General features: G+C 51.5%; 3 protein-coding genes across 11 annotated transcripts; 2 read left to right on the top strand and 1 right to left on the bottom strand.

Annotated features, from left to right (window-relative positions):
- Positions 1 to 26,952: 26,952 nt before the first annotated feature.
- On the top strand, positions 26,953 to 38,792 carry CIBAR2 (CBY1 interacting BAR domain containing 2). Its single transcript, NM_001077134.2, is given in 9 exon segments — positions 26,953 to 27,100; positions 28,934 to 29,168; positions 31,518 to 31,586; positions 31,700 to 31,801; positions 31,933 to 31,938; positions 33,024 to 33,128; positions 36,052 to 36,165; positions 37,902 to 38,003; positions 38,492 to 38,792. Coding segments are annotated over 9 exon segments (867 nt in total). The 5' UTR covers positions 26,953 to 27,080; the 3' UTR covers positions 38,606 to 38,792.
- A 2,503-nt stretch (positions 38,793 to 41,295) lies between these two features.
- KIAA0513 lies at positions 41,296 to 101,800 on the bottom strand. Of its 7 annotated transcripts, XM_059877052.1 has the most exons (14): positions 92,637 to 92,718; positions 86,684 to 86,831; positions 62,840 to 63,347; positions 60,817 to 60,916; positions 59,936 to 60,009; positions 56,796 to 56,866; positions 55,317 to 55,521; positions 54,938 to 54,978; positions 54,390 to 54,468; positions 51,741 to 51,818; positions 50,605 to 50,634; positions 47,744 to 47,824; positions 47,254 to 47,348; positions 41,296 to 46,302 (listed from the first exon to the last, which is right to left on the bottom strand). In XM_059877052.1, the coding sequence occupies exons 3-14, from the start codon at positions 63,166 to 63,168 to the stop codon at positions 46,253 to 46,255; spliced, it is 1,233 nt and encodes a 410-aa protein (XP_059733035.1). In that variant the 5' UTR covers positions 63,169 to 63,347; positions 86,684 to 86,831; positions 92,637 to 92,718; the 3' UTR covers positions 41,296 to 46,252. The 7 variants fall into 7 exon arrangements, with proteins under 7 accessions (XP_059733035.1, XP_024834665.1, XP_059733034.1 ...); XM_024978897.1 differs by lacking the exons at positions 86,684 to 86,831; positions 92,637 to 92,718 and adding an exon at positions 101,542 to 101,800; XM_059877051.1 differs by lacking the exon at positions 86,684 to 86,831 and having other exon boundaries at positions 92,461 to 92,718.
- A 56-nt stretch (positions 101,801 to 101,856) lies between these two features.
- On the top strand, positions 101,857 to 120,442 carry ZDHHC7 (zinc finger DHHC-type palmitoyltransferase 7). 3 transcript variants are annotated; one of them, XM_002694749.7, is made up of 8 exons: positions 101,857 to 102,107; positions 111,955 to 112,040; positions 114,122 to 114,443; positions 116,222 to 116,346; positions 116,687 to 116,783; positions 117,211 to 117,292; positions 117,861 to 117,991; positions 118,601 to 120,442. In XM_002694749.7, the coding sequence occupies exons 3-8, from the start codon at positions 114,129 to 114,131 to the stop codon at positions 118,775 to 118,777; spliced, it is 927 nt and encodes a 308-aa protein (XP_002694795.1). In that variant the 5' UTR covers positions 101,857 to 102,107; positions 111,955 to 112,040; positions 114,122 to 114,128; the 3' UTR covers positions 118,778 to 120,442. The 3 variants fall into 3 exon arrangements, with proteins under 3 accessions (XP_002694795.1, XP_010812697.1, XP_015331181.1); XM_010814395.4 differs by lacking the exon at positions 101,857 to 102,107 and adding an exon at positions 102,172 to 102,785; XM_015475695.3 differs by lacking the exon at positions 101,857 to 102,107 and adding an exon at positions 102,818 to 104,036.
- The last annotated feature ends 21,319 nt before the right edge of the window (positions 120,443 to 141,761 follow it).

Here is a 141,761-nt window from a genome sequence, read left to right as displayed (position 1 = left end):
AGCGAAAAGACAACTCACAGAATGGGAGAAATTATGTGCAAATCACAAATCTGATATGGGATCTGTACCCAGAATGTATAAAGAATGCTTCAAGTTAAGTTCACTTCAGTCGCTCAGTCACGTCCGACTCTTGGCGACCCCATGAATCGCAGCACACCAGGACTCCCTGTCCATCACCAACTCCCGGAGTTCACTCAGACTCACATCCATGGAGTCAGTGATGCCATCCAGCCATCTCATCCTCTGTCGTCCCCTTCTCCTCCTGCCCCCAAATCCCTCCCAGCATCAGAGTCTTTTCTAATGAGTCAACTCTTCGCATGACAATCCAACAATAAAAAGACAAGCTAGTTTTTAAGTGGGTAAAGTATTCGAGTGGACAGTTCTCCAGAGAAGACATACAAATGGCCAATAAGCACGTGAAAAGATGCTCAACACCTTTAGTCATTAGGGGAATGTAAGCCAAAACCACAGTGAGATAGCACTTCACATCCACTAGGATGGCTAGAGTCAAAAAGAGGGTAGTGAGTGTTGGTGAGGATGCAGAGAAACTGGAGTGCTCATACATTGCTGATGGGAATGTAAAATGAGGCAGCTGCTTTGGAAAACAGCCTGGCAGCTTCTCAAAATGTGAAATGTAGAGTCACCATGACCTGGCAATTCCACCCCTAGGTATAGGAAAAGTGAAAACATTCACCCACATTATATCTCATCCACAAATGTTCAGAGCAGCATTATTCATAACAGCCCCAAGTGAATGCAACTCAAATGTCCATGCATGGGTGAATGGATCAATGTATATGGTTTATCCATGCACGGGAATACTATTCAGCCTCAAAAAGAATGACAAACAACATGCATGAACCTTAGCAGTATGACGTCGAGTAAGAGAAGCCAATCACAAAAGACCACATAGTGTAAGTTCTCTCTACGTGGAATGTCTAAAGCAGGCAAATGGCTTGAGACAGAAAGTAAATCAGCGGTAGCTTAGGGCTGTGAGTTGAGCAAAATGGGTAGTTGGAGGGAATGGAGTTTCTTTTCGGGGTTGATGAAAATATTCTGGGTTTGGAAGTCTTGGTGGTTGCAGAATCTCTGAATATATTACAAATGCATACACTTTTCAGGGGTCAACTGTATGGTATATGGATTGTACATCAATGACGCAGTTACACGTTAAAAAGCAGATGGACCTTTAGCTGCTTTGTTAAGTTCTCTGCAGATGACATGCCCCACTCCTGCCCCACCGCCTGCAAGCCCCCACGGCCTTGCTCTCAGTCACTCCACAGTGGCGTCTGGTGAGGCCCAGCGTGCGGTAAGTGCTCAGAGAGACGCGGCTGCTGTCTGTGCTGTTCCTCCCCAGGCAGCAGTCATGGCCCTGCCATCTGCCTGCCAGGACCCCTGACACACACCCATCATTCGCACATGTCCTTTCACTCCAGTGACCTGTGCAGCCACCCAGATCCTCTCAAAGGGGATCCGTCCTGACCCCTGGTGGGGCAGTAAGCCCTTCCCAGGTCAGGCCCTTCCCAGGCAGCCAGGCTCAGTGACCCAGTAACACTGGTGCATAAAGTTCAACCCTCTCGGCCCAGCTGGATATAGCACCGAGGGCCACGTCAGCCCAGGAGCTCCTGGGGGGACCAGCCAAGATGCCTTCCTCCCCATGGTGCTGACCCAGGGCCCCCAAACTCCTGCAGGTCACTCCCTCGCAGAGCTGGCTTCATGCTACTGGTGTCTGTGAGTGGACATCAGGGATGCTGCTTGACCCCCTACAGTGCACAGGACAGCCCTGTCCAAGAGGATGGGCCAGCCCTAACGTCCACGGCCCTGAGCCTGAGAACCTGAGAAGCCCTGACAGTGCAGGAGGGTTACACTTTTATATATGTGCGTCTGTGTATGCACACTTAACAACAGACTCCTATGACTGTGGAAGACAAATAACCCTGTTTCTTCAACACATAGACTGTAATGAAACAGAGAGGGAAAGGGAGAGACAGGACAGCGGCAGACAGACAGATGGGGAGGAGGGAGAGAGAGGCAGAGAAAAAAACAGAAAGAAATGGAGAAACCGATATATTCAATTAGGAGTTTGGGGGACTTCCCTGGTGGTCCAGTGGTTAAGAATCCACCAGGCAATGCAGGGAATAAGGGTTTGATCCCTGGCGGGGGAACTAAGACCCATGTGCCATGGAGCATCTAAGCTTGTGTGCTGCAGCTACTAAGCCCGTGCAGCACACTGCACACTGCGACAAAAGAGCCCACACATGCAGCAAAGATCCCGCATGCCACAGCTGAGGCCCGAGAGACTGAATAAGTAAACTAAATGGTACTTAAAAATTAGGGGGGTTTGGGATTAACATACACAAGCTACTATATATAAAACAGATAATCAGCAAGGACCTATGTATAGCATAGGAAACTCTACTCAATATTCTGTAATCACCTATAAGGAAAAATAATCTGAAAAAGAAGGGCTGAATGTACACATACCACTGAATCACTCGGTTGTGTATCTGAAACCAACACGACATCATAAACCAACTATGTGCCAATATAAAACAAGAGGTGTCAAAGACTCTGTATGTAATTCCTTACAGTGTGGACCTTATTTGTGTCCTGATGCAAATCCACCCTGGGGTCAGGCAGCCGGGGGACAATGTTCAGAATGGAACTAAACCATGCACCTCTTCATCCCCCAGATAGAGAGTCTAAGCAGCATTCGCTCTGCTTTCTCTGGGAAAGGCCCACGGCAGATGACAGGCTGGTGCTGAGCTAAATGGACTCATTAATGCGCACGTTATAGTTATGGGGTGACAACGATGAGCCTCGTAAATACCGGTGGGCCTAATTCCTATAATCTGTGTTTCTCCTTCCATTTCGTCCACTTCTCCAAACACTGCCTTTTATGACCAAGGGGCCACATCATCAACCAGCCTCAACTGCTGTTCTGAAAGCCTCCTCTGCAGTGAGGAACTCAACTGCTTTAAATACTTTAGTTATTGTTTTTCAGCTAGGTTGTTCATGCAATAGCTTTAATAGTCAAACATATCATGCATTTCCTCTTTTAATTAAAAAAGATCCTGTTCCTAGGGACTTCCCTGGTGGTTCAGTGGTTAAGAATCCACCTGCCAATCAAGGGACACGGGTCTGGGAAGATCCCACATGCTGTGGGGCAACTAAACCCGCACATCACAAGCAGTGAAGCCTGTGCGCCCTGGAGCCCTGCAGAAGCCGCTGCAGTAAGAAGCCCACTCACTGCAACTACAGTAGCCCTGCTCGCCTCAACTAGAGAAAGCCTGCACAGCAACGAAGACCCAGCGCGGACGTAAATAAATACTTTTTTAAAAAAAGATCCTGTTCCTAGTACACACCAAAAGAGAACATGATGCCAACACCTGGGTCTGGATGATATTCCTTCCAGAGGTGGGAGATGGGGCCAGGTTAGACTGATACCGGCAGGACACCCCAGGCTACCATAAAGCGCCAGTGCAGGAGGCACAAACGAGCCATGGGAACGCCAGGACCCATAACATGGAACTATCTCCCAAAGCCTAATTTGACCTCTCTCAGTCAACTCATCTGTCACACAGCCAGACGAGAGCAGGGCTGGGACCTGAACTTGGATCTCTAACTCCTGAGCCCACCACACCATGCGTGCCACATGCCACCTCCCAGGTGAGGCCTGTTAGACTCGGCTGCTCGATGACTGATTTTCACAGGACAAAGCAGCTGAGTTAGAACTAACTCTTCTGGACCTGTCTCCCCAACACCAACACTACCAGTAGCCACTGGGATTACTCAAAACCACAGAATTGATGATGACACTGAGACTTAAACCCTTCCTTGGCCCTGGGTCCTCAAAACAGAATCTTCTGCCCTCTGTGACCTCAAGACTGGTCACAGCCCAGCCCTGATTGGCTCCTCATCCTCATCTTACTCTGGAGAACCCTGACCTGCTGGAGTCCTCAAACGTGCCTGCTTCCTCTCATCTCCAGCCCTCTGCACAGGCTGCTCCCACTGCCCGGAACAGTACTTTCCTCCTGCCCACCCCCCTTTCCCCTAGCTTTTACTCCTCTTTCCATTTTCAGCTTAAATGTCTCCTCCTCCAGGAAGCCCTCCTGACTGTTCCAAGGCTGGTTCGAATGCCCCTCATGAACAACTCCTGCAGCCCTCAGAGCTGCCTCTATACTTTATGTTTTTTACTCTGTTGTGTAAATGCTTGTTTAACTGTTCCCCTTCTTAACTAGGCCCTTATGGGGGGACCCTTTGACTTTTCCAGGTTTACCCTGTTATTTTCTACCTTCACGTCACTATCACCTCTGCCTAAATGATTACAATGGACTCCTCCTTGCTCTCTGCCTCCCGCTGTATGCTCCTCCACCTTAAAAGTGGTCTTCCTTTCCTCAAACATAAGCTAGACCATGACACTTCCCTGCTGAAGCTCATGGAATGACTCAGAACAAAGCCCAAAGTCCTAGCCAGTCTTCAGGGACCCAGTTATCAGGCCCCATACCCCCAATGTCCTCTTATTCCTCTCTCCTTCTTTCTCCCTTCCTCCCTCTGTTCAAGCCCTACCCGCTTCCATTCAGATCCTAGAACCAAGCTGTTGCTGCCCCAGGGCCTTTGCATGTGTTGCTCCTGATGCCTGAAGCATTCTTCCCTCTCCTCCCAAGAGTGGACCCTCTCTTTCTGCCCAGCCCAGGTTGGAGGAGCCCCAGCTCTGAAGCAGGTCAACCTAGGATCCATGGGCTTCAGTGCCTTTATAGATCCACCTTCCTAACTGTAATCATTTGCATTGGTTTTATTTCTAACATTCCACTAAAATAAAAGAGGCAGGAACATTCTATCTTGCATACTCTTATAATCTAGATACCTGGCACATGCCTTGATGTCCAGATGGATTCTGTCAATATTTGTGAAATAAATGAACAATAAGAGAGACACAAGGAACATTCCCGGCCAAGCCATGGGGATGTTGAGAGCCTCAGCAACACCTCAGGGATTCTCCGAGCTTAGAAGAGACCAGGGACTAGCATCCCCTGGCCCCTGCCCACTAAAGACACTCAACCTCCCCTAATGAGGCTTTTCATTAGAGAAGAGTTGGACACTTTCAAACAAAATAAACATGTCATAATAAATAAATTAAATGGCCAGGTATTGGTACGGGTTTGAGCAGGTGGCTGTTGGAAGGAGCCACAGATAGAGGGACAGATGCACAGACTGAGGGCCAGGAAAGCAAGGGGCTGCCTGATGCCCAGCCAGGCAGGCTGGTGGGTTCATGGCTGCCTCTGAAAGGGCTCCTTAGGACCTTGGTCTAGTTCACAAGCTGCCAAGCTCTGTGCAGTCCTTTCTGCACCTGAGTTCACCTCAGAAGCAAGCATCTGTGATCCATGAGCACCAGGGAAGCTCTGGGCCTGCAGTTGGAGGCTGAAGGGTCATTTCTCTCTTTTAAAGGCTGGAGGGGAAGGGGACGCAGCACATGACACAGAGAGGCAGGCAAGAGCACAACAGCTCCTCCCCGGATCCCATTATCTTTAAGCAGAAAGACTAGGTTTGTCCAAAATGATGTTATTCAGTCTCTTGCTTGCTTCCTGCTATTTCAAAGGTGCTTCTTGAGGATGTGCTCTTGGAGTGGGAAGAGGAAAAAGTCATTTCAAGGGGAGGAGACAAGAAAAAAGGAAGAAAGAAAGGAAAGGTGAAGAAGAAAGGGAGGGAGGGCGGGACAGAGGGAAGAAAGAAAAAGAAAAACAGAAAAGAAAAAAAAAAGAAAGGGGAGAATTAACAACTCAACCCCTAACCAGAGGAGCCCCACTGCCCTGGCACCTGAAGCCACCCACCCCCAGAGGCCTTTTGCTGGACCTGGCAGGCCAGGCTTGCTGGTGGGACCCCACCCTGGGCCCAGGCCATCCCCTCCCTCCTGGACAAGGCTGGTTACACAACCCCTCTGTGGAAGCGGTCCAGGAAGCCAGTCACATGGGGTAGCTTCACAGGAGGGGCTGGGAGGAAGGCGCTTCCCAGACCCAGGCTGTCGCCACTGCTGCCTGCCCTGCCCCCCTCAGCTTGGCCTGGGAGCCAGCTCTTCAGCCCACTGGCTCAGCCAGACTGATCCAAGAGTGTTCCCAGATGTGCGCTGCGGGTAATAAAAAGGCAAACGGTTCCTGTCAGCAGCAGGAAACTCCAGGGGGGCGACCCCCAGCAGCCAGCAGGGCAGATGTCTGCAACGTGTGCTCTGGCGGCAGGGAAGGGAGGCCTGAGGCACCAGGACAGCCACCCAGGACCCACACAGTGGGTGTCAGTGTACCCCTTCTCCTTGGACACACAGCAGAAGGGGTCCCATGCATTCCCCTTGCTGGCCCTGTCCACCTAGCTCCATCTCACCCTGCTTCACCCCACCTTGGACTTAGCCTGAGTGTAGACATCTGGGGTTTGGGTTTTTCCCATAGCCCCACACCCTGCCCCATGAAACTGCAGAACTGCATCCCTGACTTAGGGAAGTGGATTCTCCCGCACCAACCCTGAGGTTCTGGGGGAAGGTGTCAATCACAGTATTTTGCTCTTGTCCCTTGGCAACATGCAAGAGTAAGTGACCCAGTCCAGGCCAGTCACAGCTTCACATTCTCCTAGCCTCTGTGACTGGTGCAAGGGTGGGCATGTGACCTAACCAGAACCAATCAAAGTCCTCCCTGAGACTTTTCTAGGAGGATGAGGTGTAGGGAAACACCACTCTGAGTGTGGACCTTGTGGGGAGTGGAGCTAGAAGGATGTTCAGGTGGTCTGACCATCCACCATCCAGACAAAGAGATGAGATCCAGGCTTACAGGGACAGAAGGGGAGGACTGATCATACTTGATGACCCACTGACCTTGAGCTCTAGAGCAACAGGAAATCGGAGTCACTGGAGGGGTCAGCAGTGCTGCAGCTGGGCAGGGTGGGGAGACCATGCCCAGAGAGGCCACTTTTGCCTTCAGATGCAGGTTGAGACCAATTAAACCAACGGGGCCAGGTCAGACCCCGGCCAAGTGGCTGAGATGACTCTGGGCAAGGGAGGGGTTATATCAGGGCAAGCCTGATTGGCCAGAGTGGGACAGGAAGTAGGGCCAAACCAAAGCCAGGTCCTGGAGGAAATGGCAAATTATTTCCCTCAACCTACAAACTGAACTTTTGAGATAGTCTGAGCCTTCTTCCTTTTTCCTAATATGTATAAGCACCAAGAAGCACACTAATTTCATCTTGATAGGTCAACTACTCCTCACAACCACCCGTGACATAGGAATTATGTTGTGCTTGCTTTCCAGATGAAGAGACTAAGGGTCAGAGTGGTAATGTCCAAGTCATGTCCAAGAACGTGACTGCTCACAAGGGCCAGGGGTCTCTCTCTGGCAGCACAGGGCTTTACTAGTGATCTGAGGGACCATATCCACACCTGAGGAGCCACACCTCTCTCATAACTGCCCACCCTCCCACCCCAGCCTTGTGGCTTGAGTGTGTTCCCTGCCACTATCTGCCTCCATCTTTCTTCTGACAGCCAGGTTCTGAGGAGACATCTGTCCTCCAGGCGTAGGAGGACACCCACACAAACCCCCACCATGGTCTGTCCTGGAGAAACCTCAGAAGGAAGAAACACGACCCCTTCTGGTCTCCCCCTCCCCCGCAAGAATTGCTGTTTGAGCAAAGTCCATTCAGCTTTCTCGTCTATTCAGGGTGTTCTGCTGGATGTTACTGGAGCCAGGAATGCAGGGGTGGCATGAGGGGGAATGTTCTCTCTGATTCCGACATAGTCCTGGGTATCTTCACCAGTGTGAGAATTTCAGATGCAGCCTGAGTGAACAGGCTGAAGTCCTGGGGTCTGTAGAGCCTCTGCAGGGCAGACCAGCAGAGTGGTTGGACACTCCCCATATGGAAGCAGACATGCCTGAACTCAAACCTCAACCATCTCTCACAAACTTAACTGTATGACCTTGTCAAGTCCCTCAACTCCTGAGAGCATCATGTCCCCACCTGTGAGTTGAGGTAATGACCCATTACACAGGTGAGCACTGCTGTCTCAAGACCCATCCTCAGCGAGCGTGACGCATGAGTCCCCCACACAGAGCCAGAGCTGACACACCCACACCTCTGTCACCTGCTTGGGGCTGAGGACTCCAGCTCCATGCCCCAAGGGAACAGCCTGGAATGGTTGGGGGTGGTGGCAGGGAGAAACTGGAGCAGCATGGCCAGCAGGGTGGGCCGGGAAGAGAAGAGGCAGCCACAGGAAAGGTGTGGCCGGAACCCCTGGAGCCAGCAGCTGGAAGGAAGGAGTCGCCAGGTGGGCCCCACCCTCGGCAGTCAGTGCCGGGTGGGCAGAAGGCCAGGGCCCTTGGCAGGACCAGTCCAGCCTCCGGAGACCCCGGGATGTCCTTCGAGACTGAGGGCCAAGCATTGTCCCTGATTATAAGAGGCTCTGGCTGGCGGTTTTCACACGGCTCACTGTGTCCCAGGGCCTGTGGGAACTGGCTTCTTTCCCTTGGTTCAGTGGGGTTTCAGACTGGCCCCTCCGTCTGCCACCATCCCTGAGCTCAGCACTGTACGGGATGCAGACAAGGAGGGAGGGGAGAGGCTTGGACTTAGCTTTCATTCACACAGTCATTCATTCAGGCTGCCTTAAGTAGCCCACTGCGTGCCAGGCCTTGTGCTAGGAACGGGGAGAGAGTGGTACAAACTGGACTGAATCCCTATACCTCTCTCCCTTCTATTCCTTCCTTTCTGATTCATCAGAGTTCTTTGTCATTAATGGTTAGAAGCTGGGATGAGGCCAAATTGCAAGCCAACTAAGCCACGGGATGAGCCGGAGTACCCAGGCTGTGGAGAGGCAGACTCAAGTTCAAGTCTGCTTGCTCATCAGGGCTGCTGTGTTCGGATATTTAGTATGTGCACTGCATAAGGTGTCGTACCCAAGGGGATGCTATTCACACTGTAAACATCTTGATTATTTAAAAACATTTTTGAATTTTTATTATAGCTTTATTGATATGAAAGATGGGCTATTTGCACATCAATTATGCCTATTTTTTTGTCAGATGGCAACAAATGGACACATGATAACAAAATTGACCCCTTCCCTTTTTTATTCCTAATGATTGTTATGAAAAAACTGAATTCCTATTTTTCTTATGTTAAACAGTTTATAGAGAATGCCTTTATATTTGGCATCCTGTTGTTAAACAGAGAAGAGCAAAACTTAAAATTATCTATTGGGGAAGAGGTGGTTCTTCCTAATGAGCCTGGGCTAGATCATTTGCCTCTCTGAGCTTCAGTTTCCACATTTGTCTTATGGGCCTGATGGCCAGTTCCTTGCAAGGATGTGTGCAGGGAAGCCTATGGAACACAGTGGGTGCCCAGCAAGCTGTATTTGTGGTCATTCCCCCCACAACATGCAGCCCTCCTGGAAACTCACTCTGAAAAGTGAAGGCACCTTGATGCCTCAGTTTACCCTCCTCCCAGCCCCAAGAAGCAAAGGCAGCTGGCCCCAGGACCAGCGCCGGGGGAGGGTGTTCTGCCTTTACAGACAGTCTCGTTCCCTCCTGGGCTGAAACGCTTGCCCCTGAGTTTCTCCAAATTTGGTCCTCCCCAGACTCTCGACCCTGTTTCCCGCCCCCACCCCCGCCACCGCCCCTCTGTGCTGGCCGCCACTGCTGGGGGCCCTCCCTTGAGCCCCCAGAAGCCGCCCACAGAGGAAATCCTCTTCCTTCTTACAGGCTGGAAACTACAGAATGTTTCTTTTGGAATTTTTTGGCTTTCACATAGCAGAATGTTCTAGCCTCATCAGCCACAGGCTCCCTTTCCCTGCTGGCCGGCAATTCTTCTGCCAAAGACGTGCTTGGATCTTACCTCCCCTTACACCACCCCCTTCGCCTATGTTTGCTGCAAGCCAAACAAAATATGCCAAGGAGCCCAGAAGAACCAACCGGAAATGACCCAAACACGCCTACGACTGATCCTTTCCAAAACTAGAGAGGCCAGGGTAGCAGGAACATGACAGCTGCGGCCCCCGACATGACACAGGGCGGGAGGACGGGGAAATCAGAAGGGCCAGATCGGATTCTGCCGTGGCCTTTGAAAAGAAAAATCCAGTTCTTTATTCATTTAGCTTCCAACCCTCCCCTCTTGGCAGCAGAATAATTAAATATTCATGCATTTTCTCCTTCCCCTAAGAAAGTGATAAGTCAGATTTCTGCACACACACAGAAAAAGTGCCCCAAGGCAAGGGGCTGGAGCCAAATTTCAGTTGAAGACAAAGCCTCCACTTCAATTTACGAATGAAAACACCCTTCACCTTTGCTGCTGTGAATTTCTTAGATACACATGGTCAAGACAATCTGAGAATTATGAGGCTCCAGGACCAATTAGGGCTGTTTGTGTTGACGTAAAGTCTGGGGGAGTTTTTTTTCTTCCCTTTGCAAGTATTTATGATACTGACAGATGCAACAGGAAAAAAAAAAAATTCCCGAATGAGAATAAGCTTTGTGGGACAACGAGGATAAGGATTCAAGGTGAAGAGCAGCCCAGGGCTTTGTTTAAGCCACCAGATCTATGCGTGCTGCCACGTGACGTGAAGGTGGGGACACAGCCACTGCCACGGGTGCCAACACCCCCCAGGCGCACTGCAGAGGGGTGGTTGAAGCTGCACAGCAAACCTGCAGGCAAGGTGTTCCTACCATTTCGCAGGTGAGGAAACTGAGGTCCTAAGCAGCCAAGCGTTTTCTGAAGGTGGCAACGCCAGGGGTGGGGTTTGAACACTGGCTCTCCCAGCGGCAGAGATGACCATGCAGTCTGGAATTCAGTCTATTTAGGTCCTACTACTGTGTGCAAAGCGCTCTGGGGTGAGGGGAGATGCAGTTGTGGGTCCTGCTCCAGAGGGGCCAGTGGGAGGCAAAGGCTGGCGATCTTGGGACTCTGTCCCAAAACAAACCTCTTCTGGGTACCAGCAAAGTCGGAAAAAGAGGGTGAAGGGGTGAAGGCTCCCATCAGACTTTGTGACTGACTTGGCCTCCCAGGGAATGTTGTCTCCCCACCGCCTCTCACAAAACTGCCTGGAGAGGAGCGCACAGGCACAACCCAGCACCTACTCTGTGCATGGGCACGTGCGGTGGCATAATAGGGTCTCCTCCTTTCCTGGACAAGCAAGCCATTGAACCCTCTGACCTCAGTGCACAAGGAGAAAAGCCTCGGGGAGGGGGATCTGAAGGACTCCCTGAGATGAGGCAGCACAGGATCCCATGGGTTTATGCACCCAGAGGCTTGGGTTCAGATCCAGCCTCTCTCATTCACTGTGTGACCTCAGGCCTGCAACTATTCCTAGCTAACCCTCTGCATCTCAGTTTCTTCATCTGGAAAATGGGATAGTAACAGTGCCCACTTGTGGGGCCGCTGTGAAGGTTAAAGGTTTCTAGTTTGTTAGTACATACATGTTTGTGCAGTTTTCTGTATCGTGCTTCGTAATGTGAAGACTGCATGTGACAGGGGAAGAGGGAAGAGGCATTGCACACAAACTCCTTTAGCACAGTCTGGGCATACAGTAAATGGTTAGGAAATGTAAGGGCTATTATTGTTATTATTCTATCTTGTAGGTCAGTGGGAGCCATGGAGAGTCTCAGAGTTGTGGTGGGGTGGTCCTCACTTAGCAAAGTTCTGCTTTAGGCATATAAGAAGTAAAGATACAGGAGCCAGGACCGTGGGTCCAGGTGGTCCTTGGTGTGTGTGAGGAAAAGCTGCCCGCTGAGTGGCAGAGCCCTGTGCCAGGGCACTCGGCGTGCAGGACACAGCCAGGTCCTCTCCAGAGTGAACCTGCCCAACAGCCCCCAGCAGCGAGGAAAGAAAGGGCTGGTTAGTGGAGGGGGTCCACCTCTGAGTGTCTTTGCCTCTTGGGCCAGCACCCGCCCCCTCCGCAGTGCAGGCAGTCCACACAGCAGATGGAAAGGCTCCCCAGCTGGCATGTGTGTGGGTGGGTGGAAAGGGGGCGGAGCAGCCACTTCCTGTGCCCCAATCCCAGCTTACTCGCTCCCTGACCACATTTTTCCACCTCACTTTTTTCCTTCTAAGATCTAGATTGTTTTTTGTGAATGGAATGTAACTGGAGAGCTGGAGAGGAAAGTCCCGGGAGGCCCTGCAGATGGAGAAGGTCCCCTCACTGTGAAAGGCTCCCTGGTGGCCCGGGCAGCCGGTGAGATGGACGGGGCCAGGTGGGGAAGGTCACGGCGCCAGCAAGGCCGAAACAGGAGAGGCCAGGACTCGCCCCCGCCCCCCTGCTCCCCTACCAGGCCAGAGGCCCCTCCAGCCCTGTTTTCTGGGTTTTGTGCTGATCAGACCCCAGCGGAGGACCACCCACGGAGAATCTGACCTCTGCTAGGATGGGGCACCTGGGGGCTGTGGCCTCTTCTATGAGGGGTCTGGTGACTTCTAGGGGCCCATCTTGCAGTCTCGGTCCAGCCTCCAGCACTGAGTAGCACTCATTCATTTATTCACTCATTCTTCAAGAAATATGAATTACATGCTTAGCACATGCCAGGCATTGCACTAGGCACTGGTACTGCTCTGAAGAGGACAGCTAGGCCCCTGCCGGCATGCACTAAGGGGGAAATACAACCAGCACAGGACTGTGAACCAGAGAGCTTCAACAATTTGCACAAGAACAGAAACAGCAAGGTTGGACATAGGTCCCGTTGACACCTGGCGCAAGCATCTAACCGCTGTGCTGCCCCAGGCTAAGGCCCCTCTACGCCTGGGGAGGCTTGGGGTGGTGGAGAATCCCCTGCTCCACCCAGCAGTCAGGCAGGGCCTGCTCTACAACAAGGCCAGGCTCCTGCCAGAGTTATACCGCTCCCAGCAGAGCTGTGAAAGGAGCGGAGTTCTCTGCAATCATGAAACTTCCCAAGGCCCTTGCCTTTATACAGTGAGGAGAACAACTCTCACCCAAGGGTGAGTGTGAAGATTGAACAAAGTTTATCATAGAAAATGAGCTCAGTACAGTTTCTGGTATATTGCAAATGTTCAATAAATGCTGCTTACACAGTGAACAACCTCCAATAGTACCTGGCAGTACCCTCGCTATTACCTTTCACTAAAAGGCTATATATACATTTAAATGGAGAGGGTCCAACAAGAGCTGGCTTTGAGGGGCAGAAAGATTTGAATGGTATTTTGACCTCCGAAGAAAAGCAAAGATGTGACTGCCTTAAACACCTCCACAGCTTCTGATATGACTGACTTTTCTGAGCACTCACTGTGCTCAAAATGTTCCGGCAACTTCTATGGACCACCCAGGCCACAGAGATAACCCCTAGCAAGAAGCAGGGGGCCACAACTCTGTGGGCTGCAACATTCTGGAAAGCTAAAAAGGGATGATGACTATCTTACATACTTTCGAGGACTTACAAGGGGGGAGATCCTTGAAAGATTGAAAGCCCTCACTTCCCAGCCCTTCTCTCTGCTTTTTTTTTTTAATGTTGAGATATAATTCATATACCATAAAATTCACAATTTTAAAGTGTGCAATTCAGCAGTTGTTTTTTTTTTTTTTAACATACTCACGAGGGCATATAATCATCAGCACTGTGTAACTGCAAAACACCTTCCAAAGAAACCGTATATCCTTTAGTGCCACCCCCTCTGATCTCCCTCCCTCCAGCCCTGGCAACTGTTGATCTACTTTCTGTCTCTGTGAATGTCTCTGTTCTTGACATTTCATACAAGAGGACTCATACAATATGTGGGTCTTTTGTGACTTGGCTTCTTTCACTTAGTAGGATGTTTTCAAAGTTTACCTGTGTCATAGCCTGTGCTTCATCCCTTTTCATGGGAGAGTAACATCCCAGTGCCCAGACAGACCACGTTTTGTTTACTCATTCATCTACTGATGGATATTTGAGTTGTTTCCACTGTGGGGCTATTGTGAAAGTGCTGCTGTGAACATTCGCGGACACATTTTTGTGCGGGCTTTTCCATTTGTCTTGGGTAGATACCTAGGAGTGGAATGCCTGGGTCACATGGTCACTCTATGTTTAACCTTTTGAGGAGCTGCCAGGCCATCCCTCCAAGCAGCTGCACCAGCAATGCGTGCGAGTTCTGATTTCTCTGCATCCTCATCAACACTTGTGACTGTCCATCTTTTTGACTGCAGCCATCCAGGGGGCGGTGGGGGGCGGGGGCAGGTGATGTGGGTTCTTTCTGCTCTTAACTCTCTCTCCTGCCAGATATTCTGAACATAGTCTTTACCACCCACAAAAGTGCCAAGTTGCTCAGTTGTGCCCAACTCTTTGCAACCCCATGGACTGTAGCACACCAGGCTCCTCTGTCCATGAGATTTTCCAGGCAAGGATACTGGAGTGGGTTGCCATTTCCTTCTCCAGGGAATCTTCCCAACCCAGGGATCAAACTCAGCTCTCCTGCACTGCAGACAGATCTTTACTGACTGAGCTACAAAGGAAGCCCCCAAAAGTGCCAAGCTCTTGTTTAAATGGAGGCTCCCTCTAGACTGAGATACCAGGAACCTGGGGCACACACCTGTCCTGTCCACCGTGGTCCTCCAGGGTTTAGTCCAGAACAGCTGCTGAATAAGAATCGTCTTGAATGAACGGATGGCTTTATGACCATCCTAAGCACCCACATGGGAACATGGATCCTAATCGCATACTTCTCTGAGTTCTAAAGACCTTTGATCATTCAGAAGTCCAAGGAACCAAACCCAAACTGGTGTTCTATGGAAATTTCCAAGTTCTCATCAGGTTCTCCTCTGACATCGTATGGTCACTGAAGGCCCCACTGGAGTAGACGGCATCCTCAAAGTTACTGCCCTGAGAGGAACTTGGTCTCAGGCCACATTCCCCGCCCCACCTCCAATCTGAAGTTCTGCTCCTGAGAAGCACCCATCCCCCGAGTCTTGGCCTCTGCAGTGTCCATCCCAGCCAAACGTGGCAGATGTGCAATGCTGCCTTGGGAGGGAGGAAGCACAGGAACTCAGCACTTATTGTTCAGAGAAAAATGTTCTACAGAGGCAAGGAGGACACTGAGTTGTCCTTGTGGAATCAGGGCACCCAAAGAGAACTCACCCTCCAGTGCCTTGTACAGACGTGGTACAGCTTCACTGAAGCCTCAAGACAGTAGAGTTGATCTTGGCTGTCTTCCCACTTTGCTGGCTCATGTTCCCCCTCCTCCCGTCCCAAGCCCAGCCAGGTCCCTGCTCCAGGTCTGAGAACAGAAGTGGCCATCACGTCCTGGGAAGTCACCCCCACCACACCCTTTCAAAGGGCTATCTTACTGTTCCTATTTTACAGATGAGGAAAATTTTACAGATGTGGGGCAGGTCAGACCTGGGCCACAGTCTCAGGGCTGGGAGGTGGAGGAGCTGGGATTCAGACCAAGCAGTTTGGCTGAGGTCATCCCCAAAAGGTAGACCTAGGTCATAGGGAGCTCAAAACAGAAACAAAACAGGGATCTGAGCACTTAGCACCTGTAAGTGTGAAGGGGCAGCTGGCACCTTGCCTGAGGCCATCTGTGTGTATATACGCAACATACATCCGCGTGTATATACGCAACGTACATCCGCGTGTATATACACAACATACATCCGCGTGTATATACGCAATGTACATCTGTGTGTGTATACGCAATGTACATCCGTGTGTGTATACGCAATGTACATACGTGTGCATGTGTGCTGTAGTATTCTTTCCTTGAACAAAATGCTGTGAAAGGGAGATCTCAGTTTTCTGGGCTTTTGATAAATGTTTCTGGCTGTGCCAAATAAAAAGGTGTCTTATCTGCATTCATTTACCCTAGATTATTATTTTTTAATTGTCCTGATTGGTGAAATCAAGATGCTATATGGATAGAAGGCACAGACTTTGGCATCCAACTCTGATTTCCCTGGGCACAGAACACAAGCCCTTCTATGCCTCAGTTTCCTCATTTGGAGAGCTGGAATAAAGGTGCCCACATCACATGTCCTAGAAAACTGTATCCCTGCAGCCACAAACATCCTTTCCCCTTCTCCCTCACTGACCCTGATGGCTCACCTGCCTCCCAGGTGACACTGCCCTTCCCCTTCAAAGTCTGGGGCCTGTGGACACTGGGACAGGCTGGACAGGAAGAAATTCAAGCTGCACACTATTCACAATCACTAAGACATGAAAACAACATTAAGTGTCCATCAACAGAGGAATGGATAAAGAAGATGTGATACCTATATACAGTAGAGTATTACTCAGCCATAAAAAGAACAAGATGATGCCATTTGCAGTAACGTGGATGGACCTAGAGATGCTCATACCAAGTGAACTAAGTCAGAAAAAGAAAGACGAACACCATACGATATCGTTCACATGTGGGCTCTAAAACGTGGCACAAATGAACTCACCTATGAAACAGAACGACAACAACAACACGAAACAGAAACCGTCTCACAGACACAAGAGAACAGGCTCGTAGCTGCCAGGGCAGAGCAAGGTGAAGGAGAGATGGACTGGGAGTCGGGGTTAGTTCCTGCGAAAGTCGCTCAGGCGTGTCCAACTCTTTGCGACCCCATGGACTATCCAGCCCATGGAATCTCCAGGCCAGAATACTGGAATGGGTAGCCTTTCCCGTCTCCAGGGGATCATCCCAACCCAGGGATCGAACCCAGGTCTCCGCATTGCAGGCGGATTCTTTACCAGCTGAGCCTCACGGGAAGCCCTTGGGGTTAGTAGATGCAAACTATTATATATGCGATGGATAAACAACAAGGTCCTGCTGTAAGCACAGGGAACTCTATTCAGTGTCTTGTGATAAACCATAACAGAAAAGAATATGAAAAAGAATGTATACATATATATATGTATGTATATATGTAACTGAGTGTGCTGTACAGTAGAAATTAACACAACATTGTAAATCAACCATACTTTCACAAATAAAGGGAAAAAAGGATTCAAATTACAGATCAGAAAGCACGAAAGGGTCACCATGCCTTACTGTCCCCATCCTCTGTGAGTGTATGAGATAGACCAGATGGCGGTTTTCAGCTCTTACACATCATAGATTGATAATTCTACCTTTTCCCTAATTTCAGGAACCAGCAGAGGGACTGCCAACTCTTTGTCTTGTCAAGAAAGGACAAATTTTAAAGTACCACTTACAACCACTGGCATTTTGTACCAAACAAGAGACATGTTGGCACCAAAAGCAAAGGAAATCAACAGTCTTGGAAGTTTTTTAAAATGGGATCGTCCCCACTTTGTAAGTATGTTTCTGCATCTCCCATGTCCCTTCCTATTTGCTTTGGACTCCAAATGCTAACCAGGCCTGCTTTGGCATGTGTTCAGCCTTCGGGGACCACTGGCTGGACCCCACAGTGGTGGTGTCCTACACACAGCTGGTGGCTGTTGTGGAGATGTGGCTGAAAAAATTTGGGGACCATTTGGCACTCACTTCCCACTGGCTGGAGCATGCCCTAGTGATTCCATCCTGCTGAGGAAATCAGCCTCAAACTGATGGGCCAAAAGTCCCTGAAAAATATATAAAATAGATAACAAGGACCTACTGTACCGCACAGTGAAATCTACTCAATATTCTACAATAACCTATATGGGGAAAAAAATCTGAAAAAGACTGAACATGTATATATTATAACTGGATTTATAACTGAATAACTGTACACTATGATGTACACCTGAAACTAACAAAACTATATTGTAAATCAACTATATTCTGATAAAATTAAATGCACACATATACACACACATGAAAACCAAAAGTCCCTGTAGAGGGCTCCATCCATCCTGAGGGTGCTCTGAGCTCCCAGGAAGGCTGGGCTGCATGTCAGAAATCCTACTTCACCTGCTGGCTATTGGTTCCCTGACCTGGCTGTGCTCCCCCTGGAATGTCCACTCAGCAAACGCAGGGCTACTGCTCCTTGACGTGGCTCCAGTGCCTAAGAGACGACTGGGCACAGAGTAGCCACTTAATAAACATTTGTTCAGTTGCTGACTGAGTTCAGTACACATACTCTCGTGAAATAGTATACAGCCATTAAAACAAGGTCAGTGACTGGCAAACAGTAACAGAGTCTGAACCTGGATGGCGGGGACACAAACTATACTGTCCTATTTTTTTCCACTGCTGTGTATATTTCAAATCTTTCCTAATAAAAAGCTGGAACAAATAACCCCAAAATTATACCCATGCAGAGTTTATAAGAAACAACATGGACAGGCCTGTGATATGTAGAAATTATGAAATCATACAAATTATTTAGCAAAGAATTATAAGGAAACGTGCCCCAATGCAACTAATGGAAATTTCTGGATGTGGGTTACTGCCTTTTCCTCCGCACTTTCTACCTATGTTTCAGAATTTTGTATAATTAAAGAGGAAAAGCTTTGCAAGAAATATAAATAAGATGCATCTCAGGGTTTTCTTTTCCCACCACTCTTCCCTTTCTCTCTTCTCCTGGGGAGTTGCTAATTGCTCCCAAATTGTCTTCTCTTTGCCTAGGAAGGAACAAGGCTTTCCTGTTCTGGAAATGTTTGTGCTGCCAGGAGTCCAGAAGATGAAAGAAAATGGAGAGAGGCCCCTTTACGTGGAGCTGGGGCTGGGCTCCCAGGAACCATGGGTTCCCAGGACAGTGCCGAGCTGTGGGCTGAAGGCATCTCAGAAAGCTATACAGGTCAGAGGGCAGGCTGTTCTGGCATATGGAACTGATGACAAGGCAGAAGAGTTAAGGGGATGCTGGGTCCTACCCTCCAATTATACAGATAGGAACACAAGATCTAGAGAGGGGAAGTGACCTGTCCAAGGTCACACAGCATCCAGCAGCCAAGGCAGGACTTGATCCCACAACTTCTGAGTTTTCCTCCCAGACCCCTCTCCCCATCCTCCAGGGCCCTCTCCCAGGAGTGCTCCTGAACTTTTCTGTTTGGTGGACCCACACAACAACTACTCCAACCCCTCCCAACATCCTGCATCACCAGGTTTCAAAATCACTCCTGGCTTTCCAAGGGAAACATAGTTTGGTTTTGGTTCTTTCTTTTCTCCCACTCATATAAGGAAATCTGAGAGCCCTTTCTAATTGTTTGGTCAAGACTGCAGACAGGCAACGAGGCATGCCACAAATAATATCCTGAGCCTGGGGAATCCAAGGCCACCACTGGCCTGGGGAAAGATGGGACACCAGGCCTGTCCCTGGTGCTTGCTCAGCACATGAGTCCCGAGTTCTTGGAACACAGCGGGGTGTTTGCCAAGCTTCCCAGATCCCTGATGTGGGGCCTTGTCAGGGAAGACTGAGGGAGTCTATACCAAGCCCCCGGAGGCTGGGGCTTTAGTGGTTGCAAGTGCAGACTGAGTCTATGCAGACTTGGCACCTGTGGGCCCTCCCAGAAGTGGGGCCCTGCAGTCTAGCCTCTCTTGCAGCTAGGTGTGGTCGTGTGACTAAGTTCTGGTCAGTGGGATATGATCACAAAGTGATGTGCTCAACTTAAGTAAAGACAGGGGCATGGCCTTCTTTGCTCCTCCCTTCTTGCTGATTAGACAGTAGATGTGATGACCAGAGTTCCAGCAGCCATTTTGGAGCCTGAGGTGACTCTAGGAATAGCAAGAACAAGATAGGAGAAATCTAGGCCCTGACATTGTGGAGTACCCCACGTGGGAAATGAATCTCCATCTTCCTTTTTTTTTCTTTTGCCACACTGTATGGCTTGTGGCCCTCAGCACTGAAAGCTTGGAGTCCTAACCACTGGACCACCAGGAAATTCCCAATTTCCATATTCCTAAAGCCACAATTATTTGGCGTTTCCTTTGATTTGTGGACAATACTATTCTTAAGTAATGTACCATTTTTTGGCTGGGAAGTGAGTTGCGGTCATTTGCAGAGGGTCTATGTGTAAGAGGCTCAAGGAAGCTCTGTGATGAAACTGATAATTATTGTGTGTAAGAATAATCGCTGACATTTATCAGTGTGTGTGTGTGTGTGTGTGTAAAACACTCAGCCCAGTGCCTGGCTCACAGGAAGAACCCAATAAACGTTAGTAACTGTACTGTCACTGTAGGTGATGAAACCATGTACCCTGGCGCACAGGACACAAAGCTGTCCGGGGAGGCAGCATCTGAACTGGGCTCTATAGATGGGACTCAGGAAAGCAGAGACTGGTGAGCAGTGATGTCACCAGGCGCTGGGGCCATGACACGATTTGGATTGTATTACAGATATAATTTCACATAATGCCTGCAGAGGGCTTCCCTGGTGGCTCAGCGGTAAAGAATCTGCCTACAATGCAGAAGCCACAGGAGACGTGGGTTTGATCCCTAGGTTGGGAAGCTCCCCTGGAGGAGGACACGGCAACCACTCCAGTATTCTTGCCTGGAGAATCCCACAGGCAGAGGAACCTGGCAGGCTACAGTCCATAGGGTCGAAAAGAATTGGACATGACTGAAGCAACTTAGCACAGCATGGCACGGCAATGCCCACAGAACCAAGTGGAGTAGGTGCGTGCCGCCCGCATTACATGGTGAGGTAGCTGAGCCTGGGGAGGACAGGTGGCCCCCACCGAGGTTACCCGGCAGAGCCGAGTTGGGCTCTGCATTCTGGCGCTGTCTGTGGTTGTCCCCACTGAGGGTCTGTAGGCTGAGAACCAAGGCTCAGGCAATGGGAAGGACAGGAACAGAGGCTGCCCGGGAGAGTGCTGGGGTCCAGTCCAGAGCTTAGGCCCTGCGCCCAGGAGAGGGAAGTGTGAGAAAGGCCAGTATGTGTGGAAGGCAGGGTCAGTCAGCACCCCCATGAATCCTCTGTACCCCCAGGGTTCACACTGGCTGTGTCCTCTGTGATCAGCCCCAGAGGGTGGATGAAAGGCCAGGATTTGAATTAAAAAGGAGTTTCCTGGGACTGCCGTAACCAAATGACCCCAAACAGCACACGTTTATTATCTCATGTTTTGGAGGCCAGGAGTCGGATTGGGAGCAGAATCTGGGGGGTGAGGGGTGAGCAGGATAAGTCCCGCCCTGCCCCCAACGCCTCCCATTGTGTGAACTTGGGACGCTGTTTGGCTCTTGACTGCTCTCTGCCATTCTGAGGCCTGGCACAGTTCAGGAACCTTTCCCATCTCCCCGTCTAGCTGTAGCCCTCCCAGCTGGCCTGATGCCCCCAGTGCCAGCCTGGCCAGGATGGAGCCATTTTCGGGGCAGGGGTCATCCCATTGCTTTCACCAAGCAGGACCCAGTGGGGCCCTCCCTGATCCCAGTCCCCCTGGGGCCTCCAGGCACATCCCCCAAGCTGGGTTCAAAGTCAGGAGAAACGCCAGTCTGGCAGGGCTACAAAGTCACTGCCACTGTGGGGTCTGCAGCAGCCCTGACTGAGCGCTCCTTTCCAAGTTTACATACCCACCTGCTGGCTTCGTGAACCCTGTGAAATGCCAGCTTGGTGTGACACGTTGGCTAAGAAAAAATTATTATTCAATCTTGAGCAGCACTAAAAGTGTCAGGGATTAGATCTGGGAAGGCAGAGCTCCCTGGAGGCAGGTGTAGTCAGACCTCTCATGGGAATGGGGCACTGGCAGCCACCCCCATCCCACCCAGGGCTACTGCGGCCAGACATCAAAGATCCCTCCCCAGCACCATCTCATGTCCTCCCTGAGGTTACCCTGTGAGGCTGGATGATGACTTACCCCACTGCCCAGATGAGGCTCAACAGAGTCCTGGCCTGCCTGGGGCCCAGCTCGGAGGAAAGGGCCTGGACTTGGCCCCTGGTCACAAGCTCCAGGAGACAGGGACCCATCTGCCTGTGTAGAGATGTGTCTCTATCCAGCCACCCAGGGCCAGGGGGCAGAGACACTAAGCAAATGCCCGATGAGGGATGGAAGATGACTGAACCCAGATCCTGGGCTCACCAGGCCCTAAAGAGGCACAGATGGTGAGAGCCGGCGTCATGTGGGGAAACAGCAGAGGGAAAAGACTCAGCTATGAAGACAGTCTCATAAAATGGGGCAGGGCTGTCTCTCAGTCCTCATGTCCAGGTGTGAGACCTGCATCCAACCCCACAGAGCTATGTGCCCCAAAGTAACTGCCCCCCACATCCAAAAGAAACATCAGAATTGGGCCAGCTAAGGACAGAGAGTGACCCTGGACTGGACCCTGGAGCAAGAGAAAATGATCTGTTTGCTTACGTACCAAAATGACATTTCAGGGACAAGTATGAAATCTGAATACAGTCTGCAGATTAGATAATAGAAGGAAAGAACATGTAACAGTGCAAATGGTCTGGTTTCAAGATTTGTCTGTGGCTGTGTGTGAGGCTGGTCCTGCTCTTAGGAAACATATAGCGAGTATTTGGGTAAAGGGGCATCGGGTCTGCAACTTGCTCTCAAGTGGTTCAGAAAATAAAACAGAGAGAGGGAGGGAGGGATGGAGGAAGAGAAGAGAATGATAAGGCAAACTCAGTAAAACGTTAACAACTGGAGAAATCAGGTGAAGGAATTCTTGTACTATTTTTGTACATCAGGAATTATTTCTGTTACAAACAGAAAGTCCATATCCTAAAAGGAAAACACCTGGGGTGCCATTCTCAACTCAACGAGAGCAAACAGACTCAGCAGGAATTGCAACACACCCCGAATCAGCAGGAAAACCAGCCACCAGTGACTTTGGTGGGACAGCTGGGGAAACATGATGATGCAGAGTGTTGGTTGCCAGCACCGCATCCCACTTTCCTGGGTGTGAAGGTCACACGAGCTCTTGCAAGACGACGTATTTGCTCTCTGGAGGTGCACACTGCATTTGGGGGCAAAGGGTCAGGATGTCTAGAACCGGCTCTCATGCGGCTGAGGATACAGCAGAGAGAGTGAGAGCGTCGTGGGCTCTCAGCGAGGGGCACACAGGGTTCGTGCCATTTTTCTCAAGGACACAGATATGTTTGCCCCTGCAGCCAAAGGCAATGAAGGAGTCTGTGCCCCAGCTTCTGCCGCCCAGTCTCTTAGCTTTTCTCTCTCTGGCCACAAGATGTCTCTGTTTGGCCCTTTCTAGAAGGCAGTTTCCGTTCTTTAAAGTTCATAAACGACCCGTTGCCCTTTCTCTCTGACCTGCGGCTCCTTCTCCCATCCTGCCTGAAGGCATGTTCTTCCTCTGCTGCGTTTCCTGAGGTCACAGCCCACTCTGCCCACCACGGGGGAATTCCTCATTAGGGGGTCTCTGCTGCCCTCTGGTGGTGTTGCTGAAAATATTGATCCCCCCCATCTTCCAGGAGCCCCAGAAACCTGAAATGGCTTTGTAGCCGGTCCTGCTCTCCTGGTCCTAAAAGAGCTGGGGGCTCCACAGAAACAGAATCAATCGAATGTATGAGGAGACTTATTTTCAGGAACTGGTTCACATGATGTGGGGGCTGGCAAGTCTGAAAACCACAGGGCAGGTTGGAAACTCAGGCAGAAGCTAATGCTGCCGGTTTGAGGCAGATTTCTCCATCTCCAAGAAAGCTCACTTCGCTCTTAGGGTCATCCAGTGACTGGGTGAAGCCTCCCCTCCGCCCCCTAGTCTCCTAGGGTCAGGTCATTTACCTAAGGGCTGTGATGCCCACCACATACGCCAAGGCCTTCCCAGCAACCCATGCATGTGTGCTGGAGGAAACCACAGGACGCTAGGGCCCAGTCAAGAAGACACAGAAGCCCGGCCATCACAGTCAGCTAACTGCAAAGGCTGCATTTTAAAGTGAAATGTCATGCCTCAAGTATGTTGTCCTGCTGATTCCCAACTCCCACTTTAAAAAACAAACAAACAAAAAAACCCCACCCTTTTGAGTGTGTGAGTCAATCAATGCAGGGCTCAGAGTAGGACGGGCCCAGGGCTGCCCCACAGGTATTGGTGTTATTGTTGTGACAGGAATTACCTCCATGAGTTGTTCATGAAGCTGGAAACAGACGAGCAGAGGGAAGGAAGGAGGGAGAGGGATGGGTAGAGACAGCGTACGTCAGGGAGAGAAAGAGGCCCAGGGATGGAAATGAAGCTCTTCTCTAAACGTGCAGGGAGCGAGGGATGCCAGGCCTGGCTTGTGGCCACACCCCTCCAGGCTCGGCTCACTGTCACAGGGCTGTCTTCCCTGTGTGTGCCTCTGCTTCCTCTTCTTCTAAGACCCCAGTCATGGGACCACAGCCATCTTGCTTTGCTCCAGGAGGGCTCACTCAGCTAACAACAGCTGCAAAGACCCTTCTTCCTAATAAGGTCACTCTCTGAGGTTCTGGGTGGACATGCATTTGGGGGGACATTATTCAGTACCATGCAGCCCCCACAAGAGATGGAGCCGACAGCGTGTCAGCACAAGGAGGATGTGACCCCCCATATACACCCCAGCATGATACAGGCAAGACTCGCACAGTGACCAGCAGAGCCTCAGGGCAGCGCTGGTCAGAGGCACCACCTGGGGAAGTCGGGGAGGTGACTTGCTCCAGAAAGGAATAAGCCGAGGTACGTGAATGCATCGCTCAGGACCCACGGGGAGCTCTCGGCTCCCATGCAGAGAGACAGCTGGAGTGATAAAGGGACCATACAGGGATGCGGGGGAGGGCAGGTACCAGCACAGGACCAGCCACAGTAGCGCTGGCACCACCAGGGCCGGCAGACTCAGAATCACCCTGGGGGCTGCCTGCCCTGTCCCTTTACTGCTGCACCAGGGACTCAGTTCTCCTAACAACAAGGCAAGGAAAGAGGGCCCTGATCCAGTTTCACAGGGGAGAAGACTGCTGCCCAGTGAGGTCAGGTGACTTGCCCCAGGCCACACAGCAGGGCTAGGGGCTGGGATCTGAATCTGTGTTTAGCTGACTCTAAAGTCCTCGCTTTCAAGGTGTGGAGAAAAGGGAACCCTCGTACACTGCTGAGAGGAATGTAAACTGGTGCAGATACCATGGAGAATAGTATAGAGGTTTCTTAAAAACTAAAAACAGAGCTACCATATGACCCTGCAATCCCACTCCTGGGCATATATCTGGAGAAAACTATGATTCAAACATATACATGTACCACAGTGTTCATAGCAGCACTATTAACAATAACCAAGACATGGAAGCAACATTAGTGTTCATCAACAGATGAATGGATAAAGATGATGTGGTATACACACACACACACACACACACACACACACACACACACACACACTGGAATATTACTCAGCCATAAAAAAGAATGAAATCATGCCACTTGCAGCAACATGAATGGATCTAAAGACCATCATACTAAGTGAAGTAAACCAGACAGAGAAAGACAAATACCATATGACGTCACTTATATGTGAACTCTAAAATATGGCACAAAAGAGCTTATTTACAAAACAGAAACAGAGTCATAGGCATAGAAAACAAACTTATGGTGACTGAAAGGGAAAAGAGGGGAGGGGTAAATTAGGAGTTTGGGATTAACATATAGACATCACTTTATTTCTGAGTGCCAAAGAATTGATGGCTTTTGAACTGTAGTGTTGGAGAAGATTCTTGAGAGTCTCTTGGACAGATCCAACTAGTCCATCCTAAAGGAAATCAGTCCTGAATGTTCATTGGAAGGACTGATGCTGAAGCTGAAACTCCAATACTTTGGCCAACTGATGCAAAGAACTGACTCATTGGAAAAGACCCTGATGCTGGAAAAGAGTGAAGGCGGGAGAAGGGGATGACAGAGGATGAAACGGTTGGATGGCATCACCGACTTGATGGACATGAATTTCAGTAAGCTCCGGGAGTTGGTGATGGACAGGGAAGCCTGGCGTGCTGCAGTCCATGGGGTCGCCAAGAGTCAGACACGACTAAGCAACTGAACTGAAAGCTGAATCACTCTGCAATACACCAGAAACTAACATACCATTGTAAATCTACTATGTTTCAATAAAAATGAAGTCCTTACTTTCATATACATTTTTTAAAAGATCACTCTTCATTATGAAGACCTCCAGGCATATACAAGTGAAGACTTGGGCAGTGGGTCCCCCATGGTAAGAGTTACCAACATTCTGCTTTTCTGCCTTCACCTCTTCCCATCCAATCTCTTATCATTGTTGTGGTTGTTAGCGTCATAATTCTTTAGGTAAGAATGGCAACCCACTCCAGTACTCTTGCCTGGAAAATCCCATGGATGGAGGAGCCTGGTGGGCTGCAGTCCATGGGGTCGCGAAGAGTCAGACACGACTGAGCGACTTCCCTTTCACTTTTCACTTTCACGCATTGGAGAAGGAAATGGCAACCCACTCCAGTGTTCTTGCCTGGAGAATCCCAGGGACGGGGGAGCCTGGTGTGCTGTCTATGGGGTCGCACAGAGTCGGACACGACTGAAGTGACTTAGCAGCAGCAGCAGCAGATGTACTGAAATGCACAAATCTAACAATTAGCAAAATGTATTTTACTTAGTACAACTTAATGTGTGCTGCTGTATCTGTTTCCTTTTGTGTTATCTTTGTTTTCTTACTTTCCTAACAGTAAAAGTAAGTTCTTATAAAACTAAAAAGTAAGTTGATAACAAGGGGGAAACAAGCAGCAAAAATGAGAATTAACATATTTAAGACATATTTATACCTCCCCTCCACTCAGCAACAAGTCCTCAGGACCCCCACATTCCCTCTGTGCTTTTTCACACACCTCTCCTGAGTAGCCAGGTCTCTCAGGAGCCTGGGAGGGCTGGGCGGCCTTCTCGTGGGAGGTGTCCCAGCAACAGGACCCATGAACACAGCTAGGCCCAGGGCTGCATCCCAGGCCAGCAGCCCTAAACCCAGTCCCTGCACCTCTGGGGGAGCCCTCACACTTCCAGGTCCATAAGAACCTCTGTATTCACCACAGCAGGGGCCTCTCTGGGACCCTACCTGGACCAGTGCACGGCAGGGTGAGGCCTCCTAACCCTGCCTGGGGAGGCTGGTCCCAGGAGAGGTTGCCCTGGTGACCAGCAGAGGCTCCTCCCAGGGTTACTGTGGGCAGCCACGTTGCCCAGCAACCAAGTGGCAGCGTCCCTTGAGACAGGACCACAGCTGCGCCCAGCCCTGTGCGACTTCTCCCAGGCCTGGGGGACCCCTGGGGCCCTGCCCTTATTCCCCAAGACCAGGACAGCTGCTGCCTCTGATCACAATGAACATCATTCTCTCCAGGTAAGCAGCTCCATGCTGGCCCCAGCTGAGAGGGAGGGGGGCGGCCAGGTTCTCAGGGCCAAATTAACTGAGACAGATGAGGCTGCCTGGACTGCTGAGGGGGTGGTGATAAGGATGCTGTCCTGCCCGCACCACACCCACCTCAAGGTCAAGGGACCATGGGGGCTTCCAGACTCGGGCCTCCATCTACTTCTCCAGCATTTTTGCCCACAGACCTGGGGTAGCTAAATTTACATGGTCCACTCCAACTTCTCTAGCTCATCTCTACCTAGGAAACCCCTTTATGCTTCAAAACCCACCAGGCATCATCCCTTCTGTGGAACTGTTCCCAACCCCACTGCCTGCAGCCTGATTCAATCACTGCTTTCTCAACTGCCTGTCCCTTAGCCAGCTGTTCCCACACCTGGATCCTCTGGGGATTGCAAACTCTGGACCACCTGATGTGTTTATTTACAAATGTAACCCCTGGGCCCCACTCACAGGGAGTCTAGGTCACAAGCCTGGGGGAGGGTGGGCTGGGATTCTGCAGGCTTAACTTGTGCCCTAGGTGATTCTGATTGAGGGGTCGAAGGACTCCACCTGGAGGGACAGAGAATGCAGCTGGCTGTGTGACCTGGAGCAAGGTGCTTCACCTCTCTGGCCTCCATGTACCTTGCTTGCAGGATCATGCACATGATGGGTACTGCACCAATTAGGGTTTCTGGGGAGGACAAAAAGCCCTCCTCCCAGCTTCCAGCCTTAGAGATACCATTAGAGGAATGCTCGGCTGGGAGGTTTGGTCAGAGGCGGCTAGGGCAGCAACCACCTGGGATGAGGGATGAGGACAGGGTGCAGTGGGGTGAGAGGGAGGTGAGTGAGGCTGTGCCACTCAGCTGTCTCAGGAAGACAAAATCCAGCAGGTCCTCACTCACTCCGCACTTCTTCATGGAACACCTTTGATGGGCAGGCTGCTGGCTAGCAGCACATAAAAAATGAGTCAGCAAGCCCTCGCCCCCCACCCCTCTGCACAACAGGAAGTGATAAGTACTGGAAAATGGTGCACCACAAGGACAAACAAGGTCCAGGGCTGGGAGAGGCAGGAGGGACCCAAGGCAGAGCACAGGGTCTTTAGGGCCGTGAAACTTCTCTATGATGCTGCGATAGTTGGAGACAGGGCATCGAGCATTTGTCAAAACCTATGACATATACCACACCAAGAGGGAACCTTCAGGTAAATGAGGGACTTTAGTTAATACGGATGTATCGCCATGGGTTCGTCTTTTGTAACAAAGGTCCTGCAGAAAGGAAGGCTGTTAATAATAGGGGAAACCACGTGCTAGGGAACGGTTTGTGGGAACACTCTGTACTTTCCACTGTTTTTCTGTAAACCTAAAACTATTTCCCCCCAAAAAAAGTTTATTAATTCCAAAAATAAAAAGCTTTATGATGCAGAGAAGGCAGAGAATTTCAACAGCTCAGGAAAAAGACAGAATCAGGGAATTTCATAGAAGAGAGGTCACTGCCCCTCAGGATGGCTGGAATACAGACCAACTCTACCGGGAAGATAAACCCCCTCTAAAGGATCTCACGGTGTGAAAGGCCAAGTTAGGAGCCAAACCCACGCTTGCATGCCTGCCTGGCCACTGACCAGTCCCATGGCCCCTCTGGCCTCTGGCATCTGCCTTGCTGGCCTGACCCAGAGACTGTGGGTATTATCTTGGGGAGCAGGCACCTGGGCCAGGCCTGCCACTGAGGAGGAGGGCCGTGGGTGGGCGATCCCTGTGTCACCTGTGTGGGTGTGACCTGGCTGGGTGTCACTGCCCAGAACGGCCCCTCAGGCCCCTGCCTCCCCAGGGACAGCCAGGTGCGGGTGATGGAGGACACAGTGACCAATGCTGAGAAGTCCTTCGGCCAGTTCTGCTCACTGCTGGCCGCCTACACCCGCAAGACAGCCCGGCTGCGTGACAAGGCCGACCAGCTGGTCAAACAGCTCATCGACTTCGCCAATACAGAGAACCCAGAGATGCGGGCCACCCTGAGGAACTTCGCTGAGGACTTGGCCAAAGTGCAAGATTATAGGCAAGCTGAGGTGAGCAGGTAGCTCCGGAGGAGCCACTTCCCAGGGTTGGGGGGCAGTCTGAGGGTTGGCACAGCCTGGTGGGGTTCACAGTTAGTGGATGCATCTCCTGCAAAGACAGCCCCAGAGGAGCCAGGGTGAAATCTTAGTTTATAGAACTGAGAGCCTGGAGGCTTGTGCAAGACAAGAAAGATGCAGGGAGTCAGGAAAAGAATTAACAATGGAAACTCCATGTGGTGTATATACAACGGAACACTACTCATCCATTAAAAACACCAATAACGCCATCTGCAGTAACACGGATGGACCTTGAGATTATCATACTAAGTGAAATCAGAAAGATAAAGGTAAGTGTCATAAGATACCACTTATATGTGGGATCTAATATATGACACAAATAAACACCTATGATAAAGACTCACAGATACAGAGGACAGACTTGTGGTTGCCAAGGGGGAAGACGTGGGAGAGGCATGGATTGGGAATTTGGGATTAGCAGAGGCAAACTATTACATATAGGATAGATAAACAACAAGGTCCTACTGTAGAGCACAGGGAACTATACTCGATATCTTGGGATAAACCATAACGGAAAAGAATGTGTAACTGAGTCACTCTGCTGTAGAGCAAAAATTAACAATATTGTAAATCAATGTTTAGGGATGGACTAGGAGTTTGGGTGGAGAAGGCAATGGCCCCCACTCCAGTACTCTTGCCTGGAAAATCCCATGGGCGGAGGAGCCTGGAAGGCTGCAGTCCATGGGGTAGCGAAGAGTCGGACCCGACTGAGCGACTTCACTTTCGCTTTTCACTTCCATGCATCGGAGAAGGAAATGGCAACCCACTCCAGTGTTCTTGCCTGGAGAATCCCAGGGACGGGGGAGTCTGGTGGGCTGCCGTCTATGGGGTCGCACAGAGTCGAACACGACTGAAGTGACTTAGCAGCAGCAGTAGCAGGAGTTTGGGATTAAAAGTAAAATGAAATAAAATAAAAATAATAATCTCCAGCCAGCCCAAAAAAAATCCCCTCTGCTATGGTAGAGAAGACTAAAACAGCTTTTCTATAGAATAAGCATTAAACCAGAAGACAATGCATGTTGCAGGTGATCAGATAAGTGATGGCAAAAACAGAGAAACCTTACTCCCCACCAAGTGCACTCTCTGGAGATAGGAGATGACTGTCCTCAGGGAGGGGATGCCCTGAGAACAGGGAAGGGGACAGTGCCTCTGTCACAGAGGACTTCCTAATTCCACCCGGTGATTAGGGGGCCAACTGGGCTGGCCAATCATCTTTATCCAGAGCAAACTAAAACCTCTTTCTAACAAACAGGTAGGTACAGCCTGGAGCCAGGTGCCAGGCAAACTTCCTGGAGACACTGTCCTCCTGATGTTTACAGTTCAGAGATGACTGGCCTGGCCTGGTTATAAAACCAGCCAGAGGCTTCTTTAGCTTTTAAAAGGTTTACATCCATCTCAAAGGGACAGAGAAAGGATCTGTAACTGCCAAGTTTTTCCAAAGAAATGCTGTACAGAAAGGGAGGGGAAAATGTTCCTTTCCCTTTTGGCATTTGGGGAAATTATTATTTTTTTTTAGATTTGCATTTAGAAGAGCCACAAGCCTTGATGGAGGAGGAAGGGGTTGGGTAGGGATTCCAGATCCCCTGGCCCATCTGTCAAGCCAGACTCAGATCTTATTAGAAAGGCATATTTGGGGGCAATGCCCTGGATGTGCTGAGTCAGAACCTCTGGAGAGGGGGTGGCTGGCGATCAGGGTTATAAGAAAAGCCCTTGGAGGGACCCCTATGCCTGCTTAGTGTGACATCCACAGGGTAAGCACTTAATCCATGCTAGCTTTAACTGGACTGTTACTATTACCGATAATGTTCACTTAAGTGTCAAGCATTGGGCTTGCACACAGACACTGACCCAGGGGCGTGAAGTGTCCCCTCACCCACCCTGCCAGTCCCTGGGGCTTCCCAGCGCGGTCCACTCTGGGTTCTCTGCTAGTTTGTGTTCCAGGTGACTCTGTCAGCCTCCCTGGTGACAACTTAAGGCAGTCTGGAGAAATAAAATGCACTGCGTCCCACCCAGTTGCTAAGAAACCCTGGGCGGGTACACTCCTTATACCCATTTTACAGGCCAGGAAACGGGCTCATCAAGAGGAAATGTGTGACTGTGCTCTTGGGAGGCACAGCTCTGAGCCCAGGCTGGTGCTTGAAACCCCAAGGCTGGGGGATGGCCCAATGTACAGTCCTGGGTATGCAGTCAGAGCACTATAAATGCAGGCCAGGGACCGCACAGCCTCTCAGCATCTCTCTGGCTCCACCTGTTCTGACTGTGTGTGTGTTTACGTGCCCCCAGGTAGAGAGGCTGGAGACCAAGGTCATCAACCCCCTGAAGCTCTATGGGGTGCAAATAAAGCAGACCCGGGTGAGCAAGGGCAAGGCGCTGCGGGGTGGGCCCCCACTCCCTGCGGGGTGGGCCACAGGGAGGGAGACACTGGCTGGGCTGGGGCCTCGGGAAACCACCCTCCTCTTCCTTAGGCTGAGATCAAGAAATTCAAAAGTGTCCGGAACAATGAAATCAAACAACTGGAAAAACTGGAGAAACTGAGGCAGAAATCCCCTTCGGATAGACAGACCATCGTATCCCTCCCGAGGCAGGGGCTGGGGGTGGGGGGTCGGGGCAGTATGTCACTGTACCCTCTGGGTGGGGGCTGCGTGGGCCACCCCAGGGGATGCTGGTTAACCTGGATCCCTAACAAAACCATTCTCAGTCTCAGGTGAGCGTCACAAATCTGTGTGAGGAAGGCAAGCTCACATGCAGGTAATGAATAGACTCACAAAATGGCAAGGTGAGCTCTACCTGGACAGGTGTGTGCAGGGCCCTGGGCTCAGGATGGGAGGATCAGAGGTGTTGGGAAAGCCATTGGTTGGGACTTGGGAGACCTGGGTTCTGTCCCATCAGCAATGCTATTCAGGCAAGTCGAGGAGTCACTCCTCACCACAGCCTGCTTCCTTGGGGTTACCTACTTACTGCTTGTAGAAGGCAGGCACTTGTAGATGAGAAAATGGAGAAAAGTGACTTGCCCAAGGTCACAGAGAGCTAAGGGGCCAACCCCAACTCACCTCTGTGTGTTCCTTCACGTGCCAGGCCTGCCATGGAGTCAGGCCATAGAGATTAAATCAAAGCAACCAATAAAGTAATCAACTAAGATCGTTCCACATATAGGAATTAATTATCAGCAAATGTGGAGTACCTACGGAGAAGGCAATGGCACCCCACTCCAGTACTCTTGCCTGGAGAATCCCATGGATGGAGGAGCCTGGTAGGCTGCAGTCCATAGGGTCGAGAAGAGTCGGACACGACTGAGCGACTTTACTTTCATGCATTGGAGAAGGAGGTGGCGACCCACTCCAGTGTTCTTGCCTGGAGAATCCCAGGGACGGGGAGGCCTGGTGGGCTGCCGTCTATGGGGTCGCACAGAGTCGGACACGACTGAAGCGACTTAGCAGCAGCAGCAGCAGTGGAGTACCTAACAGGTTATAGTTAGAGTAATAGCTCAGCTGCACCCACTCTTTCATTCTTGGAACAATCCTGCAAAGCAAGCCTTATTACTGACCCATGTTTGCAGGCAAGTACATTGAGACTCTGGGAGGTTAAGCCACTTGACTGAGGTCACACAGCTAAGTGGGTCTGTCCAAGTGGCAGCTGCCCCTTTTGCTGTGGTCCTACTTGGCCATTCCTTCGATGACCAAATTGGCAAGAGGTGCCCATTACACAGGACAGCTGGCCCAAAAGTAGGGCAAAGGAACAGAGAATGATCCAGAATGGAGTCCCCATGACACTTTCTATCTCTGGGGCCAGGCAGAGACCAGTGTGCAGAGGGCCTCAGTGGATGCCAGCCGCACCTCCCACCAGCTGGAGGAGACAGTGGACACCTTCCAGAAGCAGAAGCTAAAGGACATTCAGGTAGGGGTGATCGGTCCCTGGTCAGAAGTCCTCGGGCTGTTTCATGTGTGAACTTTGGTGTGTTTGCTCATGTATGTCTGTGCATTTGTGTTTGCACCTGTGTGAGTACACATGTGTTCCCTGTGACAGTGTGTGTGTGACCTTGTGCCCGCCCAATTCTCAGGGCCCTGACTCCCAGAACAGTAAATCCTGGCTTCATCCTGCCGTGGGCGGTAAGAGGCCGGCTGCTTGGGCAGCTGTCCTGCACAGCTGTCTGCCCGGAAGCCAGCACTGGCAGCCCTGCCTCTCACACCCGGCTGGCTCCCTGCCTGCCAGGAGAATTGGGCAGTCTGTCTCTTCCAGGCCTCTGCCTTTCCACACAGGGCCCTCAGGGCTCACCCTGACTGCCTCCTTTCCTCCGTAAAGCCCCAGTCACACATAGCATTCCTCCTTCCACCGAGACCCCACCCAGAAAGGTCCAGCACCCCAGCTCTTACCAGAGGCCCCAGGGAGTCAGGATCTTTAAGGGCAAGATGGTCACAGAGGCCCCTGCACCCACTCTTGGCCCCTCCTTTAATCCATTTTCCAAATTGCAGCCATAGGAATCTCACAAAAGGCAGCTCTGATTGGTCACTGGTACGGGTTTAACACCGTTCTGTGCTTCCCTTGTTCCAAGAAGAAAAGCTGAAATCTTCCCAAGGTCCCAAAAACCCCAGTCCAGACGTCCAGCCTCATCTTGGACACACCACTCCAAGCCCACCTGCACCAAGGCCTTTCATAACTCAGGGCCTTTGCACAGGCTGTGTCCTCCACCGAGGAGCTCTGGCATTACTCTGCATCGAGCCCACACCTCCTTGTCCTTCAGAGAAACTCACCTGCACCCTAGACCTGGTCCGATCAACTGTTAACACACACCGATCCCCCCCTGGCCTGGGCGGGGGGCAGCACAGTTATCCCTGAGGCTGCGTTCATTGTATCTTTAATTCACTGGTGAACCTAACACATGTTGAATACGCACTATGTGCCAGGCACTATGCTTGAGGCTGGGACACCACAGCCAGCCAAGAGGGGCCCTGTCCTGACAGGGATGACACGTTGGGGGAGACAGATCATGCGGAGCCCTGATGGGGTGGTGGAAATGTCTGGGAGAACTTGCCATTCCATGCCTGCCTCCCATACAGGCAGGAACCCTGCCTGCCAGGGCCCCTCCTGGGTCCCGGGCACCACCAGGTCCAGGGCAGGGCACTCGGCGAGTACTCGTAAACGTTTGGGAAATGAATGAAAGAACGAACGAATGAAGCGAGTGAAGCACTAATGAGGACTGCTCAAGCATGCGCGTTGCAGGCAGAACCTAAAACCATCAGCACGCCGCTTTTCAATACCTGATGCGGCCGCGGCCGGCGCAAGCGCACACGTTTCTCCACGGTCAGAGGCCAGCAAAGCGCGCGGGGCGACGCGGGCGTCCTTCACATCTGGGGGATTCCATCTGTAAGACACTTCCCCGAACCAACAAATTTTCCAGAACTGGAAATAATCAATACCATTCTGTCGGTTTTACGTCACACTTCTAATGAAATATTTACAAATGAACTCTGACGCCGAGAGAACAGAAGCCCCGCTTCCAAGCAGGGGGGTTCGCTTACCCGAGCGGGCGTCAGAAATCTCCTGGAGGGCTCCTTAAAACGCTGCCGACGGGCCGTCTCGGGGTCGCAGCCAGTGGGCCCCGGTGGACCGGGAATCTGCATCCCTGACAGGCCCCCAGGTGGGGCCGGCGTCGACGAGGCGCCCACGGGTCGAGGGCCGCGGCCCTGACAGAACCTCTCACAGGTCTCTGTGACTGGGACCACTCCTGTCCCTCCCGTGCTGACGAAGAAACTGAGGTTTGAGAGGGAACGTCATTCCCTCGGGGCCAAGCGCCAGTGAAGGGCAGGAGGAGGCCTCGCCTGACCGCCAGCACTGCCTCCGGCAGGGCACGAGGGAAGGAGGCGGGAAGCAGGGATTTCCAGCCCGCTCTTTGCCTCCCCAGGCCTTTCTTCTCCCAGGTGGCTTTGTGGCCCCCGCTGGCCCTCTGCCTTCTCCCAGGTGGCTTTGCGGCTTTCTCTGGCCCGCCTCCCCCAGGTGCTTCCCCTGTGACCGGAAGAGGAGAGTTCCCAAACTGCAGAGTTCCTGCCTATACCAAGCATGTGCCCTGATGATGCTTCCCTCACAGTGGGAACTTGTACTGAATACAGCACGTAGGAGGGGCCTGACACACAGTAGGTGCCTCCTCTCGGGTCTGCTGCACAGTAGGTGCTTGTGCTGGGTTCATGGCACAGCAGAAACCCCCACTGGCGCCTGAGACACAATAAGAGACTGTGCTGGATATGACATGTAGTAGGAGCTTATCTGGGCCCTGCACAGAGGAGGAGCCCCCACCAGAGCCAGCAACGCAGCAGGAGCTCTGTGAGAGTTTACTGAGCCAAGCTGAACCATCTGATCTAGAGAAGCAAAACTCTTTATCACTAATAACATGTTGACAAAGTGGGGCATCAGGTTGTGGGGCCAGTGGGCCTGGCAGTGTCTTACCAGCAGCACCCCCTCCCCATCCTGTAAGGCCCACTTCCAGTCTGTGGGTGACAGAGGCTGCAAGTTTGTAGCTGTCAATTTGCAAACACCAATCCTTGGAGATAGAGAAACAAGGGCCGAGTGAGGAAGCCCAGCTGGACGAGAGCTGAGAAAACGACACCCGTCAGAAAGTTCACAAGACCTCACACATTTCTTGAACAACCCCTGTGCAATTTTTGAACCATGGGAATGCATTAACAGTTCAAACAAAAATAATTAGAAATAATGTATTGAAATTCCCCACCTAGGACTTGTCCCCTGGTTGGTCCACATCTGAGGTGAGCCCAGAACAGCCCCTCTGACAGTGTTACTTACGTGATCTGGGTTTCTCTCCCCACAGAAGATTTTTTCTGACTTTGTGACCATTGAGATGGTCTTCCATGCCAAAGCAGTGGAGGTGTATTCCAGTGCCTTCCAGACTCTGGAGAGCTATGACCTGGAGAAAGACCTGGAGGTGGGTCACAGACACCCCATCTCCTATTTATGGGGTGGGGCTGAATTGGGGGTTGTTTTTGTCTTTTTTTTATTGAAGTATAGTTGATTTACAATGTTGTGCCAATCTCTGCTGTACAGCAAAGTGACTCAGATGTACACACACATACGTTCTTTTTTAAAAATACTCTTTTCCCTTTTGGTTTATCCCAGGAGATTGGATACAGTTCCCAGTGCTATCAGTAGGGCCTTGTTGTTTATCTATGCTATATATAATAATCTGCCTCTGCTAACCCCAGACTCCCCATTTATCCCTCCCCCCTCCCACTCTCCCTTGGCAACCAGTCTGATCTCTATGTCTGTGAGTCTGTTTCTGTTTTGTGGATAGGTTCATTTGCGCCATATTTTAGATTCCACAAAGAAGTGATATCATATGGTATTTGTCTTTCTCTTTCTGGTTTACTTCACTTGGTATGATAATCTCTAGTTGCATCCATGTTGCCGCAAATGGCATTATTTAGTTCTTTTGTGGCCGAGTAGTTGGTTTTGTCTTGATAGAATCAGTTTTTGTTGGCAACATTTTGTAATTTCTCGAACTTTGAAGGCTTGTTTTAATGAACTCTTTTAAATATCTGCCCCTGGGCACAGAACCAGAGGTGGAAAATTTCCCCAACACCATCTTTATGGACTATTCGTATCACCATCACCTGGGTGCTTAAAAACAAATGAAACAACAACAGCAAAAAGCATCTCCAGGCTGATGCCTGCTGTGCTTTGCATGTAGACTAAGTGCTTATGGTCCTTATCTGATGTAATTAAGATCTAACATTAGCCTTCTGAGTTATCTACAACGTCCCGTGCCATGCCTCGTGGTCAAAGCAGCGCAGCGATTGTCTTCCACGATTATCTTCTGTGGTTCTAGGGTTGGCGGGTTCAGCTGGGTTGTCATCACTTGGGTCTTTCTGCCACTCTGTAGCTGGGGCTGGAGTGGTTTCAAAGGCTTTCTGGCTCATGTGTGGCTGTCATCTGGGTCCAGGACATGATTCACAAAGTTCAGGGCAAAATGAAGACACTGGCCCTTTGTTCAGTAATCATTAAGACTTCCAAGATAGCCGAGTCCTTCCGAGCTGGGAACCTTGGAATAGTGCATGAGCTGTACCCCTACAAGGCCCACCCTGTGTGGTCTGCAGTGGGGTCTGCGACCAAATAACTGCCCATGGCCCCTCCATAGGCCATAGGCTTCCTCACATCATGGTGGCTGATCCAAGGGTGAGTATCAGAGACAGAGCCAAGTGGATACTGTGTCGCTTTTATGACAGGTCTGCCACATTCTGTTTCTTAGAAGTGTGTCACTAAGGCCATATTCAAGGGGAGGAAAATTGTAGTCCAGCTCCTGATGAGAGAAGTCAAAGAATTTGTGGATGAGCTTTAAAACCATCATAGGAGGGTCAATGAAGATTGGCCTGGCTCTGATGCCTTCACTCATCTCTATTTTGGTGATGGGGGGAGTGTGATCTCTAATCTTCCTGTGGGACTATGGACTTGTTACATAGCCTCTCTGAGCCTCAGTTTTCCCATCTGTAAAATGTGATGATAATACCCACTAATACCAGTCTGCTGCAGATCATATGACTCCCAGATGGACCTGGTGCAGGTGGACGTCCTAGCAATGACCTCTGCACCAGCCTTTTGGTTCTGCCGTCTTTCCTTCCCGCTCCCACCACTTTGTTCCCTGACCAGATCCAACCCTCCTGACAGGATTTTAGAGCCAAGATGCATGGAGTTTATGGGCGTTACGATGCTCGGCCACCACTCATGGATACCACCCTGTCCCCAGCTCTCCCATGGTCTCTTGCCCAGGTGAGTACTGGGTGGGGTGTGAAACCTGTGACAAGGTGAAGTGACTAGAGACCAGAGGCCGGCTGAGAATTCAGGTCTGAGAAGGAGGTGCTGCTTGTGGGGGTGGGAGGGTGGCCCTGAGTCTGACCTGGACCATCCTGAAGCAAACTCAGGGAACCACAGTGCGGGGACAAGGGGTGTCTCATGCTTTCTGAATAATTCTCTCCAAAGGCAGTGGAGGAAGTATGGTCCCAAGCCAGACTGCCTGGGTCCAAATGCACTGCTCCCAAGCTGTGTGACCCTGGGAAAGTTCCTTAACCTCTCTGTGCCTTAGATCCCTCACTTGCAAAGTGGGGCTAATGATAGTAACCCCTCAGAGGGTTGTGGTATTAGGTGAACACATCTACCTGAAGCACTTAGTAAATAATACTTGTCACCATTATTATTATTACTGCTATTGTTGCTGTGATGATGATTTTATTATTGTTGTTACTGTTATTCTTATTAAGAGTGCTCAGAGCACCATACGGAGCCAGAGAAAAGAAGCAGTGAGTGAGGATGACTCTGCTGAGGAGGACCCCGTGGAGGACCTCAGGGGACAGGCACAGAGGCTCAATCAATAGGACAAGAACTCCCCAGTCGGGAGATGGGGCTCACACTGGACCCTCACAGGCTCTGCCGTGTGCAAGTCACATGTTTTCTGAGTCCCGGTTTCCTCATCTGTATGACAGGGATCATATCCCTTGGCTCACAGGCTGCCCTGGGGACCAAGGTGCCCAGCAGGTGCTCAGTAAACATGGCTGCCTCTCACCCTAACTTGTACTGGGTCTCATTTCCTGTCTTATGACCAGGGCTCCAGCATGTTTAAGCCTGTGTTAATGTTGAGAGTTTGGTGTTACCGAACCAAACTCAGGTTCACTTGCCTGTGTGCGGTAAAGTCACTTTACTGACACCAGGCGGTGGTGAAGGAAAGTGAAGTACTTACTGCAGGTGCTTGGCAGAGTCCTGGGCAGCTGGTGCTCAAAAGACCTGAACTCCCCATGGCTTTCAGAGGAGAGTTTTTAAAGACAAAGGGAGGGAGGGTGGCTGTGGGCTGTGTAACCTTGGGACCAGGGACATATCACCAAAGTAGAGGGTGGGGTGAGGTCCACAGACTCGGCTGGCTACCTGCCAGAGCCCTCCTGGTATGTACATTTGGGGAGAAGACCCCTCATAGTGCGGGGGGGTCATCTGAGCGCTGGATCACTCAGGGCTTAGCATACCTCCTGCTGCCTCCTGGAGACCTCTGCTGGGGAGAGGACATCCTGCAGTCTCTCGGGAGAGACGCTTGGCTCTGCTGATTCGATTCCCCATGGGGGTACCACAAGCGCCTTGTCAGCAAAGTGGGAAAAATAAACCTTCCTTGTTGGTGTGAAGAAAAGGGTGGGAATGTAAGCTGGTGCACCCACTGTGGCAAACAATTTGGAGTGCCTCAAAAAAATAAAAGTAGAGCTACCAAAAGATCCAGCAATCCCACTCCTGGGCATATACCCAGACAAAACTCTACTTCAAAAAGATATATGTGGGGACCCCCTGGTGGTACAGTGGTTAAGAATCCGCCTGCCAATGCAAGGGACATGGGTTCAATCCCTGGAATATTCCAGATGCCACGAAGCAACTAAGCCTGTGCTCCACAACTACGGAGCTGGCGCTCTAGCATCCAAGCTCCACAACAGGAGAAGCCACTGCAGTAAGAAGCCCACACACCTCAGGGAGGAGTAGCCCCCTCTTTACCGCAGGACTCTTTACCACACACTGCAGCTAGAGAAGTGCTGCGCACAGCAACTAAGACCCAGCATGACCAAAAAACGCAGAAGGTACACGCATCCCTACCCCAGCAGGACTGCTCGCAGCAGCCAAGTCAAGGAAACACTCTAAAGGTCCGTCGACAGAGAAATGGATAAAGATGTGGTACACATATCATCGATTGTATTATATATTATATATCATCACATTTTACACAGTGGAATATTATTCAGCCGTAACAAGGAATGAAATGCCATTTGTATGGCAATATGGATGGAACTAGAAGTTATCATACTATGTGAAGTGAAGTCAGACAAAGACAAATATCATATGATATCACATATGTGGGATCTAAAATATGATACAGATGAACTTATTTTATACACATATGTATAACTGACTTACCTTGCTATATGCCTGAAACACATTGCAAATTAACTATATTTCAATTAAAGTTTAGTTTAAAAAAAAAACTAAAACCCTCCTCATGAGATCACCACAGGATTAACATCCTCACTAGTGACTTTTATTACCCCAAATCCAGCTTCAGGACACCTCCTTGGGGAAGCCCACCTTGATACCCACTCCAAAAATAACCAAAACATTCTGTATTTCCTGCATTACATGATTTATAAAATATCTTATCAGTTGTATATAACATCACACTTTACATGTTATCTCATACTTTTATATTCTGTGTGTGCACGTGCACACACAGACACACACACACACACAAATGCACCTTTTTTAACCTCAGCTGTCTCAACCCCACTTAGAGTTCCTGAAGGAAAATGACTTTGCTTGTTCATCTTGTGGTCCTGGAGCCTGGTGGTACCTGGTACATGGTGTGAGCTCATTAAAGGTAAATTGATGGCATAAGGGGCCTCTCCCCTCCCCTTCTGGCCCCAGTATGCCCGGAAAAGACCAATCATTCCTAATTCCAGAGTTGGGCATTGGACAAGCTTCATGGGCTCTCTCCTATGAGAATAAAATTCCTAGCTTCCCTCCTTTGGGCCCAGGAGGTGGGAGGAGGGGTGAGCAAGGGCAGGAGCATAACTTTCAGGGTCTCTTATAATCAGAGAGAAAGTTGACCACTTCACCAAACATGCCTGTTGAACCGAGCTGTAAGAACCGACATGAAGGTGTCCTGCTGCTGTCAGGCAGGAGCGGTACCCATAGCCCTTCAGCCCCAGAGGCAAACAGTGAGGCAGCTGGGGCTCAAAGGCAAGACCAATGCCAGCTGGAAGCGGGTGGAGGCATCCCGGGGGCCGAGGCTCCTCTATTCACTCACGCACGCCTGGCGGCAACGCAGTGAACACTGCTTCCGCCCATTACCCTTCCCACAAGACACACACACGTCTGTATGATACTCAGCTGCTCGACCTAAATGGGGAGAACGACTATTTGACCCCAGAAAAAAGTGTTTTCTTCTGAAAAGCCACTGCTGTCAGTGACAAGATTGCAAATTCCATTTTTAAAAGGTGCTCATGGGTATGTGAGAACAAAAATTCAACATCAACAGACTGACTTCCTTTTTAGAGATAATTTATTTCAGTTTCCACCTTTTGACAATCTGAGGTGCAATATATGGACTTTTTTTTTTCTTCACAGGAAACAGCTTTGATTTTAGCGCTGTTTTCAGAGCTCAATCTTGAAACTTTCTCCACCTGAAAATACAGTTTGTAGAACGCAACCTCATGGGATATAAAACTGTGAAACCATACATATAACACACTCGAATCACTGACCCTGATTTCTGGGTCACTAAGGGCAATGTGTGGAAGTGGCCAATGGGATGTTTGGGTCCAAGACCAACGGGCGGGAGAGAAACAGGGAAAGCACGCGGGAGACCCTTCTGCAGCCCAGAGGCCATGGTTAGGGCCACGAAGCTCTCTCACCTACACATTTTAAGGCGAAGGGCCTGCCATCTGAGTGTGAGCATCTCCTTCGGTTGGCCTGTCCTTCTCAAGGTGTCCATGGGACTCCCAAGCCTCCAGCACAGGGACAGACCAGGGCCCTCATGTGGGGCCCGTGCATTGGAACAAAGCCCATTGAGCACTTCTGTTTCCACAAGCGTATCATCCTGGACCAAGGAGAGGACAGATGTAGCCCTGCTAAGGCTCCAAGGGGCATCACCAGGAGCCCTCCTCCGAGCTCAGCACACCACTCAGGAGGGTGATGAGAGACAGCACCCTGGTCTGACCCTGCAGGACATGTCAGGATGCAGGTCACCCCTCCTGCACAGAGATCCTGTGAGAAGTGATGGGAACACAGAAAACCCAGACCATTCTAACTAAGAACTCTACAACAGGAGCAGGGCCCCCTTGAATCCTGGGGACACAGCCAAGGGGAGGGTCCTCTCCCCAGCTTTCCACTCGTCTCAAGCTCAGACCGATCAGCCGACTTGGGGACACAGGCCAGAGCCAGGCCACCTAGGGACAAGGCAGACCGTGTCTGAGGCGCTTGCTTGGGGAGGGACAGCGGGGAGACAGCAGCAGAACAGGCCTGGGGAGCCATGAGGAGCATCTTGACGCTCCTGGATAGGTACCGCTGGATGGGAACCATCTGGAAATGCTCCCCATGTCTGCTCTCTGGATAACCCTCACAGCCCTGCTCCTGGCCACATGGCCACAGGGAGGTACTGTGGTGCGGCTCAAGGGAATTAAAGGGCTCTGGATGGGGGAACAAGAACAACCCTGGGGCAGTGGACCCCCAAACCCGCAGCTCTGTCCCTGGCTGAAGAAGTGAGTAGCCAATGGGGTGACCAGCCTGGGATGGCCCAGCTGCTGCCCCCTCCCCCGAGGCTGCTGCAGGGCCCTTCCCCTTCCCCTTCCTTCCCAGTCTCCCCACTCCTCTGGCAAATGACTCCGCCCCCTGGCTTCCCAGCTGTCTCAAGTTGTAGGTAATTTGGCCACACAGCTTATCTGACCACACACACGGGCCTGCCGGATGCTCCCTAACTGAAAAGCCAATCAGTCAGGGTGCAGTGAAACCCAGGAAGGTCAGGCTCAAAGCTGCGGCCCTGACTTCTGGTTGTGGTCACCTGGGTTCAACAAAACCTCTGACAAACTCCTTTGTGGTGTGAACACATCTTTTTCTCACATCAGGAGACTGGGATACAGTGCTCTGGCTGATAAATTAACCCACTTAAAACAGCCTGCAGAAAAACACACCTCAAGGCTGCCACCTTCTCTCCACGGCAATGGACGTCACCATCTAACTGGGGAGGGACAGGTGAGCACGGGCTCCGGGAAGGAGAAAGAGGTCAGGCGGCGTCTCGAACTCCATCCTTGGGTCTCCATCCTTGACCCAGCGTGGGTTCACCTGTGACCTTGACCCTCCGAGGTGTCACTGGAGCACAAATCTCAGAAATTGAACTCTCTTTCTAGTCCTTCTTTTGGTAATTTAAGAGCTCCTTGGCCTGGTTGGTTTTTTTTTTTTGGCAATAGGAAAATCACGGTCTACTTCATTTCACTGTACAAATAACTTACAGTATAAGAACTTGGTTCTCCTGCCTTTGGTTAAACATGCACGCACAGCAGATACAATCTGAATGTTAGCATGTCCCTCTTAAACACCTATCAATATTGCTAGAACTCTTAACAAAGGCTGAAGACACAACAAAGCCACATCTCAACAGCATCCTGTTTGCAAAGCAGGGTACTTTTCACTTGGGAGAATCAGCTATTTGGGCTCATTGCATTCACAGAGCCCTGAAGGGCAGACAGCAGGAGACCCGCCATGTCATTGCTAACGCAGGCCTTTGAAGCTCCGGCTTGGAACACTGAACATGCTGGGATGGGAAACTCTCCTGTGGATGTGACCCGATGCTTCCTGCCCTGAGCCTAAGTTTACAGGAAGTCCCTGAGTGTACAGGAAGGGCCAGGAGAGCACTTTCAGCAGAGCCTCCTGGGCATGTGGCGGGTGAGACTTCTGCACACGCTGGCACCTCTGAGCACCCGCCTGGGGCTATCTGTTCTGGCCGGGCCTCACAGGGAAGATCAAGACAAAGAGAGGAAGTGTCAGCGAGGCAAGCAGCCGGCTTCTGCTAGGGACACTGTGCCTCCTCCAGGTGATACTGGCCAGACACCCTGAGGTGACATGCTCAGACAAAGACAGTCACCAAGAGGAGACAGCAGAGTAGCCTCCCAGTCACCTTGACGTCGGCCACTCCGTGAGGCCTGTGGTCTCTGGTGATGTCCCCTCATGGGGCTTAGTGTTTCAGGCAGCAGTTTTGGGGTCAGACTTACTCTCAGGAGTGAGATCTATTAATATATGAAGGGGAAGGGAAAAGACCCAAAGCCACCCTTGTTTCTACCTTCAACTGCTATTGCAAGAGACCTATACGGAAAAAAGAAAAAGGTCTCAGGATCATCCTGAAGTGAAAGTGCTTGGAAAAGCCTGGAGAAGTCAAAGCTGCATTTCCTTCCTGGTTTGCGTGGGTCCTCCTGCCCCACCCGGGATAAAGAGCCCTCCACTCCCCAGAACCCCTGGAAAGACCCAGAAGCTACTGTCTTCCTCCAGAAATCAGAGTGAATCACACTTCCACACAAATCTTATATATACAAGGATAAGTCTTTTGGGCACCTTAGAATAAAATGTTAATGCATTTCAACTAACCACTAAGAAAAAACTAAGAAAGCCAATGACACACAGTGGAGAGATGGCCCGTCGAGGGCCTCAGACAAGCTGGTCACTGGGCATGGCCCTGACTTCAATGGGGGTGTGGCACAGAGCATCAGGGGATTGTTGAATGTCTTAGGAGGGGCAGCATCACCCCAGGAGGCATTTGAGGAGGGCCTGCACACTCATGAGCTGGATGTTATTTCTCTGAACTGCATTCAGGAAAGACATATCTGATCACTGGGCCGGTTTCCAGCTGGCGTGACCTACCCCCACACAGGACAGGCAAACCAGCCACACGACTGTGCTTTGTTTAGTGATGTGGCCAGAGAGACTGCCAGCATACACACACAGACACGCACACACGGGTGTGCATGCCATCATGAACACAGCAGGGCTCCTGGAGCCCAAGCCCCCACTCCCTGACTCCTGGCAGGACATCTCACACCAGTGCACTCGAGTCCCGCGTGTTTCCCATCGCCTCTCTTAAGATCACCAGGACGTGCGTTGCTCAGCTCAACTAACACTCACTCTTCTCTGCAACGTTCCAGGGAGGCATCCCCCATGAGGGGACCTGAGATGTGCTGCCTGGAGGGCGGAGTCTCAGACATGTTTGTCATGTTACAGGAGGTGGAGCGAGAACGCGGGATGGACGGCCAGGGCAGGAAGGACAGAGCCCCGCCGGCCTTGCAAGGCCAGCGCCCTGGAGCCGGGCTGGCCAGGGCAGCCAGCATGCTGGAGGCTTGCTGCCAGACTGCAGTCCCTCGGGCTAGGTGGCTGTGCCTGGACAGACCTGCAGGGAGGACCCCTGGTTCCCAGCACCTGCGACGGTGAGGGGGGTGTCTGCAGAGTCCTCGGGAAAGCAGCCTGAGGGCTCAGGCAGCGGAAGGTGCAGACTTCCCAGGTGGCTGGGGTGGAGGGCCTGACCCTGCGAATCACACAGTCCCCACCAGAAGCCACCTGAGCCACGATGCCTGTAACTGACACAGATTTTTCTGTCTTTTAAAAATAAAGAGCAGCACTGTTTGCTTAGAAAGGGCAGATGTCTTGAAGCTGCTGAAGAAAATTCTCTTTTCTGGGCTTCATCATGGAACAGATGGCCCCAGGGAGTGAGTGGTGGAAGTCTCTCTGCCCCAGAAGCAAGCGGTCACCTGACCAAGAACATCTCAGACGCTTCACACAGACACCTGAGGGCCGCGTATGTCCAACACAGCCACTTGGAGCGTGACGTCCCCGGAAGCCCACACCCCGACTGTGGCTGGGCCTTCTGCAGCCAAGAAAGCCGTCCACTGCCTCGGTCTCTCTCCCACCCTGAAACAGAGGGTGTCTCTCTCCTCCTGGAGCTTCCTGTCACACGGAAAGGGCACCCAGTACCAGCCCAGACTGACACTGAGAGGCCGTCCCCTCTCTGCTTGGCTGTGGAAGGAACCCAGTCCCGCCCTGCAGGGAGGGGCCCAGATCCTCACTCCCAATTGCCCCGTGTCACTGGTGTGGGACTGACGTATGCCAGCTCACATCTGCCCTTCCCTACCTTCCCACACTCCCCGTCTTCTCAGCAGGAGGCTGTGATGGACACGTGCCCACCTGGGACCCAGCATCCTTCCTTCTGTGCCCCCTCAGTCCCAGGTCGCAGGCCTGCCACTCGAGGGTATGGACAGTCACCTTGGTTTTAGCTGTGTAATCCCAGGGGCACTTTGGCACGCAGGTGGGGAGCAGACACAGGCAGAGGGAGGTGGGGAGGATGGGCAACCAGATTCTTCTAACCGCTACTTCTAGGGCGGCGTAGGTGCTGCCGATGTCATGCAGGGGGGGTAACAGCCAGCTGCAGTCCTCTGGGGGAGTCTCGGGCCACCTCCTGTGGCCTACTCGGCAGCCATCTGCTCGATGTGGTCGCTCAGCAGCTTGTACTGCTCTGCAAGAGAAAACAACATTATTCCTTATGAGGGAGAGGGCGACACAGACAGGCAGGGTCTTCTCACAGGCACGGTGAGTGCAAGCTTCCGCAGGTGTGCCCACGGCCTGGAGGTGGGCTCCTGGGAACCAGGTTGCATCTTCCCACAGAAATGACGCTACAGAGGGTGGGCCAGTAGGCCCAGCAGCCTGGTGTGGGCGGAGGAACGTGTCACAGGAGCCAGGCTTGGGTCCTGGGGGGCCACGTGGTAGGGGCACGGTGCTCTGCCCTGTGCTGGGTGACAGGGCTGGTGACAGCACCGTGAGGCTGTCCAGGGCACCTCCTGAGGCCGCCTGTCCTTGGCCCTCTTTGACTTGGTGCAGGGTGGAGTTTTGGACAATACTGGTCTAGCCAAATACATGTCTAAGTGGAAGGCTTTTCGGGAGACAAGGAAGAGGCATTTGGTACCCATCATGTGGGATGATGCAGAAAGGCCAGCTGTTTATTAGGGAAGTTGGCATCAGCAGTGCATCTCCTTTCATTACAGAAGTCAGAGATTCTAGAAAAACCAACCTCAGGACCTCCGCCCCTCCCCGCCCCCAGACCTCCCAGGGCAGTGTGGTTCAAGAAATCAAGGTAGGTCATACTCTGGTCACTTAGAAGGAGGGCAACTCAGGGCCAGAGTCTGTCCATTTTCTAGGTCAGAGTCTGAGTGCCAAGTTACATCTTTACTTGGACCCTGTCATTAAGCACTGACTGGGCAGAACCCTCCCCCGCCCCCCACCAACTCCTACTTAGCAGAACTGGGTTTCCAAACAGAAGGACAAGTGTCCCACGCACTTAGGCAGGCAGGAACATTTAACGTCCCATTTCTAAGTAAAGTAGGGATAATTCTCTGATTGGGACGGGGATCCCACGTGCAGCCCACTTGGCTCCTGAACCCCCAGCTCCGCTGGCCTGGCCGGCACTCACCCTCGTCCAGGTTGCCGATCACCGCCTGCTTCTTCAGAAAGTCATTGCACAGCTTCTTGTTCAGCCCGAACGCCAGCATGTTGTGCGTAAACGTGCTGGGGGAACATGGCCATGAGCTGGCACCCCTCCCACCTCCCGGGGTGGCGGGGGGCGAGGGGGAGGGAAGGAAGCTGGGGCCCAATAAGCAGCCTGCCAGGAATCATTAGAAAGAAGGAAAAACTAAATCGCCTCCTCAGCCAGCCAGCTTTGCTCACCGTGAAACGGTGTGGAGGCCAAATGGAGTGAATAGTGTGCTTCTGAGACATTTAAGAACTCATGGTGGTAACAACCCTGAGTCAGGGGCATGTGACATCATAAGGGTGGCACTCCCCAAGTGGAGCCCCCGCCAGGAGCATCTTACCCGGTGGTCCCTCCTTACTGAGTCTGGGCCTCAGTATCAGCACCCAGCCCCGCCTGCCCTGCTTTCTCGTCCCGGGGTGGTAGCACTCACCCCAGCTGCCCAAAGGTGATGTTCTCGTTGAACCGCAGGCTGTCGTCCCGCTCCTCCTGGGTCATGTGGCACCACCGCTCCCTGCAAGCACAGGAGGGGCAGCGGGGGGCTTCAGGCCCGCGTCCCTGCCACTCGGCCCTCCCCTGCTCTGACCTACAGGTGCTGGCCTCCCTGACACAGAGGGGACTCCTGGGCCAAAGAGCTGTTGGTGCTGCTTCTAGGAAGCCTACCTGAGTAGGGGGGAGCGATATATACACACTCATCACCTTGTCCTGGCGGAGATGAGACCCAGGGCCCTGAGACAGTGTGCACTTAGCGGTCACCTAGAACATTTGCTAGGAAATGAGAATCCCGTCCCCCACCTTTTTGAAGGTTCAAGGACAAAGGAGGCCACAGCTCATGTTACAGGCGGGGACAACTGCAGAGGCCAGGGCCCCATCGGTATCTGAGAAAAGTGGGAGTCAAGAACCCAGCAAGGAGGCCCTGGGGCTCCCCTCCCACTGTCTCCAGGCCTCCAGCTCTCCGGCGGGGTCCATAGCCTCTGACCACATGCCGCCTGCCAGGCTGGCCCAGCTCTGCCACTCACTCTGCTCCTGGCTTCCTCGTGGCCAAGGCCCGCCCTGCATGGCCGCCCCAGGGCCGGTGACTGCTATCCTGTGACCTCAGTGAAGATGGCGCAAAGCCTCTATGCAAAGATGGGAAACTCTACAAGGAGGGACCATGGTGCAGGAGCATAGGGTCAGGGGTCAGGGCTCAGTCAGGGAGGGTGCTCTTCTGAGCCTAAGGAGCTGTGTCCACGAGAGAGAGCCCAGGCCACCTGACCCCGCAGGGCATCGGCCCCTCCCCTTACAGCAGAGCATCGCTAATCTCCATGGGAAGTCAGCACCCCCCATCCCCTAGGCATGACAGCCCCATGGCCATCTGGGAAATGAGTAGATGCCTACTTCCCCTTAAGAATTACACTCTGGACAAGGAGTCTGATTAAAACAGGGTTGAGAGAAAAAAAGATAAAAGGGAGAGAAGAGGGAGTATGAGGAGGGTCAGGGTGATGGAAAAGCCAAAGGAAGTGGAACAGAACCAAGAACATCAACTCTTGACTCCTCTCCCTCTTCAGGCCGAGGGAGGCCACTGGTGCTGCTGCAGCTGAGTGGGAACCACAGGACACCAAGGCGCAGCAGAGGCAGGAGGAGGTGTCACTCCAGTCTCCTCAGGCTCGCAGAACAGCCACGAAGACACCTGGAAGGCGCTTCCAGGCACTATACTAATCCCATTCCACGCTCCTTCCCATCCCCTTTCCCCTGGTGGACACCCTTAGGACTGTCCAGGCATTAAATCCCCACACCACCACCCGGCTCGCTGGGTACAGTTGCACAGGTCGTGCACTGTACAACCCCATCCCATGTGGAAGTGGCTCCCTTGCAGTTGTGCAGCACAGTAGTCCTGACAGTAGATGCAGAGGTGACTTTTTTTGCTGTGGTGAGGACTAGAGTTGGGACATTTAATCTGATCTCTGACAAAATAGGCAGAAGGTCAATCAGGGGATGCCTACAATCAAATCAATTCTTTAAAACTGAGTCCGACGTCCAATATTGGTGGAAGTCTAATACCACAAGAGAGCAGGTCATGTGTCTAAAATGCCACAGTGAGAATCTGGATGTGACGAGCAGGTTACAGAACAGGAGGCCTCCTGAGAACAGAGAGGATGCTGATGGCATTGTCAGCCGACTTTGCCAGAGAGAAATCACGCTGGAGACGCAAGGTTGCCCAAGGACCCAGAGCTGAACTCTGGTCCCCCAGTCTCAGGGTGTCCCGGGGGGCAGGTCTAGGAGGTGCATGGCCAGACCACACCTACCACAGGTGAGGAGGCCTGTGAGGCTGAGACTCACTCGCCCTCACGAGGCTCAGAGGCCACGATGCTCTGACCCTCTCAGACCTCGGCCACGGTGCTGGGAATCCTTGCTCCGGGAAGGCTGGCTAATCACCCTATCCCTTAGAGAGACTGTGGGAACGCGGGGGCTTTTTATGAACGGAGGTAGCTGCTGTGCTTAAGTGCTCCTTTTAAAGCCATAATAAGGCTGTGTTGGAAAAAAAAAAAAAAAGACAAGATTTCACATAGAACAATAAGCACTAAAAATACATCACTGATTAAAGGAAGCATGCTTTGGGAAATTTCCACCAAATTTAAAAAAAGCACTGTTATCAGAAATTATATTTTGAATAGGCAGGCCTTTAACTCTAAAAATATCTTAGGAAGAAATCTAACACATATCAAGTTCAAACAAAGTCAGAGCCCATCGTGGGCTCGCAGGAAGCAGCCAGTCCTCGACATTTGCCTTCAGAGGCCCCTTGACACGCACAGGCCCCACATCACTCAGTGGCCGGGGGCACGGAGCAGCTGTCCTTTCTCTGGGACCCTCAGACTCGTCCAAGTGGGCGAGGGTCTGCCAGAGCCCGCACGCCTCTGGACATGACTATAGAGACAGGTCCTCTGGCCACATTGGCAGCTCCAGCCAGGATCAATAACCAAGTGGGCAACAAGTGACCCCGAGGGTGTGGTTTCAGGGTCTGCTTGGAGAGCCAGAGCGGCCTGTGGAGGCTGGCTCACTCACGGTCAGAGCTGACCTTCTAGACCTCACCGTCCTCTCCTCTCAGGACACACACCAGGCCTTGCAGGGTTCTTGGGGGTTGTGTCTGCCTCCTGTCCATTTCAAGGTCTCTATCGTGGGCGAGCTCCCCACCATCACCAGCCTGTCGAGCCGCCGGGCCCGCCAGCTGAGAGTCCCAGCTACACCTGGGTGCCCTCCCCCAGTGGCCCTAGAAGGGGCCCCGCACTGTCCAGGGACAGGCACGTGGACACACACCTCTTCTTCTCCTCCTCTCCAGCATCCCCTCTGGAGCGGCAGCAGAAATAGGTAAACAGAGGAACATGTCAAACTCATGCAAGATATGTGGATGGAAAAAGAGAGCAAGCGCGGAAGGAGGGTTATCACAGCAGAGACGGAGATGGAGATGGGGTTCCGGGCAGGTGGGGGGCGCTGGCCGAGATGTCGGAGAGCAAAGCAACATGAGATCCCCCTCGCCTACAGGCGTTTCCTGCGCCTGCGTCTCCCAGCAGAGCAGAGAATTCTGTCTAGAATCCTAAGGAACGGTCCAGGACCTCTCCCGCCACGTGCTTCCCTGCTTACCAGGATACACAGCCACAGCAGGCCATCCCGCCCCCATGGAGGTTTACTGACTCTCCCCCCAAAAGAAAGATTTCACTCAAGATCCCCTAAGTGCCAGTGGACTGAAGTATTAACCAGCAGGCTCTGCCCTCTCTCCTGCCGGGAGAAAGGTTCTGAGGTCTCCCCAGTGTTCGAGAAGAAAGGGGTTCATCTTATTAATGAGAAGAGATGCAGAGACTTCAAAGTCCTATGACTGGAGGGGCAGATAACGTGACCCAGGCCTGAGAGGCTGCTGCCCCTTCCCTGCCCTATTGCTGCACACAGCAGGCGCCAACCTTGGCTCGCTGAGCCCTAATGTACACTCCTCGCTGCTGATGGTTTACAAAGTGGGGACTCCAAAGGGGCCCCGGGGAAGCTGCAGCCCAGAGGAGGCAGCTGAAAGTAGCGACTGCCTTCCCCAGACATGAATCCTGCAGCCAGGGTCCCAGCTCAGGAGCCTGGGTTCTTACAGAGAAAATCAGAGTGGGTCCAAGGGAGCCCCAGGGGCTTCGTTCAGTGGGAGTTTGCATTTCTGAGGAGGGTCAGGCCAAGTCATGCCAGAGCCCCAGGAGGAGAAGCGCTCATGCAAGCTGGGCCCCCCAACCCGGAAGCTGTGCGCTCAGGACCCTTCAGGCAGCTTGCAGGGCACCGGAGCCAGAAGGGTTCAAGGAAGAAACACAAGACGCGAGGACTCAGCCATTCCGTCCCTCTGCTGTCCTCTTCAGAAACGGGACCAAAAAGCCTCTCCCTGGTCCTCTTCCCTGAGGCAAGGCAGGCCTGGACTTGGCTCCTACCTGGTCGTGGGAGACCGCTTTCTCCTCTCACAGTGGACGGCATCGAAAAAAGCTGCATTCCAGAACCTCAGCGTGTGCCTGCAAGACAGACAAGATGGGAACGCAGTGGGTCTCAGGCCCACGTTGTTGTTCAGTTGCTAAGTCATGTCCGAGTCTTTGCGACCATGGACTGCACACGCCAGGCTCCTCTGTCCTCCACTATCCCCTGGAGTTTGCTCAAATTCATGTCCATTGAGTCACTGATGCTTTCTAAGCATCTCATCCTCTGTCGCCCCTTCTCCTTCTGCCTTCAGTCTTTCCCAGCATCAGGGCCTTTTCCAATGAGTCGGCTCTTAGCATCATGTGGCCAAAGTATTGGAGATTCAGTTTCAGCATCAGTCCTTCCAATGAATATTCAGTGTTGATTTTCTTTAGGATGGACTGGTTGGATCTCCTTGCAGTCTGAGGGACTCTCAAGAATCTTCTCCAGCACCACAATTTGAAAGCATCAATTCTTCAGTGCTCAGCCTTCTTTACGGTCCAACTCTCACATCCATACATGACTACTGGAAAAACCATAGCTCTGACTATATGAATCTTTGTCAGAAAATCAACATCTCTGCTTTTTAGCATGCTGTCTAGGTTTGTCATAGCTTTCCTTCCAAGGAACAAGTGACTTTTATTTTCATGGCTGCAGTTACCATCCGCTGTGATTTTGGAGTCCAGGAAAATAAAATCTGTCACTGTTCCCACTTTTTCCCCTTCTATTAGCCATGAAGTGATGGGACTGGATGCCGTGATCTTAGGTTTTTTAACATTGAGTTTTAAGCTAGCTTTTTCACTCTCCTCTTTCACCCGCATCAAAAGGTTCTGTAGTTTCCTCTTTAGTTCCACATGGACCGTAAAAGCGTATGTGCCTTCATCCTCAGTGGAGCTGGTTTCCTGTGCCTCGGCAGTGTGTCCTGGGGTCATCTGCATGTCTCCCAGGACCTATAATCTGGGAAGGCGGAACCTTCACCTGTAGGACACGGATGAAACCACTTCCCCTTCTCAGTCTCCCCTGAGGCTCCCAACAGGAAGCAGAGGCCTCAAGGAGACTTGCTCTTCTAGAGCAGCGTCTACTAACGGAAATGGGAACCTGGCAGGGACAGGCCATGCGCAGAGAGCAGACACGCTTATAGGGTCGCACAAGACAGAACCATTCTTCCCAAAGATCAGAGTCGGCAAACCTATGGCACATGGGCCAAACTCAGGCCTCTGTGTCTGTGTAAATCAAGTTTTAAGGGCTCACAGCCATGATCACCCACTTACATCCTGTCCATGGCAGCTTTTGCACTATAGAGGCAGAGTGGAGTGGTTGCTGGCAAAGCCTAAAAGATTTATCACCCAGCCCTCCACAGAAAAGTGTGCTGAGCCCTGAAGCAGAAGGTAAGACAGTAGCCCAGCTGAGCCCAAAGGGGCCCGAGTTAAATCATGGACGTGGGCCCCAGGCTGGTGGGCTTCTCCCTGCTGCCACCCGAGCCTGGCCCTGCAGCCCGGGGCCACAGGCTTCCGGACAGCTGCAGCCCAGCTCTGGCCGGCCACATGTCTCCCACACCCTGGCCTGTTGTGCCAAGCTCTCATGCCGCTAGACTGTAATCCTCACGGGAGGGCAGCGTCTGACACCCTTCGGGTTCCAGAAGCTAATCTGCCTCCAACTTGTGAGTAAATAAAATAAAACACGTGGACAGAGAAGCTTTGGAGGGATGAGGGTGTGCTCACAGCAGAGGGTGGGGTGTCCCCTGACCATGGGTCTCCCACTCCGTGGCCTTCGAGTGCGTACGTTATTTATATAGGTAAAACAGCTGGCTGCTGCTGCTGCTAAGTCGCTTCAGTAGTGTCCGACTCTGTGTGACCCCACAGACAGCAGCCCACCAGGCTCCTCTGTCCCTGGGATTCTCCAGGCAAAAATACTGGAGTGGGTTGCCATTTCCCTCTCCTAAAACAGCTGGACTAGGACATAATTCACATACCAGAAAACCCACACTCTTAAAGTCTACAGCTCAGGGGGCTGGGTTGCGGTCTATTCGTGGACTTGTGCAACTGTGCAACTATTACCACTATCTGTTTCTGGGACATTTTCATCATCTCATTCCCTGCTTCCCCCGGATCCTGGCAACCACCAATCCACTCTGTCTCCAGGGCTTTGCCTCCTGGACACTTTATGTAAATACACTGCGTGGTCCTTTGGGTCTGGCTTTGGTCATTTGGCAGAATGTTTTCCAGGTCCACCCACACTGTGGCGGGTGTGGGCGCCCCATTGCTTTACGTAGCTGAGTAACAGCCCACAGTTTGTGCATCTGCATGGACGGACATCAGGTTGTTCCCACCTCTGGGCTCCTATGAACAGCGTGTCATGAACGTATGTGCACAGATTTTGCCTGAGTACCTGTTTTCAATTCTTTTGCTCATCTACCCAGGAGTAGAATTACTGGGTCATGGGGTAGAACTCTGTTTAACCTCTGAGGAACTGCCAGGTCGTCTTCCACAGTGGCTGCTGCCTCGGACAGTCCCACCAGCAGTGTATGAGGTTCTAATTTCCCCGCATCCCCGCCAACACTCGCTATTGTTATTTCTAATGGGGACGCAGGCGCTGGCAGCTGCTGCCCTCCAGGTGGAGGGTGGCCTTACCAGATAGGCTGCTGCTTCAGGTGTGTGTACAGGTAGATCTTCTCTCCTTTCCTCTCCTCCTCCGGGCTGCACACAGTCACTGTGGGACGGGGAGGGAGACTTGAGCAGGGCAAACCGCCCCAGCAGCCCTCCCGGCAGGCCCCATGTGCCCCCAGAGTCACACAAACACGCAGGGGAAATTCCAGGGCCCACACTGAGGCCCACATCAGTAACGGCATGCTCAGGCCTGGCCCTGAGGACTCAGTCCAGGGAGGGTCCCAGGAACGGCTCCCCCACCCTGGAAACGGTCCTTGACGTCCCTGGGATGAGAAGTTGGTCCCTAGAGAAGTGGTTTTTCCGTGGAAATTCAGTAAGAAATTACAGGCTGGAGCAGGAGCAACTGGAGAATCACACAGGACAGTGTCTCCTGCCATGGGGAGCTCGAGCCCCAGATGTGTGGTCACCTGCCCGGAGGGTTGCTGGTTCGCTGTGGACTGAACTAAGGCCCCGAGCGGCTGCAGTGGTGCCACCCGGGCGTCCACAGCCCTGGGGCCCAGGGAGGCACTCACCGGTCTTCCGCGGCTTCTCCTGGGGTCTGCCCTCTTCCTCCCTTGGGGAGAGAAACCACAGAAGTGACAAAACAACCCCCAACCCCCGGTTTCCCAAAGAACCCTTCAAGATTGCTTAAACAGGATTATGTACATGTGTACATTTGGGTGGTTTTCTGAAAGCATGTGCATGAAATCAATGCTACGTTCACCAATCGTTAGTCTTTTAGAACTGAGATGTGGAAAACTCTGGAGGGCGGGGAAACAGCTGCGCTTCCCAAGAGTGGCTCTCAGGCCCCAACAACAGCCGAGGAGGCTGAGGTGCTTCTACCACCAGGCCAGGGAGCAGCCTCCTGGTCACACTCGTGGTCAGGGAGGGGCGCACACGGGGCACACTCACTCGCTCCTCCTGGCTGGGGGCCCCTTGGGCTTGGTCTCCAGCCCGAAGAAGCCCTTGACATTCTCTGTCTTGGCCGATGTGTTCTTCAGCAGCCGCTCGGCAATGTCCTTCTTTTCTGCCAACCAGCTGTTGGCTGACTTCAGGTAGGAGTCGATGCTCCCAGTCGGCTTCTCCTTGGACTCTGTGGGGAGCGGGTGCGGTTTACCTGGAGGTGGGAGAGTAGGGATGAGAACCGACTGGAACCACAGAGGCTGGGTTCGCCGCCTCTGCCATCGCTGGACATGCTGATGGGAAGCAAGGGGCTCAGGGATGCCCTTGAGAAAGCACAGGGCCTGGGCCCCTGTGCTCTCAGATGGCCCCTAAGCACCTACTGTGTCCAGGTCAGCCAGGTGTCACCAGGGATGAAAGAGGAAACAGGCAGGGACCCAGCCCCGAAGAAGCACTGAGTCCAAAAGGCGGGTGTGCAGCGCACATAGGTAGAGGGTAGCACACAGAGTGTGCTGCGTGGCCGGGCTGGGCCTGAAACAGGAGGGTGTTGGGCACGGGAGATGGTAGAGGAGGGCAGCCAGGAGAAAGGAGGAATGTCCTTCCCCAAGGCCGCGTACCGACCAAGGTCCAGGCAGCCCCATAGGCCCAGGTTGCTCTCTCAGGCCAAAGGGCCCCAAGCTGAGGAGTCAAGCCAGCAGCTATAGCAGCGCAGAGGGTGGGGAGAGGGTGGGCAGTGCATAGCTGTCAAGGGGAGGACGGAGTTGAGACACAAGGAAGGGGATGCTAGAGTGAACCCACGGTGCCAGTGCTGCCCTGACCCAGCTCCAGCCCCTGGAGCTCCCAGAAGCCCTCTCCTTGAGGAGGCCTGAACAAGTGTCTGTGGTTGCAGCTCAAGGAGCTTACCAGGGGAGCCCTCCAGCTGCGATGCACTGGGAGGCCCCAGGGCCACGAGCCAGCACAGGTCAACCTGCCCTCTGCTCAGAGGCAGCTCCAGCCCACAACCCAGCTGCTCCTCTTCACCCTTGTCACAGCTGACCCTGCATTCACGTTCACCCGGAACATGAGACCTGCACATCCTCACACCAGCCATCCGGCATCCACCCTGAAACATCCTGCCCCGTGTGTCCACCTTCTCGTTTCCTCACAGCTGGACCCTCAGCCTCCCGACCCATGCTGTGGGCCCTTCTCCTCCTGTTCCAGGAGCCTCCCTCTTCCTCGTCCCTATCCTAACACCAGCTCCCTTTGTTTTCTGGACACCCCACAGCTTTGCCTTAAGAAATCCCCACCTGGGGACTTCCCTGGAGTTCCAGTGATAAAGATTCTGTGCTTCCACTGCAGGGGCTGCGGGTTCGATCCCTGGTCAGGGAAGTAAGATCCCACATGCTACGCAGTGCAGCCAAAAAGTAAAAACTAAGTAAAAAAGAAATCTCCACTCGATGGGCGTTGGAAGGTGAGGGTCTGCCCTCCCCGTGAGCCACGCTGGGGCCTCACCGATGTGGTAGTAGGTGAAGCACATGGTCATGAGGTTCTTGGCGGGCCCGAAGTCGTCCATCTGGTGACACCTGAAATGAGAAGAGCGGTAACTGGCTAACGGGTCCTCCCACCCGCTTCCCTCTGCACCTTCCTGAGAGGACCAGCATACTCACAGGTACGTCTGTTACCTCACCCACCTGATGCTCTGGAGAAGCCACAGAAAGAGCTCCCCGAGTCCAGGGACACGGCCTGGGAGAAGGTCTGATTCTGGGTGGGAAGGCCCTCGCCATCCAGCTACCAGGCCTCTTTCACTGTCAAGGTGGGACAGCCAGGGCCCAGGAAGCTCGACCCCGCCCCAAAGGGCAGCCCCAGAACTGGAGGCTGGGCCTCGCATCTCAGGCCTATATCTGCGTCTGGCCCTACTTCTTGGGAAGGAGCATGGGCTTGGGTGATACGCAGACATGGGCAGCACCAGGACCACCTGGAGAGCGTGTTAGGATGTGGATTGCTGGGTCCACCCTGGAGTCTCTGGGTCATCAGGTTTCACGCAGGGCCCAAGAACATGCATTTCTAACAAACTGCCTTGGGAGGCTGATGTTCTGAGGCTCCTGGCCCAGAGACAGCACTTTGAGAATGACTAGGAATATGAATACCTACCTACCCTATACCACTTGCTGAAAATCAAAGTAATCAATTACATACCAGAGCCTGCACTAGGCTAGAAGATGTCCTACAAATGTAAAGGACTGTACTTACTATATTGAGAGTATGAGATACACATGGATCCATTCAACTTAGCAAACAAAAAAAGGGGAAAAAACTTCAAAAACAGGACCTGCCTGCCCCTGGCAATCTGTAGTTGCAAAGCTATAAGGATGTCCACTGCTGCTGCTGCTAAGTCGCTTCAGTCGTGTCCAACTCTGTGCGACCCCATAGATGGCAGCCCACCAGGCTCCCCCGTCCCTGGGATTCTCCAGGCAAGAACACTGGAGTGGGCTGCCATTTCCTTCTCCAATGCATGAAAGTGAAAAGCGAAAGTGAAGTCACTCAGTCATGTCTGACTCTTAACGACCCCATGGACTGCAGCCTACCAGGCTCCTCCATCCATGGGATTTTCCAGGCAAAAGTACTGGAGTGGGGTGCCATTGCCTTCTCTGGATGTCTACTGCAGTACCATGAATTAGAGAAGAAAAGGAGGAATCAGCTAAAGCCCGTTAACAGGGCAGGTGCTGAGTAAATCTTGGTATAGTCATGCATTCATATATTACAACACATCATAGCCATGACAGATGCAGCACTGGAATGCAAACGCACGGGACTGCATTTTTAGAAGAAGTATATCCTTGCTGGTGCGTGCATTATTAAGAGTGGGGTTATCACTAGGAGATGGACCAGAAGTGAGAGAGCCGTTCCGTTTCCTCTTAGGCTTCTGTGTCTTTCCATTCTGTCCCTTCATGCACTTTCTTTCCTGTTTAGTTTTTCACTTCAGATAAGCATTACTTCAAAAAAGAAAATCAACAGACATTATCTAAATAGTGGGATGCTACTACTACTACTAAGTCACTTCAGTCGTGTCCGACTCTGTGTGACCCCATAGATGGCAGCCCACCAGGCTCCCCCGTCCCTGGAATTCTCCAGGCAAGAACACTGGAGTGGGTTGCCATTTCCTTCTCCAATGCATGAAAGTGAAAAGTGAAAGGGAACTCGCTCAGTCATGTCTGACTCTTCGCGATCCCATGGACTGCAGCCTACCAGGCTCCTCTGTCCATGGGATTTTCCAGGCAAGAGTACTGGAGTGGGTTGCCGTTGCCTTTTCTGAAACAATAGGATGAGGGCCACTTTATCATTTAACATAAAAATAATCCAATAAATCTAAAAAGCTACATTTCTATAAATATTTTTTGCAACCATAAAAAAATATATGCTCACAAACAAAGTCATGGAAGGAGTCTGTGTTTAAAATTTAACTCCCCCAACCACCCAGTGTACTTATTTAAGGAATAATTGAAAGAAAAATGGAGAATCAGATAAGCATGTTATCATACGGGGCATACCATATATGACACTATCTATAAAAAGTATACATTCATGAAAGTTCCTATAGATACAAATGTCTGGAGGTTGAAGTGTCCTCAGGGCAGGAGAGTGTGCTGACCCCTGACCTCCTGGGGCTGCTCTGTGCAGCTCCCGACGCACCCCCAGAGAGTGTGGGCCCTCGACTCCCTCCACAAGGCCTCTCCACCCAGGCCAGCTCCCAGACCTGGATTCCTCCTGAGCACACCCGGAACTTAGCACATTCCGAGCAAGTGTAAGAAAAACAGGGGCTCCTTTCTTTTGGCAATTTTCCTCCAGTCCATGCCCTGTGTTCATGGGGAAGAGAAAAAGGTGGGGAGACACGGGAAAGTGGCTACAGCCTAAGCCACAGACCAGGACCTGCTCCAAGGCCACACTGAGTTGATGGGGGCAAGTGGGTTTAAATGACGGTCAGATCAGAGTCAGGGCTTCCCTCTGTCCCCAGTTTCCCATGCACCCACCCCATGATTAAAGTCACTGCTTAGTTACCCCCAGGCAGACATGGCTCCTCCCGTTCATACTGCGGAGGGCATGTCCAGGGCGTCTGAATCAGGTCAAGAGTCCTAGAGCCCCAGGCCTCAGGAGCAGGAGCCCCACGAGTCATCGGCCAGCCTCCACAGCCACACGTTGGCGGGGGGCTTCCTCCCCAGCCCACATGGTTCAGGACACCCTCTGAGACAAAAGGCCCCAGCAGTGCCTCACTAGGACTCTGGGCAGGTGACATTATCCAGCCATCTCATTAGTGGGTGGTGAGAGTGTACAGCATGTCACTATAGGAAGTCCAGAGAACCCCGATCTGGGCTGGAGGAGGGCAGGGAGGGCCGTGGAATCACAGCCTGTCTCCAGACAGGCAGGGGGGACTGACTCACACCCAGCTGTGGCCCTCTCCCCTCCTGCCGGTGGGGGGGACTGTGCACTCTCCCGCGAGATGCTGGTCACGACTCCTAGCAGAGGCTGGGGAGCGCCAGAGCAACTGAGCTCACGACGCATGTGTGGGGCCGGTACTCATGACTGGGGTCTCTTGGGCGGGGATAGAGGAAAGATGAGCAGTTAGGACGGAGGCTCTGAGCTGCGATATCACTTACTCAAACAGGACCACCGCGAAGGACTGCACCAGGCGGTAGAAGGTGGGCTCCGAGACGCACTTGGAGTTGCAGCGCTGTCCAGGAAGAGGGCAGACAGTCAGGCAGCCGCTGGCAGGGCTGTATTCAGCTCAGAGGGGCTGCAGGTTCACCACAGTGTCTCCAAGTGCCGGGCATCTCTAAATGCAGCCCTACTCGAGCCCTGCACGAGCCCTGCTCCACAAAAACCCGGACTCAGCGAAGGGCTGCCCTGCCCCCAGACTGCCCCACATCATTCCCTGTGTCTCTTTGTGAGATTTTAAAAGCTAGGAACTTCACCCGCTCACCCACACATATGCAACCCCAAGGTGGCAAGGCTGGCTATTTTTTGGATGGGGGATTTATGGGCAGTTTTTCTACTTTTGCTTACCAGCATTTTCTAATTTTTCTTGTAAGAATAAATTAGTTGTGATAAAAAAATACTTTTTAAAAAATTTTATTATCAGAGCATAATTGCTTTGCAAAGTTATGTTAGTAAAAAGTACTTTAAAAACTAAGAACTTCATCCATTTTACAGGAAAAACAAAAAAAGAACCTGTTGGCTATTTATAAAACTTCTCATCTGAGCTAACACGGCTGTCATTGTCTTAAATACTTTATCTTTATGAAAACTGAATGTTGTGGGTTCTTTAATAAAAACACGCAGGGACACAGCCTACGTGCTTGTCTTTAAAAAGACGAACATATCTGGAATTTCATGTGGCTGAGAGGCCAGGCTGCATCTTCCACTATTCTAAAAAGGCCTTTTCGAAACATTTCTAGATGAGTTTCACATGTTTTTCCTGTGGGGTTGTTTCTCCTGAGCAGGTGGGCTGCCCCACCCCACAGCCCTGTCACCCCCTTACCTGGGCGCTCACATACCGGGCAAACCATTCCCGGCCTTTCCCATTCTCACTGCTGCAGTACTCGCCAAACTTGGCTTTCTCCTCCTGGTCCAAGTCCTCCCTGCAGAAGAGGGCAGAGGGGAAAGACAGGAAAGCTTTAATCCTCTGGAACTAAAAGGACTACAGTCGGGGAAGAGGAAGGACAGGAAACCCTAAGTGCAGGCGACGCTGGACCCCGGATCCCCATCCTCGCCTCGGCTCCCCGATGGTACTGCACTCCATCAAGTGCAGAGGCACGTCCCAGCCTCTGGGCAACCCCGAGAGGAAATGGGGTTATTGCTGTTTCCAGGATGAGGAGCCTGGCTCAAGGATCAGACACAACTGGGGAACAGCAAGCAGAGCCCCATCTAGACTTCCTGGCTCCAAAGCCCATGAGACTGCCCGTCTCAGTGAGGTTTGGGCACTCACAAGGTCCACAAGCCTCTGACAGCTGGGCTCTCCAACTCACCCGACTTCCCCTCATCTTTAGAGCTGATGAGGTATGGAGCCACCCACTGGAGTTAAGAATTCCTAACCTGCTCAGTTTCAGTATGACATATGGAGCCCATGGTCTGATGCCCCTCCAGCCATCAGAGGGCCTCGTTGCTTATTCCACTCACTTCTGAAGGGCCAGTCTGCTCTCTGATGCTCCCCGGCTCTGTGTGTGAGGGGTGAAGATCGGAGAGGGGGCCTCAGGCCTGCGAGTCACCACCCCCAGGGTGGACAACATGCTCACCTGATCTAAACCACTTCTAATCACCTTAGTTGGTGAGGGGGGCAGTACTCTACCTCCAATCTAATGACTAAAATAGGGTAGCAGAAGGCTGAAGGTCAATTGGCTTTTACAATTTCGTTTATTTAAGGTTTCATAGAAAACATCTTGGCCTCATTGATCCCAAAATACCAACACCAGATGAAATGTGAGAATTTGCCAGGCATGTGCATGCAGCTTTGGAATGACTGCTCTTGACAAGGCATCTGACTCAGTTGTCCAGGTCCCATACTGCCCACAGACAGGCTGCCACAAATCGAACTGGCCTTCCTGGCAAGTCAGTGAGCTTCTGAGCTTTCTCCCCTTTTCATTAACTGGGTGTACTTGGAGAAAGCTGACTAATTTCAGTGTGAGTCAAACAAAATAAGTAGGAAGCCATCTACTGCTCTCCCAGAATGCACTCAAAATCACACATAAAAGCATTTGGGGGATGGACAATTATTAGGATGCTAATAAACTCTTTCCCTCTCCAATCGCAGAGAAAACTGAGCCACATCTGCAAGAGGTGGAAATCACCCTGCCAGTCAACCACTGAGGGGCTAAAGCACACAGGAAACAAATCCTGGCTGTGTGCGGTCAACAGGCAGAAATCCTTCTTACGCTGTAACGAAGCTGGAAAAGGGGCCCTTTGGCCAGAGCTCCTCAGGCCACAACATGTGCCCACCTCAGAGGCCTTGTTAAAATGCAGATTCTGACTCAGTGGGTCGGCTGGGGCCCAGGACTCTGCGTTTCTAACAATCCCATGGTGCTGATGCTGTGGGTCCTGAGGAGGGACCTTCAGCATTTCACGTGCTGCTGTGCAAAGATGTAAGACCAGCATCGAGACCTGAGGCCAGAACTGACCCCGTGTTTCCCTTTCCCCTGCTGAGCTGGTAACAGCTGTGAAACAGATTCCCAGGTCCAGCCTCTACTTCCGTGCAGCTATCAATGCTCCTGGTTCAAACCGTCAGGAGCCACCAGAGCGAGGCAGGGGAAAGGTGCGAGGGCAAGTCCCCATCCTAGCAGCTCTGTCAGGGTTACCAAGAGGATTGGTACCTGAAACCTTCTGGCCTTGCAGCACCCCTAATTCACTGTCAGCTACAACACTTGGAAGGCATGCCCATGGGGGCTCACCTCAGATGCAGAGGAAGCAAAGCCAAGCCCTGAGCGGGGGGATCTTCCCAAGGGGGTCTGCAGGCAGCGGGTGGGGCTGAGCCCAGGAGGTGCCAGCCGCGGGTGAGGGCTGGGGCTTACCCTCCAGAGAAGATCTTCTCCACGTAGCCGCGCATGAACTCGCGGAGCTCCAGCGGCTCCTCGTCCTTGGCCGAGTCTGCGCTCTGGTTGGAGGAGAAGGACTCGTTGGAGGAGGAGCGGCGGTACTGGCCCCAGGACGGGTGAGAGGGAGACTCGCCCATGTCGTTCTCGCTGTCCGCGGACTCCGTGGTCTCGCTCTCCGAGGCGCCCTCTCCTGGGGAGCTATCCCCATCCTGCAGCTTCGGGGGCGGCGCCTCCAGCGGCGAGGAGGCAGACGGCTGGGCCCCAAAGTCAATCAGCGAGCCCACAGGGACCTCGGGGGCCTCCATGGCTCAGGCCGGGGGCTGCGAACCAGGACGTCGGGTGGGGAGGCTGGGGTACGGGGCTCCCAGGTGCGTCAGCAGTAGCCCGAGGCTGAGCGGGAGCCCGCCGGGCGCATGTGCGCTGCTTGGGAGCTGCTGGCCGCTGGGACCGACTCCTCCAGATGGCCCAGGGGGCCCTAAGGCATCTGTAATGGAAGCAGAGACACATCATCGTTCTCACCATGAGAGCTTCCCAACTTAGATGAAGGAATTAGGGCACTCCTGCCCCATCAGAAGAAGCTCCCAACTTCCAGAATTTGGGCCAGCTCTCTGCTGATGTCCTCTGCTGCTCCCTCACCATTAAACATCCGCCATACGATGGTCAAACAGCGAACAAACACACCAATCAGGCTTTCTCCAGACTAAGCAAGCAGACCTCAAGAGGGGCTGCTCCCGCTGGCCCGCTCCCCACTCCAGCTGACCAGGCCGAGGCCGATAAAACCAGAAATCACCCGCCACGGGCTGTCGCTAGATCAGCAGCCATGGAAGACGGTGTCCTCAGGCGCAGGCTACGCACATGGGCTCCTCACCTCCAAGGCCCGAGGCTCACCCTTCCCGGTCCCCTTCTCAGCTTTTGCCGACTTAAGACCCAGGGCCTCCCTGGCTGTCACACGTGGGATCATCATGACCCCTCAAACCCTTCCATGGTTTCTAAGGGGCATTTGCCAACCAGACCCACCTCCTCCTCCCTGCCCGCTCCCTGCACCAGGGCCACCCTGGACAACGGCACCCACCTCCTGCTGCCCATCCTTCTGACCCTTAGGCTGAGTGGTCCTCTCCTTTCCCCTCCATCTTCCTCGCCCCACCGGGAATTCTATTCATCCCTCTAGACTTGGCTGAGTACCACCTCTTCACAGACCCTTTGCTCAAACCCTGTGCAATCTATTTACTGATTCCTGTGTGGCCACACTGGAACTTTACTGACACTCATTTAATAAGTCTCCTTGTTTGACAGATAGATATTAGTATTCCTGCTTACCCCACTAAAGTATAATCCCCTGAGGGGTGGACCATGCCTCAGCCACCTTTGTAGCAATACGTGAGCACCCGGCACAGTTCAGTTCAGTTCAGTCCCTCAGTCGTGTCCAACTCTGCAACCCCATGAACCGCAGCACGCCAGGCCTCCCTGTCCACCACCAACTCCTGGAGTCCACCCAAACACATGTCCATTGAGTCTGTGATGCCATCCAACCATCTCATCCTCTGTCGTCCCCTTCTCCTCCTGCCCTCAATCTTTCCCAGCATCAGGGTCTTTTCGAAAGAGTCAGCTCTTCACATCAGGTGGCCAAAGTACTGGAGTTTCAGCTTCAACATCAGTCCTTCCAATGAACACCCAGGACTAATCTCCTTTAGGATGGACTGGTTGGATCTCCTTGCAGTCCACGGGACTCTCACGAGTCTTCTCCAACACCACAGTTCAAAAGTATCAGTTCTTCATTGCTCAGCTTTCTTTATAGTCCAACTCTCACATCCATACATGACCACTGGAAAAACCATAGCCTTGACTAGACGGGCCTTTGTGGACAAAGTAATGTCTCTGCTTTTTACTATGCTGCCCGGGACAGAGTCCTAACTAAGTGTCCACTGTATGTTTGCTGGATGGATGACCAGACCTGACTGTGAACATGCGCCGGGAGTCGGGAAGCTGATGATGCAGGCAGAACTGGGATTAGGATCTCTGCTTCTAACCAGGTCTCCACCAGTCAGTTCAGGGGTCACCTGCCAGTTCTGGGGTGCCTCCCCAGTGACAAGAGAGGAGCCCTCCTGATATGAGTCCACCTTGATCCTGGGCCCCTGTCCCTGTCCTCTGCCTCTACAGATCCCAAATATCTAAGACAACACCTGGCAGAGAGGTGGCTTCCCGTACCGTACAACTAACGTATCTTGTGAGGCAATTCAGTATCAAAACTGCATTTACTGCCTCTTAAGAGCTTAATGTCCATGGATCGATTACGGGCTCCTCCAAATTCCCCAGCCCAGGATATTTTCATATGTCCTGAGTCAGAAGGATGGGATGGCTGCCTCCCTGTCAATACAGAGGCAACAGCCCCCTTCAGGAGAGTCCTACAAAGACTGCCTTGGTCCAAAAAAGAGATACAGCATGAATCCCAGCTCGAAAGAACTTTCTGGGCCAGAAGAACAACACAAAGTGTGCAGAGAGTCTGAGACTATGGAGCAGTGGGCTGGGGTCGGGCCAGCCCCAGGCACTTCGTGCCAGCAGGGTGGGTGAGCTGTGGCCTCTGCTCCCTGGGCCGGGGCCTGGTCAGAGACATCAAGGGCAGGGGAGGGCTCTAAGGTCCTTCGGACAACCATGCTCTCAGCTCTCCAAAGAAGAGAAGATCACGCCTATAACGACTCAACAGATGTTAAAAATGGAAAATCACACTACTAGGGAAAATGTGTGCAGCTACTATGATAAGAAAAATTGAGTTAATTATACTTATGTGAGAAATTCACCCAAATCCAATTTTTAAAAAATCTATAACACTACTCAATTAGGCAAGGCATACAAAAGGAAGTTATTAAATTCTTAGACAATTCTTCAACCCATACTAATAACCACACATATAGACAGGCAAATCAAAACAATTAGGTACCAGCTTACACTACAACGTAAGCAAAAATTAGAAAACTATAAATTTTCAAAGCAGATGAGATTATAATAAAACTAATATTTTCAAACAATTCCAGCAACAGGGATAAAATTAATAAGACTTTAGAAAGCAATTTCAATAATTTTTAATTTTCTTTCCTCTGATCCAAGAATTCAAATGCTTGAAATTTATTCTAGGAAAGTAATCCCAAACAGAAAAAACAGTTATGTGGTCTGTAACAGTATTTATAATCCTCATAAATTAGGGGAGAAATCTAAATACAGTGAAGTGGCAAATAAAATCTAACAACTTGGTGCAATGGTAATCAGTGTATGATGCAATTAGAAGAATTCACTTTATACTCACATAAACAAATATTCTACAATCAACAAACGTTTACTAAATCCTATTGCATGCCAACCTCTGTTCTGGGTGCTAGAAATACTGAAGTGAATGAGTTTTAATTGTACTATAATTACAATCACGTCCACGTATGGAAAAGGACTGAAAAAGCAGACAGAAATGTATAATATGACAGTGCTGGCACTGAGAGCTCCCTTTTTTATTTTGCTATCATTAACCATGTAGTTTACAATGAATAAAAATTCAGAGGAAAAGGAAACAAGTATCTTGACACATTTCAGGATTCAGTCTGAAGGCTGCATCTTTTACCAAAGTAGAACCCGACAGCACAGAAGGGCAAGATCAGACCCTACTGTCACGGCTATTTCTGGTCAGGCCCGAGGCGCTTTCAGAGGCTGGTGGGAGCTCTCCTAGCGCCTTTCTAGCTTGGAAATTCGGGGCGTGCATGAGTCATTTTTTCCCAGAAGCCTCCTCGGTGGGCTCAGGAAGGAGGGGACAGGGTGAGGGGCCTGGCCCTGCAGGAGAGGAAGCAGAGGTGCAGGAGGGTCCTGGGTGCCATGCGGGCACCACGGGCTGCAGGGTGCAGGCCCCTCTGCCCGGGAATCTCTTCTCTCAACCAAACCTGCTCCCAGGGCTGAGATGCAGATGAAGCAGCCGCTTATGCTGAGGGCCTTGGAAGTACCCCACCCCCTTCCTTCTGGAAGGGAACAGAATTATGGGCCTCCATCCAGGACAAGGTGACGGTCACTCTCAACACACCAGGATCACACACCTCACTCAACTCCTGTGATCTCCAGCTAGAGAATGCAGAGGAAGTGGGCCCAGGGGTACCGACCACACTGTCCCCAGGTAGGGCCAGCCAGGGGTTATCGCTAAGGTTTATGGGCCCAGTGGGATCAGACCTAAAGAACTTTCTCTCTCAAAGTGCTGAAATCCACTTCATGAAATCTTCTATTTTATTTCAAAATACCTCTGGGCTAAAGAAGACATGTCCTCAGGTTGTATTCAATCCCTCTGCTTTGTCCTGCCTACAAGAAGGACCCCAGACCCACTCCAGGGCCACAGGTCTGGGTTTTAAATCAGAGTGGAATCTCTGCAAATAACATTGATACTAAAAATGCCTTCTACAGACTTGCAGCCAAATGGACCTTCCTGCAACTGCATCCTCACAATTCGCCTCTTAGGCCCTAGAGCAGAAGCCTCTACCAACCAACTGAGTGAACCAAACTAGACTAAAATCCTAAGTCAGCCTATGGCTCTAAGAGGAACCTTCTTCAGACTCGGGGTCAGAGAAGTGGATATCTGAGCCGAGATGGAAGACTCATAAGAACCCATAAGACTCTAGGGTCTTCTGAGCAGAAGACAGTGTCTTAGGGGAAGGAAGAGCCCACACAGGGGACCTAGGCAGCCATGACTTTGGAAAGTTCCAGACAAGGGAAGGCTAAGGAGGGAAGAGGTTGGTAGGGTGGAGGGGGCTGCAGATACCAGGACCCTGGGTTGGGTGCTCAGGGTGACTGGCAGGTAGCCATGGCAGCAGTGTAGAACAAGAGCAAGGGGGCCAGGGGAGGTGGGTGCGGTGGGCGCGTTCTTCCAGGAGCTTTCCTGACCTCATGCGCCCCCCCACCCCTGCGTCCCACTGTGGCAGGAACTCGGAAGCCTTCTGTGGCTGCAGACCACATCTTCTGGGGCTTTGCTCAAACCCTGATTTCCCCGCACCCAGGGCATCTGGAGCGAGCACTTCTCCAGCCGGCTGGCCCAGGGCAAGCACACAGGCTCCTGGGGGCAGGGGAGACTCCAGAACCTTCTGTAGCTCTCCCCTGCCATCCGTCTCAGGCAGCTCCCTCTCCTCCAGTGCCCCTGAGCCACCAGAGGTGTGGCATCTCCCACCAGAAGAGGCAGCAAGCCTTGCTGGACCGGGACCGAGGACACGCTGGCTCCTGCTCCCTCCATGCCGCCCACCCCGCCTCTCACAGCATCAGGGACTCGAGGCTGGGGGGCGGGGAAGCAGTGGGCCCCCTGCACGTGGTTAGGGAGTGACCAGGCACGGAGTCCAAGCTCGGGTCAGTGTCGAGCCCAGGCTCTCTATCACTACGTGGTCCCTACAGGGGCCTCTCCGATGCTCTCCTGTGGGTCAGTCACCCTCCCAAATCTACACCATGGCCTAGAAGGTAGGCCCAGGGACACTCTTGTCAAATGCCCTCCCTGCCCTGGAGCAGAGAACCATGCAGGTCTTCACTGCACTTGCTAGATGGCTTCTCCCCTGCAGTCAGTCAAGCTTGCTTGAGGAGATTATTTCAGGGTTTCCCCTTTATCATAAAGATAACTTAGAGAAAGATCTGGAAACACAAGAGGAGGAAGAAAAAGCTGATCCCACCATGCCAACAAAACCCCACCTGCATCTGCACGGCTGCTCTCCTTGGTCTTGGTCAACAGGAAAACTCCTTTCCTACCACTGCAATGTCGAGAGAAATCCAGATGTGCGTCCTGCACCTAGCAGGGGCAACCCCTCCCGTGACAGCTGCAAACCTGCAGGTGACCCCAGTGAAGATGGTCTTATCCAGTCCCCTGAGGGGTGTCTTATTTCAAACAGACCTCACGGAAGGTCAACTGACAGTCTGGGTTTGGCTGTAGGGACAAGGGGAGGGCAGACAGGCCCCTCCCTGAGGTTTCTGGTCTCTGGGGCTGTCTTGAGACAAGTGAGCTTGATCCATGATTAGACTACTGTTATCTCTTTCGGTTCGGCCATCAAGAGACTCAGTAATGAATGGTTTCCAGGAAAACTGCACCTCACTGGAATAGCTGGAGGAGAGGAGAGGGAGAAGAAATAGGGGACACCTTTCCCACGTGCTGCTGCATCCATCGCCCAGTAGAGGCTGCTGAAGCCACGATGGATGGTTCCACAGAGGCCCACTCCCCTCCCCGGGCACCCGTCTGTGCCCTGGCAGGGTCCCAGCAGCATGGAGCGCGGCAACCACTTCCACACCTGCCCAGCCTGCCACAAACAATCAGCCTCACAGCGCAGAGGTTCTTCCTGCGCTCCATCAGCATCTGTTCCACGAGCGCCCTTCCCCCTCTACAGTCCCAGGTCACAGAGAGCCCCCTGGGCTGGCCTGGGGCTGTGGGGGTGAGGAGGAGCCTCAGCCTGGCTGCAGAAGCCAGCCCCCCAAGCCCCAACCAGACCTCAGCCATTACTGAGGCTTGTGAAAACCTGCTCCATGTTGCTCAGAACCTCTCCCACAGCAAGACAACAGCAGAGACCTTCGTCCGCCTCTGCAGGGGCTGACCAGCTCAGCACCCAGCTCCTGACAGATAAATCCGCTCAGAGGTTTCTGGCTGGGTGATAACTGACATTGTCCTGGCATCAGGAAGAAATGTGGGGCCATTTGGGGCTTTGAGGCAACAGTCATTCCAATGAATGAATACATGTCAAATAAAAAGTGTCAGGGCTGTCCTTTTAGATGTCAGCTGTTCAGACAGATTTATGCCCAGTCGATGTGGATTGAAGATGACGTCAGGCCAGGGGGATCAAAGGAAACCATTACTTCAATTGGGCAATTAATGTAGTGGAGCTTCCTGGCAGCCAAAGCAAAAGAGGGAATTATGCTCAGTCATAAGATTCTTTCCATTCTGACAAATTCATTTGTAGATGAACCTTATCGAGATACCGAATTTAAAAATCAACCTGAGAAGAAAATCCTCATATGAAGAGTGCTGATTATTACAGTGAAAGTCTCTAATAAGTTTCTGCAAAAGATACATGCCAAAGAGATGCCAAAACACATGTGTTTAAAATGACTTTCCAGGACTCCCCCAGTAGTCCAGTGGTTAGAACTCCATGCTTCCAATGTAGGGGATGGTGCAGGCTAGACCCCTGGACAGAAAAATAAGATCCTGCATGCCGCACGCATGGCCAAAAATAAATGAAATGACCCTCTAAAACCCAAAAGGTGTATGTTACATCCATTGGGAGCAGGTACCTGTCTGGCTGGAGCACGCTACGGGATGAAGGTGAGCTCTCGGTGGTGGTTCCGGGATGGAGCATCACGAACCTGGAGACATCAGTTAATATGCCTGCGAGGGTCCCTCTCCCTCAAGTCCAATGTCACTTCAGGGTTTCTGGCCAGCCCCAGTCACCAACCATTCACGGCTGAACTCTCTGAAGAGCACTTGCACCAACATTCTGACTTGGTGATCAAAATAGGGCAATGAGAGCTGGAGGGGGGCAGGGCAGGGGCACCCTCAAGGCCCTGCTCCAGGCACCAGCTCAGGGTTTCCTATTGGGATGGGAGCCCACGCTGGTTACGGAGATGGGAGCTGAGCACCTGGTGATGACTCACAACCCACAGTGGGGAGTCTCCGAATCACATCTCTCACTGCTGAGGAAGTGGAGAAGATGGGTGGGGAGTGGGGAGGGGGACAAATATAACCGGGTTTCAAAAGGGAAGGCGGTGGACGCTGGGACAGAGTGAGAGCTGCATCAGGGAACACCCACAGGTCTAAGCAGGGTGGGTCTGTGAGCACAGGACCGTGAAGCAGCGAGGACGAGGTCAGAGCTGATGCCAAACTGAGCTCGCGCCATGTGTGTCTGTGTGTGTGTGTGTATGTTTCTTGAAGATTCATACACCAAGGTAATGCTGCGGGAACAGCACGTGGGCTCTAGCAAGGACCAGACAAATGCATTACAGCTTTGAGGACAAAACAGAAAAAGGTGGCCCGAACGCTGTGTAAGTAGGTGGATTCACAGTTCTTTGCATTTTAAGATCTCTGAGATCAGAGGTGGCTTAGCGCTGCTTCCAGCTAGGCCCATCAAGATACATTTGTCTCTGCTCGGAGATAAAATTGGCACCTCTTTTATTTTTTTAAATAGTTTTATTATTTATTTTTTTGGCCCTGCACCACGTGGCATGCAGGATCTTAGTTCCCCGACCCCGAATTGAATCTGCACCCCTTGCATTGGAAGCTTGGAGACTTAACCACTGGACTGAGAGGGAAACCCCAGCCTCTGTCTTCGAATAACTCATAAATTATTAGTGAGGGAACCTGACATTCCAACCCAGAGTTTCACAAGTCCACGGTACGCGTGCCACGAGTCAAGGGGTTTGATGCTGATGAGAACAACAAACTCAAAACTGACCTTCGGCTGCACTGTCAGAAGCACCCGATCCAAAACACGAGAGATAGTTTCAGTCAACTCTGCCTCTGCTGGTCAGGCAGCTCCTGGAACATTCTGTCCAATCCCACACCCCAGGAGGAGTTGGCAGCTCCTCTTGGGGCAGCAAATCGGAGTAAACATGTCTGGAGACCCAGGCCTCATGCTCCCCAGTCATAGGGCCCAGAGCAGCCCAGTAGGATACATCAGTTTGGAAAAAGTAATAAACTGGCAAAGTATTTTAATGTGATAAATGCTTGTAAGACTTGTGGAAAAGGAGAAAGCTATTGAGAATCTGGAGTGTCCTTAGTCGCTCAGTCGTGTCCGACTCTATGTGACCCCATGGACCGTAGCCCACCAGGTTCCTCTGTCCATAGGGATTCTCCGGGCAAGAATACTGGAGTGGGTTGCCATGCCCTCCTTCAGGGGAATCTTCCCAACCCAGGGATTGAACCCGGGTCTACCTACATTGCAGGCGGATTCTTTACCATCTGAGCCACTAGGGAAGCCCAAGAATCTGGAGGGCAAGCCCAAAATGATAATAAAAACAAAATCCTAAAAAAAAAAAAAAAAAAATCCTACCTGATAACCGTGTCACGTGAGCAACAGTGAGAAATTCAAGGGGGATTTACTGAGGGGGCGAGTAACTTGGGAGAAGAGACAGCGGATTCAAATCTGGGAGGAGCGGCCGTGTGACCAAGCAATCAGACTGTCCTCTGTGGTTCCAGCAGGAAGAGCACATTCCCAGCAAGGCAGCTGTCTCCACCCCCAGAATGGACCCTCCAGAGTCTCCTTCTTGAAAAGGAAGTCGGAAGCAGAAGGTGTTAGTGGGAGAGGCCATGGGACCGTTAGGGTTTTGTGCCATTTCCAACCCGAGATAACACTTTATGACACTGAATGCAGGTTTTTCTCCATTGCAGCTGTTGTAATGGTTATATCCGAAAACAGTTCCTATTTTATGACCTCCAGGAAGAAGCAAAGGTCTAAAATATTCACAGTTCCCAGGAAAAAGAGATAAGGGGCCATCTGCTGGCTCCCTCACACCTGACCTTGGTGGGTCAATATTAAAACTGCCAGGATGGGCTGGGCACTGTGCTAAGGTGGGGAATAGGGTGGTAGAGGAGACAAGTTTCCTATAGTCTGGTGCAGGCTCCCTCCCTTGGTTCAGCAACACTGCAGAAGGCTCCAGGAATTCAACCAGCCGCAAGTGGATCAGGGAGGGAGAAAAAGGTATACGACGATTACAAACCAATGGCTCCTCCCCAATCTAAGTCTTTGAAATTTCTTAGTTTTTCCAAAGTTGCTCTAAGTCTCAACTCAAAAGTCATCTCTTACCAGTGCTTGGAAATACCTTTTGCACTTTACTGATGTCTAATTCATCCCAGGTAATTCCTCAATGAATTGGCGTTTGCTAACAATTCCCACCACTAACTTACTGGGTTGACTACACTACAACCAAATGTTAGAACTTACAGGTACACCCTGTCCTTCCATGAGCACCTGCCCTTCTTTTTTGTTTTTTTTTTGGCCGCACCTCGAGGCAGTTGGGATTTTAGTTCCCTGACCAGGGATCAAACCCACACCCCTGCAGTGGAGTCCTAACCACTGGACCACCAGGGATGTCCCAGCTGCACTTCTTTAGTCAAAGGACACAGCTGACAACTCAGTGACAGCTGGGTTCCATCTGGATACAGATGGACTTGGTTTTCCATCCTTCTGGGCAATTTGGCAAAATAACTGCCTCCTACCCGAGCCCCTGGCACAGAGACAGCTGCACTTTTTTGAACCGAAATAGGCTCCATAAAAATATCTGATCCTTGGTCCTTCTAGAGCCCAAGGCAGGCGAGGGATGGAACTCAACAAACGTCCATCCTCTTTAAGCTGTGCTTTGCCCCGGCAGCCCAACGCAGGGCCAAGACAAAGAGCCGTGTGCACCGGCCACCTGTGCCTCCTCAGGAGGGTCAGCTCTGGGCAAGTCCTCCTGGACGCGGGCTCACCTGGAGGCCTCGGAGAGCCCTCGGCTTGATGCCGCAAGTGACTGTCACCGGTTGGCCATGACATCGTCATCTCTGGCTGGTGGTCAAGGTGCTCTGCCATCTGGAGCTGGTCAAGGCTGCTCATGCAGCTCTCCAATGGTCACACGCAGAGGGGACGCTGCTCTCATTCAAAAGCAACCCCACACAAGCATGAGGTTGTTGGTTTCTTCAAGACAGAACTTTCCCATAATCAGTCTATTTCCCTCTCTGTCTCTCCCCTCATCCCTCCCTGTCTTCCTCTCTTTCTGACACACACGGCCTTTGCTAACACTTTCTTCATTTCCTTATACACACCACCCACCTTCCTCTGGCTAAATCTCTTGGCACATCCAACCCCGGCTCTGCAACGTGGAGAAATCTGAAAATTGTGGTTGTGTCACGCTGGTGTTCTCTCTAGGTCATCTGTGGTCTTTTGAAATCCTCCCTGGTGTTGAAATACATTTAACAATATTTTTAAAGCCTATCTAATTTATCCAAAGAAAATAGCCCCCAAAACCTCTATGCAGCAAGCTTTACAACAGCAAAAGGAAAGTGAAAATAAACTAAACGATCAACAAGAAAGTTGTGTCAATTTTTCTATTAATTCTGGCACTTCACTGAAATATGACAGAAAATAATGACAACATGGCACTGTGAAAATGCTTATGTTAAATGAAAATGAAGCAGAAAATGAAAAACCAAGATGTAATGTTCAACTATATAAAAATAATACAGAACAATGTCACAGCTATCCTGTCTGCCTCACACTGTTCTTATAAGGATCAAATGAACTAATAAAGCAAACCAGAAAAAAAAAAAAAAGTCAAATGGCTAAAGTACCGTATGAATTCTGAATGGTATTTGTATTAGGCATGTGAAGAGTGTTCAATACATGAACTGACAGGGCAATGGGGACTTTGAAGATCTGATCAGTATCAGAGACCCTGGAGAAAACGGCCACTTCCAAAGTTCTGCCCTATGATTTTCAAATGCTCTTTGCTTTCATTTGTGTCAACAAGTGTAGACAGAAATTCAGTAACAGTCATTGGTATTAATGGTCCTCTCATTCAGAAAATCTTTTAAGAAAGCAAGAGTTATTCTTGCAATAAAGGCTTTGCTTTACTTGAGTGAGACAGGGAGGAAGGGAGAGGATGGGGGGTAGGGAGAGAGAGAAGAATCTACTTTAAGAGATTAATTCTTTATCAAGCCCAGGTCAGGTTCTGTAGCATGAAGCTATACACATTGGTGACCACCTGGATACAAATACTTCAATACGCTAAAGATTCTCAACTCTCAGAGAGATCTTTCCCAGCTTCTCTGTGTACACATTTCTAATACCCCAAACGGAGAGGAATACAGCTCAGGTGTCTATAGTCAAACCATCCCTTCAACCCAGCAACCTGATGAGTGTGCAAGGCCAGATGTGTGACGACGGGGCGAGGGGAGCTCAAGGGTTCCTTCCACCCGTCCTCTATGTGATGCTGCACATCAGGTTTTCCAAATCTTTCAACTTTTATCCTTTCATTTTCCTCCTTCCCCACATGAACCACAGTTCTCCTGTACCAGCTTCATCCTGACTTCCTGTCTCTGTTTAACCCAGATTTCTTCACTGAATGCCTCTCAAACAGCCGTCTTCCAGCTTCCTGATGGTTCTGAGTGAGCAGAGTAATTAAGCACACACTCCATCCCATCTCACCCACTGAATGTGGCTATAAAACCTGGGCAGGATGGACAGGGCAGCTATATGAGGGCTCTGAAAAGCAAACAGTAGCAGGCTGAGGAGGGAAGATGACCAGAATTTGAAGTCCCGCCAAAGAGTCTTGCCTCCTCCCAACTCCAGGACCCCAGCCTGAACTGCATACAACCCAGTACCCAGAAAGAGGCCTCAGCAGAGCTCCAGAAGCTGGGTGCTGGTGTGGGGAGCAGGGAGGGGGTTGCCTAATTCTCAGAGGCAGTGGGCCCAAACCCAGGGCTTTTCCTCTCCCGTGCTTCTGTCTTCTTGGTGTTCTCATGTCCCGGTCCCCAGCAACCCCCCAGCTGCAGAGGGGTCCACAGGTGCCTAAAGCTTTGAGGCAGGAAGCTTCCTTTCCAACTAGAGGAGTCGAAGGAGGTGAAAACCCCACTGGACTTTTCTCTCTTGGTCATCCTCTTGCTTAGTTATGGATGTGAGCTAAGTCCCAGGAAGAGCGTAGCAGAGCAGGAGAAATAAGGCCCCTCCTTCCAGGATGAAAAGCCAAAGAAAGAGGCCTCTGGAACTGCAAAGGGCCGGGGAGACAGTGGAGCGGGAGACGCTCAGGAGAACAACCCCATAAAGCGGGGTAGGCACGCTCCCGGGATCAGCCCTGAGCTCAGCATGTGCAGATACAGGCCTGAGCGGCACACTGTGGCCTCAGAGCACCGAGCCTCGGGAGAGAACGCGGAGCCACGCTGGGGACACACGGCAGAGCTGAAGAGCATCATGAAGGCTTGGAAAACACAACTGGTGCGGAGACCCGCAGAGGGCTGGCAGGGGTCCAGAATCTGAGCTCAAATGAGTCTAGTGCTTGCTACAGCAAAGATGGCAGCATTCTCCACAGGATTTAAATAAGACCCAGAGTCTCATAACGCAATATTCATATATTCAGGATCAACCCAGAATTGCTCAGTATACAAAGAACCAGGAAAATCCTCAGCTCACATGGGAAAGGATCAGTTGATACCAGTGCCAAGATGACAAAGTATTAGAATTAATTAAGACTTCAAAGTCATTATTATAAAGCATACTCAAAGGAGTAAGGAGGAACGTTCTTGAAATACAGGTAAAGACAAAAAGTCTCAGCAAAGAAAGAGAAGAAGTGAAGTGGAATCAAATGAAAATTTTAGAAGTATGAAACACTGTAACTGAAGAATCTTAAACCACTAGAAAGGCGCAACAGTAGGCTGAATATGATAAAGGAAAGAGACGGTGACCATGAAGACAGGTCAATAAAAATGATCTAATCTGAACAACAGAGAGGGGAAAAAAAAGGTTTTTTTAAAAGTGAGTAGAGCCTTGGGGACTTGTGGAGCAAAACTGAAGGGTCTAACATCTGTGTCATTAGAGTCCCAGAAGAAGAGGAGAAAGAAGACAGTGCAAAAAATATACCTGTTGGCCGTGCCCTCCGCAGTGTGACGTTGCTGGGTGATAGACACACAGACAGTGAATCAGGACAGAGTCCAGAAACAGCCCCACACAAGGAGAGCCAACTGAGCTTTGACAAAGATCCAGAAGCCACTCCATGGAGCGAGGACAGCCATTTCAACAACAAATGGTGTTGGAACAACTGGACATCCATGAGCGAAGAAATAAGTAAACAGATAAACCCTGACCTGAAACCTTCACACCGTATTAAAATTATCTCAAATGGATCACAAACCAAATGTAAAGCTTTAAAAAGTTTTCAACTAAAACAATGTGAAGAGTTCCAAGATATGACATTTGAAAGCACAGTCCACAAAAGGAAAAGTTTATATACTAGACTCCATAAAAATTAAAAATTTTTCTCTGTTAAAAACACTGTTAAAAGACAAGCTAGAGACTAGGAGAAAATATTTGCAAAACACATATCCAATGAGGGACTTGTATTCAGAAAACAGAAAGAACTCTCAAAACCTAACAGTAAGAAAACAAGCCAACCTAACAAGGAGCAAAAGAACAGACATTTCACCAGAGGGGATACAGAAGGTAAGTAAGTATATGAAAAGGTATGTGACATCATTAGTCATGAGGGAAAGGCAGATTAAAACCATAGTGAGCCACCAATTGGGGTTTCCCTGGTAGCTCAGCTGGTAAAGAATCCACCTGCAATGCAAGAAACTCCAGTTCAATCCCTGGGTCGGGAAGATCCCCTGGAAAAGGGATAGGCTACCCACTCCAGTATTCTTGCCTGGAGAATCCCATAAGGGATTCCTCCTCCCCAGAGGAGCCTGGAGGGCCACAGTCCATGGGGTTGCAAAGAGTCAGACATGACTGAAGCAACTTAGCACACAGCAACCAATTACATACCTGCTAAAATGGCTAAAATAAAAAATATTAGTCGTATCAAGTGTTGACAAGAATGCTGAGCAACTGGAACTCTAATATACATTGTTGGTAGGAATGCAAAAACGTTTGCCAGCTGTTTTGGTTTTGCTTTTTAAGTAAACTTTGAAATTTTAGGGTAGTTTTAGATTTACAAAAAAGCTTCCTCAGTGGCTCAGATGTAAAGAATCAGTCTGCAATGCAGGAGATGTGGATTCAACCCCTGGGTTGGGACGATCCCCTGGAGAAGGGAATGGCAACTTACTCCGGTATTCTTGCCGGGAGAATTCCACAGACAGAGGAGCCTGGTGGGCTACAGTCCGTGGGGTCGCACAGAGACAGGCATGACTGAGCAACTAACACTTTCACTTTTCTCACTTTACTGTAGACCCACCATATACCCCACATCGCTTTCCCTATTGTTAGCATCTTGTATTAGTTAGGTATATGTTATTATTCATGAATCAGTATTAATCCATTCTCATTAACTGAAATATGTACTTTATTCATATTTGCTCCATCTCTTCCTAATGCCCTTTTCCTGTTCCAGGATCCCACATGACACTGTCATCCTGTCTCCTCAGGCTACAACAGTTTCTCAGATTCTCCTTGTTTTTGAAAACCACATTTCTGAGGTGTATTTGTGTGTATTTTGTAGAATGTGCCTAGTGGAGATCTGGCTGGTATTTTTCTCGTGGTTAGACTGGGGTTATGGGTGTTGGGGAGGAAGACCCCAGAGAGAAGGCACCATTTCTATCATATCATTTCAAAGGCACATACTATCAACATGACTTCTCCCGGGTGACCTTGATCATCAGGCTGAGGTCACACTTACCAGGCTTCTCCACTGACAGTGCTCTTTTGTTTATCTCCCTTTCCAAACTGTGCTCTTTGGAAGGCTGTTGCTGTGGCCAGGCCCCCTTTAAGGAACGGGGAGTTATGCTCCAAGCCCTTCAGGGTGGAGGATATACAGACATCATTTGGAATTCTTCAGGATGGGAGATTTGGGAAGTTTCTTATAAACATACACCCACTCCTAGATATGTACTTAAGAGAAATGAAAACTCAGGGTCATACAAAAATCTGTACACAAACATTTCTAGCAACTGTATTCATAACTGTCCCAAACTGAAAATACCCCAGATGTCCTTCTCCGGGTGCATGACTAAACAAACTGTGGGGTACGTATGAGTCGACCTCTCAGCAATAAAACCCCACCACACGTAACAGCTTGGTGAACCTCAACTGCGTGATGCTGAGTGGAAAACACTGTCCTTGGAATTTCACCTACACCCTGACTCCACTTATAAGACGTGCTCCAAAAGATGGGGGTCAGGGGCTGCCAGGAGTTAGGGATGGGGTGCAACAAACAACAAAAGGAAACGTGGGGGTGACGGAGAAAGTGTTTTGTCTCTTAACTGAATTCGTGGTTACACAAATCTGTACGTATTTTAAAATACACAGGACCGTACTCCAAAAAAGTCAGTTTTACTATTTGTTGTTTAGTCGGTCAGTCATGTCCAACTCTTTGCAGACCCATGTGCTGCAGCACGCCAGGCTTCCCTATCTTCCACTCTCTCCCAGAGTCAGCCCAAACTAAATTTTACTATATGTTAATTTAAAAAAAAGAGGTGGAAGCAGCGAGCCAAGTGCCTAGAACAGGGGCTAATAAGTAAATAGTAGTTCCCTTCTCTTTTAAAAGTGGGGCCCTAGAGACCCCAGACCCCACAGCGCCATGGCTGACGTTCATCCAGCCTAGTGCATGACCTAGATTTCTTGGTTTGACCGGTACCTGTGTCCACATTTCTCCCAGGTGTCCATTTGGAACCACACACCCTTCCTGAAAAACAGGTCTGGACCTGAATCCTTGGAGAACAGAGTCAAACAAATCAGTCCTTTCCATCCCCGTGCCAGCCAAGCTTATGGGACACCACCTGCCTACACGTGGGCCACCCTTCCTCTGCAGGCAGACAGGGTCAGACACGTGAGACAAGAGGTGGAGAACTGGGCGGGGCCTCGATCCCAGAGTCCCTCATTTTTCCGTGATTTCTCATCCTTTGTCTACATGGAGGAAGGGGCTAAGTAGGAAGAAAGCACTCCGGATCAAGTCCGTTTGGTTTTAAAACAAAACAGGTAGGGCAATGCTAGTAGAATGGCTGCACATCACAGGTGTGGGTACGCAGAGGAGACACACAGAAGAAAGGGTTAGTGAGAGAAACACAGAGACGACCTTCCCTGGGTTCTCTACAGGAAGCGCAGATAGCCAAAGGCCAAAGTAATGACAGTCAAGTTAAGAGCAACTCGCGGAGGCAGTGCGAGTGCCTTGCCCACTGGCCTCCCCAGGGCTGCGCACGGCTCCCCACCACAGGGCAGCGTCTCCTTTCCGACCCCCTCCCTCAGCCGCCGGCCACTGGAGGATAAGCCTCACCCGAGGCGGGTCCAGTCACGGGCCTGAGACAAGTACAAAAGCCCAAGCTGGACATAAGGATCAGGGTCAGCCACCTGGAGGAGCTCCATTAAGCCTAGTGAGCTGACCACTGGTCTGAGAAGGTCAACAGAGCCTGCAGAGGCTGGAAAACAGGCCCCCTGTGCCCCCAACACATGGGGCAGGGTTCAGTCCCCTCCTCTGCAGTAACAGTGACTTGGGATCACTGAATCTTTGAAATGGGACTCAATTTCAAGAGCCCCCTGCAACTGTCTTAAAATAGTCATGGGTCCTCTGCTTAAGAACCAAATGAAAGGATCCGCTCCGCAGAGAGAACTCTCATTTTACTGTAAAAGCCCGAGCAGCTCTGGGAGGACCCCAGCCCCTCTTTACCCACCCTTTCCTGCCGAGGAAACATCGGGGAACACATCTGTCTGTCAGAGATCATGCCCGTGGCTAGGGATGGACCCCCTTCTCAGTGGAAGGAGGTGCTGGGAGAGTTGGGGGTCTCATGCTTCTGCACACAGAAAATGCAGTCAAAGCTCCCCTCTGGGACCAGAGGGAAAGCCTGGGCTGGGTGACACAGGAGACCCTCCCTGGGGACTCAGGGCTCCTGACTTGCACCCCAGGCTCCAGGTCACCTCTTCCCTTCAAGTTCACACTATGGACTCAGCTTCCTCACGACTGACTGAACAAAGGCTGAGCTGCAGAGGCTGAATCAAGTGTCCATGCGGAGAAAAGACATGACTTCTTTCTGAGCTGCTGTGGTTTTCAGGAAACAAGAGATGGGGAAATGCTCATGCCTTTCTAAAAACATGTAGGTCCACAGAAGGCATCTGAGGCAGTTGAAGTCAGTCACACAGGGCAGAACCACCCAAGAAAGATGAGACCAGCTCTGTAGGGCAGCATTTGCTCCTGGAAGCAACGTGGCCGCCAGGGAGCGGGCCATGCTCTCCAGGCTCGGCCACGCCTGGAGCTCTGCCAGCCATCAGCCCATCCCTCCAACCAAGGCCCAGAGTTCAAGAGAACTGGGGCGATGCCTCTGGGTCCCCTGCCAAGATGAGACAGGAGACCTGCCTCCAGGCCGCCACCTCCACAGCTGGTTTTGCTCACTCCTTCCTGGAGTGACTGGCTCATTTCCCTATTCCGTGTGTGTGTGTTGGGGGGGCGGGTGTTAGTCGTTCAATCATGTCCAGCCATGGACTGTCAGTCCACCAGGCTCCTCTGTCTATGGGATCTCCCCAGCAAGAATACTGGAATAGGTAGCCATTCCCTTCTCCAAGGGACCTTCCCAATCCAGGGATCCAACCTGGGTCTCCTTCATTACAAGCGGATTCCTTGTACTGTCTGAACCACCACCCACTGCTGCCCCCTTACTGAGCAAATGTGTCTTCCTAAAACTCCAGTCCAGACTCTCGTGTTAACAGAAGAGATCCCTTGCGCTCTTTAGACTGAGTATTCCTGAAAACATGACATGGAGGAGACTGTCATCCCATCAAGAAGACCAGACCTACGCTGGTTGTTCCAGTGACCAGAGAGACAGAAACAATGATAGAGACAGACAGATGGACACAGAGAGGGAGAAATGGGGTGAGACAACGGTCCAGCGCTGCGGGACCTAATGACAGGCATCACCGATTCTACGAAGAAGTCTGAGATGTGAGACCAGAGTCTTTTATCAAACCTTTTCAAGATTCTTATACTACTCATGATAGAAGCTACACACAATTACATTTTTCTAAAAATGTTCTCCCCTTGCAAATTTGAATTTGCATAAAAGGATGGCATTTGCAGACATCGCAGAACAGATACTGCTCCCACCTCTCAGTAAGCACCGGAGACCTCTGGCCACACCTGAGCACTGCCGTGGCTGCTGGTGTGACATGCCCTCCAGAAGGACTATTGCTTTGGCCAGCAACAACGGCACGAAAAAGCCAAGGTGGTTTGGATTGTCCTTTTCCATAATGCTGTGACTATTATTTAGCACTTTTTAATAATTAACTGATAATTACAATCAACACTCAGTGTATGCTCATCACACACCAGGCCCCAGGCTAGCACTCTATGTGGAGAACCTGCTTTAATTCTCCTGTAATACAGGAGCTAGGTTATTACTATTCCCATTTTATGGCTGAAGACACTTCAAGGCTTAGAGAAGCTGCCTAAAGAGCTTTTTAGATAAGTATTTTAAACTAACTGTCTAAGGCCACAGAGCTAACAAAGTCTAGATAAGGCCCAGCAGAGTCTGGGTCCACGACCTTGCTGTGAGGCAAGGAGGTAGCTGCTCACTGAGAGACAGCTAAGCATGCTCCCGGCAGCTGTCAGCGACCGGAGTGGATTACTGTTCCCTCCCGGAGAAGATAAGCTATAGGTCTTCCTGTTTGGAAGTGATGCAGGCAATGTCAGATTTAGCAGTGTGACATTTTTTACAAAGCATTTAAAGAAGTTGTTTAATTCCTACTTTAGTAGAGACTGGCAAACACACAGGGCTTAGAGCTTTTCACCCACAAATGCTAGGTTTTCCTATTAGTTACTTGGGGCCTTAATTGAAAAAAAAAAAAAAACTGAACGATTTTAAAATAATAATAAAAGAACAAAAGGAGATGTTGGGCTTCCTTGGTGGCTCAGATGGTAAAGAATCTGCCTGCAATGTACAAGACCCTGGTTTGATCTCTGGGTCAGGAAGATCCCCTGGAGAAGGGCATGGCAACACACTCCAGTATTCTTTCCTGGGAAATCCCATGGACAGAGGAGCCTGGAGGGCAACGGTCCATGGGGTCGAAGAGTTGGACAAGATTAAGCAACTAACACTTGCAAAGGAGCAAGAACAAAACAATTATGCATAAGTGATTACAGATTTTATTTTACTCGAATAAAACCCCAAAGCGTTAGTGTCAGATGAGACTTTAGATTTCTAGAAGACAGTGGGGGCTGGCACAGACAGGATGGGGAGGGGCTTCTCTCCATCTCCAGTGGTTAAAGCAACATGCTTCCAAAGCAGGGGTCCTGGGTTCAATCCCTGGTTGGTGAACTAAGATCCCACATGCCGCTCAGCACGGGCAAAAGATTTTTAAAAAAAATTTTTTTTTAATTAAAAAAAAAGGGATGGGGAAGCTGACAGAAAGCTCAGGGGAAAGGTGCAGACTCACGGAAGCAGCTCTAAGATGGGAAATGGTGACATAGGGAAGGGACAGGGTGTCAGCAAAGCCGCACAGCGGTGCACACGCAGCTGCGTCTGGAGCCCACACTTCTGCCCACAACAGCGCCAACTGAGTGAAACAGAGAACTAGGGAGAGGAGGGAGCACTCCTGCCCCGGGGCTGGTTTGACATCTCTCTGCTCAGTGCCGAGTCCTGCAACTTTCATCGTCGAAGGCCAAGGACACAGCCGCTGCCTCTCATCTCAGATGGAGGCAGTGCCAGCGTGACAGATGAAACGTGTTATCCTGTAGAGTTCAGGTCATGTGTGTGACCATTTATTAAGTCCTTACCAAGTCATGGGAATTGCGATTAAGACACAAAGATGAATAGTATATGGGCCTTCCTTTCCCAGACACCATCTAAGAAGAGACAGACCTAAGTGAATGATTATAGCAAGGGGGGCCAGCGCTGTCATTCCAGGATGCAGGCGTGAATGGGAGACCAGAAGCAGAAGCAGGCGATACTGCCTGGGCAAGACCTGGACTGCACTGTTCAGGTGAGATCTGGTGGGAGCCTGCCAGCCAGGCAAGGGGAGACACTGCAGAGAAAACAGCACGGGGACTTCCGACAGTCTAGTGGTCAGGGGGTGTGGTTCTACCCCTGGTCAGGGAACTGAGATCCTGCATACTGTGAGGTGTGGCCAAAAAGAAAAGAGAAAGAAAAAAGAAAACAGCAAGAAGCAGCAGGCAAGAGACAGTAATAATCCCCAACACACACGCACGTGCACACATACACGCGTGCACACACACACAGAAGTTCAGACTTACTCAGACCTAGTCAGAGGACTGAGGATGAGAAAGATCATCAAGTGTAGCACAACACCACTTAATGTTTGCAAGTATTCTCTAAAAGTGTAAACCTGAAACTTATCATCAATCCCTTTTCTACCCACAGTAGTATGGGAGCTGAACTCTCTGATTTTGGGGGGCGTTCATCTTTAACAAGAATTGAAACAGGTGTGACTCTGCAGAGCAGTCCTGCTTATGAGTGTAAGTACATGTCTGTTTGTTTGCTTGAAAATGTAGATGGCAGATGTTGACTTCAAGGTAGGTGGCAAGAAATGGGCTTCCGCTCTGCTTTGCTGCAAAGGTTTCCAAACAGCTTCCACGGGCGTAAAGCACACGGATCCACAGCTCTCAGCACGGTCTTCTCCAGACGTCTGCCCTGCAGAATTCTAATTTGTGCTGCAAATGTGGAGCGGCATTTTTTTTCTTCTCAAAGGCTTTAGCTGGAGGCAGTGCCTGTTTGGTCTGCCCTTGTAGGAAAAGAAATGCTAAGTAGGGGTGGGTTTACATGAAAGGGAGACAAGGGAATGAAAAGATGGGGCCGGCACAGAACCTGTCAAGTTTCTGGAGACTAATAACCTCCTTGACGTTACCAGAGGCAACTCAGAAACGCAGCCAACAGGAAGCCACGCTGATCGACAGCAGGGCTCCAGCAGCACGCATGCTGGATAATTCTCGGCAGTGGGGGCTGTTCTGCGGGCTTGGCAGCATCCCTGGCCTCCACCCACGGATGCCTGAAGCACCATCCAGCTGTGATGAGAAGGTCCCTAGATGTTGTCCCCAGTTGAAATGCCTGATCTAGATTAACTCTGAGCACTAACACCACCACAGAGCCTCAATCCTGTTCACTGCTTCCTTTTGAAAATCTTTTTCTTGGTAGTATCACCGTCACCCTGCAAATAAGCTCAGTAAAGAACTATCGCGATGGGCCTGTGACATACCCAAGTCCTGATATGAGGCAGTTAGGGACTTACGAGAAACAGGAAGCCTTGTGCATGAAGTTCCCCTGATTAAAGGAGGCTCTAAATGGCAGTGACTATTCAGTTGCCTCTGGGATGTGAAGAGGAAGAAGTGGTTCGTTTGTTCGATCATGTGTATGTTTGATCACTCAGCAAACATTCTTGAGCATCACAGGGTGCCAGGTGCTATGCCAAGTGGACAAGGCAAACAAGCCCAGGCGTCCAGGAGCATGTGCTCAAATCAGAGAACAGAGGTAAATAGGAGGCAGCATGCTCCCCATCGCAAGAGCAGTGATGAATGAAACAAAATGAAACAAAAGCACAAGCGGGACAGGGCTGCAGCCACTGTCCCTGCGTGGTCACTGAGCCAGGGAACGCGATTCACTCAAACTGAGATGTGCCAACCACGCAGACCCCAGACTAAGTGCTGGACGAGAATGTAATTGTCTTGCTAACAATTTTTATATTGATTAGATATGTCAATGATCATGTCCTGGGCATACTGGATTAAATAAAATCTACTATTAAAGTTACCTGGGACTGTTTCATTGACTTGTTTGTGCGGCTGCTAGAAACTGAAGCCCATATGTGTGGCTCACCCTGCCCTTCTATTCCTTCAGCCTGAGGAATCCCCACTGCCCACCAGCAGCCCGGCCCCAGCAAATGGCAAGTTCACAGGCTCTGTGGTGGGAATGAACTTGGCCTGGTTGAGGCTGGTGGGGTTGCCACCTGCTAGGCAGGGGCTTGGGAGCCAAGTTAAGGAGTTTGGGTTTCACCCCAGGAGCACTGGGAGAGGCCTGGAGGGTTTGCCTCAGGGGAATGCCACAATCTGATTTTAACTGTGCCAAGATGCTGTGCTCTGGTGACTGTGCAGAGATGGGACAGGTGAGGACAGAGGAGGACCACTGGGCGGGAGGGGTCAATCCCTGGGACCCCTCAGGTTTTGGCCCCTTGGGGTGACCTGAGAAATGGAAGTCCGAGATTCTGCTTCCTTCATGGGGCACAAGGGTCTTACTAAATTCCCTATACGTTACATTTGATTATGTGGACAACCTTTACTCCACGACAACAGGAAAATGAAATTTTTTCATCATCCAGAGCAGGCCTCGGGCTCCTGAGAGTGATCCTGTTGCTTCTCGAAGTCCAGCATAACCTGCCTCTCTCCAGAGAGGGAAGTGGACCAGTTTCCCTCTGTGAACTGGTTTCCTATTTCCTGTGCATCGCCACACGAATTAAGCTTTTCACTGTCCGATCTCACTGAATTCTTTGACTTCATTCTTAGCACTTACTAAGGCAATGGCACCCCACTCCAGTACTCTTGCTTGGAAAATCCCATGGATGGAGGAGCCTGGTAGGCTGCAGTCCATGGGGTGGCTAAGAGTCAGACACGACTGAGTGACTTCACTTTCACTTTTCACTTTCATGCATTGGAGAAGGAAATGGCAGCCCACTCCAGTGTTCTTGCCTGGAGAATCCCAGGGATGGGGGAGCCTGGTGGGCTGCCATCTATGGGGTCGCACAGAGTCAGACACGACTGAAGTGACTTAGCATACAGTTCAGTTTAGCTTTCTTCTCTTGTGAGGGTTTCCCCCCGACACACTTTTCCTGGGTTCTATTTTTGCATCTTAGCTTCCCTGTTTCACCCTCAAAGCCCCTCACTCAAGGATGTCAGCTGAACAGTAACCCTCCAAGCTCACTAACTCTGGCATTTTCTGTTGGTGCTGCTCTTTCTAGATTCTCCTTTTCCCCTGCCTGTTGGTCATCACTGCCACCAGTGAGTCATCAGCTCTGAGTCATGCCTGGCTGGGCTGCAAAGGCCTCAGAGCACACCTGTTTGTGCAAGGCTGGCCCTTGGGAACACGGCCCGCACCCAGCACGAGCTTCCATACATGGATTCAGTAACGAGGAGAAAAAACAATTGCCTTGACTCTCTTTTTTTCCCTTCCAGATTTACCATTTCTTTCAGCTTTTGGTGGAGATGATTCCCACACTGCAATGCATCTTGATCATTCACTTTGCATCTTCAGAGGCAGAAGGAAGTTTCCAGAATGAGCCCAGAAGGCCCCAAGGATGAGAGGCTTTTCTTCCATGACGTCCCTCCTCTGTCATGGGACACGAAGTGTCACCCCATGTGCCACGCTGGGACCACACCGCCTTTTGAGAGCTATGAAGGTACCACCAAACTGTGCGTAAAACACGGAGGATGGGCCCCACTCCAGACCAGGAAACGGGAGAGATGAGCTGCAAACACAGCCTAGTACTTGGACCAGACCTGCATGAACCTGAGAGCCAGCGCTGCTCACAGGCTGTGACGGGAGGCACATAGGCCTCCTCGCCAGGGCTAACCCTGAAGTTCAAGGCACCGGATCCAAACCCACAAATACAAGCTCTGCTCCCACACTCCTCCCTGAAGGCCCCATGCTCTACCATTACAGATTCCTATTTTTCTAAGCATCTCCCTTCTAAATATAAAACTCTTGACAGAGGTGTTGCCATCAGCTCTTAGCACCTGGAAACAGACCAGCCTAACAGGTCCCCACAGCAAGGGTTCTGAAAAGGCAAGAGGCATGAAAAGTCAGGATGGGAGTGCAGTGTGTGGGATGACATGGGATGGGGTGGGGGTGGCACTTGGGGACATTAAAGGACTTCCAGTCTCTGCAAAGAGACACAGAAATGGGCAGAGATGGTGCCCCTGGGAAGGAGACGGGAAGCCAGGGGAGGAGAGGTAGAGACAGAAATCACTTTTCCCTGGACATCCTCCCATATCATTTGAGTTTTGTACCACCTGCATGAATTACCCAGCCAACAAAAAATTAAATAGGGAAGAAGTGGGTATTGGGTATCTGGCTGAGATGAAGCCAGCAATAAAAAGACCTCTGAAGGCGAAGGGACAGGTTACACTGGCTGCTCTGCTCACAGGCTGTCCTGCTCTCATGACCCTCAACCCCACTCTCCACCTACCAGGCCCAAATCACAAGTTTTTCTAGCAACTCCTGCATGGCCCTTTTTCTGAACCTTTTTCAGGGTCAAAATCTGAGACACTGAAACTCAGAATTCTCAAAAGCCTTACTTAAAAGCCCCTCAGAATCACTGGGAAAGTCCCACAAAGGAAAAATGTGACTGCTCTGATGTTGTGGCCTCCGGCTCCGACCGGCTATGTGAGGCCTGACATGGGAACATCGGGTCCAGTGGCACCGTTTATCTCGCCATCAGGGAGCCAACCCTTCGTCACAAGGACGGGGACAGAAGTGTGTCCCCAAGGGAGCAGTCATCCCCCCAGGGCCTCTGGAGCTGTCAGGGAAACTCTGCATCCTGCCCCAGGCTGGAGCCACCAGGGAGACCTGGCCACCAGCGGTTATGGGGAGAGGCCACCGGTTCTGCAGTCAGCCGGGAGGTTCGTGCGGTCCTGGATGACCCTGCGCAAGTCACTCTATGAATCAGACCCTCCCTCTCCTCGCCCGGGACCCACCTAGAGCACAAGCTGTAAGTTGTAAGGATCACAAATACTTTAGGCATAAACATCCAAATCCATGTCATTAGCCCAAAAAATAATCCGGCCCCCTCCTACCAGTTTTACCCCTTAAAATGTTACTGGATCTCGAAGTTAGAAGGTGTTATGCTTTGAGCATCCCATGAACTGAACCATGGAAAGAGATGCTGAGGGACCTCCCTGGTGGTCCAGTGGCTAAGACTCTGTGTTCCCAACGCAGGGGACCTGGGTTCTAGATCCCACATGCCACAACTAAATATCCTGCATGCCGAAACTAAGACCTGGTGCAGCCAACTAAATAAACATTTTTTTTTTTTAATCATAAAGTCATAATGGAATAGGTTGGGCCCCAAATCCAATTTGACTGGTGTCCTTATAAGAAGAGACAGGGAGACACACACAGAGGGAAGATACTGTGAAAACACATATACATACACACAGACACACAGAAAGAAGGTCATGTGACCACAGAGGCAGGGATGGGGGTCATGCAGCTGCAAGACAAGGAACAGAAAGGGTGGCTGGAAACCCCCAGAGGCTGAGAGAAGGGCAGGAACAGACCCCAAGAAGGAACCAGCCCTGCTGACACCTTGATTTTGCACGTCTTGTCTCCTGATCTGTAAGAGAATAATTATCTCTTCCCTAAAATCCCCCAGTTTGTGGTACTTTGGTACAGCAGCCCTAGGAGACTCATAAACTGATCTGGTTTTACTGTCTGTCTAAAGCTTAAAATTCTCTGGCCTGACAGTCAGCTGACCAGCCTACGGATGGCTGTCTCTAGTAAGAGAAGACTAACTTATTATCTACCAATGCAGCAATCCCTCTTATCTTTGACAAGGTCTGTTATAAAAATCATTCATTTAGCAAATATTTACTGAGCACCTACTACGTGTCAGGCACTCTTTGGGGCTCTGTTGATGCGATGTTAAACGGGGAGCCGACACTAAAAGCACGTACACATATGGCCATTTCTGATACCAATGATGAAAGTAAAACAATACGACATGAGCAAAGTGGGTTGGGGACCAGGATGAAATTATTAAATTGTTAGGGGAGCTTCCACTAAGCTTGTGACACTGGACCAGTGACCTGAATGACAAGGAGTCAGCCACAGGAGAATCTGGCTGGAGGAACAGCCAGTGCAGAGGCCCTGAGACACAGCAAGTTAGACCCAGTCAAGGCCCAGAAAGAAGGAGGGACTTTTGTTGAGGGAGGGAGTGGCAACTGATGAAGCTGGAGCAACAAGGAAGGTCAGTCAGTCCTTGCATAGTGGGCCCAGGTAAGAAGCTTGCATCTGATCCCAAGACTACTGAGATGTCACTGGGGAGAGACATGATTTGATTCAAAGTTGTTTTTGTTTTAAATCACTCTGGGACTTCCCTCTTGGTACAGTGGCTAAGAATCTGCCTGCCAATTTAGGGGACACAGGTTCAATCCTTGGTCTAGGAAGATTCCATATGTTGCCGAGCAACGGAGCCTGCAAGCCACAACTACTGAGCCCATGCTCCTCAACACGAGAACTTTCACCTTTGTCCTTCCAGATCTACACAGCCACTGATGCACCCCAGACTGCCTTGACTTTTTAAAAATTGTTTTGCACCACTGACCTGCTGAAACACACTCAGATAACCTCCTCTGGTGTCCTTTTTCAGATCTAGATGCTCAGAGCTAGAAAATGGGATTCAAGCTTATTCTTCCCTAATGAGAACAGCTGTGCCCTCTTTAAAGAGGAAAGGGGAAAAAAAAAAAAAAACACATCACCATAACGCAAACAATGCCATGTATAAAAAAAACTGGATAAAACAAACAAAAGTACTGGGTCAACTCCTCAGGTTTCACAACCACTGCATTTTTCTTCTGGGTGGAGGACAAGGAAAACGATTATGGCAAGTGTCCCTAGAATTGCCTTGGTCTGTTGCATCACGTGGCTGAAGACACCTAGACTATTAGGAAACTCTGAGCGCTTGAGCAAAACACACTCCCTGCAATCATACTTCCCACTAGGTTTCTCAAGGACCTATAAACAAATCTGAGTACACGCAGACGCTCAAGCCTGGGGTAGAAGGAAGTGGTGGAGAGCGTCTACGCTCGAGAGCCATGCTGCCTTAGCAAGCAGGGAAAGCGGTGGGGGACAGGGATGCTGGGAATCCCGCGGGCCCTGGGATGTGTGTGTCACCGGCCCGCATCCTGCATCCTGCTCAGCGGAGTGGTGATGGGCCACTGCATCTGGTGTCAGACAGCTAGGCTTAACACTGCTTTGCTCCTACTAGCTAAGTGACCATGGGCAAGCCATTTAGCCTTAGTTTCCTCATCTGTGACATTTATGAAGATCAGTTAAGATTCTGCGTGTGAGAGCCCTTTGCAAATTACTCTGTGGTGTAAAAGTGAGGGGTTATCATTGGCAATAAGGATTTTTACTCCTCCCTTTGCATGTCATATGGGTTGACTTTCCCTGACTTTCTCTCTTCCTAGGCTGCTTTTGATGTTTCTTTTCACTTGATTATTTCCTTTTGAGAGAAGGGAAGAGAGACAAAAGCAGGTAGCATGATGACTCATTTCACCTTAAACCCTTCCAAAAAACTGTCCTAAAAAATGTGCTCTCAGAGCCATTTTGTTGCTGCTCAGTCGTGTCTGACTCTTTGCGACCCCATGGGTACCCTGCCAGGCTCCTCTGTCCATGAGGTTCTCCAGGCAAGAATACTGGAGTGGGTTGCCATTTCCTTCTCCAGGGGATCTTCCTGGACCAAGGATCAAACCTATGTCTTCTGCATTGGCAGGCAGATTCCTTACCAATGAGCCACCTAAGAAGCCCCTCAGAGCCATTTGGGGCCATCCTAAAGCAATTTACCTCCAAAGCACCAAAGCTATTGTCATGCAAAAAGGACCATGTCTAATATCTGTGGATATTCTGCACTGTCTGGAAATCTGTAGCAAATAATTCAAGGTTTGTGATTTACTCAGGTTGCTGAGTAGTTTTTCACTGGCCTTAGTTGCTGTGTTCTCAAATAATACAAACTATCTTCACATTAACCCACACAAGCCATACAAAAGACAAAGACGGAAGAAAATCACAGGAATGTATTCCAGAACCAAATGAGAAGTTAGAGATAATCTGCTCAGTAAAGTGCATATTCCTGACTCCTCAGCCATCTTCATCTCTTTAATGGAAAAAGAACCTCATGAGTCAACTTTCTCATTATGAGCTGATCTCAATAGCCAGCCGATCGCCCTGTGCTTCAAATGCGTAAGCAGTCCTATTTCTGCACCAAGTGGAAATAAAAGCCAGTGACAGCCCAAGGGAGAGAAGGAACAAGGGAAAACACACACTTCCAAACAGAACCACGGAATGATGGAAAAAAGCGCTCAAGCGTAATACAACTGAATTTTTTTTCTTTGCTTAATTCGGTGTTAAGCATCTTGGTTGCCCTGGTTTAGGTTGAGGGAGGGGGTGCCTTGAATCAAATGAGCTCCAAACCTCAGCTTTAGGTGACAATGGTCTGGAGAGTCGCCTGCTCCCTGACAGCTGTCAGCTTGCCTCTATCATTTACTCACCCCAGCGAGTCAAGCTGCACGTCAAGCTTCTCACCTGTGCCAGCTCAGAGGTGAGTTCCTGCCCAGTCTGCAGGCTGGCACCCTGGCCTCACACTTAACCAGAGTCACAGGAGCTGCCCAGTCCCTATTGACAAGTCCTCTTCCTCCTCCCAAACTCAATCAACCTATAACCCAGAGAAGCCCAGACCCCAAGCAAGGCGAAACTCCCACCCAGCTCCAGAAAATCCCCCATCCTGTCCTTTCCAAGACCCTGGTCCCTGTGCCAGGCCACCCTGAACCAGCTGCTCTACACAGCTGCTCTACACGGCCCCACGGCAAAGCTCCTCTTGCTCCCGACCACCGCGGGGACGAGGGGGTCCCGGGGAGGCGGGTCGAGCCCTTCTCCTGTGCCCCCACACCGCCCCCGCTGCCACCTCAGAAGCAGAGGGGCAGCAAACTTAAAGCCCAGCACGCAGCACAACTCACCGAGTCCTCCCCATCCCGGTTCGAGGAAGCCCCTCCCCAGCACGCTCGTCCAGGAGTCGGGGGGGTTCCTCCCCCAAAACTGGTGAGCCGGCTCCATTCCTAAGCCACCTGGCGACACCGTCAGCCGCCAGGGATGGGGACACCTTTTCCAGCCCCTCCACCCCCCAGGGAGCGCCCTGCTCCCCATAAGGTGGGCTCTTGGCCCCCTCCTCCCGTTTCCTCACCTCAGCGCGAGCCGAGGCCGACCCCGCAGAGCCCCGGTCCCCACCCGACCACCCCTCACCCGCCGGTCCGCGGGCGCTCCGGCTGTCGCCCCTCGGAGAGCGAGTCCCCGCGCCGCCCACAGAGCCTGGCACGCCGTTCCCCTCACGGGCGCCAACGGGCCCCCCGCCCCTCTCACCGCGGCGGGGGTTGGCCGGCCGGGCGGGCCCGGGAGCTAGCGCGCGGGCGGGCGCCTTTGGGCTCGGCGGTGTGGCCACTGCACCGGCCCCGGAGCCGTGTCCTTCTGAGGCCTGCCCGCGCGAGCTGTCAGTCAGCAGCCCGGGCCCGCCCCCCCTCCCCCCTCCCCCGGACTGCGCAGCCGCGGTGCGGCCGGGAAGCAGCGTCACGTGCTGGGGTGGGGCCGCTACCAGCGCCTGAAGCTCCGAGGCTCTCGGGCCCCTCCGGCCCCGGGTCGCTCCGGGCTGGGGCCGCCTTTCGGATGCAGGCGTCGTCCCCCGCCCCTGGGAGCACTCTAGGGGACTTCTAACAGAAGGTCGCTGCAACCCCGTTTCCTGGATCTGCTCAAAAAACTAGGGTGTTCTCCCGGGCCGAGCAGAGCTGTGGGGTGGGGGGTGGGTGCAGGCCGTTCTGTGGACAGAACGGTGAGTGAATTACTTGGTGATTCTGGAGGTGGGGGAGCCCAGGAAGGGAGTATAACCTGATTCGGGTTGCTACCCCGCCCTGGTGTCTGCACCTTTAAGACAAGGATCCCCTTATGCCATTTCCTGCTCGTCTGTTTCAGTTAGGCTGAAGCCTTGACTTTAAGGAACGTACTTGTGAAACCAGTCAGGCAAGGATGTATGGAACGGAAGGGCACTGTGAGGCCGATTGATTTTTTTTGAAAGGGGGCATCTTAAAAAGCTGATGGATTCCACTTTCTTGAACTCCTACGCGCATCAGCATCTTTTCACCAGATACAGTAAACACAATTTTCGAGCTGTCTGGCTTGGGTTTCTTCCACATCTCTTCAAAAGAACAAACCAAAACCACAAAAGGTAAAAAATGTGTGTGCTTCGGACACTTATTTTTTTAAAAAGCTTTTTATTTTATATTGGAATATAGCTGTTTAACAATGTTGTGACAGTTTTGGGTGGACAGCAAAGCGACTCAGTCATACATATACATGTATCTGGGATTTTTCAGTTCAAGAGCAAGCATAGGAATGTAAATGGACACCCCCCCTCCCAAAAATCTTGGGGTTATGGCAAGCTTGGTTCTAACACCTAGGGAAACAGACTGTGAATTCTGACACTGCAAATTCTCTGAAGACAGTTCCAGAGCTACACTGCAGGGCTATAGAGCGCCTTTGGGTGGGTAACTAAGCTGTGTCCAACTCTTTGCAACCCCGTGGACTGCAGCCCTCCAGGCTCCTCTGTCCATGGGATTTCCCTGGCAAGAATACTCGAATGGGTCACCATTTCCTTCTCCAGGGTATCTTTCTGACCCAGGGATCGAACCTGCATCTCCTGCATTGGCAGGCAGATTCTTTACCACTGAGCCACCAGGGGAAGCCCTAAAAAGCTCTGCCTTTAAATAAATGCCCTGGCATCTGAACTAGGGCAGAATGTCAACCTCAGAAAACTGGGGCAGGGGTTATTCTCTGAAGTCTTAGGAGTTAGGCAGGAGGAACTGGAGTTCTGCCACTTAGAAGAAAAGACACCTGTGGATTGACGATCAAGTGTCTTTCTTGTGCCCCACACGTGGAGCTGCTGGTCCCTGGGAAAGTGGACTGTTCAGACTTGCTTGGGAAAGTTGAAGGGACCAACGGGAAGGAAAGAGCTGGGAGCTGCGATTCTACAAGAGGCATGGGGCCTTCAGCACCGCAGCTGCTTCTGGTCCATTTCTGATTTGCATGACCAGCTCCATGTAGTCATCATTTGTGAGAAACCAGATCTCTGGGTATTTTAAGCTTCATGTGAATTCAGAGAAGTGTAAGTTATGTGGGCACTACAGATGCGGGGGGCGGATCCTGAAGGCTACAAGAGCATCACGAAGACTCTATGGAATAGAGGAGGATCGTATCTGTGGCTGGAGGAAGTCCTCCTTTGGTTCAGTGAGTGAACCCAGCACCAGGAGTAGACTCTTTCAGCCTTGTCCTCACTGTGGTGATACCAACTATTCAGGAAAATTGGAAAATGAGGGTTCATTCAGGGTCAGACTCCATTTGGGGGAAATATCATTTATCTTCAAGAAGATTCACCTATCTCTCCAAACTTCATAAAAGATCTTCTGAACTTGCCAGAAGGTTGGAGAGAAGCACATGACATGGCCATTTTACTTAAAAAGGGGAAGAAAGTAAATTCTGCAAACCACAGACCAGTGAACTAGACATTGGGCCTGGGAAACATTCAGGACAGATGACTCATGAAAAACATCTGTGACCCCGCAGAAGAGGAAGCACCAGTGGCAAAGATCAAGTCATGCTGGGTTAACCATGAGATTTCAAGATATGAAATCTATACTGGTAATTCGAGGAAATACGATAGAACTGGTGTATTTGGACCTGGGACGTGTATTTACCAGAATGTCAATGTGTAAGTGACAAAAGGCCAGGCAAACTGGTTTTTCAAAAAAAAGAGGGCATATAGGGACTTCCCTGGTGGTCCAGTGGTTAAGACAGCTTCCACTGCAGGGGGTGCGGGTTTGACTCCAGGTGGGGGAACTGGGGTCCTGCATCCCTCAAGGCACAACCAAAAAAAAGAGTGGTGATCATAGGAATACAGTGGCTTACATGACTGAAAAGTTCTGGAGTTGGCCCAGCAGGATCCAGGGGCCAAGTGATGTCATCAGAACTTGGTCTCGTCTCTCTTGCCTTCTTGACTGCTTCCCTTTGAGGTGGGCTTCATTCTCAGATCAGGTGCTTTTTTTCAGGTGTTTTTCCTTAGTATCTTTTTTTTTTTATCATTGCTTTACAATGCTGTGTTAGTTTCTGCTGCATAACAAAATGAATCAGCCATGTGTATACACCTTTCTTCCTGTAGAGGGTGCTTCAGGAGTAGGAAGCTATGAGCTCCTCTCCCACTTGTATGACCCTCAGCACACTCCTTAAACTCAGTGGGCCTGTTTCTTCATCTGAACAAGGGGCCAACCGTGACATGTTCATTCGTTCATTTGCTGTGTATTGCACTGTCGCAGGAATGGGAGAGAAGGAGGAATTTTTGATAATGTGCCGGGGAGGAAGACATGCTGAAGGGCAGGAGAGGGCCAGCTTGGGATTCCAGGGAACGCAGAGCCCAAGGCACAGGCCTGCTGCCCTCGAGGGCTCTACCTGCAGCTGGAGGTGAGGTGACCCAGTGAAAAGGAATTCAGGAATGTGTCACACCACTTTGGGTTTAGACTCCCTGGGCCTTGTTCAGCACCTTGGGTTGGAGAGCTTCAGCCTTCTGGCTTCCCTGATCTGGCTGATGCATTCAACATCACAATCTCAGTGGAAAAAATAAGAAACCACCCAAACTCCCTTCTGAAGAAATTTCTGATTTTTCCACTGTACAGACCTTGGAAGTCTCTTTCTCTCCCACTGTTAAAATACCAGCATACAAATCATAAATGTACAAGGCTGAATTTTTACCAAGTGAGCACCCATACAACCAGCACCCAGCTCAAGAAATAGAATATTACTAGGCCCCAGCATCCCTACTACCGTGGTAATCACAGCCCTGCCCTGTCTTCCTATACCAAAGGTCAGTTTTGCCCGATTTTGAACTTTTACTCAACATCCTATTTGTGAGATTTACTTGTGTGTAGTGTGCACTTTCATTCTGTAGAGTCTTGTATTTCACTGTATAGGTAGAGTAGTATCTGTTCATTCTGGCTCCACACTGCAAACAACCTGAATATCCATGAACAATGCTGTACTGTGTATTGTGGGAACATCCTATCACAAGTCTTCCGATCTGTCTTCAGCAGGTACTCCTAACGGTCCTGCGGGGTGGTTTAACAATCACATTCCTGCCCCCGGCAGTGAAGTGGATGGAAGCCCCAGTTTCTCTGCATGCTCACCAGCACTTGGTGTTTTTTTCATGTTAGCCATTCTAGTGGGTGTGTAAATAGTATTTCATTGTGGTTGAAGTTTGCATTTCCCTGATGACTAATGAAAATGAGCATTTTTTCATGTTTGGATTTTCTTCTGTGAAGCACCTGTTCAAGTGTTTTGCCAATTGTTCCATTGGGTTGTCTCATTTATTTTAAATGTTTATGTATTTAAAAATGGATACCTGGTTTACAAACTTAACAAGTTACAAACCTATTCCTTGTACATTTTCCCAGGGATTGTATATACAAACATATATATGCCCCAGATCTTCTTTTTCAAATACAGTTTTACACCGTAGTTAGCTGGTGATGGACAGGGAAGCCTGGCGTGCTGCAGTCCATGGGATCGCAAAGAGTCGGACACGACTGAGCAACTCAACTGAACTGAACTGACACCATAGAGTTAATATACCTCAGATATCACTGCACAGTATTCCATTCGTATGTATAACATGCTCTACTTCATATACTGACAGCATATAGGGCGATGCATTTTTATGCTTCTACAAACATTCTACTATAAATACTGAAGTGCAAACATCTTTGTGTGCATGAGGGACTCTATCTGGAGGATAAATTGCTAAGTTGGGTCAAAGGGTAAATACAATTAAATTGTTTTGATTCATACCTCTATCTTGCTCTGCAAAGAGCTGAATAAAGTGACAACTGTACCAATTTGGTCTTCCTGCCAACACACAGAATCGCCAAACTTTAATGTTCATCAACTGACTAGGTGAAAAATGGGAGCTCTTGATACTCTTAAATCTGGATTCATTCCTTTTACTTTGAATGAGGCTGAGCATCTTTTCATGTGGTTGAACGGAGGCTCCACTTTAAAAGAACTATTTCGTGGGATGAGTGGTTAGCTGCACACTAGCTCCTGATGGATACACAGAACTGATCCTGGAGCTGAGATGTCCTCATTCCTGTGAGGACATCCAAGGGTAGGTGTTTGGTTCCGTGGGCCTTATGAAATAAAAGAGAGACCCAAAAAAAGTGTGTTGAACCACTGTCTCAAAATAGGAAGAAACCTTGGAAATCAAGTCTAATCTTGTATTTTTTTAGAGAGTAAAAAAAAAGCCGAGGCTTAGAGAAGGGAAATGACTTGCAGAAGACCACATACCAAGTCTGTTGAGAAAGATGAAAATCCTTGATAAGAGTTGAATTGTTTTTGTCAACTGCTGTCATCCTGTTAGATATTTTAATGAATGATTTCATCATGCTACTTCCTTTAGCAACAGGGCAATTTTCAAGTTACAGTAAACAAGCCCGTACAGGTGTGGGGGCTGAGGAGAATTACAAGTCTTTTTGTGAAAGACTTTGAAATGGGTCACAAAGTCAGCGTGTGTCTTCAACGGGCAACTAGGTGTTGTCCTGCACACCCTTGGATTATCTGGGTCTATGGATCTTTTTCTTTGCTTTAAGCTATTTCTAACTCCATAGGTTTTTTTTTTTTTTGGCAGCATCAGGTCTTGGCTGCAGCCCTAGGGATCTTTCCTTGTGGTGAAGGGACTCAGTAGCTGTGGCATGTGCAGGCTTAACTGCCTCCCAGCACACGGGATCTTAGTTCCCAGGCCAAGGATCGAACCCATGTCCCCTGCACTGGAAGGCGGATTCTTAACCACTGGACCATGAGGGAAGTTCCATTCTATAGGTTTAAAATTTATTTATTTATTTGGCTGTACTGGGTATTAGTTGGCAACACTTGGGATCTTTAGTTGCAGTGTGTGGGATCTAGTTCCCTGACCAGGGATCAAACCTGGGTATCCTGCACTGGAAGTGTGCACTCCCAGCCACTGGAGCCAACAGGGGTGTCCCAACGCTATAGATTCGAGAATAGACAGCAAGGCCAGTGATTCTGTTACCAAGGCTGTTGCCCCAGAATCTTACCCTTGCCCCTCCTTCAGATGAAATGTGTGTTTTTTTCTTTAATTTACTTAGTTTAAATTTTTGGCTGTACCATGTAGCATGCAGGATCTTAGTCCCCGACTAGGGATCAAATCTGTACCTCCTACAGTGAAAGCTCAGAGCCCTAACCACTGGGACCACCACAGAACTCCAAAACCAATTATTCTTATCTAAGGAAATCCCGTGGACAGAGGAGTCTGGTGGGTTACAGTCCATGGGGTTGCAAAGAGTTGGACATGACTGAGCAAATGAGCACCCACAAGCATGCAAGTTTCAGGAGGAAGATGCAAAGAGAAAAAGTAACAAGAACTGATGAGAACAAACTAGGCCAAAGAGTGGGGAAGATGTGGCTTCCAGTGGACCTTGAGTCTCATTATCAGCTCACTGTAATATATTAGCACAGGCTAAATGACACACTCATCAGCGCCAGGACAGCTGACAACTGCCAGGACAGCAACTGAAAAAGCCCATAAAGCACTGCAAAGGAGAGGCGCAACAGTTCTGGGTCCAAACCACACCCCAGTTCTCCAGTAAGTCATGAATATTCTTTCCCCTCCTGCCAATTCCTTCCTTTTAACCTTGACCTTCTAATATATTTGGTGGCTCCACCAGATTTGGGTTGAGAGCTGATTTGCAAACTAGGTTCCCCCTTTCCATTCTTTGGCTATTGAATATAGCTTGTGTGATTCCACTCTCAGCACCAGTTTCAGGAAAAAGACAAGAGATCTCCATGCAAGTCCAGCTGACCTGCTTGGTAACAATTCCTGCCCACTGATATCTGACATTTAAATGAACCTTGTCTGGCAGAAGATCAACTGACTTCCCTACTATAGAAGCCAGTTTTGATTTGGTTCAATTAAGCAAATACTTTTTTATTTTAATTTTTGGGCCACACTGGGATGTGGGATCTTAGTTCCCCAACCAGGGACTGAACTTGTGGCCCCTGCATTGGGATGCAGAGTCTTAACCACTGGCAGCATTCCTGACTGCCTACATGTACCTGTCTTTTGGATTCATCTTTGAACCACTTTTATCATTCATCGTACCTACTTTTCCCCTCATAAATTAGTGAGTTAAATCTTTGACATGTGTATGAGACATAAATCTTTGGCATATTTGTATGAGAGTCATGATTTAACTTCCAAAATTTCTCAGATCTGTTTTGTTGTGTTTATTAACTTTTTTTTAAAGATACTTCTGTGGGGAAGGATAAATTAGGTTGGGATTAACATATACACACTGCTATATATAAAACAAATAACCAACAAGGACATACTGTATAGGACAAGGAACTATACTCAATATTTTGTAATAACCTATAAGGGGAAAGAGTCTGAAAAAGAACATATACACATATATGTATAATTCAATCACTGGGCTGTATACCTGAAACTATATTGTAAATCAACCATCAGATCAGATCAGATCACTCACTCAGTCGTGTCCGACTCTTTGCAACCCCATGAATCACAGCACGCCAGGCCTCCTTGTCCATCACCAACTCCCGGAGTTCACTCAGACTCACGTCCATCGAGTCAGTGATGCCATCCAGCCATCTCATCCTCTGTCGTCCCCTTCTCCTCCTGCCCCCAATCCCTCCCAGCATCAGTCTTCTCCAATGAGTCAACTCTTCGCATGAGGTGGCCAAAGTACTGGAGTTTCAGCTTTAGCGTCATTCCTTCCAAAGAAATCCCAGGGCTGATCTCCTTCAGAATGGACTGGTTGGATCTCCTTGCAGTCAAGGGACTCTCAAGAGTCTTCTCCAACACCACAGTTCAAAAGCATCAATTCTTCAGCGCTCAGCCTTCTTCACAGTCCAACTCTCACATCCATACATGACCACAGTAAAAACCATAGCCTTGACTAGACGAACCTTTGTTGGCAAAGTAATGTCTCTGCTTTTGAACATGCTATCTAGGTTGGTCATAACTTTCCTTCCAAGGAGTAAGCGTCTTTTAATTTCTTTAATATAAAAGAAGATATCTTTTAACGTTGTTCATAGCAAGTGTATCTTAAGCATAGCAGCCACTTGCAGTCTCGACATTATCCAAAGACAGTCATCCTTTCTTTCAGCCTATACAAAAGGAATTGCCCACAGATTGGAAGCCTACCTCTCTTTTCTTCCTTGTGGAAATAAATAAGCCAGGAGATTAGGAGGGCTTCCCTGATATCTCATCGGTAAAGAATCTGCCTGCAATACAAAAGACACAAAAGACTCTGGTTCAATCCCTGGGTCAGAAAGATCCCTGGAGGAGGAAATGGCAACCCACTCCAGTATCCTTGCCCGAAAAACCCCATTGACAGAGGGTTGACAGTCCAAAGGGTCACAGAGTCGGATACAACTGAGTGAATAAGCACAGGAGACTCAATGAGGACTGACTGAATGTATGAAAGTGAAAGTCGCTTAGTCGTGTCCGACTCTTTGCGACCCCATGGACTATACAGTCCATGGAATTCTCCAGGCCGGAATACTGGAGTGGGTAGCTCTGACCTTCTCCAGGGGATCTTCCCAACCCAGAGATCGAACCCAGGTCTCCTGCATTGCAGGCGGATTCTTTACCAGCTGAGCCACAAGGAATGTATAGCACCATATTAAATGCACAGGCACAGTAACAAAAATCTTAAACTTTCAAAAGTTGGAATTCAGTGACTAATGCACCTTTTACTTCCAAAAGCTTAGCTATATAAGCATATCTGGGAGCAAGAATGGTAAACTGTGAGAAAGTGGCTTGCAGACAGTGAGATTTCTATCCTTCATCCTCAATGAGTTTTTATCAATCTTACAAGTTAGTGGGTACTTAAAGAATTTAACAACAAACACTAACTGAGCGCCTACTCCCCAGCCCTGAGGAAATTGTTCCCAGTATAGGAAATACCCGTCCCCCGCGCCCCCCGCCCACCTCCGCCAACCACCACACACACAAAGCTAACCACGTTTCTACCTTCGACAAACTTAGGACTCAGCGTCTGGAAGGGGTCGCTGGGACGCTGTAGTGTCCACGCCGCCTAGAGGCCGTTAATCGGGAATCACGCATACAGCGGCGCTTCCCCTTCCCCCAACGCGTTTTCCGGCCCAGGCGTCCCCCTGGCGCTTCTCCACTAACCCGTGATCGGATTTCTCATCCCCGCGCGCCGCACGCACAGCTCGCACCTCTCGCTGGCTTCACCCGCGCCGCCGCGGGCCCCTGGACAGGCGGGTCCGAAAGCCTGTGGCAGCCCGTAACCCCCATCCTTTCTCTTCCCCAGACTTCAGCTTGCACGGGTCGCTCTATTTTAGAAAGCGGACCTTGAGACTAAGGAGGGCTACCTTTCCCTGGGAACAGCCAGTTTTTAGGACCCGCGGTCCCAGAGTCACAGAAACCCCGCCCCCGCCCCGCCGCGGCGCGGCCGGATCTGCGCAAGCGCGGCGCCGCCGACCCGCGCGGTTCACTTCCGGGAGCCGAGCCTCCGCGCTTCCCGGGCCGGCCTCCTGGTCTCGTGTACCCCTGGGCGGCCGACCCCCTCCGACCGGCCCGGCGGGACCGGGCCGAGCCGCGGGGCCCGCCGTGGCCCGGCCATGAGCGCGGCCGCATGATGCGTCCCTGCCTCGGCCGCTGCAGTCGCCGCCGCCGCCGCCGTCGCCGCCGATCGGGAGGAGCCGCAGCGCCGGGCGACCCCGCCCGGGCCTCGGGTGAGCGCGGCGGGCCGGGTCGGGCGGGCTGCTGGCACCTGGCTCTCCCGGCCGCTCCGGGGCCCCCCGTCCGCCAGTCTCGGGCCCCTTGCTCCGTCCTGCTCCACCGCGCCGCGCCGCACCTGCGACCTTCCCGAGCGCCTCTCGGGGGCACCTCTGTGCCGGCGCTTGACTCCTTCCTCTGCCAGGTGTCTCCTTGTCACTCCTTGGTGCACCTCTCGGGGTAGGGCCCGAATTGCAGCCCCAGCTTGTTGCCTGACCTTGGGCGTGACACTCAGCTCTCCCAGGCACAGTTCCCTCCTTTTGATAGCTAATAAGGGGGTTGTTGTTAGGGCCTGAAGACACAGTAGCTATAAACCCTTTGTAAGCTGTAAAGAGTAGTTTATGGGTAAGCATTACAATGGGCTTTCTTAAACATCGCCTATGGCTTCTCAAATGCGCCGGTTCTTCACTCCTTTATACGTTTTTAGCTTTTCTTGTTCTTTGCCCAGCTCCCTCCTCTTCTCTTTCTCTGCCCAGGATCTTTTCGGGGGTTACCTACCAGGCCATCTGGGACAGTCAGGTCAGCCTTCAGGGCAATGTTGAATCTTGCTGCAGCCAGAATCATCTCTCCTGAGGAGTCATTGCTGCTGGAACTAAATCTCTCTTCGCTGTTGGATGCAGACACTTTATTGGCTTGTGGGTAACTGGTTTTGTGAGTGTAAAAACTGTCCATATAGCTGCTCTGTAGCTTCTTTGGCTGACCAGGTCCTGTAAAGTGCAGTCCAATCAGTGCTACAGTGTTTAACATTTGTAGTCTGCTTAGCATTTTTACTTAATGCACATAGATTTATCTGTTTTACTGCTACTGTCTCAAATCTCGGTCTAGAAAGCTATAACCCGGTCCGCCAGTCTCGGGCCCCTTGCTCGAGGGTCTAGAAATCTTGGTCAACATATATTCCTTCTTAGACTATTCACCTCAAAGACGGTGAATTGAATCTTCTGATACTTTTATAACTTTAATTTTTTTCAAAATCAGACCTAGTTTTTTGATACTGTCTTACAACTTTTATGAAACTGAAGGCAACTTTTAAAAGTCACCTTGTTAAATTTGCTTGTTAGTAAGTTGGGATCGGAGAAGGCAATGGCACCCCACTCCAGTACTCTTGCCTGGAAAATCCCATGGATGGAGGAGCCTGGAAGGCTGCAGTCCATGGGGTCACTGAGGGTCGGACACGATTGAGCGACTTCACTTTGACTTTTCACTTTCATGCATTAGAGAAGGAAATGGCAACCCACTCCAGTGTTATTGCCTGGAGAATCCCAGGGACAGGGGAGCCTGATGGGCTCCCGTCTGTGGGGTTGCACAGAGTCGGACACAACTGAAGTGACTTAGCAGAAGTTGGGATACTTGATTAAAGAGAAAGTCTCTGGGGGTATTTGAAAAATGGGATGGAACACACATGGTAAATCACATCTCTTGAACACTCTGGTAAAAATGTAAGGGTCGGAGTGATGGACACTTTGGATTGTGTACTTTCCGGAGTGAAGCTGGTAGGTTGACTTTTGAGTTGTGAGGTGGAGGAGAATGAGACTAAATGAAGGTAATTTGCTAAAGAATTCATAAAACAACAGCTGGAACTCTGTGCACACATCTCATGTCAAAGTCAAGTGAGTAGACATGTATACAGAAGTTTTGTGTTTTTTTTTTTAAACCAGTGACTCAGAGCCTGCCTTGATTACAGTGAGTAAATTGGGAAATACTGGCATGACTAGAATGACCTCAGTGAGAGAGAAAGTACTGAAAGGAACTCTGTATAAGAACTGTCTTGAGCCAGTCAAACGTCTGGACATGTCTTTCCACTTTTACTGAAACTGTTCCCTGCAGGCTTGGACCCTTTGGTGACATAGTAATATCATCTTCGTTAATTTGAGGAACTGGACCAAACAGTAAGTTCACATATGAAGTTAATGCTTGGGATGAATTGAGTAGTAGTTTTCCTGACGATTCCAGACCTTCCCTGCTCCAGACCATGCTGAACAGCTCTAAGGATAGTTTTCTTGAAGCAGCTTTTTGGGGGTCAGTCAGTTCAGTCGCTCAGTCGTGTCTGACTCTTTGCAGCCCCATGGACTGCAGCACTCGGGCTTCCCTGTCCGTCACCAACTCCTGGAGCCTACTCAAACTCATGTCCATTGAGTCTGTGATGATATCTTACCAGCTCATCCTCTGTCGTCCCCTTCTCCCGCCTTCAATCTTTGCCAGCATCAGTGTCTTTTTGGGGGGTATGTTTCTTTAAAGTAATATTTTATTTAATTTTTTGGCCACACCATGAGGCTTGTGAGAACGTAGTTCCCTGAATCAGGAATTGAACCCATGCTCTAAGCAGTGAAAGCACAGTCCTAACCACTGAACCGCCAGTGAATTCCCCAAAGTAATGGTTTAATTATAAAATTAATACATACTTGTTAAAAAAAAAAAATCAAACACTAGAGCAGAGCATGAAATACAGATTCCCAAACACTTACTCTTGCTCCCTTTTGTCCCCAAAGCCAGTGTCACGTTAACAACTTGTGTGTGACCCTTCAGCTTAGCACCGAACAAGAGAGCCACCTGCAGAGCTGGCCAGCTACGAAGTCGAGAGGGAACAGTTTCATGTGTCTGTACTTTGCTGTGCCTGTTCTGGGATGGCATTTCATCAGTCACTTGCCTCTGATTTTTTTTCTCTTTCACCCACTTCTTTGCCTCTGTCTATAGACATGTTCTTGTCTCGATTACTGCTTGATTGCATTCTTGAAAAAGCACCAGTAGAATTTTATTAATTGTCTGATAAAATCCAGACTCCTCATGGAGCCATAATGCCGTATATTGGTACAGCACCTCATACTTTTGAAAACAACTTTGTTATCCTGCAGTGTTTTATGTGTCTTGGGTGCTTGGTAAATGTTTGATGAATGAATGATCTTGCTGGGCAGAGTGGGAGTCTTCTACACGGAGGAGACAGCAGGAGCAGAAGCACGGGGCCGGGGGTGGGGGGGTCCATGGACACAGCAGGGAAACAGCAGGAGGGCTGGGCGAAGAGCTGGGAGAGGCCCGGGAGCCAGAGTCAGTGGAGCCCTGAATGCCATGGCCCCAAGGTTTGGCCCCTGTGTCGGTTAGGATTCTGCAGAGGGACAGCCAAAGGTGAGGGAGCCTAAGCCTGGGTTGTGGGAAGGTGGGCAGGGAAAGGGCCGAGCGGTAACGGAAGTGTCAGCAGCTCCTAGGAGGAGTGACGGGGAGGAGGACTTGGGTCTCGGGAGGAGGACTTGGGTCTCGAGGGGAAAGGTGCATAGTAAATCTTGGGTGTGCAGGGAGCATCATCAGTTAATGGGAGGAGAGGCCTGCTCTGTTAGGCCGGCGGTTTAGGTCGTTGTGGGAGAGGGCACAGAGCGTGTGCAGCCCCGGTAATTAGCAGGAGCAGTCAGGACAGAGAGGCTTCCAGCTTCTCTTGAGACAGGCTTTTACAGCGTTATCTTGGTTGAAATGCTTTTAATTCTTAGCGTTCTGTATTTCCAAAACTCACTCTGTTACAGAATGTATTTTCTAAAACCAAGTGCTCTGGGAGGCTGTGTGTTTTAATGGAAGAACATGGGCTTTGGAGTCAAAACTCCGAAGTTTTTTTTTTTCTTAAACAGACCCCCACTTGACTGACAGGCTGTGGCTGTGGTATGGGGATAAAGGTGGGAGCTTTGGTATTTTGTCCATGTGGCTTCGAGGCTGCTTCATGCAGCCTATGCACTCCTGGTGACACACCCAGAATAAACCCTGCTACTGGGGGTCTCTCCCTCTGCCCCCCCACTTCCTAAGTTGTCCACATTACCCGCACCCCGCCCACCTTCTGACCCCACCCCAGGCTCCCACTTTTGACCCTTTTCCCTATTCCTTTCATGTTTCTGTGGGCTTCATTTTTGCTTTCTCATCTCACTCAACAGGTATTTGCAGAGTTCAGGGTGTGCCGGGGGTATGAGTAGAACATTCCATTGAGGTGATAACAGCTGAACAAGACAGCCGGGGTGGAAGGGAGGTGAGAGGTGAGGTCCACAGGCCCCAGGTGGTAAGGCTGTGCAGCCACACGGGAGGCCTGGGGGTTTTGTTCTAACTGTAGAGGCAGCCGCTGGCTGGTTTTGATAGACCCAGGAGTGGTAGGGTCTGACTTATCTCTGTTAAAACTGGCTCCAGATGCTGATTGGGGAATGGGTTAGGGGCCAGGGAGTAGGTTGGGGGGTGCGCAGAGGCCACGAGTATATAACAGTGCTGGATCATGCAGCCCAAGTGACGGCTCCTGAGCCTTGATCGGGCTAGGCAGGCTGGTGGAAGGTGGCTCACATCTAGGCAAGTTTTGAAAGTCAAGCCCACAGGACCTGCTCATGGGTGAAGTGTGGGGAGCTGGGGGAGGAAAGTGAAGTGAAGGGTGTGTCCTGATTTTTGACTTTGGCAACTAGATGGTGGGGCAGGTGCCGTTTATCAAGATGACAAGGTGGGATCCCAACAGTCTGGTGGGTGGAGGGGTTTCTGCTTTGACCTGACTGTGGTCTTGTTGAGTAACCAGTCAGAGACACTCAACAGCACATTCTTCGTTTGCGGGTTTCCCACATGCGTCTTCTCTAACTTCACGGAAGTGAGCTCTTGGAGATCATCTGGAGAGCACACAGCCAACGAGGAAACCCCAAGACCCCGCCTGAGCACCCCAACGCTGAGGCGTCTGTGGAGAAGGGCCTGCCGGGAGTCTGGGAGTGGCTGGCAGGGAAGGGAGGGAGCCAGAGTCGCCCCCCCCTCCACCGAGAGCCTTGGCTCCCTCGGTTTTCTCGGTTTGTCCTCTTTTGTTTTAGTATGAGAGGCCTTCCGAGAGAGGTTGCGTGAGTTTACTGTTCACAGGATGGCTGATGTGGCAGCATACCTCTGAGACTTGGCTTCGGTCCGTTGTTTTTTTTCCCTCAAACGTTAATATTCCGTTCTTCAGCTTCAGTAATTTGAGAAGAAAATAGCGGTTCATATGGCATATATTATTGGTCTGGTTTGAAAGCCCAAACTAAATCTTTCATGATTGCAAATGGGTGGGAAGAACAGTAAGAGCATAATGGCAGTTGCGGTGAATGCACGGGGCCGGGTGATCTGCACGCTCCCCTCCTCACCAGCTTCAGCGAGCAGCCGTGTCTGTCGTGTCCCCGCCTCACCCGGGCCTGTGCCGCTTCACTTACACCGGGCTGCAGGCGTGCTGCCCTTCTCCTACGCCTCCCCTGCCTCGGAGCAGCCCATTTGCGGGGCCACGTGTGACATCTTCCCGTTATCCCCAGTTTCGGCACCTCCTTGGAGTTCTTAAAATTCTCCCTGGAAGCTTATTTTTTGGTCATAATTATTTCTCTTACATCACAGTAAGTTGAGAAAATAACAGGAAATCCAGAGGATGAATTTTAGACCAAATGATGGAAAATGTGCCAGGGCGGATCATTAAAGAGGATAAGTCACACACACACGTGCCCCTGCTGAGCCAGCCTCAGGCCCACCTGGCTCCCGAGCCCACCCTCCAGGCCTGTGTGTGCTGACTGCTCCAGCCATCGTGTGCCTGGCCCCATCTGCTCCCTCCTGGCCCTGCTCTGGGTCCTGGCAGTCCCTCCTGGTTGCTTGCCTTCCTCCTTCCATCCAGTCATACTTTGTCAGAGATGGCTCTAAAACATCTGTTTACCAAAGCCCCAGTGTTTCCCTTTGCAGCAGAACAAAGTGTGGAATTCCAGATGCCCTAGCCTGGCCTTTGGGTGCTTCACAGGCAGCCCCAGCCTCCTTCCCTGCCTCCCTTACACTGGGGGTGGGGGGGGGTGGTGGTGCTGCAGCCCGTGGGTTCCCTTTCCTGCCTCCCCGCCTCTTGCACCATTGCCTTCCTAGTGGACATCTTTCTGTTCTCTGGACAGGATGAGCTGTTGTCAGCTCTTTGCGTCATCACCCTCTGCCTGTCACTGGGGGGAAACACCGAGACACCACTTAGCAGGCTGGTTCCCATTTCTGGTGTGTGAGCCCTTGTGGGCCGGGGACCTGTCTGTGGTCGAGCATCCTGCGGGCCTTGCGTGGAGTCCGCATCTTGGGGGCCCACCCCCACGTCTGAATGCTGCAGATCTCGGGCGCCGCATCTGTGCCCAAGGCAGAGATTTGCTTACTGCTCTTGTTTATAGGTCAGCAGTGGGTGTCTGAGGAGTAGAACAATGCTGAGTGTAAAAGCAGCGCGTTAATGTAAACATGAACACCAGACTCTAGGGTAGACATTCCTGTTCCCGCAGTAGCAACCGATCACCAAAGAATACTGATGTGTTTTGCTTACTTGTTTTCAGTTTGCTTATGAGACGCGTTTCCCGTTTATAGGCATGAGAAAACATTAGGGGAAGAGATTAACAAGACACCTGCCCACAGATACTGTTAAGGGTAAAATGAGACAGGGCCTGGCTCAGAAGGCGGTGTCTGCAGGGAGAGCGCCTAGAACGCGCTGTTTCCACACCCTTCACACCTGCACAGGCACCTATGCTGGGCATTTGTCTCTTCATTTTTTAGTTGAGGAATAATTCATGTAAAATGAAACAGACAATTTTAAGTGTATACTTTTTTATTTTAAAACATGTATTCGGCTGTGCTGAGTCTTCGATGCGGCATGCAGGATCTAGTTCCCTGACCAGGGACTGACCCCGGGCCCCCTATCTTAGGAGTGGCATCCTAGCCACTGGACCACCAGGGAAGCCCCTTACTGTCCTTTAACAGTTTGTTGAGTTTTGTCCTGACACCGCGGGTGTCTGTGTGGCCTGCTGCCCTGTCCACGTAGGGGACTTTGCGTCAGATCAGAAAGCTGCCTTGGGGTCTCCGTCCTTCCCCATACTGCGTTCTTTCAGAGTACATTAGCTTGGCTTGGTTAGAGGGCCGTGGAGATTGACTCCTACTGAATGCATTCTTCTGTGTCTGGCTTCTCTCACTTAGCCACATTGTTGCATGTATCTAACCTCGCCCTGTTTTCTAGAATGAGTTGTATGAATAACCATGGTTTGCTTGTTCATCTCCTGGTGAGGGATTTGGGTTTTCTGGTTTGGTGGGTAAGGTGAACGGAGCGCCTGTGCAGCGGCTGTGAACAGTTCTGTACGTGTTTTGTGTTCACACTCGTGCGTGTATGCTCAGCCACTCAGTTGTGTCCGACTCTGCAAACCCATGGACTGTGGCCCACCAGGCTCCTCTCTCTCTGGGATTTCCCAGGCAAGAATACTGGAGTGGGTTGCCATTTTCTTCTCCAGGGGATTGTCCTGAACCAGGAATCAAACCGGCATCTCCTGCATTGGCAGGCGGATTCTTTACCGCTGAGCCACCTGGGAAGCCCGGGTCCCATTCACCTTGAGGTGAATGCCTAGAAGTGGAATTTCTGAGTCACAGGGCGGATGTTGGTTCAACTCGGAGAAAGTGCCAGACCACTGTCCAAAGTGGTTGCTGTGTTGGTTACTTTTTAAAATTTATGAAAGTAACTGGGGATTTGGCCTCATTGTAGAGATTCTGCTTAAGCCCGAGGCCTGGGATACGTTGACCTGTGTTTTGCAGAGTCAGTTTTCTTTTAAAACAGTGCTAACATAAGCTCATTTGAAGATCCTCAGAATGAATGTGAATGAAAAGTGGAAAATATTATTAAGCATAATTAGGCATTACTGGTTCAGCATGTTATTCAGCATTTAAAGTTGCTGGCTACTGCATAGACATTTGAATAAAGTTACTATACGTAAATGCCATATTTTAAAAGTCACCTCTGGGCTTCCCTGGTGACTCAGTGGTTAAAGAATCCGCCTGCCAATGCAGGAGACATGGGTTCGATCCCTGATCTGGGAAGGTCCCTCATGCCGTGCAGCAGCTAAGCCCGAGCACCACCACTCCTGAGCCTGTGCTCTGGAGCTGGGGAGCCGCAACTGCCGAGGCCCACATGCAGTAGAGCCCTTGTCCCGCAACTAGAGAAGCGGCAGCAATGGCAATCCCACGCACCCCAACTGGAGAGTACGCCCTGCTCTCTGCAACCAGAGAAAACCTGCACAGCGATGAAGACCCAGCCCAGCGAGAAATAAAGACTTAAAATTATAACATAAATGCAGTTTTCAAAAAGAAAGTCACCTACTTTAGTTTAAGCAGCTTGTGGTTCACGGCCGCATTTGTTACTAAAAGAGTTCTGAAGGGACTCGGTCACAGGTGCACCAGAGAACCTTGGTGTGCGGGCCAGCGCTGGCCGTGGGCAGGAGGTTGTCCAGCTCAGCGTGGAGGGCGAGCAGGGGAGCCTGACCTCAGAGCCGGCGCAGCAGAAGGGGGCACGTGTGTCCAGGAAGCGGCGAGCAGCCCCCGGTTCCTGGGGGCTCAGAGCCCGTCCCGTGGAGACCACCAGGGGAGCTTAGCCTGCCTGGTCCCCAGTCCCACCAGTGCCCCGTCGCCTCACCGTCCTCCTCGCCAGCCCTCTGGCACCTCTGTTGTCTTGGTTTCAGACAGCAGACACCAGCCGAGGGTTTGCCCAGCAGAGCGGTGTTTCGTTGGTAGGACACTGGATGCACACGGAGTGGACCGGCCCTGAGGCGCCGGGGCGGGTGCAGCGGTAGAGCCGTGCTAGGGAAGGACGCCTTGGTTGGAGGCTGCGTTCGCCAGACATCCCGTTGTTTGGAAGTTGGTCCTCTGATTCCTGTTCTCTCCTGTGGTCTTTCTTTTTTTTTTCCAGTTTGTTTTTTAGTTGATCTACAGTTCTGTGTCAGTTGCAGGTGTACAGCAAAGCGAGTCAGTTATTATATGTATATGTATGCGTGCGCATGTGTGCATTCTTTTCCAGATTCTTTGCCATTATCATTCTTAAAAGGTGTCAAATGCAGCTCCCTGTGCTATAAAGCAGGTCCTCGTTGCTTGTCTAGTTTCTATACGGTAGCGTGTATCTGTTAATCTCAAACTCCTATTTTCCTTGGCTCTTTTCTGTTTAGTTCTCCTTTCTGGGAGGCTTCCCACTCTCTCTCCCAATCCTGTTTTTAAGAATTTAAAATCCTATCATATTTCTATTTTTCAGTAAGTAGGGGTCCTCAGAACGCTCCTCTTTGTCTCACAAACGCAGTCTCGTATTTCTTTGGTTGTCCTCCCTGTGCATTGTACCTGCTCTCAACTCCTGTTTCCCTCTGGCTTCTTTCTGGGGCTCTGTCTCTCATGAGACCTGGCTGGGGCTTCCTCCAAAGTATCTGACTGTCGGCTGTTCGCTCACATTTAAGCCCGAGACCTGCCAGGCCGCGTGGCAGGGGCCGTGCCTGTGGTCAGCCGTCCTCTGGCGGCCCTGCTCCTGGGGAAGCCTGGCAGCAGTCTGGCCTCTCTGGGGGAACGCCCCTACCTCGTGCTGTCAGCCGGCTTTTCTTCTCGGGCCAGACGAGTGCTTCCCAGAAGGCTGTGTCTCCTCGCCCACCTGCCGGTGCCCAGTGGGAGACACCCCCAGGATGCTCCTCGCGCCCCACCTGCCCCTCGCGCACTGTGCCCCCTCCCCCGGGGCCCTGGTGCACCCCTCACCTCTCACTCCGGTCTTCGCTGCAGTTCCTTGGCTGTGCCTGGTAAAACGGTGACCTGTTGAAATGCAGGTTGACTAGATTTGGTCTGGATTATCCCCAGGGCTCTTTCTCAAGGGATTTTGGCTTACAGGTTTTATTTAAAACGGGGGCTAAAGTAACAGGGGGATAAAATGGACAGGTTTATAATTTTCAGGATTCTGTCAATTTACTAGTAATGAAAACCTACAGGAGTCATGATTTCATAGTTAAAGATAGTTCTGAATGCCAGAACAAGCAACTTTTCTAATTAGATTTTATCTTTCAGATCCTGTCACATAGGACAGTATGCACCTTAAGATCCTGAAGAAAAGGCACAAGATGTTCAAGTAATGTCTAGTAATAATTTGTGAGGTAAGTGTCTCCTTAGGTATATAATCACTGTTTCCTCTCTAATTGCTCACACTAACTTGTACCCTGTTGATGGTTAATGGTCACCTCCTGTCAGTGGTTTGCTGACCACCTACTCTTAAGAGGAGAGTGTGTCCCGGAGCAAGATCCTGATTATTAGCAGGAGTTACAAGACGAGGGGGAGAAGGCAGTGGCATCCCACTCCAGTACTCTTGCCTGGAAAATCCCATGGACGGAGGAGCCTGGTAGGCTGCAGTCCATGGGGTCGCGAAGAGTCAGACATGACTGAGCGACTTCCCTTTCACTTTTCACTTTCATGCATTGGAGAAGGAAATGGCAGCCCACTCCAGTGTTCTTGCCTGGAGCATCCCAGGGACGGGGGAGCCTGGTGGGCTGCCATCTATGGGGTCGCACAGAGTCGGACACGACTGAAGTGACTTAGCAGCACAAGACGAGGGTAGGTCTCCTGTCTACATGACTGGAAAGGTTTTGCTTGGATGGCTGTCCCTTAAACAACGGAGATCTGCAGTGTTGCTCCTGGTGTTCTGGGAAGCGAGGCTCGATTTAACACGAGGAGAAACAGGTTCAGGGCTGTAAACAAAATCCCATTAAACTAGCCATGGAAGTAGAAAACCGACGATGTGACATCTGCTTGACTATCGGTCAGCACACTGCTTTCGGGTCTCTCTCAGGCAACCTGAATACAGAGCATCCCGCGGAAGACGGTGTAGAGTGAGGCCGCGCCCTCGCCCTGGGTCGCGGCGCCAGTGCTGCACCGTTTGCTGTCACGTTCCCAGTGCCTGTAGCTGAGTGAGCGTGAGGGAGCAGTTTCTTCACTTCCTCCCCTCCTTTCCTGCACTGATGCGGCGTAGGTGCTGTGACTCAGCAGAAGGCGCCTGCGCTTGGTCACAGAGAGCCCAGTGTGTGCAGCCCAGCCCCCCACATTCGTGGACTGCTTTCTTGAAAATCTTGAAGTAACTGTGGGCTATCAGACTATCTGATGGGTGGGTTCTACACACCTGGCTCTGAGGCACACAGCAGGACCCTAACGTGCTTCTGTGATGATCCCAGCCCACCCCTCCGGCTCCCCTGAGTTGGCGTGCGCGCTCCCCTCCGGCTCCCCTGAGTTGGTGTGCGCGCTCCCCTCCGGCTCCCCTGAGTTGGTGTGTGCGCGCTCCCCTCCGGCTCCCCTGAGTTGGTGTGCGCGCTCCCCTCCGGCTCCCCTGAGTTGGTGTGCGCGCGCTTCCTCACAGTCAGAGCTGCCTTCGGTGCCCCTGTTTCTGGAGCAGACAACCGGGCTCTGACAGAAGGCTCCTCCATCTCCGGACGCACGGCCCTGCGCCCTGCCCAGCACCCTGCCCAGCACCCAGGTGCCACTTCTCACAGCCTGCGTCCTGCCTGAGGAGCAGCCATGCAGCAGAGGCAGTCTGGCCAGAGGGCTTTCTCAGCCTTGGTGGACTGGTATGACCCACTAGGAAGCTGCGTGGAGATCACCAGGCCACTCAGCAGATCTGAGAGAGGGACCAGCTTCACGCTGTTGCATCTGGTTTAAGTGAGATGAGAGGAGGTTATGGGGTAAAGCAGCAGCAGAATGCTTACGAGGAAAAGTACAAGTTTGTCTTTAGTCTCTGACCCTACATGTTCTCATCTCTCAGGGAATTTCCCAGTTAACGGGGGAGGGTTGTCAAAAGAACAGGCCAGTGAGTGAGGGAAACTGTCGAAAGAAAGAGAGAGGAAGGGCATTCTAGGAACAGCATAAAGGAAAGATGGAGATTAAATGGGAGCCTGCCTTGGAAGCATGCTCACCCACCGTCAAAGAGTTAGGATGCAGGGAAAGGGAGAGCCCATGCAGAGCGAGAGGAGAACCATCGGGCGAGAGCCCTGAGCCGCGTCGGGGGCCAGCGTGGACGCCAGCAGCAGGAGTCACCTGTTCGCCAGCCTCTCTGCCGCTGACCCACACGGGCAGTGGGGCTGCCCAGGCCTTGTCCCCTCGGGCTCGGAGCCTGGCCCTCGCCCTGCGTCGTCCTGCTGAGGCGTGGCTGGGCAGCCTCGGTGACTGTGTGTCCCCTCGCCCCTTCCCACAGGGAAACCATGCCATCCTCAGGACACCGGCTGCGGGACGTCGAACACCACCCTCTGCTGACCGAGAATGACAGCTACGACTCCGCGGCCTCCTCTCCCGCCGAGGCCGACGCGGCCGACAGAGTGTGGTTCATCCGCGACGGCTGTGGCATGATCTGCGCCGTGCTGACCTGGCTACTGGTTGTGTACGCAGACTTCGTGGTCACGTTCGTCATGCTGCTGCCCTCCAAGGACTTCTGGTACTCCGTGGTCAACGGGGTGGTCTTCAACTGCCTGGCGGTGCTCGCCCTGTCGTCTCACCTGCGGACCATGCTCACCGACCCCGTGAGTGCCCGCCCTCGCAGGGCTTTCCTGCCAGTCTGGGCTGGGGAGACACCAGCAGCTGTGGCTGGAGGGCCTCACACTCCGTGGCCTTGGGGTTCAAGTTCTTGGGCACAGGCTAGCGGCCTGGTCTGTAGCATCTCTGGAGCACACACAGCACCCAGATGGAAGTGCTACTGGGGTCTATTCAGGGAGCACAGGTTAGAGGTCGGGCGCCAGGAGAGGCTGCAGGGAAGCTGTCAGGAGGGCTGTGCCCCGGGGAGCGCCCAGGCTGCACTGGGGTAGGACGCAGGGCTGGGGCCATGGTTCTGGGGACATAGCGACAGAAAAACATGCCCTGCAAATGGCTGGAATACGAACGTGAGCTTGAGGAACGTGCCTCAGGTATCCAGGAGGTTTCTTTGGTGGGGTGAGGAGCGTAGGTCACCAGTTGCAGGGACCTGGGGGAGTCATCGGGCAGCCCCAAGGGGGACCAAGGCAGCTGCCCAGGGCTCTGAGCCGCAAAAAGGACCAGAAAATGCGTTCATTTCCTCGCCGTCTGGTCACCACGTGTCGCCTGATGTGTCCCCCCCTCGGGTTGCACATCTGTCCTCTGAGCACGTAGGAGTGCTCTTAAGTGGGTGGGGGGTGGGGGTCGCTCGCTTACTGTAGGGCAGCGAGTGCGTGTCCGTGAGAACTACAGTGCGGCGCTCCTAAACCTGGTCCCTTTCTTCTTACGGGACCTGGGACCCTCCCCCTATCACTTCCTTCCGGCGATAGGGCGGTCTGCCCGGCTCCTGGGCACCTTGGAGCCCAGTGGTCCTCGGTCTTCACATGCGCGTGCTGGGCTTTGCAGATGTGGTGTCGGCCCAGCCGCGCAGAGCTGGGCTCGGCCCCTGCGTCCCCGGCAGCTTTCTCTGACTGTCTTTACTCCTGCTGACGGCGGTGCCCTGCCGTCTCCCCCACCCTTCCTGTCCCCACACGCCTGCTCTCCCCTCCCTAGTGGGGCTTCTTCTCCAGAAACGTATTTCTGTGTGAAGGACAAGCCCCATGGGGCACAGAAACAAGACCCAGGCTTGTTCCCAGTCCACACAGCCATGGCGTCCAGAATGGTCTCCCAGACATGATCTTCACTGCCTGTGTCCACTGCCCAGAGAGCAGACCCTCCGCCCTGCAGCCTGTGGCCCATGGCCACCCAACACACAGGCCCTCTGCAGCTCCCCGTGCTGGGGGCTCGCGTGGATGCCCTGTGAGAGCCCCGCTGCCACTCCCACCCCTGGGGCCGGACACCTGGGGGCCAGGGGCCCAGGGCCACACTCCCCAGGCTCGTCTGTGATAGGTCTGCAGGGAAGCATTCATTATGTAACTTTAAAACACGAGATAAAGTCCTTTTTCAGACTGTTTTGTTCAGCCACCCCCTGTGCAGCTGATAGGAAACCTGTGGGTGCTTATCAGGGACACCCTGCCCAGGAGTGTGGGCAGAGCTGGCTGCCCAGGGTGGAGGGGGAGTGGCTGAGCAAACACAGCCAGCCTCTGGTGTGTCCTGCATGAAGTTGGAAAAATCCAGGTGACTCGCCAAATTATGAAGGATAATGTGCTATTTGAGTTCATTTTATAGCTTGTTTAATTTTCATGAAAACAAAACTTCTGGTCCTATGAGTAATAGCTGTTTTTCACAGTGATATAAGTGGCAAGGACAGCATTATAAATAACACCTAAGTCTAATTCCTAAATTTACTGGGGTTTTTTTCTTTCTAAAACTTCCTTCCTCCCAGCTAAAATACATTGTCATTAAACCGTAGGGGGCGGTACCCAAAGGAAACGCTACTAAAGAGTACATGGAGAGCCTGCAGCTGAAGCCCGGAGAGGTGATCTACAAGTGCCCCAAGTGCTGCTGCATCAAGCCTGAGCGCGCCCACCACTGCAGGCACGGCGGCTCCGCCCGGGGGGGCGCGGGCCCCGGGGCGGGGGGAGGGGGGCCTGAGCGCGCCCACCACTGCAGGCGCGGGGGGCGGGGGGGGGGGGCCTGAGCGCCCACCGCTGACAGCAGAGAACCCGTTTCCAGGCAGCCTGAATACCCACCACTGGAGGGACCCCCATCCTTAGGGCAGCCTGAGCAACCCCCCGCCAGGGCCACTTTGAAAGGACATCCTGAGCACCCACCTTCCCTGGGGCAGGATCTCCCGGGTGACCTCTTAGCAGAGCTGTTTTCAATGGGTGGGGTTTCCTCAGCACAGAATAGTGAAAAGCTAACTTCTGCTTTTCAGCATTTGCAAAAGATGTATTCGGAAAATGGACCATCACTGCCCGTGGGTGAACAACTGTGTCGGAGAAAAGAATCAGAGATTTTTTGTGCTCTTCACTGTGAGTAAAGATACTACTCCTGTAGTGACTTGTGTTGAGTCTTAATTCTTTATATACTGTCTTACCTGGAGCGAGGGTACGTTTATTCTGACATCAGACCTGCAGTCCCTTCTCTGGGGTTCAGATTACAACTGTGTTGTTGCTGGTGGGGAGGCACCCAGCAGTGAGTGTGGGTTGCCCGTTGCTCCAGGTGTTCGCTGTGACTTAACTCTCTCCTGGATACCTTGACCCACCGTTGTCACTAAAACGTGTTTCCCTGTGGTCGATTAGTCTGCGAGATTACGGTCCTTGGTCCCGAGTGACCCCAGGGAGGCATGTCACCTGCTCCCCTCACTGCTACTGCCCACCTCGCACACCCTCACTGCGCCTGAGACGCAGCAGTGGACGCAGGGGTCCTGGCACCGTGCTGACCAGTGTCTCCCTGCAGATGTACATCGCTCTGGCATCCGTGCACGCGCTGGTCCTCTGCGGGCTGCAGTTCATCGCCTGCGTCCGAGGACAGTGGACAGGTAGGCCTGGGGGGGTGGCTTCTCTTGCTCGTGCCGCGGTGGGTGGAGAGGGAGGAAGGGGCCTCCGGTTTCAGAGGAAATCCTCAGTTCCATTTGTATCCTGCAGACCTTTGAGACTGGGTCAAAATTCGTATTGTCCCCTCAGGCCTGGTGTGTGCTCTGGCCACTGGGCAGGCATCATTCAGGGCCATCGGATGAGGCAGGACGAGCCATGCAGCATGGACTCGTGTGTGCGTCCTGCTCACAAGTGTAGGCACAGGCAACTCCCATCTTTCCTGGCTTCAGTTGTGTTTTAATACACAGTTCTGTACACGAATACAGTCTCAACAGAAACCTGGGGAAATTACGGGGTATTTCAGATCTGCTGACCAGGCCGTGGTGGTGTGAATGCTGGCCTGGTAGGCCGCCCTCTGCCCCGGGTGGACAGCAGGTGCGCCTGTGAATGAAACGAGCTCACTTCTCTGTGGACAGTGGCGCAGAGGGGCCCTTCCGCGAGCTGGACCCGCGCCTGAGGCTTGGGACGCTGGGGGTGCTCCGCCGTGCCGTCACACGCCCCTCTCATTCGCAGAGTGCAGTGACTTCTCCCCTCCCGTCACTGTCATCCTGCTAATCTTCCTGTGCCTTGAGGGTCTGCTGTTTTTCACTTTCACCGCGGTGATGTTCGGCACCCAGATCCACTCCATATGCAATGACGAGACGGTACGCCCCTCCTCCGCTGGGTGTTTCTGGCCTCAGTGCACAGGCGTGGGTGGGCAGTGGGCGCAAGGCCCGGTGTTCCCCAGGGGGTGGGCGGGGTGCCCCGGTGGACCATGACAGCATCACTGCCTGTGTCCCTCTCTCCGGGCACAGCTCGGGGCTCAAAGGTCCCTTTGATTTGAAAGTCAACAGAGCCAGGCAGGTGGAGCCAGCAAACGCCCCATTTCTCGAAGACCCTGCCCTCGGCAGCTGAGTGAGTCGCAGGGACTGGATCGCCTTCATGCCTTTCAGCTGAAGGCCTCGAGCAGGCACTTGACACGTATTTGTAAGACCCAGAAAGAAGATTGGTGCCTGGACTGGAGGACCGGCCCCCTTCGCGGCCCTGGGGCTGCCTGAGCTTTGCACCCGCCTGGAGGCCGCTGCCCAGCCGTGTCTGACGTGGTCTGGCCGGCAGCTGCAGCCCGGCCATGTGCACAGGGGCCCGCAGGACCGGCACCAGGACGTGTGGTTCGGGTGGTGCCTCCCCCGTGGCGACCACGCACCTGCCCTTCCTGCTCATACCTGCCCAGGGTTTTCCCAGTGCTGCCGCCCACTTGCTTTTCTTCCTCCCAGGAGATCGAGAGGCTGAAGAGCGAGAAGCCAACGTGGGAGCGGCGGCTGCGGTGGGAAGGGATGAAGTCCGTCTTCGGAGGCCCCCCCTCGCTGCTCTGGATGAACCCCTTCGTCGGCTTCCGGTTCAGGCGACTGCAGACAAGACCCAGGAAAGGGGCCCCAGAGTTCTCAGTGTGAGGCCCTCTCGTCACTCCAAAACTTGTCCACGGACTTAATTTATCTGGGGTTGGAAAGGGTATCAACAGCTCCCCTGTGACCCCAAGGGCGAGTGGCCCAGCGGCCTGCAGCGAGCGGGGCTTCACACGTTCACAGTCACAGACGGCAGGTTCCCCACGAGTGACGTCACTGTCCAGTAATGGAGGGATGTGGCCGCATGGAGAAGCCAGATGTTCCCTCCCTGCAGTCAGGAGTCTGTCAGCACGCTCAGCATTTTCTAGGAAGCTGTGTGGGCCGTCACATGGGTTGTTGGAATCCTACGTGCTGAGCTGCTTGCCTCAGTCATGAAGAAAAGCCAGTCCAGTGGACAGAACGCCACGGTCGGTGGCCCTGGGACTCTTCAGGCCCCCTCGGTCCAGGAGGGGTCTGGACGCAGGAGCCCGTGGGGGCTACGGAGCAGCAGGGCCGTACGCTCACTCCTGGCCTGGGGCCGGTGGGCCCTAACCCCATGAGCAAGTCCTCGCGTGTCAGTGTGTGTGCGTGCACGTGTGTTTTAAAGTGGGCCGTGTTGTTCAGGCGACGTATCATGGGGGTGTGCTGCAAACAAGCTATTTTTTAGAAACCAATGTTTCAGGGAAGAGGGGCGAGCTGTGCGGGGTCCCCTCCCGTGGGGTTTACATGAATGTATTGCATACTGGAGAGTATCAAGATCCAAAGAACAGTCATTCCTGTGTGGTCCTCTGTTGCCCTCCTTCCTGTTTTCAGTTTATTTTAACAATCTGGAGTGTGTTGACAGGGCTTTGGAACCGCACTGTGTGGTTCCAGCTGGATCAGCGGCGCGTCCCGGCCCCTCTGTGGCCCCAGGCTTGCGCAGCTGACCCTGCGGGAGGTGGGTGAGGCCCTGAAAAGGGGAGGGGACCTGGAGGCAGGAGCCCTGTGGACCTGGCCTGCAGACAGTATTCAGGATGGCAACAACTGGTTTGATTTTTTAAATTTGTACCTTTTTTGGGTATCATTTTGTTTGTTTCTCTACCCATGTCACAAGTGATAAAATAGGACCCTTGGTGCAGAGCTTAAAATTATGCCAGAAAGCAAACAGCTCCCCACCCTGGGGATTCGCCTTAAACTTGCCTGGTCTGTCCATGTTTTATGGGATTCCACCATCTCTGACACAGTCTGGGGTCCCGAGCCCCCTTCCACGCTGAGAAGAGTGGGCGTCTCCCGCCTGGTCTCCACGCCTCTCTGCTCACCCATGAGCCATTTTGCTTTTGTTTGAATTAACCCATCCTCTATCCTGATCAGGGCTGGCGCAGAACCACAGAGGGCCTACCCTGACAACAGACGGAGCCGAGGGGCACGGGCTGCAGGGTGGAGGCGAGGTGGCTTGGTCACTGCAGAAAAGGAGGGTCGGGGGGGCTGAGACACAGCCGAGGACAAACAGGAGACAGGAGTTCCCGAGATTGTTCTGCACACTCATTTGCACATCTGTCATTGGGGTTGGATGTGTGTACTGAGCTTCAGTGTGAGGCTTTTAATATGTATATCCTGGTTATCAATAAAAATTATCGAAGTGGTTGAATCCTGTGAGACTTGGCAAATATGTGCAAATCAAGTATACTTGACTTTTCAACCTCTTCTTTCAATGTAACTTTTTTAAGAAATAAAGTCACCAACTGACGTTGTCCAGCAGTCTGTCCAGTGGCCGGTTCTTGGTGGGCTGTAGGCATGTTTCCGTGCTCAGCTTCAGCGCCTGAGACACGTGACTCAGCACCGAGGTCACGCTCACACAGGTCGCCGTTTCCACATTTTTCATTTTACTCTCAGTCGATGCACCTCGTCTCACTTAGCTTTGCCCTAAAGCTTCCGTAATTTTTTAGTGTGCTTGGAAATAAAAACAGTTTTAAAAATCCCTTAAGTGCTTGCTGGGATTCACCAGTGAAGCCATCTATTCCTGGACTTTTACTTGTTGGGAGGCTTTTGATCACTGACTCCAATCTCCACATTAGTTATAGCTCTGTGCAGATTTGGTAAAACTAGAAAGACTATACGTTATAACCGACGCCAGAGGAAGATCACGAGAGACCACTGTGAGCAACTATGGCCAGCAAGCTGGATAACTAAAAGAGGGGGATCGATTCCCAGGATCAGAAACCTACTGAGACAGGCACCAAGAAACAGCAGCCACTGGAAGACGCCAGCAGAGGTGGGCGCCACGGTGTGCTTGGGGAAGCGTGGCCAGTCATCACTCTGGTCATTACCGCTCTGGGGGACGCAGAGGCAATGGCACATACTTTGTTTTGAGGAATTTGTGGGGGCAACTTGAGACCTCAAATCGCTGAAGAAGCAATGTTGAAATCAAATGAAGCATCTGGGTTTAATTTTGCTTCTTCCGTTGCATCTCCTCGTTCTGTCACCCTTGAGGACGCCGTGTGGAACAAGTCAGGAAAGGAGACGGGAGTCCCCTTCAGAGTCGGCGCCTGGCTGAGGGCTCTGGTGAGGCCGCGCAGGGCGGGTGGCCCTTGCGGGTCTGCCGTCTCGGAACAGCTCTGCTACTTCCCCCACCCCGGCCAGCCCAAAGAGGGGTCACCCTGCCCGGAGGCCAGCGGCAGGTCTGTCTGAAGGCCTGGAGGCATCATCGGATCACCAGGTGCTGCTGGGCCCACTCTGAAGGGGACGTGGCCCTCCGGGTGCAGAAGCTCTGACTTGCTCGCAATACAGGCGCAGCAGCCCTGAAGGCCTCTCCCTGACAGGCCCGGCATGGGATGGCCAAGCTCCACACGCCGTCCACCAGGTCCACCAGGAAACTCAGACTCAGGCAGCAACCTTTCCTCCAACACACCAGCACCATCCCCAGGCTGGGAGAACTTAATTGAGTTCCAAGAAAAGCCCCAAATAGATAAATAATGGTCATGATTGCCAAGATGTGATTTTGACATTTCCAGTTTCCAAAGTGCCTTCCTCTGTGACCAGATCACATGTTCCCTATGATCTTCTAGGCTGGTAACAGTGCACCCATTTTATAGACCAACAGACTTTCCGAGGTTCTCACAGGGAGGAAGAAAGGAACGAGTCCACATGGACGTTCAGAATAAAAGCACTTTTTTCTAACCTAGATCCGTCTGTTTTTACTTTTTAAAATACTGAGTTCAGGGACTTTCCAGTGGCTAAGACTCCGCACTCCCAATGCAGGGGCTCAGGTTCGATCCCTGGTCAGGGAACTGATCCCGTATGCCACATCCACAACTAAAGATTTCCATGTGCCACGGCTAAGATCTGGCGCAGTCAAGTACATACAGGTATTTTAAACATTTAAAAAAGCACTGAGTTTAAAAACAGTAATAGTAATAACTTCTTGAATAAGAAGGAACCGAAAACAATAAATTAAACCTTCACTGATCCGAGGTAGCACAGGGCTGGGGACAATGCTGAAAGCAAAGAAGGGTCAGTCCTCAACGTGGCGTTGGCATTGCGTCCACCAGAGGGCCCCATTGGACAGCAAATGCACCCACACTGCACAGTGCTGAGGCCACAAAAATCCCTGCACCATTGTCTCAGCCAGCCAGCCAGTCCACAAGTATTTACTGAGTACCTACTATGTGCCGGCAAGGCCTCTGCCCTCAGTAAACACAAACACAAGAAACTGAATGTGTCATTATATCCTGTGATTCGTGCTAAAAAACAGAGCAGCAGGGAGAGGGAGCGTTAGTGTCAGTGTGATGGAGAGTGAGCATTTGGGGAAGGGCTGGGGCCGGGAAAGGTGTGGTGCTCAACTCTGAATTGCAGCTGGTTAAAATCAGAGAACTCGGGGTGGAAGAGCCGGTGAAAGTCGCGTGTCAGTCTGCTGGGCTCAGGGAAGAGGCTGAGGGGTTAACACGTGTGCAGACGCCGAGGTCATCCCCTGGGTGGAGCGGAGGTTCATCTTAAGCAGATTTCTTAGACACGGGCCAACCACCTTCCCCAAAGTCCAGGAGCGAAGCTCTGAAGACAGGGTCTTCAGAGACATTTCCATCCTGGGTGGATTGTTAGGGGGCCTCAGTGGGAGCAGGGTTGGCCTCTGCTGTGGGAAGCTAGCCCAGCGTGGTGCAGGGGCGGGGGTTTAAGTGGCTGGGAGGGGTCTGCACATGGCCTTTCTCTGGCCTCGGCCTGGGTGATAGTCTGCTATCTGGTACCAGAGGAGAGTCGCTCACTGGGTGGCTTCGCAGGCTGGCTGGCACACACGGGGTTCTGTGTCCCAGAAAACTCAGTGACCAAGCAGCTTCCGTGAGGGTTACGTTGTGGGCAGATCTGGCTTCAGCCTGCGTGGCTGTGAGACATGGTTGAAAGACATCCCTGCCACCTCCCAACTATGTGACCTGCACCCAGTGCCTTCACCTTTCTGGCCTCAGTTTCCTCATCTTTAAAACGATGCAACAACATTTCCTGCCTCATGCAGCCTTTGGGAGGATTAGAAAGGAGGGACCATAGAGGGCTGACCAGGAGGGCTGGTGCATAGTAGGCACGCCAGAAACGGGGGTAACTGTGACGGCCTATCCACTGAAGGGCTCTGCAGCCAAGCAGGACCTCAAGCCAGACCTGCTGTGCAGGGGCAGGCAGACCTGACGTGCGGGGGCAGGCAGGTTCTTCGTCCATCGTGTCTGCCCTTTCTTGGTTTGTTTGGACTAACATGGAGTCCTCAGTTAAGATCCTGCAAGATTTTTTTTTTAACCAAATAAAAACATAACCAACTAAACAAAACCAAGTCCATTTATAACAAAGTCCCACCAGGGCAAACATTTGCAATCTCCCCAGAAAGCATTTTATCCACGGCAGGGAGGCCTGTGGAATTTTAAGAGGCTGCAGCTCGTGTCTTTGAAAACCACCAGCATCTTCGTGTTTGTCTAGGACTCTCTCCCCGCCGGGGTACTTTTCCATCTGCCCTCATTTCCCAGCAGAGCCTGAGGCCTGTGGGCAGCCAGCAAGGCGCTCTGCACTCCGAGTGATGCTCTGGAGCAGAGGCTGCAGGCTGGTGGCCGTGACCTGGATCCAGCCCCCACGGGTGGCTCAGATACCACGGTCAGTTGCTAACATCTGCAAATCAGGAGATTTCACCTAGAAATGCAGAGTCACAGCCGCCTGGGCCCCATTCTTCCTGGCCAGGTGCCTGGTGCCAGGGCAGCTGTCCCCACACACACAATCGTCAGGACAGCATTTGAATTCTTTTCAAAGGATTTATGGGGGCAAAATTCACATAACATAAAACTGACTATTTTAGGGCATAACCCTCCCAGACTTCAGACAATCCTACAAAGCTACAGTCATCAAAATAGCATGGTATTGGCACAAAAACAGACATATGGATCAATGGAGCACAACAGAGCGCCCATAAATAAACCCACACACCTAAGGTCAATTAATCTTTGACAAAGGAGGCAAGAATATACAATAGGAACGACAGTCTCTTCAGCAAGCGGTGGTGCTGGGAAGGCTGGACAGCTGCGTATAAAGCAATGAAGCTGGAACACACCCTCTCACCACGCACAAAAATAAACTCCAAGTGACTTAAAGACTTAACATGAGATGGGACACAAAACTCCTAGGAGAAAACACAGGCAGAACACGCTCTACTGTAAACTGTACAAATGTTTTACTAGGTCAGTCTCCCAAGGCAATAGAAATAAAATAAAAAATAAATAGGACCGGATCAAACTGACAAGCTTTGGCACAGCGGAGGAAACCATAAACAACCTACAGAAGGGAGACAGTATCCGCCAACAGCGCGACTGGTAAGGACGCAATCGCCAGAACACATAAACAGCTCGCACAGCTCAATAACAAAGAAACAAAAATTCAATTGAAAAATGAGCAGAAGACTAAATAGATATTTCTGCAAAGAAGAAATACAAATGGCCACAGAACACACGAAAAGATGCTCAACACTGTTAGTTATCAGAGAAATGCAAATCAAATCTACACTAAAGTACCACGCTTCACACCAGTCAGGACAGCCATGATGCAAAAGATGACAAAGAACAAGAGCTAGAGAGGCTGTGGAGATGAGGGAACCCTCCTGCACTGTTCGTGGACATGTGAGTTGGTGCAGCCACTATGGAAAACGTATGGAGGTTCCTCAAAAAACTAAAAACAGGATTACCAAATGATCCAGCAGTCCAATTCTGGGCATATATCCAGACAGAACTATAATTCAAACAGATACAGGCACCCAAAGTTCACAGCAGCAGTATTCACAATAGACAAATCACGGAAACAACCCAAAGGCTCACTGACAGAGGAGTGGATAGAGAAGAGGTTGCACAGAAAACACGATGGAAGATTGCGCAGTCGTGAAAAAGAACAAAACAACGCCATCTGCAGCAGTGTGGATGCAACTAGAGATTATCATACAAGTGAAGAAAGCCAGACAGAGACAAACAGCCATGTAACATATGTGGAATCTAAAACAGGATATAAATGAACCTATGAAACAGAAAGGGACTTGCAAACATAGAGGAGACTTGTGGTTGCCAAGGGGTTGGGGCCGAGGGCGGTGGAGCGGGAATTTGGGATTAGTGGTAACACTCTATCATATACGGAATGGATGGATGAAAAGATCCTATTGTATAGCACAGGGAACTATATTCAGTGTCCTGTGATAAACCATCATGGGAAAGAACATAAAAAAAGAATGTGTATGCTCGTACAACTGAATCACTTTGACGTACAGCAGACATTAATACAACATTGTAAATCAACACTTCAGTAAAAGAAAAGAAAAACAGCTGACCACATTCAAATGAACAATTCAGTGGCACTGGGCACACTCACACTGCTGTGTGACCACTGCCTCTTCCTAGCTCCAAAGCGCTTCCATCATCCCCCAGGACACCCAGCATCACCCACCCGCCTTCCCCAGCCCCTGGCGACCACTCATCTTTGTCTACAGACTTGCCTATTCTGGATGCTTCCTGCAGATGGAACCACACACTACCTGGCTTCTTTTACTCGGCGCATCTTTGAGGTTCACACATGGGTCAGCACACGCTTGTATGCAAATTGCAAGCATCCACTTCCATGTCACACGGCAGCCCCGAGGTGGGGCAGGGTGGGCATTCACTCCTGCCTTGCGTGTCTGCTCTGGGCCTGTCCCCTCTTCCTCCTGCCCTGCTGGCTTCTACAACCCATGGGCCACTCAGATTAGCAGCTACATGCTCCCAGGAGCAGGGTCTCAGGTAGGCAGCTGCTGAGTGATTTGGCAGTCCCTGCCCTGGGTGTTCCCTACGTGTACTCACACACTGACACATACACACATATGCAGCGTAACAGCCCCATCCTGCGGCTTGGCACTTTGCTGCTTTTCACTTAATATATCCTGGAGGTTGTTCCATCTCCTCTTGTTCTCGGCTGCATACCACTCCACTGCGTGGTTCTGGTTCCGCACAGAGCGAGGGCCCACGCCTCTGAGCCCACATAGGGACAGCCCTGCCAACACTCAGACACCCAGTCTGGCCCCTGCAGCCTGGCAAGGGAAGTCTGAGATGCCCTCTCTGCTTTCTTGGTCTCAAATCTCCTTGGGCCAGCACTTCATGTGCCTTTATTTTTCCAACACCTGACGTAGCATTTGTACTCCACAGACGTGTCACAGATGCTTGTTAATCACACAAATGAAAAAAGAAACTACTTTCCACGCATTGTTTAAGGTCTGGCTCAGATACCACTTCTTCCAGGAAGCCTTCCCTAGTCACCCCTCTCTGAGCCCACAGGCCCTGTACTCCCATCACAGTACTTACGCCTACCATCTGCGACTGTCAACATCTACCCCATCAGCTATGATTTCTCTGGGTATTGCCAGGAGTCGGACGGACACGCAGCACAGAGCAGTGAACGGACACCAGTGCTGTCAGCGTCAGGTCTCGAGCACGCCTAGTGGGCTCAGGTTCCTCCAGGCCCAGGGAGGTGGGAGGCAGGTGCAATCACACCCACTTGACAGATGGGGAAGGTGAGGCTTGGAGAGGCTCAGCATCTTACCTGAGGCCACCCAGTTTCCCACTGGGGGAGGGGCTGGTGACCCCACCTCTCCAGCTCTCCCCCACCCCAAACTTTGCTCCCACCCTCCTTAGGGCTGAAGGGGACCCACAGAGCAGAGCATGCTCTGGATCTTGGGGAGCAGGAGGAGGTTCAGGGGAAGTCTGGGGGGGCAGGAGGTGGGCAGTGTCTCCAGCACCCTGGTACTCTCAGGACCCCAGCAGGGAGGTAAGGACGGCAGGGGAGGAAGAGGTGATCCGCGGGGGAGTTCCACGTGAGCACACGTGTCAGCCCCAGGGCCCTTTGACAATGCTGGGAAAGAGGCAGTCACGGAAGACGATGCCTATCAGCGCCCCTTCCCCGCCGCACCCCAGAGCAAAGGGCTGGCCTGCCTCCGGTGGCTGGGACCACCGTGCTGGTTGGGCCACAAAGTTCACAGTAGACTCTGCCCTCTCTCACCTCTGCTGTGGGAGAGTAGGAGGGAGAAAAGAACACATTCGCTGAGGGGAAAGCACAGAAGATATTAGGAAGCTTCATCTCAGGGAGACGTGATGGAGGTCGGGGAGCTCGAGGCAGTGAGGTGCACGCACAGCCACATCTCCGCCGGGTCCCCACCAGGTAAACAGCACTTTGTCTTTGCTCATTCAGCTCCCTCCTGCCCTGCTTCCTGCTGAGAGCTGTGCCTTTCTCAGGTGGGTTCCACGCTGCAAGCAGAGTTGGGGAATAGGGAGAAGGAAACAGGCCCCACAGAGGCTGGATCCCCCTTTACTGTAGAGACTTGAGATCTGGACAAGACCATGAGAAAACAAGCAGAACTGGGCACTTCCCTGGCGGTCCAGTGGTTGAGAATCCACCATTCAATGCAGGGAGACAAGGGTTCCCTGGTCAGGGAACTAAGATCCCACAGGCCGTGGGGCAACTGAACCCACATGTCACAACCAGAGGAGCCCATGCACACAACAAGAGCTCCTGCCTGCCTCAACTAAGACCAGACGCAGCCAAAAATAAGTAAATGTGTGCATATATAAAAGAAAACAATCGAAACTGCAGATGAAGCTCATTTCCATGACAAAAGCCAAGCAGAGGGAGTGAGTGGCAACTCTGAGATCTGAGGTTGGCAGCAGGGCTGCGGTGGATGGCAGGGGAGGGATTCTGGATGGAGTCACTGCAGGATGCAAAAGACACAGGGAGGAGAGAGAATTTTGAGAAATCGTGGGCTCCCCTGGTGGCTCAGTGGTAAAGAGTCTGCCTGCCAATGCAGTAGACACAGGTTTGATTCCTGGATCCAGAAGATCCCCTGGAAAAGGAAATGGCAATCCACGCCTTACCTGGAAAACCCCATGACAGAGGAGGCTGGTGGGCTACAGTCCACAGGGTCGCAAAGAATCGGACACAACTGAGCAACACACACACACACACACACACACAGCCCACACAACTGTGGGCTAAGGAGTGGATTCCTCCTGACGTTTGAGAGAAATGCAAGTGAAGATGTGGGTTCCTTCCGAATCCTTTTTGGTGGCTGGACCACACCCCTCTATGATGTTCTCTGGACTGGGCCACCTGGAACCTCGGTTCTTATTAGGGTTCCATCCGCAAAGCCCTTTTCACAACAAGGAAATGATCTGATCCCCATCAAGAGAGAGAGGCAAGGGCTGTCGTCACCCCACATCGAAGATGAGGAAACTGAGGCACAAAAAGGTCATGTGAATTGCCCAAGGTCACAGCACTAAAAAGGGGCCGAGTCAGGACAAATCCTCAACGTTTTCCTGACTCCGAATCCTTAACCTCTTTTCTCTCTCCAGCTCTGCCCCGGGAGAAGGATCCTATGACACTGAATCGTCTCTTTTTCAGGGTTTAATATTTCGGGCCAGATCTGAGTGAGGTTTGCTGTTTCCTCCAAAATTTGGCCTGACCTCAGGGCACCGCTGCCCGGACACTGGCAGGAGGGCCCTGTTGGCAGCTGTGGGCTGGTGGGCAAGCTGCTCTTGGCACGACACAGTGGAAACTCAGACAACTCAAAAACTCTATTTATCTTTGTGGTCAAAACACACAGGGCAATTTTATAGATGTCAAATAGGACGACGGCCAGTGTGGGCACAGATGGAGAGTGGGCACTGCTGCTCTGTGTCAGCTTTAAACCCGTACGACCTTCGGGCGAGCAGTCTGGCACCATGAATCCCATGTCTTAAAAACTAGAAGCCTTTGACCCAGCAAGTCCACTTCTAGGAACACAGCCCAAGGAAACAGTCTACTGGACACTACAGTGTTCTCACTGCCACCGGGACCGACCTCAGACTGGGCTCCTACGGGGTCAGGAGCTCACGCTGACAGCCTGACTGGAGCTGGCTCACTAGAGCAGTTGTTCCTCCCCGGCTGGTTCTGCTCCCCCTATAAATGCAAGAGCATTTTGACTACATTGAAAATGAGCGTCTAATCAGGCATACATATTTCTATGTATTTCATGGCTTGGCTTCAATTCTGAAAGCAACACAGCTTTCAGTCCAGAGGGGACATCAGGGGTCTTCTAGTGCAACATTGCCCGAAGTGGGAGGTGAAAGGGTGGGTGGAGTGGGTGCCTGTGTGCTTGGATAAGCTCGGGGAGATGGGCACGTGCTTCCTCGCGGGCTTCTCAGAGCCTTTTGCTTGATGGTGGGCACTGCAGTTTGCATGAGACAGAGGCAGCAGCAGCAGACTCCTGGAACAAACGGCTACGCCCTGGGTGATGGCGAACGACAGCGGTACCCTGCCTCGCACCTCTGGAGGCCAAAGGTCTGAAGCCGAGGGGTCAGCGGGGCCGGGCTCTCTCTGAAGGCTCTCAGGGGGAGCCTTCCTGCCTCTTCCGCCTTTGGGTGGACACAGGTGTCCTTGGCTTGTGGCTGCATCTTTCCCACCCCTGCCTTTGTCTTCACATGTGTCTTCACTCAGTGTGTATCTGTTCAGTTCAGTCGCTCAGTCGTGTCCGACTCCTTGCGAGCCCATGGGACCGCAGCACGCCAGACTTCCCTTTCCTTCACCAGCTCCCGGAGTTTCCTCAAACTCATGTCCATTGAATCAGCGATGCCATCCAACTATCTCATCCTCTGTCGTCCCCTTCTCCTCCTGCCCTCAATCTTTCCCAGCATCAGGATCTTTTCCAGTGAGTCGGCTCTTCGCACCAGGTGGCCAAAGTATTAGAGTTTCAACTTCAGCATCAGTCCTTCCAATGAATATTCAGGACTGATTTCCTTTAGGATGGACTGGTTGGATCTCCTTGCAGTCCAAGGGACTCTCAAGAGTCTTCTCCAACACCACAGTTCAAAAGCATCAATTCTTCAGCGCTCAGCTTTCTTTATAGTCCGGCTCTCGCATCCATACATGACCACTGGAAAAACCCTGACTAGACCATGTGTCTCACTGGGCCTAAATTCCCCTTTTCTTCGAAGGACCCCAGCCACCTGACTCCAGTCTGACTTCATTCTAACTTCATCATGTCTGCAAAGACCCTAATACAGTCACACTCATAGGTCCACGTGGATATGAATCTGGGGGGGTGCTCTTCTCCAAAGCATTGATGGAAGCTTCGGGGAGGGGGTTGCCGAGGAGCCGACTGATGTCAAGATCTCCCAGCATCCCTCAACCTGCTGTGCTGGGAGAATGGGGGTGAGGGTGGGCTCAGGGTGAGAGCAAGTGAGACCACTGTGCCATCCAGACAAGAGGAGATGGCAGCTCGGAGCCAGTGCAGGTGGTGAAGCGGGTGGCCTGGGGCGTCCCTTTGAAGGTGGAGCAAAAGGTAACTCTGCATTTGGACGTGAAATGGGAGAAAATGAGGCATCAAGGGGGAGCTCCAGGTTTTAGCCAGAGACACCAGGACAGCAGAGTTGCCATCAGTGCAAAGCAAAGAGCCAACTGGTTTCCCGCACACTCGGGCAGACTGACGTGGACTAGGACGGAGGGACTGGCCCTTCCGGGGGAGCATGGACCTGGGTGCAGAACCGCCCCTGCCCCGCCCCATGACCGTCAGTCCTCTCTGTGTTTCCAGGAGCAAGTCCACACCCACCGTGTGTGCACTGGCCTCAACACCTCCCGCCAGAGCCACCTCCTGACGCTCCGGCCCCACTCCCTCTCCCACTTTCTGTGCACCCACCACCTCCCTGTCAACACGGGAGGCTGCAGACCTTGGGGCCTCGGTGTCTGCCAAGGCTCACAGGTGGTCTTGTGGTTCTGGGGGAGGGGCAGGACCCTGCCCACACCCACCAGCCCCAAGGGGCCTTCCCAGCAGCTGGGGTGCGCCCAGAGTGTCCTAGGGAGGGGTGGGCTGGCCCTTCCCGGGAGGGGGCACCACCGTGGGCACTGCCAGCAGACAACAGGGGCTGCCCAGTGCAGGAGAGGTCCCTTAGGTGGGGACTCTTGTGGCTTTCGGTGACTGTGCGTCTCAGGCTGGGCTGACCAGCTGGCCTCGGAGAATCCTGCGGGCACAACCTCAGAACTGGAGTCCGCTTCTGTTTCATCGGGGCCAAGGGTGGTTCACACTCATGAAAAAGGGTCTTGCTGCTGGCCGCACCACAGAGTCACTTCTCAGGTTTGCCACAAAGCAGGTTAGGGAGCCACAGTCCACTGTCCTAATTTGAGCTCTGAAATGTCTGTGGACCTCTCCCTTTTGCCGGGAATTCAAAGGACCTGGTCCAACATCTGGGCAAAAAGGAGGCTGGCCCAAATTCCAGGCAACCGCCTGGCCTGGGCAGCAGAAGACGTGGCGATGAACTGTGACAAATTCCTCAGGCAAGGGGTAGAGCCCTCGGAGCCTCCGTTTTCCCATCTGTAAAGTGGGATGTCGCTCCCGTATGTTCCGAGGGTGGGATGGCCCCACGTCCTCCAGGCCTGGCTCGGTGGAGAAGCCTGGGCGAGGGTGGAGGCCCTCCTGCCTCCACTGTAGCCCTTCCTGCCTCAGCCAAAACAATTCTGGTCACTCTTCCAAGTAAAAGCTCCCCACCAGGATGTGCAAAACCCACTGGCCAGTGGTTCGGGATCTCATGGCTCTGATTCCGGTCTAGGGCCCTTTGGGTTGCTGTAAGAGTCAGCTAGGACCTGACTGACCACCTTCCTTTCTAGCTGTGCTTCTCTCCTATCAGTCATGTGCGGCTGGGTAAGCTGCCAGTCACAGGGCCCCACCACCGGGCATACATGTGATTCAGGCCTGGCCAATCAAAGAACTCCTGCCCTCCAGCCACAGGGATAGGACTAAGCCTTAGTCATGTGATTAAGGCTGGCCAATCAAGATTCTTCCCTGGACTACCAATATTCTGAAACAGGAAAAGAGATGCGATCCCTTTTCTTTTTTCATCAAGCTAGAGGACCTAAGCCTGAGTTCACATCAGCACCCTCTTTCTCACTGCTGGGAGAAAACCTGTTTACTCTCAGAGAAAATGAGGTCCTTATTTTCAATGGGGAAAGTCAAGAAAGTTCACTTGGCAGCAAAGTTTCTGGAGAGGATCTTTAAGTTTCTCAGGGGTTAATGTAAGTAAGAACTTTGCTTTTATTTATTTATTTAGTGGTGTCCTTCCCTGAAAAACCAAAGAGTTTGCAGCATCCAGACAGCACTTGAGACAGTTCAAGGGATACAGAGAGGGCAGGCAGGAAGAGCGAGCATAGAGCTGAGCCAGTTTTAAAGGGACTTGGCAACTGGCCAAAAAATAGTCACGCTCTAACCCTCTTGACGGAAAAGGCAATGGCAACCCACTCTAGTACTATTGCCTGGAAAATCCCATGGACGGAGGAGCCTGGTAGGCTGCAGTCCATGGGGTCGCTAAGAGTTGGATATGACTGAGCGACTTCTTTCACTTTCCACTTTCACACATTGGAGAAGGAAATGGCAACCCACTCCAGTGTTCTTGCCCGGAGAATCCCAGGGACGGGGGAGCCTGGTGGGCTGCCGTCTATGGGGTCACACAGAGTCGGACATGACTGAAGTGACTTAGCAGCAGCAGCAACCCTCTTGATGGCAGGGAAGACTCTGAGGGTTTAGATGACCCTCCAAAATCACACACAGGGTGTTTGAAGCACTCTTTTAACTCCAGAACCCACGTCCCCAGACTTGTGAATTTCGTAGAAATTTAGAAAAAATTTTTGAGAACTAAAAAGGATCAATAAAGTTCCACAGCCATCTCTGACCAGCATCCCTTCATAAAATGATAACTTAACTCCCAGCAATGGAGGAAGGACACGAGCTGTGAGCAAAGGTCAGTCCTCTTGTTTGAATTTTGTTCGGTTTGGAAGGACACTTGGTGATTTTCTCACGTTTCCTCAAAGCACCGACTACTGGGAAACAGACATGAGCAGGCAGTGCGTGTGCAAGTACCCTGGGGCTGCTGTAACAGCACCACAAACTAGACGACTTTGAAACAGCAGAAATGGGGCTTCCCTGGTGGCTCGGTGATAAGGAATCTGACTGCCAAAGCAGGAGGCACAGGTCCGATCCTGATCCAAGAAGATCCCAGGTGCCTCAGAGCAAATAAGCCTGTGCACAGCAACTACTGAGCCTGTGCTCTCGAGCCCGGAGCTGCAACTGTGGAGACCACACGCCGCAACTGCTGCAGCCCGAGTGCCCCAGGGCCGGCGCCCCACGATGAGAGAAGCCCCTGCAGTGAGAAGCCTGTGCACCTCGACTAGAGAGTGGCCCCTCTCCCTGCAACCAGAGGAAAGCCTGCCCAGCAGTGATGGCCCAGCACAGCCAAAAGTAAGTAAAACTAGTAAAATCAAACAAAAAACTCAGCAGAAATGTATAGTCCAGAGCCCTCAAGTCTAAAGTCCAGGTGGCAGAGACTTCCCTGGTGATCCACTGTCGAAGATTCTGTGCTCCCAACCAATGAAGAGGCCCTAGGTTTGATTCCTGATCAGGGAACTAGATCCCACATGCCGCAACTAAGACCCAGCACAGTCAAACAACAAAGAAACAAAAATTTTTAATTTAAAAAAGTTTAAAAATATCAAAGGCGTCCACAGGGCCAAGGGCTCTCTGAGGGCTCCAGGGAGGATTCTGTGGCTTGTAGAAGAGCCACTCCCATCTCTGCCTCCATCTTACATGGCCTCTCCCAGGTGGTCTGTGTCTAAATTCCCTTCGTCTGACTGAATAATGGGGTGAAGCACTGGCTTAAGATGAGAATAAACTTATATTCTGAGTCATTAACAACAGTAGGGAAGAAAGTGTTTGAGCCAGCTTCAAGTGGGGTTGTAAAGATGAGTTTTGCTTTGGATATGTTATGTTTGCAATGACTGTAATACAAGTATTTGTGATTATATCCTGTAAACAATCATGAATGTTAAACCTGGACATATTTGCTCTTAAGGGCTGTAGAGATATTTGAAGAAAATAATAAAAATGAACTGCTTTAAAAATAAAGAAGTCAATAAATTTCCCTCTTCTTATAAGGACACCAGGCATTAGATTGCTGCTGCTGCTGCTAAGTCGCTTCAGTCGTGTCCGACTCTGTGCAACCCCATAGATGGCAGCCCACCAAGCTCCCCCGTCCCTGGGATTCTCCAGGCAAGAACACTGGAATGGGTTGCCATTTCCTTCTCCAATGCATGAAAGTGAAAAGTGAAAGGGAAGTCGCTCAGTCGTGTCTGACTCTTCGAGACCCCATGGACTGCAGCCCACCAGGCTCCTCCATCCATGGGATTTTCCAAGCAAGAGTACTGGAGTGGGGTGCCATTGCCTTCTCCGAGTCATTAGATTAGGGCCATCCTAATCCAGTAAGAACCCGTCTTAACTTGATGATATCTGCAAAGACCCTATTTCTAAACATAAGGTCACATTCACAGGTTCTGAGGGGCAGGACTGGCATAGATCTTTCTAAGGGACATCATTCAAGCTGGCTGAGCAGGCCAGCATTACAGGGTGCCTCCACCCTCGAGGCCCTTCCCATGCTGACAGCAAAGTGTAAGAAAGATGGATCTGAGGGACGGTGCCCTCCCAGCTTGGGGAGAAGGGTTGGACCGCCAGGGACAGCTGGGGACCCCTGGGCGGACCCAGCTTCCCTCACATGTTTCCGTTCCAAGGAGTAACTGTCTGGAGGGCAGCCAGTTGGCAGCTGGCAAAGCCAGGCTAAGACACGGACCTTCAGTGCTGGGCCAGGGCTGGACTGTTACCTGGGCATGTCCCTGGGGAAGAAGCTCAAAGCCTCAGCCCCAGGCCAGGAAACAGGCCCCGCCAAGGGGCAGATTCACAGCAGAGGGATCCACGCCTTGGCCTTTCGGATGGCAGGAGGGCTTGACTCTGCTGCGAGGGCCCTTCTTTGTCCCCCTAGGATGCATGCAGAGACATGGCAGCAGCCACCAACCTGGCCTGACCTCGGTCCTCTGGATGCAGACCAGAGTTTGCTCACAGGCTCCCTGGAGGCTGACGCTGCATGGGCGACTTGAGTCAACCGGAACTACACGCTTCCGAGAGAGGGGTGGTAACCAGCCTGAGGTCACACAGAGATCATTCAGTGCCAGCGTGAGAGAGACCTGCCTCCCAGTTCTGCCAATGTGAGCCTTTTACCCACTGAGGTGGTTCTATCAGGGGAGGCTTTCGCCCCTGGGAACCAGGGTTGACTTTATAATGGTTTTACAGTATCGTCAGGAAGAAAGTGTCACCCACTTCAAAGCCAGGCCTGCTGGACACTTGATCTTTGGAAAAGGAGAGAGAGAGAAGCAGCTCTGACTAAACACCTACTGTGCACCAGGTGCTTCACGCTCCCATCCCCCATCTTGCCTGTGAGCAGCAGGAGGCGTGGGGTGGCTGGAGCCATCCAGGGGCTCCTGTCCCCTCTCGCACCATCTCAGCATGCCAGTTGACCTCGCTGAGGCTCAGTTTACTCATCTGTAAAGCAAGATCACAAGCTCAGCGTCACAGGTGCTCACAAGGATTAGGGATCCCATCCCAGGAACGGGCACATAGTAGGTGCTCAAGAAAGGTGACGTTCGCTAATTATTAGAGAATGTGGATCCAAACAACAGTGATTTCTCACACCAGTCAGAATAGCCATCATTAAAAAGTCTACAAAGAGGACTTGCCCTGGTGGCGCAGTGGATAAGGATCTGTCTGCCAACGCAGGGAACATGGGTTTGATCCCTGGGCTAGGAAGATTTCATATGCCGAGGAGCAACTCATCCACACTCTAGAGCCTGTGCCCCACACCAAGAGAAGGCACCGCCATGAGACGCCCGAGCACTGGAGCCAAGAGTAGCCCCTGTTCGCTGCAGCTAGAGAAAAGCCCGCACACAGCAACAAAGACCCAGTACAACTAAAAAAAGTCTACAGACAACAAATGCTGGAGAGGGCGTGGAGGAAAGGGAACCCTCCTACACTGCAGGTGAGACTGTGGACTGGTGCAGCCACCATGGAAAACAGCTGGAGGTTTCTCAAAAACCTAAAAGCAGAGCCGCCATGTTATCCAGCAGTCCCCTCCTGGGCGTATGTCTGGGGAAACTGTAACTGGGAAAGACCAGGCACCCCTATGTTCACTATTTGCATCAGCCAAGACATGAAAGCAGTCTATGTGTCCATCACCAGACGAACGGATAAAGAAGGTGTGGTACAGGTATAAGATGGAAACATCACTCAACTGTAAGTAAGATTCACGACGAAATAATGCCGATGCAGTGACACGTTTGGACACAGAGACTATCACAGAAAGGGAGGCAGCCAGAGACAGATATCACGCGGTGTCACTCACATGCGGAATTGGAAATACGACACAAGTGACCTTATCTACAAAACAGACACAGAGAGAACAGACTTGCGTTTGCCAAGGGGAAGGGGAGGTGGGAGAGGGGTGGCGTGGGGGTGTGGGGCTAACAGATGCAAACGGTTACACAGAGAATGGATAAACAGGTCCCACTGTATAGCATAGGGAACTACATTCACTATCCTGTGATAAAGCTTAATGGAAAAGAACATGAACAAGAATGTATGCAGATGTGTAACGGAAGCACTTTGCTATACAGTAGAAATTAACACGGCACTAAATCAACTATACTTCAATAACTTAAAAAAACACACAAAGAAAGGTGGCGTTTTAACTTTCCACTGCTAATGGAATACTTTTCTGCAAACTTTACCACTTCAACAGCACATGCTCAGTGTCTGCTGTCTGGGGTCAGAAACTTTTAACTCGGTCTCACTGGGTCAAACCGAGGTGTCAGTGGGGCCCCTGAGGTTCTGGGGACAAACTGTCCTTGCCCCTTTCAGCATCCAGCAGCGGCCCCTCTTTCTTGGCTCATGGCACTATCTCCATCACCAAAGCCAGAGACCCTGCGTCTCGGACCCACCTCCATTGCCTCCTCTTTCTCTGACCACAGCTGGGAAAGGGACTCTGATTTCAAGGACCTGTGATTCCACGGGGCCCACTGGGATCACCCCAGGACCATCCCTCATGACAAGGCCCTTCACTCAATCACGCCTGCCAAGTCCCTTCTGCCATGCCAGGTCACACACACGCAGGTTCCAGGAACCAGGCGAGGGCGTCTTGGCTGGGGTCGGGGCGGGCAGGGGGCGGGCGGTACTCTGCTGACCACAGGTGAGCCGAGTTGAACTCCATCGAGCAAGGGAAACCTGGGCTGGTCCTGGCAGTTCTTCCTGAAAGAAGAGGATTCCACTACACCCGGCTCACTCAAGGGCCATTTCCCACCCCTGCTGTTTTTGACTCTCTTCAAAGAAGCTCTGTCTAGCCAAGGAGACGGGGTCAGGGCTGCCAAACCTTTGCTTCAAAATAAACCTACTTGGAAATTTCCACCGGACCAGGCCCTTCCCCCTCCCAGACCTGCCCGAAATCCCAGACCAAGCAGGGCATCTTACAGAAGGACCATCAGACTCCAAGTTCTCCTGAGAAGGTGTCTGTTGTTGTTTGGGTGTTTTCTTTTCTTTAGTTTGTGTGTTTTCCCTGTCAAACTAAACAGCACCCAGCACACTGTCACGCAGGAATGATGAACTGGTTAGGACATTACCCTTGACTTAGGAGAGGGTTTTACAGTTGTAATCGTCACAAGGATCTTATCTGTTCCCCCACCCAGCTTGTATCCTCCAGGGTCCCTCCTTGCAGCCTTCAAAGAGCACACAGCTATTTCACAAGCTCCACACATTTACAGGGAGCGTATTTTATGCCGACACAGAGGCAGGCACATATGTCCCACTTGTCTAACACCCAGCATCTTTTGGTTTGAATGGATTCGCGCAGGAAGTCACTCTCAGGATTAGATGTTTCGCATGAAGACGCATACTTGTTTTGGATTTCCAACAGGTTCACATGTCAGCTCATGGATTCCCACCCCAACAGTTCTGGGGTCCCTGATTTCCTGACGAGGAAACAGGGTGGGAGACAGAGGGGACATGGGCCCTGTCACTTAGCTGGTAAGTGGCAGGGCTGGGTTTGAGGCTGGGTCCTCGGACTTCAGATCATCCCAGCTGACTGTGGCCACACTCACTTCTCTTGTGATACTGTGACAGAATAAGAAATACGTGCATGGTCTTCGTCCTGGTTCCTGGGACAAGAGCTCCTAGAACCCGTGTAATCTGCCGACGGAGAGATAGGAGTGTCTTTGGCTACTCCTAACAAAACCCTCTCAACCGTGCCTGAGTTTATGCTAATGAGATGACTCTTGGTGCCCCCAGAGAGCTTCACGTGGGGGCTGGTTGTGGGGGGAACCAACCATCTGATTAGAGGGCTGGAACTTGCAGCCCCATCCCCAACCTCCAGGGAGGTGACTGGGGAAAGACCGGTGGCGAATGATTTACTCAGCCCTGTCTATATAATGGAACCTCCATGAAAACCCTTCTGGGTGGGTGAACACATCCATGTGTCCAGAGGGTGTGCAACAAAGATCAACAAAGATCAGACCTGAAACTCCATGGGGACAGAAGGTCTGAGCCCATTCCAGACCTTCCACTATGTACACTTTTCCATCAGTATCCTTTACAGTAAATGTAAAGGATTCATATTTACAATAATAATAAATGTAAGGAGGGAATTCCCTGGTAGTCCAGCCATTAAGACGCCATGCTTTCACTGCTGAGGGCTCAGGTTCAATCCCAGATCAGGGAACTAAGATCCCAGAAGCCACGTGGTTTGGCTAAAAAAAAGTAAACATAAGGAAAGTATTTTCCTGAGTTCTAAGAGCCATCATAGCAAGCTATTGAATGGAGGAGGGGACTTATTGATTTGTAGCCAAACCATAAAGAAGTGGGTGTCACCTGGGGACTCACCACTTGTGACTGGCATTTGAAGTGGAGGCAGTCTTCTGGGACTGAGCCCTTCACCTGTGGGGTCTGCTCTGACTCCAGGCAGTTAAGTGTTAGAACTGAATTAAGTTGTAGGACACCCACTTGATGTCCATAGAGAATGAGAAAATTGCTTGTTGTGAAAAATCTACATATTTGGTGTCAGGAGTGTTACACATGAAACACAGACCTTCAGTTCAGTTCAGTTCAGTCGTTCAGTCGTGTCCAACTCTTTGCGACCCCATGAATCACAGCACGCCAGGCCTCCCTGTCCATCACCAACTCCCGGAGTTCACTCAAACTCATGTCCATCGAGTCGGTGATGCCAGCCAGCCATCTCATCCTCTGTTGTCCCCTTCTCCTCCTGCCCCCAATCCCTCCCAGCATCAGAGTCTTTTCTAATGAGTCAACTCTTCACATCAGGTGGCCAAAGTATTGGAGTTTCAGCTTTAGTATCAGTCCTTCCAAAGAACACCCAGGACTGATCTCCTTTAGGATGGACTGGGTGGATCTCCTTGCAGTCCAAGGGACTCTCAAGAGTCTTCTCAAACACCACACCTTAGCAGTAACTATATTCATTCATACATTAACTCATTCAATGTTTAACAAGTTGCTTAAGTCAACTCTGCACTGTGGTAAGTGATGAACAAGAAAGGCGCATCCTGAACTCACAGAGACGGGACGCACAACCTCCAGATCACGGTCTCTCCACCCGCTGAGCCCAGGGCTGTGTGATTTACTGACAGAAACAGCAGAGTCTAATTCAAGTGTGTAGGGTGGGGTCATCGCACTGGTAACTTAAAATTTCCCTTTCAAATTTAGTTATATAACAGGCTGAATAATGACCCCCCATCGTATCAGGTCCTGATCCATGGAACCTATAAATGTTACCTTCTGTGGTAAAGACCTGCAAATGTAACTAAGGATCCTGAGATGAGATAAGTATCCTGAGTTATCTGGTGGGTTTAAATGCACACTGGTGGTCCAGTGGCTAAGACTCCATTCTCACAATGCTGGGGGTGGGGATGGGGGTGGGGGCTGGGTTCGACTCCTAGTCGGGGAACTAGATCCCACAGGCCACAATTAAGCGGTCGAGTTCACATACCGAAATTAAAGATCTCGCACGCGGCAACAAAGATCAGAGATCCCGAGTCCTGCAACTAAGACTTGGCACAGCCAAATAAATAAGTATTTGAAAAAACAATGAAAACAAAAAGCAAACGCTATCACATGTATAAGCGAGGCCAAGGAGGATCTGACAACCACAAAGCCTACAGCAGAGTGGTGGGAGGAGCAGAGACACGGGTGTGGCCACAAGGCTGCCAGAAGCTAGGGGAGACGGGCCCTCCCGGAAGCCTCCTGGGGGCACGCAGTCCTGAAGCACCTGAGCTTGAGCTTCTGGGTCCCAGAACTGTGAGAGGATACAGTCCTGATTTGTTTTTTGCTTTGTTTTTTAATCACCAAGTCTATGGTAATTTATTACAGCTGTCACAGGAAATGAGCTCAAGGCATAACCTTCACAAATCCGAAGTGCACAGCACGATGAACTGCCGCACCCACACAGCACGCGTCACCCTGCAGACCAAGACAGACGTTCCCAGCACCCCAGGGGTCGGGCACTACCCTCCACCCTCCCCAGGAGCAAGCCCTCTGCCCGCCTCTGCCAGGAAAGTCTGGTCTTCCCTGCTCTCGAACTTCACATACAAGGGATCGTACGGCACAGACTCTTGTGTGAGGTGTCCTTTGCGGAACTTAGTGCAGTGCATGCATGCTGATGGCTTTTTCTCTCTTCCTTTTCCTACTATAGGACTCTAACCTGTCTGTCTAGTATCCTATGGATGGACACCTCGGCTGTCCCCGCCTTCAGCTATCAATAAGCTGACAGGAACGTAGTTCCATGGTTTTGTGGACGTGCCTCCTGTCTCATTCCCGTACCTAGGAGTGGCCCTGCAGGGTTTGGTTTAGTCGTTTTCTGTAATTTCCAGGTGATTCAAATGTGTAAATCAGGTGTGAGAACCACTCTCCAGGCCAGTGGCTCTTGACCAGGAACAGTTTTGCCTCCAAGGGACATTTGGCAAATCGGAACATCTCGGCTGGTCACAACTCAGAGCTATGCTAATGGTATCTCGTAGAGCGAGGCTGGGCTGCTGGTCAACCCCCTGCAGTACATAGGGCACACCCTACCCACCCACCCACCCACACAACAGGGATTATCCAGAGCCCTTGGTCAAGAGACCTGAGGGTGAGAAATTAGACTATAGTCATTCACTCAAGACCACACGTATGAATAACCCACCTGCAGGCCACGGGCAGCTCCCAGAGTCTGGCCCTGCTCAGAGGGTGGGAAGGGTGATGATGGTGAGACCCAGAGGTCTGAGCCCTCCAGAGAGGCAGGCTGCTCTGCTGAGGATGTGGGCCTTTAGCGGAAGCTCCCAGGTGCCCTCCTGCCCCACGGACAGTAGTGTGGACTTCCGCTCAGTCCGCCCTTCCTAGGTCTGTCAACTCCACGGACACAGAAAGTCCCCAAGGGTGGGGACCATGTCTTAGCCGGTCCTCCGTTCCAGGTGGCCCTGTGGGGGGGCGGGGTGGGCACTGAAGTGAGGCTGTCCCATGGGACCCAGGACATGGGAACCAAGTTCCTACAGGAAGGCTCCCCCCGCTCCATCTGTGCTCCTTCCAGAGGCGACCCCATGTCCCTTCATAAGCTCCTCAACCTGCCCCCTCAGCCCTAGTCCACACTCCCCACTGGGGTACATGGCATTCCTCAAG

Source organism: Bos taurus, chromosome 18, assembly GCF_002263795.3.
Source record: "Bos taurus isolate L1 Dominette 01449 registration number 42190680 breed Hereford chromosome 18, ARS-UCD2.0, whole genome shotgun sequence".
Classification (NCBI taxonomy): Eukaryota; Metazoa; Chordata; class Mammalia; order Artiodactyla; family Bovidae; genus Bos; species Bos taurus.
The sequence above is the reverse complement of the archived record's forward strand: the minus strand, read 5'-3'. Positions and strand labels throughout refer to the sequence as shown.

What these genes read in the sequence shown, in the direction of transcription:
- KIAA0513 (XM_024978897.1), bottom strand. Translation starts at nt 63,168, where the DNA reads ATGGAGGCCCCCGAGGTCCCTGTGGGCTCGCTGATTGACTTTGGGGCC. An exon ending in AAGCGGTCTCCCACGACCAG is followed by an intron (nt 50,635 to 51,740) that starts GTAGGAGCCAAG and finishes CTGCCGCTCCAG; the next exon opens with AGGGGATGCTGGAGAGGAGG. An exon ending in GGAGAGGAGGAGAAGAAGAG is followed by an intron (nt 47,825 to 50,604) that starts GTGTGTGTCCAC and finishes CTGTGCTTGCAG; the next exon opens with GGAGCGGTGGTGCCACATGA.
- ZDHHC7 (XM_002694749.7), top strand. Translation starts at nt 114,129, where the DNA reads ATGCCATCCTCAGGACACCGGCTGCGGGACGTCGAACACCACCCTCTG. An exon ending in GAGCGCGCCCACCACTGCAG is followed by an intron (nt 116,347 to 116,686) that starts GCACGGCGGCTC and finishes TCTGCTTTTCAG; the next exon opens with CATTTGCAAAAGATGTATTC. An exon ending in CGTCCGAGGACAGTGGACAG is followed by an intron (nt 117,293 to 117,860) that starts GTAGGCCTGGGG and finishes TCTCATTCGCAG; the next exon opens with AGTGCAGTGACTTCTCCCCT.